Source organism: Aptenodytes patagonicus, chromosome 7 (genome assembly GCF_965638725.1).
Source record: "Aptenodytes patagonicus chromosome 7, bAptPat1.pri.cur, whole genome shotgun sequence".
Classification (NCBI taxonomy): Eukaryota; Metazoa; Chordata; class Aves; order Sphenisciformes; family Spheniscidae; genus Aptenodytes; species Aptenodytes patagonicus.
The window spans coordinates 1142594-1286130 of NC_134955.1; the positions used below are offsets into that span (position 1 = coordinate 1142594).

General features: G+C 43.1%; 3 protein-coding genes across 11 annotated transcripts; 1 reads left to right on the plus strand and 2 right to left on the minus strand.

Annotated features, from left to right (window-relative positions):
• The first annotated feature begins 8371 nt into the window (after positions 1–8371).
• On the plus strand, positions 8372–57612 carry PLCB2 (phospholipase C beta 2). 2 transcript variants are annotated; one of them, XM_076343638.1, is made up of 32 exons: positions 8374–8747; positions 12803–12880; positions 15293–15361; positions 24644–24784; positions 25545–25624; positions 26239–26292; positions 28882–28957; positions 29563–29663; positions 30368–30534; positions 30733–30879; positions 31203–31360; positions 33338–33420; positions 33819–33903; positions 35305–35476; positions 36300–36397; positions 37150–37246; positions 38191–38275; positions 38704–38828; positions 39882–40036; positions 40479–40643; positions 41725–41824; positions 42096–42200; positions 43196–43281; positions 43379–43475; positions 45180–45233; positions 46806–47016; positions 47258–47426; positions 49159–49235; positions 51469–51564; positions 52754–52811; positions 53498–53584; positions 54221–57612. In XM_076343638.1, exons 1-32 carry the CDS (start codon positions 8664–8666, stop codon positions 54491–54493), a joined length of 3633 nt encoding a protein of 1210 aa, XP_076199753.1. In that variant the 5' UTR covers positions 8374–8663; the 3' UTR covers positions 54494–57612. The 2 variants fall into 2 exon arrangements, with proteins under 2 accessions (XP_076199754.1, XP_076199753.1); XM_076343639.1 differs by lacking the exons at positions 49159–49235; positions 51469–51564; positions 52754–52811; positions 53498–53584; positions 54221–57612 and having other exon boundaries at positions 8372–8747; positions 47302–47401.
• Positions 57613–63610: 5998 nt separating this feature from the next.
• On the minus strand, positions 63611–104390 carry PAK6 (p21 (RAC1) activated kinase 6). Of its 8 annotated transcripts, XM_076343642.1 has the most exons (13): positions 104374–104390; positions 103966–104290; positions 91689–92015; positions 91175–91373; positions 90453–90530; positions 81003–81211; positions 75886–76503; positions 72219–72710; positions 71830–71963; positions 68854–68980; positions 68535–68660; positions 67735–67869; positions 63611–65758 (listed from the first exon to the last, which is right to left on the minus strand). In XM_076343642.1, the coding sequence occupies exons 6-13, from the start codon at positions 81204–81206 to the stop codon at positions 65591–65593; spliced, it is 2004 nt and encodes a 667-aa protein (XP_076199757.1). In that variant the 5' UTR covers positions 81207–81211; positions 90453–90530; positions 91175–91373; positions 91689–92015; positions 103966–104290; positions 104374–104390; the 3' UTR covers positions 63611–65590. The 8 variants fall into 8 exon arrangements, with proteins under 8 accessions (XP_076199757.1, XP_076199756.1, XP_076199755.1 ...); XM_076343641.1 differs by having other exon boundaries at positions 91175–91296; positions 103966–104383; XM_076343640.1 differs by having other exon boundaries at positions 90471–90530; positions 103966–104383.
• Positions 104391–115443: 11053 nt separating this feature from the next.
• Positions 115444–140900, minus strand: BUB1B (BUB1 mitotic checkpoint serine/threonine kinase B). The gene is made up of 23 exons (XM_076343329.1): positions 140758–140900; positions 139169–139228; positions 138777–138921; positions 137657–137853; positions 137376–137554; positions 137063–137256; positions 134946–135040; positions 132795–133021; positions 132394–132506; positions 130608–130705; positions 130247–130299; positions 129684–129794; positions 129356–129434; positions 128862–128964; positions 127493–127779; positions 126356–126546; positions 124062–124208; positions 123776–123888; positions 123332–123493; positions 122456–122598; positions 120717–120888; positions 120225–120331; positions 115444–116038 (listed from the first exon to the last, which is right to left on the minus strand). Exons 1-23 carry the CDS (start codon positions 140898–140900, stop codon positions 115849–115851), a joined length of 3309 nt encoding a protein of 1102 aa, XP_076199444.1. The 3' UTR covers positions 115444–115848.
• Positions 140901–143537: the final 2637 nt, after the last annotated feature.

Here is a 143537-nt window from a genome sequence, read left to right on the forward strand (position 1 = left end):
AATAAAAAAGGTTTCTCTTTGGGTGCGAACCTGTGTTCTCTGTGTTGGTTGTGACTCTAAACACAGTCTCTGTGCAGGAATCTAGAGACAAAAATCAGCGCTTCATTGTTCATTTTGCAAGGGGAAAATGTGCATGTACACACCCCACACACACTTAACATCTGAACACGCTTCTGAGGGCTGTATTTCGAAAATAACCACTGCTTTTCAAGCAATAGGACAGTGATGATTAATGGCCACATAATCTGACTGTGCACCTCTGCCTCTGGTTTTCATGGTCTGAAGAAGCTGAACTTGCCCACCTTTATGTCTGCAGAATGAACGTGTACGAGTTGTGCTTCTCCCTGATGCACACAGATACGCACACATATATATAGTATTTGCTCACATGTATGTGTGGGAGAGCACTGACATAGGCTGTATTTTCAGGCAAGCTATAGTGTTTGCAGAATGACAATGCTTTATTCAGAGTTGCGCCAACTTGTGATTGCCACTACAAGCACTGGAACAGGATTTTCTTAGAAAGCCTTATCCACAATCTCATGAGGCAGCCCTGAAGCTAAAGTGATCCTGGTTTAGCCTGGGTTACTGCTGTTTCAATCTGGGATAGTTTTGGTTTGTGTGGTTTTTTTTTTTCCCAGGATGGAGAAGGGTGCTTTTTTAGTAGTTCATTTATGCATGATTGCTCCAGCCCTCTTTGGGGCCAGCTCTGAATGCAGCCAAGCTCTTGGTTAGACCAAACAGCTTGCCCATTCTTCAAAGTCAGCTTGACTTAGCTTAAGTTTGGGTCCTTGCTGAGTTACACTAAGGCAACATGAAGTTTTAACTGCTTTAAAGATCCAAATAGGTTCTTTTATATGTGGGGTTAGCGTGGGTTTTCACCCTAGTTAAATAATGTAGCTTTGAATGCGATAATGCTCCCTGATCTCACAGCAGGTTTTTTGTTGCAGAAAAAATCAAAAGCAGCTGTTACTTTTTGACTTTCTCCACTTCTGTGTACTTGGCTTTGGTAGCTGAATAAGGAAAATGTGCTGGACTCATGTTGATAATCCTGTGCAAGGGAGGGTTATTTAACTGAATTAAAATAGCAGCCTGAAGCCTCTCCCAGTTCTGCTGGAGCTGATTCTTACTTGTTACATCTTACTGCTTTTACACTTCTGCCATCCTGGTTCAGGCTGCGACTGGAAATGGAGCTGTAAAGTCTTAGAGAGGCTGTTCTGATGCTTCCAGGAGCAGAAAGCATGGAAAATGTCAGCAGAAAATTCAGTCCTGCTATGTTGTACACCTGTGAAAAGGGGGAAGATTTGTTGGCTATGGGCTTAAGTGAGATTCCTTATTAATGCTGTGTTGTCTTCAGATAAATCTTGTATTACAAGCCACTGGCCGTTCTGCTCAGGAAAGTATTTCTTCCAGATCCAGTAGTTTGATAATCATCCACTCTTCTGGATGTATACATTCCCAGCAGTGGTGTCCAAATGGTTTTGGTTATATAACAGTATTATTCCTCAATTTTCTGCGGACCACGGCATGTGCATCGTTGTCAGCTGAAAAATACTATGGAGGTTGTGTGAGCCTGGGGACCAACTGCAGCTTGTTTACCGGGATCTTAAAGGCCACAGATTGTGAACTGCAGAATGGAATCAAACCTGACATCTAACCCAGTCGTGTATGCCATGAGCACTAACAAGGCGGCACGTGTCAGAGCTGGTGTTTATATCTGGTGAAGCTGCGCTGCTTTTTGTGAACATGCCTCGTTAGACAGAAGCCGCCTCTGATAAGCCTTCGTGAGCCTTCGCTGTTCCCACCAGTACACCCAGCCTTGTATTAGTCAGTGTAGCACATGAACGTGCTGCTGCCTTTGGCCATTCATGCACCCTGGATGCCACAGAATGACCTCATAAGAGGCCTTCCTTAACGCTCTGATAGTGACTTCCATTCCATTTGCCGCTTTTTCCTGTTCCCGTGTTTATCTGACTGTTCCAAAGAAAGCGTGGTTGGGGTTGCACGCAGCGTTAAAAGTTTCCTAGAGAACTCTTTTCCAAGAAATCTGTAGTCATTTTGTGTGTTTGCCTGTTGTTTGTCCCCTGTTTGATAACATGATGAAATTAAAAAATAATTTTCAAGATCTAATTTTGACCTCTAGAAAGACAGGAGGTGATTTAAAATATACTGCACTGATTGCACTCATCAGGGCTACAAAAGCTATGTAAAAAAGTACAAGTAACAATAAACAAGGTAAAAAGAAGGGCATTTCCCAGTAAGGCGGGGAGATGAGTCTCTTGGAGAGCAGCGATGGAAAGAAGCAATGGCCACGCCGTGTGTGCGTATTCACGTGCATTAATGGCGGTGGGCTGAGTCAGTACTCTGCCTGCATACACAGCAGGATCGCGGGCAGCAGTGTGTCAAGAGAGCAAACCTCTCTGCAAAGGTGAACAAAAACAGCTTTCATCATCTCTTCAGGATGTGATATAAAACCCTTGTCCCATCGCAGGTGATGATCAAAGGACAGTGCCTGGATGAGGCCTTGCCCCTTTAGCTTCAGACACCTTTAGCTTCATTTTACAGTTGCTGGGGATATCAGCTGGTGTAAATCAGCTTCATGTGATGGCTTCCATGGGCTCTGGAGCCATTGTGCCTGTTGAGATTTATTTTTTTCCCCAACAGCTTCAGTGATCTAAGTGGAGGTTAGTGAGAAACTTGTGGGGGCTGAAAGTGGTCCTTAGCCTGAAAAGCTTGTGAATCTCTGATTTTGTACTATTCACTTAAAACAGTGGAGGCTGTAGGCCTACCTGCAAACCTACCTGACTTCTCCTTTGCAGCCTCTGATGGAAAATGCATTCTTTCCTGTAGGACTAAACTTGAATGTCATTGCTTCACAAGTGCGTTCCACCTCAAAGAGGTGAAGAGTTTGGAATACAGTGTGCAAAGGCCTTTGTGGTGAGGAGGGGAATAGTGGAAGGTTGAAGCTGGATATTACTAAAGCAGATTTTTGGTCTAGCACGTGGAGAACTGAAGTTTGTGGAAGGGCCAGGGAAGACCATGGCTGAAACCTATTCAGCTCCATTAGCTGAGTAGGCAGAGTGGTTCTTGGGTAGCAGTCTGAGGCTGCTTTAACTTGGAATCAGCTGGTAGGGGAAGTGCAAAGAAGGTGTATAGCCTTTTTTTTAATTGTTCTTTCATCCCTGACTCTGTATAGCACTGCACCAGGGGGTAGTCTGGAATGGGAGCCTCTGTCTCTTGAACGGGATTCATTGGGATGCTTTGCCCTTCAAAGTCAGTGCATTGGGGCTTACACATATGGATACAGTTGTCTAAATCCATGTAGAAAACTTGGTGCATTTGTGCTGACAAAACCGTGGGCTGAAGGCCACATTACTTGCCTTAGCTTGATGCTGGAACCAAGCTGATACCCTTTGCTTCTCAGCCAAAGAGCTCTCATCTCTCTGAACTTGCATATGCAGACATGCCTGCTCTCAGAGGAGCATGGATGGATTCAGTCCTGCCCTGAAGACTGGACTAACCTGCTACCTTACCCTGGAAATCCTGTATTAAGAGGCTGCCTCAGAGCTCTCTGAAGGGGAAGAGTCAAAGCATGCTCAGTACCTGAGTCTGTGCTCAGGCTCTTGACTGGATGGGGCAAGAAGCATGCCTCTTTCCAGGGGATCTTGGTTTTTTTCCTGTACTCTGAATGCTTTGAGCAGAAGCTGTTGTGCATCAGAGAGCTCACTCTTCATTCTTTATTTCACAGTGAAGACTGATGCTTCAGGAATAATAGCTTGTCTCAACTGAGAATGAGCATGTTGACCTTAAAAATATGTAATTTCTCCCATTCCTAAAGCTGTTAGGTTTGTGTCTTGCCCCAGGTACTACCTCCCCGGTATGTCAGTTTAAGAAGTTGACCTTGATCTCCAAAGCCCCCTGAGCTGCAGGTGAAATAATGTCTTGTTCTTTGTGACCTGCCCAAGGGGACTGTGTTCTTTTGGGCTTGACTCACGTGGGCAGATGCAGTTACTGTGGCAGCTGGGTTTGCTGCTTTGGACCTTCCATAGGAGATTGCATTTGCAAAATGTGCTTTGGGATTGACCTTCTCACAAGTGGAAAAAATTATGCTGGACCAGGGGAAGTAGAATGAGTAGAGTCCAGGTTGTAAAACTAATAGACTGACTGAAATGCAGAAGCAATGAGGATGGGAGTATGACAGAAGTATTACAGCAATACTAAGGTCTCAACTAGGACTGGGAATCTGCTGTGGCAGGCAGCAAATACATCCACAGAAAGAGGCAGCTTGCAGTTGAAGTAAGTTGGGCTGGTAGAGTAGGAAGAAAAAGTTGATGAGGTCAAGAGCAAAATGGGGCTTCCTCCCCCATATCCTGATTTCCAGGTCAGTATTTTATACCGTAGGTAAGCAAAGTGGGGCAGTTAGATGGATTCACCTCCAGATTTGGTAGAACTCGCTTTCCTGTTCTTGCTGCTCCGTTACTGCAAGGTAACATGAGATGGGCACGTTCTGTCTGGTGTGCTGCTGCTCTTCATCATCCTTCCTCTTCTGTCAGTGGCCCATCTTGGAAAGTTTCATTCTTTTGCTAGCAATTAGGAATTGCATGGTTCAGTCATTCCTGTGCAGCAATTATTTTTGTACTGCAGTAATGTATAGGATGTTTAAATAGTGTGTGAGCCTGCCTGCATCACTCAGCTGTGCAGTTTGGGAATATGCCTAAATACATCAGAGTGCTGTAAGCATAACATACTCCTGCATATTCCTGCACAGTGAACAGTTAATTATGGACCTAACAATGTCTCGGTGGTTGGTCAGATTGTTTTTTGGGTTTTTTTAACACAAGACCTCACTGCTTTTATGGTATTGTGGCATCTGTGGCCACTTGTCTTTCTGTGCCATAGTCCACTGCCCTCTGACTTTTGCAGATCAAGTTGAAGAGTCATGCTGTCAGCTGTCATGAATCCTTGGCCTTTGTGGTTTGGGCTCAAAGTAGGACACAAACTATGCCCCAGCACACACACTCAGCAGTTCTCCTCTCTAGGGGTGGTGAGAAAATACTGGCCTTTGTGGTCGTAATGGTGTCATTAATCCTTTCAGGATTCCCAGGGCTCAGAGGGCAGAATAGAAAAAGGAGCAGCGGGATGAACTCAGTTTTGCTTAGCTGTGAATTTATTACTGGTGTTTGAAGGCAATGCTAAAGGCTGTGTGTGCAATATCGTAGCTGTTCACTAGAGGACAGTATTACACATTGCAAAATATAATTATAATGGAACAATGCTGGAAGAGATTTCTTACAGATTTTGTGTGTGCTAGGAATAGGTTGGGGTTGAGGTTATAAAATAATTTGCTAGAACTCGGGAGCCATCCAGTCAAGGTGGTTTAATAGACAGCATGGCTTAAATCACCATCTACAGACCCTATCTTGTAAAGTCTGTGAAGGGTAATGCTGACTACCTTGCTTCTGCATGCGCTTTGTGGGAGGTAGAGGCTGCTGAATAGATAGGACAGGGAGGTAAGGAAGAGTCTCCAGGGGAATAAAAAAAAGGGGGAGGGGGGAAGGGAAACTTTCTTATATCAAAACTCTTGTAGTGGGTGGTGGGATGCACAGTGGCGAAGGTAAGGGATGAAAGCAAAGGAGACACGGGGCCCTAAACAGAGGGGATATAGGATGAGTATACACTGGGTGATGGGCCTTGCAGGAGAAAGAAAATAAAGGGCAGTTGGAATAAATACTGCTGAAAGTGCTGCTGCTTCTGCTTGCTCTGATATCAGAGCTTTCAGCAGAGGGCAGGACTTGTTGCTTTATTCTATCGCTGTTCCATCAGCCATCTCTTCATGCAAGGGACAGAAGCTCCCACATAGAGCAAGGAGTATGAAATGAAAGATAAGGAGGCTGGGTTATGCAAAAGGAAGTGAGCTTCAGCTTTTGTGACCATCTTCATGCAAGCGGGGATCTTGGCAGTTGATGTTGTGCAGTGCCATGCAGCCTCACAGGACAGCCGCTAGCTTGGTTCCTGCTCTTCATGTTGGTTTTTTTTTTTTAATTTATTGTTTTATCCCTTAGGGAAAGCTGACCTTGAGTGACAAGCAAGTAAAGCTGTGGCAGGATTCTTGCTTACTTTAGGTTTGTTGATGAGACAGAGAAAGCTGTTGAATATCCAGGCCTGAGAGAATGCAGGACAGAGGCAGCCCTTCCGTGAGGCCCTGGTTCTGGCAGGAAGCAGACATGGTTCACAAAGCTATGATAACTCTGGTAAATACCAGCTGGGCCACTGAACCAGTAGCTGTGACTGATCTTGCCTGCAGTACCAGGCGGCCGGAGCTCATCCCACCTTTCACATCTTCACAGCTGTGACCTCCAAGGCCTTCCTTCAGTGCTTTCTGTGTTGCAGAGGACGGGAGGACTGCAGCACTTCTGAGCAAGATCGATGCTCTTTATCCTTTTCACAGCTGTTCCCTAAGTTAAAGTTAAGCAGCCCTGAAACTGCTCTGGCCTTGCAGAAGGGATCGGGTGAGGGTGGAGAAAACTCTCGCTCCTCACTGCAGCCTCCTGTGCTCCCATGGCCTTTCTCTATATGTACCTAGGCCCCAGGGTCTGTTCCTAAGCTGCTTGCAAGGAGAGCACAGAGGACAAAACCCACCCAGCAGTGCCTGGCGTTTCACTGGCATTTATGCCAAGTCCCAGGCTGTTGCTGATGTCCCTGAGCGCTTCCAGCTCAGCCTTTGAGATCTGGGCAGACACTGTCATCTGCTGCTTTGCCGCTTGGGAGTAACAGCATTCTCTGCGTCGGGGGGGTCCTGGTGATGCTGTCTTGGCTGGGCCTGGAGTACCCCAGTGCTGTCAGCTGGATGCCTGAGAAGCACGTGTAACTTTGACACACGTGCAAAGGAAGCTTAATACCACGAGCGTGGCCCGGTTATGAGACCGGAGGTGATGGATTCCCATGTCCCTAGTCTCAGCCCTGACACCAAGCAACCACAGCTATGGGTAAGCCACTTCAGTTCACTGCCCTAATAAAATAGAACTAACAGCCTTAGCTTGGATAGCCAATTCTTGGAAAGTACGGTGCCTTGCAAAACATGTTAGTAACTGCAGAAAACTCAGTGGTAGCTGGAAATGTAGAAGCTCTCTTATTCCCAGTTTGTCAGGCAGATAAACCCTTGAAAGAAATGCACAAGGGATGTTAGGTTTGTTCAGGGTTCTCTGTTTCTGCAGCAGGCATCTCTCTGATAATTGCTGCCATCTTTCGTTTTTTTACAGCTAGAGCACTTGCTACAGGTCCACTTAATGTCTCCTGCCTCATGCCACTAACATTTGAGAATGCCCTTAGGATTCCTTCAGTCAGCCTTCCCCCAACTGTCCAGTCTGCTTTGAAGTGCTGGCCTTATCAAACTGGGTAAGTCAGGGGTGGGAAAGAAGCCACAAAACCATGCAGCTGGCTCCCTTTGCACAGTGATAGTTTCTTTGTCCACCCTTCTCAGAATCTGCACTACTTTTGGCAGTATCTTGTCCCTCTTGAGCAATGGCAAGTGCTACACCTTGACTTTCATAGGAGACAACAAGGATGAAGTCCCACCGTGTGGCTGGGAATCCTATTATAGCAAGTGTAGCACAGTTATCTCCACTTCTAATTAGTTGTGGGGCTCTGCCTTTTTGACTAAAATTAACCTTGCCCACGTCAGTCCTTTTCACAAGCCACTCTCCTTCTGGTTAGCCAGTGCGCATCTGCCACCAGCAGCAACTTTCCTCCTCTGCTGTCCACACATAACTGCCTCGTTCCAAGGTCAGGAGCAGGGACTCGTTTTTGCCCTGTTTGCCATTAACCCTCTGTTCTGCTTTCTGTCACTTCCCTGCGGCTTCGTCGTTATAATCCCCACCTTACACATCTCTCCCATTCTGTGTTCCCACAGTACCTGCAGTAGACCCAAGTGAATCTGGAGAATGTTGCAGTTCCTAGGGACTCTTGTGAGTGTTTTATTTCATCTGTCTGTGGAATTTCCATCTGCTCTGCTGGTCTGTCTCACTTTTCAGGTTGACATTCAGAAAACCCATAAGAGAAAGGGAAAAAGTTAGACTGGACAGTGCAGCAAGTGGCCCCAGAAATGGATTGTGTACAAAGCAAAGAATAAGTTTACTTTATGTGATATTTGGCCTGTTGCATGAAGGGGGCAGTCTGCTTGTAGCCAAATCCTGAGCTGTTCTGTAACCACATCTGCTGAAATAGTTTGAGTGTCGGCTGGTAATGCCTGCACTTCGTCAAAGAGAAATTTAAGGAAGTTCAGTTGCGGAAGTGCTACGAACCGTGTGGTTCACAAGCACAACTCCGAGGAGTAGGTCCCTCCTGGAGAGACAGCGCGTGTGCATGACTGCCCGCGCGGGCATCTCAACCCATCGCAAGCTTTCCTCTAGGTGACCTTGGGCTGAGCTCCGCGTGCTTGCTTGGAGAGCTGTTGATTTACAATGCAGATTCATCGGTCCTCGCCTGCCTGCCCCTCCTAAATTTGGCTGGGATATAAGAGGCTGTTTGCTTTCCGATGCCAACAGTGGCAATGGCAGAGAGCCCTGCCATGTGAGAGACAGAGATAGAGGAGAGGGGGCCAAGGAGGAGCAAACTGTGCAGCTGCTATTGCTTCTGGTAGCTGAGGAGCACATCTGCGGGGCAGAATGTCAATGCTTACCCCTGTCCTGCAGCCCCCGGAGGTGAAGGAGTATCTGTCCAAGGGTGAGCGCTTCATCAAATGGGACGATGTGAGTACCGGGGTTTTTGCTTTGCTAGATTGTATGCATGGTGACAGGACAGATACCATGTTTTGGTCAGGGTTTGTGGGGAGGCTGGGAGCATGTACTCCATGGGGGGATGGGATGCTGTGTGTCATACCTGAGAGCAGTGATGTCTGGACAGGGCGAGTGAACTGAGAGGAACAGGAGAGCTGAGGGCTAAAAACAAAGGGCATATATGTTAGGGGTCGGTGATGTGGCTTCTGCACCTCTTGCTGTTGTGGAGGGTGGAAGTAAATGGAGTGTGCCACTGGGTCTGTGCGCACAGCTCCTCTGGTGTAGGACCCCAGGGTCCTGTCTCTGAACCAGCCCTCAGGAAGGCAGTCGCTGCTGGGAGCCTCCTTGGGGCGAGAGGCACATGCTGCATTCGGACACGTGCGGAGCAGCATGAGGGGTAGGATCCGCTCCAGAGCTGAGCGGACTCTCCGTGCTTTGCAGATAGAGAGGAAATCGGGCTCCAAGTTGCTTCCTCTTATGGCCCTGTTGCTGGAGTGGATCAGAGGGTGAGCCATGTCCTCCCACGCCTGCCCGGCTTGTGGGTCTGTCAGCTACCAAGTGCGCAGCGGCCGAGCAGCAAGGGGCCTGTGCTTTAACAGTGCCGGAGCCTCAGAGGGTGCTGCAAAAAGCTGCTTCTCTCTCCAACTCGGTGTTCTCTTGTATCTTCAAAACACCTCGTTTGCAGTCTCCGTTTGCTTTTCATTGTGAGGGGAAGAAAGTGTGGAACAGCAGAAGAGAAGTTAATTTGAATGTAACTCACTTTCTAAGAAGGCAAAAGAGTATTTCCCCTAATACCCGCGTACCTGAGCAAGGGGACAGCAGCTGTGCCCATCCATTTTTGTCTGGAGTATGAATTGTCTGCTATTGAGCATAAATGTTGATAAAACGGGGGCAGGCCAGGTTATGCTTATTCACCAAGATCTGGGGGAAACATTTGATGTGGTATTGCAGATGAGACACATTAAAAGCAGCCTCCAGCAGCAATGCAGGAGGGATTAGCACTTACTTTTGTGGGCGTAAAGCTGGAATAGAGTTTTAAGTCTCAAGGCAGTCTGTGCGGGGGCGGGGGGTGCAGATCACTTGTGTGCAATGTAAGCAGGGTGGTCCAGCAGCACTGGGAAATGAGGAAGCAATGTAATATACAGCTGACAAAGGATGGATGCTGAGGAATACGGGTTGGTATATCACTGGGCAGTTACTCCACTAGCTGTACGTAAACAGGAGGATGACACCAGCATACGGTAGAAAGCGCAGCCTTCTCTTTCTTTCCAGTGCGGCCACTGCCTGCAGAATGCACTCGTGGCTTTTTTGAATTTGAACAGGGATTTGGTTTCTGAGAATAACAGTAGCCAAACTTGTCTAAAATTGCTGCTGACTTTCTAAGCTCAGTCCTTGGGGACCACTTTCCCAAAAACTTGAAGCTGCTAAGTACTTCACTGGGAATTCCTAGGATAGTTAGGCTCCCTTGAAACCCAAGGTGAGTCAAGTTGGGCTTCCAAGACCCACCAAGTGTTTATTTGCTGCTGCAACCAACCGTAGGAGTCAGGGAGCTCAAGTCCTGTGTGGTTTTTTCCCGAAGGTTGACAGATTTGTAAACATCCCTAAAAGGTTGCCTCTAACTACTAAGTAGTTTACAGACTTGACCTCCAACAATAACAAAAGCCCTCTCCACAAGTGGGCTGTTCCGGTCACGTTGCTCCATCTCATCGTTCTTTCCCACTCTGCAGTTAGAGCAGGCTGCAAAGGATGATGGCAAGAGCTCCGGGCTGCAGGATCGCTAGTGGAAGGTCAGGATAAAAGCAGCTCTTCAAAGGTCGTGGGCCTGCGTTTTTTTGTTTCACTCTTTGAATTGACCTGGCCGTGCTGTTGGTAACAGTTTTGAACTCCTTCCACAATATTTGAGGGAAAGGAATGAAGGTAGATCAGACTGGCTCCTTGCATCACTGTACAGTTTGGAGCTGGACTGGAGCTTTCACTGTACCCAACAGTTTCCTGAGTAAGGCAAATCCACACTTTTTCTATAGTGCCTACACCTTGTCCAGCCTTTGTAATGTATTCTCTAGAGGAAAGTGCAGTAGGATCTCTGACAGGCAGGACTGTTCTGACCTGCCCCACTGAGTTAGTTACAACATCTTGGGGTAAGGAGCAACTCTGCTGTGTTTAGCATCCAGCAAGCGGGGTCTGCCAGCCAGACTAAGGGGGTTAAGTCCTACTACATGGATGATAGTTTATTTCAAGACCTGGCTTGGGAACCCTTGCAAAACCTCAGGTAGGGCACAATGTAGTAGCTGACCTCTTAAGCCGAGCAGACGTGTGTGGATTTGGTGCTCTGCTGACTCTTAGCCCTCTAAGTACAAGCAAAAATGTTTTCTATCCTTGAAAGATTATGTATTGCAGGATTTTACCAGACAACGTTTGCTTTCTGCCCTAGAGTTGAACTCCACAGTGTGAGCAGCAGCCAGTTTGGCTGCCAGACCATCTTCTGTGGAATTCACCATCTCCTTTGTTGCAAGGAGCCACCCCTTAGGAAAGTCTGCCTGCACCCCACGGCCGTCCACGTCCCTGATCAGGAGGCCAGCTGTCAGTGGTCCTTACTGCAGCCTCAGCTAGCTTTCAAGAAAGCTGCTTCGTAGGAGATTAATCTAGAAACATGGCACAATACTCAGTAGTAGTACTACACTGCCTGTTCTGCTCTTCATGGCTTGTGGCCATGTGTTCAGGGAGCTAACCAAGAGTTCTGGGAACATGGGCATGATGCTGTGCAGATCAGCATTGTCCCTGCTACACCCTGAGAAAGGCAGTAGTGAGTAAAAGGAGAACATATGATGCACTGTGGCATGGGCGGTTTAATGTAATGAAGAGTACTGAATCTGGAAATGGAGGTCCCTGGAAATACAGATACGCTCTGGAGTGAAGTATGAGTTCAATAACAGACTGAAGAACCCAAGGCCAAGTGACAAATACAACTTCCAAATGCCATTACTGGTTTCATCTCAGTAATGGTTTCAGCTGGGTATTTCAATGTCCTGAATTGAATTTGAAGCCTTCCTAGAAATGGCTGATAGGCCTTATGATCCTATCTTCTGTGACGCCAGAGGTCAAATGCAGTCAGGAGTCATCTAGACTGAAGACTCAGTCATCTAGACTCAGCAAATGGGCTGGGGCCCAATTAGAGGCACCAAGCATTCTTTATCTCTGTCTCCAAAGAGCTCACGCTAGTTCAACTCTTAGCACAGGCTTGCGTGTGAGATGGGAATGGATGTTGTCTTGAAAATGTTTGTGAAATTGCCCTTAACTGAAGATGCAGGGGCAGTGTAGTTGTTCAGAGGCAAAGTACACAACCTCATAGCAGCCTGTGTCTCCTTTGCAGCATATGCTTTGGTTGTGATCTGGAGGGCCCCCGTGTTATATGGGGTTCAGGATCAGCCCTGAATAATTTCATGTAACTTTGTGCCTGTAATGTGGGTGTTTAAATAGCTGCTTCTTTTTATAGTCTGTGTAGAGCTAGTCCAGGGAGTTTAAGATCACCTAAAGCAGACTCATCTGCTGTATTAGATGGACCCGTCCTTGAACTCTTCCTGACTAGGCCCCGTTCTCTATAAAGAGAGCCCAGATAACTCGCATGAGCACCTAGATGGTAGATGCCATGCATGAATGCTATCTCTCTTTGGCCTAGGCTCCTTCTGGAGCTCATAGAACAAAGTAGGTGCCTTGGAGGGAAGGCAGTTCAAATGAAACAATTGCATCTACAGGTACTTTGTTCTCTTAATTCATTGTATAGAAAGCTCCAAGAGAGTTGTTCTAGCTAAATGCATAGTGTTAGGTGAGACCCAGGCTTCAGCAGAGATCAGCTTCCATAGCCTCACACTGTTACTCTGGAGATGTACCAAAATCATCTGGTTCATTTCCATAAATCAGAGGATGATTCACCTGACTGGGTCTGTATTTGAACTGGGAACCTTATGTCCCATGATGGGTTCTTCAAGTCACGTAAGGTGCTAACATTCTTTCTTCCGTTTTTTTGTCAGGAAACAGCAAGTGCTTCTCCTGTGATTCTTCGCGTGGATCCAAAGGGCTTTTACTTATACTGGACCTATCAGAATAGGGTAAGTGCTCAGACTTCACAGCTTGGTCTCCAAATAGCCAGTTCAAGTTTGTGCGAGATTAAAACACCATAGGTGCTCAAGTCCTGCACTCAGGAGCAAACTACCACACTCATTCCACTTAGCAGGAAACCTCCAACAAAGGACCTGGGAGTCTCGTGCTTATTCAATGGCAGATTTGTCTTCAGAGTTCCAGAAGAGAGCAGGAAATTAAGCTGTGAAAATGCCAGAGAGATGAGCACGGCCTTTTTGTGCTTGTCACGCTGGCATTTTATACCTGCAGAGTTCAATAGATGTGCTTCAAAGGACTTGAGAACAGTAGTATTGATATCCCTGTTACCCGGCATGCTACAGGATTCTCCCAAGCAGTGCAATGGTGCAATTGGAAAGAAAATGGCTGGATGTATGCAATTAAATGTATGCAGCTTCACTAACGTGTACCTCACGTGCAGCCTGTGTTGTAATTAACTGACTTGTTGGTGTTTTTAGAAAATTTAATAAAAAAGTAGTGACCACAGTGATGTAGAGACAACATCAAGTCTGGAGAGTGAGTTGTGCTCTTCTCAGGCCAGGGTGGTGTGTGCACGCTGCCGGAGGTAAACCACAGGATGCTGGCTGCTGGAGGAGAGAGAGGGGCAACAAATTTAGGAAGAGAATTCAGTTCCTCGCTGATGAGTTGCAACGAGGGGTGGAGAGATCTGACTGGAGGTGGAAGGCTGGGCTTACTTCTGCTTTCCAGAGCAGAGCTGTGGTTCAGCTCTACTTCCTCCTCGTGACCTACATGCTGAAGAGGCATGGTAGATAGAGACAGTAGTCCTGCACAGCGCCCTGGCCAAGAGACCTGATGTGTGTTGGTGAGCTCTGCCTTCTCAGAAGATTGTGCCCCAGTGCCAGTGGGGGCAAGGCACTGCCACACAGCCATATCCTCCGAGAACAGTGTCACAAGGTTGGGGACTGTCACATCCCTATAGAAGATGTGCTCTCCTTTCAGCCGTCTGTCATTCGCATTCCCCTTTCAAGGTCCGTTCCTGGCAGTAGAATTTTTGCTGTAAGGGTTCCAGCCAGGCAGCAGGAAGAAGTGGTAGCACTGGTGGAGGTGCAGAAAATGAGGCAAGGGGAGCTGTTGTCACCCATCAAAAGTGAGGTATTTCACTGGATTAGTGGTATGAGAGATTTAATTACCTGGGAAAGGGGCTGGGGTAAGGAAGCATAGCTGACATGAGGAAACCCAGACTGGGGCGGGGGGAGCATCTCATATTCCTGGAAAATGCCATTGATTAGCTCCTAAAATAAACTGTAAACAAATTTGAGAGCTGCAGTGGAGCAACAGCCTGTTTTACATCCTTGGGGAAGCACTTGTCTGGCATCTTTCCTATTCTCCGAGGGAATCTGCAGACAGTGTGAGCTAGCATGAGGCGTGGTGGGCCAATGCTGGCTGTCAGAGGGAACTGGGGCAGGCTTGTGAAGGTCACGTGCAGGCTGGCATAAGCACAGCAACCAGGGATGAGATGGGCTGATACAGAGCGTGGTGTGGTATGGGCAATAGTTTGTCTGTTGAATTCTTGTGGCTTATTAATCTTTGGCTGGCTCCTCTTAAGATCTGTTGTCGTGAACAGCAAGGAAGAAAAACTGCACCGCTTTTGCACTAGGGACTCAGAAAGGAGTGGGATTAGGAGTAAAATTTCCATCCTGCTTGACAATAAAATGGGGATACAGCCAGAAGACATGGTATCCATGTTGTTCCTTATTGTGATCTTGGAAAATAATATTATCTGCTGCAACAAGTATAATTTGTTCTCCAGATCCACGGTGAGCAGACAAATTGGTAACAGAGGAAGGAAGTTCAGGTTGGATATTAAAAGAACAAACAAGATAAACATGACAACTAGCCAGTAGTGAGGACGTGGAGCGGGCTGCCTGGGGAAGGTTGTAGAATGTCCTCCATGGGAATTGCTTCAGAACAGATTAGGTGAAGGCCTGCTGGGAGTGACCTGGGAAGAGGTGGTCCTGCCTGCCTTCCAGCTCAGCTGCTCCATGTTGAATGCGTGGAGGCAAAAGACAGGCTGAGAACATTAGTGGTTGTATTAACACATGGACTGTAACTGGGGTAGAGTTTCCCCATATAAATCTATACACGTCATACAGTCCCTCTCGTGGTGATCCACACCGAGTCTCCAGCCTCACCCTGGAGAGGATGGTGCTGCAGACCACCGCCACCTCTGCACTAGCCAACCTGCCAGCTTAGCGTATCAGCAGCCGATGTTTCCCTGCCTGTGTTGTTCATGGTGGGGGGGGCTCCTTCCCAGTGAAGGGCACTGGCTGAGACCTGCTTTGCAGCTTCTGGGGTCTCTGCAATGGATTTCTTTCCTTAATCCTTTGTCTTTCTTCATCTTCCTTGTCCTTATTCTGTTGTAGGAAATGGAAATTTTGGATATAACCAGCATCCGAGATACCAGAGTAGGGCGATTTGCCAAAATTCCCAAGGTGAGTGCATAGCTTCATTTCTGCCGGTTGTTCATATGGGAAAGGCAAGGCTGCCTAGGGCTTTGGCATTAGCCGAGGCAGTTTACCCTGGCTTTCTGTTACAAGAAGGCGGAGAGGACTTTGTCTCCTTACATCACAACTGCGTAAATACAGAAAAGCCATCTTTACTCTTGTCCCCGAACGCCCCAGGGGTCTTCTGTGCACCTAAATAAAAGGCACGTCCAGGCTATGGCATATGAGCTTGTTGGAAAGAATATGCCAGAATGCTGGGAAAACAACAATTCCCATTCCAAGTGCCTGCCAAAAGGCTCATTTTCTGTTGTGCACAGCGGCTGTGTTCTCCCCCCTGCCATACATCTGGCTAGCTTTAATCTTGGCCAGGCCTTTACGTTCGCTGAGCTATACTGGGAAGTCCTGCAGGAGACTTGTCATGCTTCTGTATTGAGTCACCAGAGCTTCTCTCTTGTGCAAAGATGCACAGGCTGGGTCAAGGCAGCTACAAACCTGTAGTTACAGTGAGATTCCAACGCAGTGTGTGGTGGGGCTCTTTTTTCCCTTTAAAGGGAAGAAAATGTAGTTTCAGAAAAACTAGTAGTTTTTTCTCCCCCCCCCCCCCCCCCCCCCCCAATAATTTTAAATTGTCTGCTTGCAGGGTGGCAGACTAAGGGAAGCATATGATTATGGCTTTGTTCTTGGTTTCAGTTACAATTTAAGCTTCCTGCAGCAAAGTTGTCCTTGTTAGGACTTTTTTTCTGGGTCTGTTTTTTGTTTGTTTTTAACTTTTCCATGTATGGAAAAGGCAAGCAGAAAATTGAAGTAAAGCGAGGATGTGAAAAGGAAACAAAGGAGTAAAGATAATGGCTCCATATGGTAACATACGTGATTCTCAGTCTAATGCAGAAGGGGAAGATTTTGCAATATATACTGAGAGACTCAAGCATCCTCTTCGCGTAAGTAGTACAGCTGTTTTCTTAATACTGCTCTGAAAATGTCTATTCAGAGCTCCCCAGGACTGATCTTTCTGAAAAGACCATAATGAGGTGGGTGCTAAAAGCCCAGCAGAGCTCAAGAACAGCACCCATCTTACACAGTTCTTAAAAATCATAATTCCTTCCGAGAAACTGCATTTCTTCTTGGAAATTCATTAGAATGAAACATATTTGCGTTTTCAACAAGCCTAAAACTTTGTCTGCAACTTATTTTGTGGGAGTGTCTGGGGAAAAAAGCTCTCGAAGTTTTTGTTTTGTGTTTTTTTTTTTCATTTGAGAGAATAAAATACTTGGAGCTGGTAGAGCTAGGTGCTACACTCCAGACAGAATGCAGTAAGGAAAAGGCCAACTTAAAGAAGAGGCATGAGATACTATTTTCTAGGGTGTTAAACTTTCAGGAATAACCTGTTTACAAAATGAATTCAGCTTTGATATAGATTATAAATTGATGGTGTAAGTACTGAGGCCATGGGTGGATGTCCTTCTGGTGGCAGCAGCCAGGCTGGAGAAAAATGTCCTAGATTTTAGCAATTAGTTAAAGACGACTAATTGGAGACTACCAGGAGAAACACGCTGGCACAAGTGCAGTGTCAGAGTTGCCTCTAGACAGAAGGAATTTCTGCTCAAACAGCATCTTTCTGTAATGTGCCCCTACTCACAAACAAGGAATTGCCCTGGAAACAAGACCAACCCCAGTTTTTTTAAGAGCAGTTCACAGTACAGTTTTGGGATGACTGTGTTCCATATCCAGAGAAAAACTAAAATGGCCTTTTAAAAGGGATTTTTAATAAAAGCATAAAGAAGTTTGTGAAAAGAATGAGGAAATTCATGAGCAGTACCAGGGTAGCAAAAAGCAAAAGAGGGGGAAGCAGTGGCTATGTTCCATAGTTAGCTCTAAATCTTTCCAATGGAATTGGAAAGTGGCCTGTGTGATTCCCATCATAAGCAAAGGCTCTTAAAGAACAGAATAAGAGAGGACATCTTTGCATGGAAAAATTACTGCTGGAGAATAAGAAAAAGGTCTCTGGAGAGGAGAGAGAGAACCAGCAGCCTCCCAGAAAGATCAGTGCTTGGGCCTGTGACATACTGTGTTATTCCTGCGTGACCTACAACACAGGTGTACAGAGACAAGACAAAGTTTGCCAATGGTACCAAGTTATTTGGGGTAATAGAATGAGGGCAGACATGTAGAAAGACCTTGAATTGCTGATTGACTGGATGATCTAATGAGTGATAAAACTTAGTACAGATAAAAATCAGGCAATGCACACAAACACCCCACCCCACCCCTGATCCTACCCTTCTGTAATAACAGGCTCTGAGTTGACTATTGCCACTCAGAAAGAAGATCTTGAGAGTATGGTAAATCCACAGAAATATCAACTCAGTGTTCAGTAGTTTTTTCCTAAAAATAAGTTGTATGTTAGGAATTAAAAGGAAAGAATTAGGAAATCATGCCACTCTGTACACCCTGAATGCACCCATGTTTCTGTGCATTTCTAGTGTCCTCATCTCAAAGGAGGCGAAGAACTGGAAAAGGTAGAGAAGAGCAGCACGATCAATAAAAGAATGAAACGGCTACTGTAGGAAGAGCGTCTGAGTAGGCAGGGACTGTGGTCTGGCAGAAAAAAAAAAAAGATGAGGGGGATGTGGAGAAGTATTGCGGAGTGCTGTAAAATCAGGAGTTGAATGGAGAAGGTGAGCACGAAGCAGTTACTCAGTGTTTCTTCCAGCGTGAGAGCTACACATCAAGTGGAATTTTCCAAAGGCAGGTTCAGCCCAAGCAGAAGGAGGTGCTGCTGTTCTACACCTCGTGTCGCTGCGCTGTGGGATGCCTTCCTGCACAAGTCATGAAAACGTACATGAGTTTAAAAAGTCAGGACAAGAAGGAAATGCCCTTTCAGGGTTATTAAATGCAAGATAATGCCTCTGGCTTAGGAAGTTGCTGAATCATAAATCGCTGGAAGCTGCAGAAATGTGTCAGGGAAGTATCATTGCGTTTGCCCTGTTCTTATACTCTTCCCCATCCATCTGGATGGATCCATGGTCTGCCCTGGTGTATCTGTTGTATTCTAGACGTTGTAATAGGCCAGAGACAGTATTTTACAGTCCTGGGAATTGGCTACAGCTCTTCCCCCCCCCCCCCCCCCCCCCCAAACAAAGAAACAAAGGTCAAGCACCAAGTGATTTATTAAGTATTCTCAACAGGCAGAAGTGATGCACTTGACAACCTCTGCTGTGAAAATCCCAAGTGCTTTTTGAATTCTGCATTTCACGGGGACCCATTTAAAATAAGTCCCCTTTTTATTTCAGGGGATTTTCTGGCATTTCTATGACAATACATAGTAAAATGCACTAGGCTGGCTCCTTATCAGCCTTTCTCTTATGGGATGATGGGAGGTCTTGTGTGGGCACTGAAATAGCCATTGAACCAAAATGGTGGGAGAGATGTGCCACCCAGTCCTGGAAATTTCTTATTTACACATGTCTGTACTATCCACGATGCTTCTGCAGGGCTTGCTTAAAGCCCTCAGTTGTGTATTCAGTTGGCTTTCCTGGGAACAGAATTTGCTCAAAGGAACGCAGAAAGCAGCGAAAATTTCTTAACCACACCCTCCGCATAGGGCAGCTATGTCTGGTGCATCATTACAAAAAGGTATAAATATGAAAAACTGGTGTGACGGAGCAAAGAAAGATCTGTTAGAGAATCTTGGAATGGTTGTGGGATGTAACTGCTGAAATTAATAAATGGTTGCTTGTTTCATTGGCTAAAAGTGGAGAAGGGGCCTAATGGATGATATTTAAGACAAGGAGAACAAGATGACAGCTTTTGGAAGAGCTTTGGTACTTTGGAAGTACCAGTAACAAATGAAGCATCCCTTTCCCCTCCTCTCCCCTTCCTTGCAAGTGACGCTGTAGTAAATCCACAGCCTCTGCGAGGCAAAGCTTGTGATCCGGTTTTCCTACTGAATTGTGGCTGAAGGAATTTACAAGGAAGGAAAGTGCTTTGAGAGCATCTGCGCTATTGCTTTCCTCTGCAAGGTACTGTGCGCTTCTTGGCTGTGGTTCATGCTGCAGGAGGGTGGAACATGCCCTGAGCTTTTCAGACCGATGTAGGTGAAATGAGTCTCCCTGCTAACCGGTGGCTGTACTGTGGATGTTGGGAGTTACCTGCTTTCAGTAACACTTTCCCGCTGCTGCTGAGCAAGAGGTTTGGGGTTTTTCTTTGTAACCTCTCTGCACACAGCAAGAAGAATAACACCAAAGCGCCTACACAGAAAACCACTTCTGGAAAGACCTGCACTGTCATACACACTCCCTCGCCAGGACAGGTCACACAGCACTGTCCCTGCAAGCTGGGAGGCAGGGACTGCTGGGACCCCCTTCCTGACACTGCAAGTGTTTAGGGAGCAGATAGCCTGTAGTGCCCAGCAGAGTTAAGCGTGGCATTGAAAAAGGGGCAAGTCACTAAGGGCTGGCAGCAATAGGAGCCACCTCCAAATGAGAAGGGCCGCTGCTGTTTGCCCCAGAAGGAAACGATTCCTGGAACTGAACGTGCCTGAAGGTGAGGGACAGCCGTGCTCTCTTTGAGCAAAGACTCTCCTCTCTTCCTGCCCCCCTCCTGAGCCCTCGCCTCCTGCCGTATTAGCACATAAGCATGCACACAGCCCTCGAGTCCTCCCAGGACATCTTCTAGGCATGTGCAGGTTTCCCCTTCTCACCCCCTTTGCTTTATTTTTTCTTTGAGAGCTACTCAGCGTTCTGTAGTGTCTTTTCTCCATGGAAATTTTTTTTTGAGAGACAGGGCAGAATGAACTTTGGCACATGTTCAAGAGTAATAAAGATAAGAATTAGCAGGGACTTTGAACATAAGTGAGACAAGATAAAAAGCTATTGAATGTAGTTCAGCAGCATGCCGAAGCAGATCAAGATGTTATTTACAGTGCAATTCTGTGTTTTCCTTTGAGTAACAAGGAACAATAACGGCTGTTCCATTTTGTTTTTTTCTCATGCACCAAGACTCCAGAACGCTGACAGAGAATGTAATAATTAAGACCAAAACACATGATGTTTTAGGCCAGACTGCTGGGCTGTTGGCTTCATCTTGGGTTTTGTTTAGACGTTTCAGCAGGCATTGGCTTTGAAACAAGCATAATTTTTCCTAAAAACAGAAGTTGTATTTTCTGACTGTCATGATTATAAAACAGTTTCATCCTTCATATGCATTTTGTTGTTATTGAACCCAGAGATGCAGACTCTGAACTGGACATGTACAAGGGAGAAGATTATACCAAGGTATTTCACGTGTCATAATTTGAGATGATAAAGTAGGAGCGAGTAGTGTTTAGGAACCAGCAATGCAGGGAGCACTCACAGTGCACTCAGAGCTGAGCCATGGACTTATAAACACGTTGTGGGTGGTCAGTCGTTCTGCTGCATCGCGGGGGGGGGTGGCAGCTCTGGGTATTGAGCATCATCTCAGCGCTACGCTGTGGATTCAGCAATGTGCGTGAGCACAGGATGGAACTAAACAAAGTCTGATGTTCAGGCCTCCAAGTAAAAGAGTGATCACGAGAAGCCGTATGGAGACAAACTGGTATGTGTGCATGTAAGAGAAAAGCGGGTAGAAGCCTGTGGCTTGCAAAGGATTTATAAATAGTGGAGGGAGCAGGGACCGAGCAAGGAAATAGTCACATCTGAATAATGGCCTTTTGCTGTGCTGGGCCCTTTTTCTGCCTCTTCCATCTTTCTGCAGTGTGAGCTCTTAGACCCCAGGGACAGAAGTTACTGAGGATGCAGAGTCTGTATCTCTCCCTCACAGTCAGTTCCTGCTCGATTCCAGAATGCCGCAGGTTATTTTATGCCGTGTGAATCTGCGTGCTGCTGCATTTTCCGGTTCCTTTAGATAAGACAGCAGTGAGGGCTGAGAGTGCTTCATCTGCTGCTTTTTCTGCCTCGTCTCGCTGAGATGCTCGGCGCAGAGACAGGCTGGCCCCCGCAGTGCAGACGGTGGCAGGACAGCCCTCCCTGCTTCACAGCAATCGGTCTCCTTTCTGAATCCCATGATGGAGCAGTGCTGCTAACGAGGACGTGAGCGTTACCTGCAGAGCCAAGGGCATTTGAATAATCTTGGTGCTCCCTTTCCCTTCTGGCTACCAAACAAGATCTTTCTTCTCCAAAAGAGAAGATTTGTTGTCACATCTTGTGTTCTAATACCAGCTACATGCATCATGTAGCATGTTTTGTGAAGATAAAAATTGTCAGAGTGCAGTGAGCGCATGCAGCAGTGGCAAATCCTGGCTATCGTTCGGCCGTATCCCGTTTCAAGTAGAGAAAGGACTGTCTGTCTCTGTCTCTTGCATTAGGTCTCGCTCTGTTTATATTTGCCTGAGAATTTGCTTTTCTCTGGACTATGAATCTGGTTTGTACAGATGAGGATTTTAGGGAAATCAGGAGGGTGGGAAGTGAAATGCAAACTGAAGCTGTATTTCAGCCACTCTGCCAGTGGGTTGTTTGTTTGGGGTTTTAAGTGCATTTGCTAAGCGTGTTTCCCTTCCTCTGAGTTGCATGGCTAATAGGGCTGTCCTGCTTTTCACGTAGCAATTCCTATTTTTCCTTTACGGCCACCTGCAGCTTGACACTAAGTAATTACATAGTGAAGCTGCAGCACAAGGTGCTAAAGGAGCACAGGTTATGAAAGAGCCAAGACGTGGCATCAGGTTCAGTGCTCTTGGACACAGTCTCTGGTCCTCTCTCACCATCTTCGTGCAGTGTCACGCCAACATCACTGCATTTATCCCGCGAGGGACATAATCCCCGTGTAAAGTAGGCAGCACAAAGTAAGCGAGTGGCTCGCTTAAGGCCAGGCTGGAAGTCAGTTGCTGGGAAAATATGACCCAATTTAGATCCCTAACAAGATCATCCTTTCCTCTCCCCACTGCAGTTCACTTCTCACAAAATGAAGCCGTTAACTTCACCGAGGTGTTAGGAGGTGTCGTAAGTTAGTGCTGATATAAAAAGCTGCACGGGCTAAGGCAGGCCGTGAACTTCTTGTTCTGAGAAGGTGACCAGATACCAGGCCGTTACCAAACACGGCGTGTGTCAGGTTTGTCTGGCGGAGCACAGCTAGATAAAGGCAGACGTTCTGATGCAGCATTCAGCTTGCTGGGGACGTAGAGCGAACAGACAGGTCTGCTGGAGAGCCCAGCGACACCAGCTTGCAGAGAAGGAAGGGCTGGGAGGAGCCAGTTTGTAACAAACGCAGGAAATGAGTTCAGCATAAACCACAAGTTCTCTATTGTCTTAGCTTCATATGATTTACAACACTAGAGGTAAGGAAGCTGAACAAATGCCAGTGGGTTTGCAAGATGAAGTTAAATTTGAAGTTAAAATCCTAACGCTTTGCCACTTGTAGTGAAAAGTTAAGCTCCGTCAAGAAGTTGCTATGAGCGCGGAAAGGAGGTGTGGGTACGTGGGTGCTGCTGACTTCTGCGAAGGAAAATTGCTCAAATCAACAAAGCAAAAATGAGGCATTTTAGAAGTTCCCTAACTATTAGAAAATAGGCAAATCTTCTGGGTGGTTGACTGCTTTCCCCCTTCTTTCCATCCAAATGCTCTTGGATTATACCGGTTTCAGAGTTACCCCTGCGGGGAGAGTTGCTTTTATGAAGTGAGAGACAGCAGTTGGATGACCTTGAGTTATAGTCCAGGCCGTCCTGTTTTTCCTAAAGATGCCTGTTTGCTGCAGATGTGTCAAAATTGCAAATGCTCCAGAAATCTGGAAAAATGCAGTGGAAAAAATCTGCAGAGTTCCTTATAAAATATATATATGTAGCTCTGTGTGTGACATGGTGCAGATACATATGAATGCCTGAAGCTGAGCTGTTTGGGAGTTTCTTCTATTACAGTCCCAATGTAAAGAGAAAATTCTGTGGCAGAAATGGAATTGCTCCATTTGAATCACAATGGGGTGCAAACAGATGGTTGCGTAGAGGGGTTTATAGTTGGTTTGGGCTAAATTGAGGTCCATGGAGGTCTAAGGTCGGGGAGTTCGCTTTCTTCAACTTGCAAAGATTCAGACACCGGTTAGTAGCAGCTTAACAAGTCACTAAACATGAGCTGAACTGCAGCGGCTGACTTTGCATGTGCTCTAAGTTTATAGCAACCCCAAAGGTAAAGTCATTTAGCTAAAACCTCTTTTGCCGAAGTTAATGTGATTATCTAATGCGTTCAGGTGTTACTGATGTTTTAACTTGTTGAAACGCAGTAACTCAGCCACGTGCCTAACTGTATGTGCATACAGCGAGAGCTCAGATTCCAGCTCCAGTTAAACTTCTGAGTCTGACCTGCTCTGCTAACAAGCCCCGATCGTGAATTTTGCCCTTAGTTTCTGAAGGAGCAGGTGCTCTGACAGCCTCCCTGTTTGCTTTGATATGGATTTATCCTGCACTTTAGATAATGAATTGCTGTGCTTTATTCCAGGACATGGGAATTTTATCCTTTCATTATAAATAGCGACTGTCAGTACAACTCCAGGATACCTTGGCTTAGCGACGCCTTACATAGGAATGCAGAAAACGCTAAATAATTTAAAGGGGTTCTATAAATACTTTCATATGGTGATGAAATCCAAGTATGACTAATTGGATGAGCCTTATACTTAACAAAACAAACCTCTGGTGAGCTATCACTGTAGGATACTGCAATTGCTATGGAAAAAAACACTTCCAGCAACTGACAACTAGCAGAAAATGTGACTTGGAGGGAGAGAGCCCATGTCTCTGGTCACCAGGTCTAAAGCTGGTAGGCCTTCCAGGTCCCAAACAACATCTTTCTTGTGGTGGAGGGAGGTTACAGCAAAAGGTATCACACTAATCTAAAAGACTTTCTTTGTGTGTGTTTTGACAAATGGCTGTCTGCCATAACCTGGTTATGCACCTCTGATATGAGCAGGCCAAGTACTCCTCTGCTTGTCTGCAAGTTCAGGCTGAAGTTTCAGAAGGAATTTCTTTAAAAGCAGTCTCCAACTTTTACTTTTTCAGACCAAAACAGCATGTTTGTGCAGTGATGTTAGTCACAATGTTTTGTTCCATGGAGGATCCAGGTAATGCAGGCTCCAGAATAAAGATGAAAAATAAGGAAAGCCAAGGGAAGGAAGATCACATTAAACAATTTTGCAACCCTTGAAAAGCTTGCTGTGAATTTGGGTCAATGTTTGGATTGGGTCCTGTTTTTTTCAGGTACAGTTTGCCTCATTCTCCCTTCACCCCCATCTGTTCTGTTTCTTTTGCAGTGCCAGAAGCTCAGAGAGGTTTTTAACTTGGATTACCCTCACAGCACCTTCCTGCTTAAGACTCTGACTATTGTATCTGGCCCTGACATGGTGGACCTCACTTTCCATAACTTTGTGTCCTACAAGGAGAATGTTGGCAAGGTATCGGGTCCTGAGGGCAAGGAAGCACTGGGAAACACTAAGGATTGGGGCATTAAGTGGGGAGCAGGAAAGGAAAGGGGAAGACAGGGAACCTGAACTCCTGTCAATGTTACTGGCAAGGTTATAAACAAGCAGGTTTATGTTCCAGTAAGGTGTGCTACCTCCATAGTTCTAGAAACTTCTGCCCTGCATGGAGAAGGACCAGTAGAAGAAATTTAGTATGTCATTTTTGTCCTTCACGTGCTTTGTATGAATAAACAGACAGCTGAGAAGACTCCGTGGAAAAGTTTCAGCTGCTGGTATATATAGGTAGTAGGAAGGTGATACAGCCAAGCCCAGAGCACAGTTGTTGGGATTTGGAGCCCAGCAGTATCGGGACACGCCTTTTTACCACGGCCTGTGGTGACAGGACAAGGGGTAACGGTTTTAAACTGAAAAAGGGTAGGTTTAGAGTGGACGTAAGGAAGAAATTTTTTACTGTGGGGGTGGTGAGGCACTGGAACAGGTTGCCCAGAGAAGCTGTGGATGCCCCATCCCTGGAAGTGTTCAAGGATGGGTTGGATGGGGCTTTGAGCAACCTGATCTAGTTGAAGATGTCCCTGCCCATGGCAGGGGGGTGGGACTAGATGATCTTTAAAGGTCCCTTCCAACCCAAATCGTTCTGTGGTTCTATGCCCTTTCCATGTTTGTTGCTGTGTACTTCTTGGTGCAGTTCCATAATGCCCAACTGCCTCTGCCTTGTGTGTGTGTTTGTTCCCAGAGCTGGGCTGAGGATATTATGGCCATCGTTCGGAATCCCCTCACATACAATGCTTCTCGGTACACCTTCCTAGAGAAAGTGTAAGTGATTTCTGACAAATGTTGTTCTCTGAAACATTCCTGTACTGCCCTTTCTGTCTGTACTAGAAAGAAAAGGCTTCTTAGCATCCAGGTCCTTTGGCAGCCTCCAAAACAAGTCCTGTGTCAGCTCAGGAGCCCCAAGGCACAGGGCGGGGGTTGGTAGTTGGGCCATATGTTGCATGACAACTGACTGGCACAGAAGTGCTTGAGCCAGTCAAACACACGTGGCATTAGACAATCTGAAATTCTGAGCCTCAAATGTGTCTCCCACCGCAGTCACAGCCCTCACCCCAACAAAGTGCTGCCTCTTTTTCTTTGCTCTGTAATACTGTTTGGTTGGCAACCTGGGATCGCTGAGGAACGCTAAATAATAGGAGATATCATTATATCTATATCTTATGTTTCAGAGGAATCTTTCTGCTATCTAAGCTCTTATAATTCGCCTGTTTCTCCTTCCCAAGAAACAGGAACAGGTTCTGTCTGAGGTTAAGCTGACCTGATTTTCAGTTAGTTGTTAGATTGTTTTCCCAATTGCATATTTTTTCTTTCTCCTTACTTAATAGGACCTCTAAGATTGTACAAGTGCATTTTCATAATCTTGTTTTTTTTCACAGCCTGGTGAAGCTGAAGATGCAGCTTAATGCAGAGGGGAAGATTCCTGTCAGGAAGTGAGTATGGATATTTGTTTCATTGTGCGTTCAGTCAGACTAAAGGCAGAGCAGCTGGTAAGAGGATGGTTGTCCAATGGCTTCAGCTGCCTGCTCTTTCTGCACCTAAGAGGTGGAGATCGTTCCCTCTGGATTCAGGCCATGAAAGGACTCCTGCTGCACCTAGGGTCCTCCCAAGGAAGGGCCTGGGACATAATTTGGGTCTGGAAAGGAGACCTTTTGTGGCCTTCATCTACAGCAAGAAATTGCCTTAAACAGCCATGGATTTCACTTCCTGGCTGTTGCCAAGAAATAATCAACAAAACCAAGCAACTTCGGTAAAATTCTGATCGCAGATTGCTTTGCAAACCTGAGTTGAAAGGTGGATGAGGCGTAGGACTCATTTTACCTTTCATCTAAGCAGTTCTGTATTTGGAGAACTTTTTAGTTGACTCCCCAGCTGGCCTGAAGTAGGAGTCCGTTGCTTTGGCTTGTCTCCTTTCTTCACGTGTGACCACTACAGCTGTTCTCCACTGGTGTAATTCCACTGCCCTCCGTCTTTACTCTGGCTGTGCATGAGAGGGAAACAGCCTTTGAGGGCAGACCTCTGGGCCAGTGTTAATGCTGGTTCAAGTACAGAACAGTGGAGATTTGCACTTCGCTGTCCCCAGGGTTGGCTTTGTGCATCAGGGTAGGACTGCCATTATAATAAGCCAAGGCTGCTTTGCTGACGCAAAGACCAGCCTGTTACTTCTCCCCTGCGCTGCACAGCAGAAATCTAGAATCGATTTTGTGCCACCCAGTGTCTTCCCTAGTAAAATCACTCCATGGCTGATCCTGTGGCTCCTCCGTGTTGATTCAACTCATGAATGAGTGACAAAAGGCTGCACTGCCACGTTGAATTCCCTTTTGGGTGCATAAATTATCTTTTGTTTTAAGAATAAGGACCTGCAGGTAGTGCATTTGTGGGTATTCACTGGGAAGTTTTGAACCACACTGCTTCTAGGTTTATGCTGTGTTACAGCATCACAAGAGGCAAGTGCTAATCACCTGTCATAAATATGCTACCTACTGCGTGTTATATTGCATAACGATTCTAGATTAAGTCTATGCTGGCTATATGGGCTCCTGGGTGGTTGATCATTATTCAACAATAAACATTTTTTGTTCTTTGTTTTCTAAACCACCAACCAGCAGAATTTCATACTGTCAGAAACCAGTGTATTCATCAAAGGGCTTTTAAAAATGTATAGGTCTTTAATGAATAACTCACACTAGGGAAGAGTACTTTGAATTGATCTTTAAAATGCAAGCAAGGTAGCATTACTGCAGAGAGAAAACAGCTTATTCTTCTGAAATAAGCTAGAAAAAATACCTGGTACAGGCTGGGCCTCTCTTCAATGCCCTGGTCTGTCTTTCTTGCAGAGTGGTAAAAATGCTTTACTGTGTAAAGCATTAGACCATTAAATAGTCCAGAATAAGGGCCAGAGTTATAAAAATATTCAGTATCTCCAGGTGCAGATATATGTAAGGCTTTCAAAACTCCGTGTTGGAATTCTTCTGAAAATTCCACTGAGCATCTGCCTTTCTCTTTAGACTTTTAAATCCCTTTTGAATCATAAGAAGGACGCTGCAATTTTTGCCTTGCAAAGGGCAGCTTGGGAGCCAGTATGCACTGAGTTTGCACAAGTCTGCTGCAGCTCCCACTGAACGCTCTTCCACCTGTCAACGCATTTGGCACTTTTTGTTCCCCTTTTTGGCTGTGAGCACCTGTGATGCCAGGAGCTTAATAGAGCTGACATCTAAATTTATCCACGGAGGAGACGTCATTGCTGCTGACTGGGATATTCTGAAAGTAGGGAGAGTTCAGTCATTGTTACTATTCCATAGTGCAGTAGAGGTTGCTTTAAGCTGAAGGCTTGACCAAGTGAATTCTGCCCTGCAGACCAGTACCCAGCTTTCTAAATTGGGCGTGAGCTTTGATTTCTGCAACAGCAGGCTTTTGTGCTTCTATCAGGTAGTATACCAGCTTCTTTGCCTGTGTAATGAGTTTGCTCCTTGAATTCATGGGAAAACCTTTGGTTCCAGAAAATTTTGCCTTCTTTCAAAGCAGCAAACATGCACAATATTTGGGTTTTTTTTTTTGAATGTTGTCTTGACTACAAAGTTACTCCTTGCTAATGCCAGCTACCGCATGGGATAGTGTCTTGTGGGTGGAAGTGTCCTGGGGAATTTGTGGCACGAGGCCTGCCATCACAGGGGGCACCTCCAAGAGGGGCAGGGGAAGGACAGTGAAGAGGGATTTTGAGAGTCAGCTGATGCAGTTTAGTGACGGGGCTCTTACAGAGTCCATAGCAGAAACATAGAACTTCTGTATTAAGGCAGCAGTCAAAAAATCCACTGTAGATTTATAAGACTTGGTACATCAGTTACTCCCTTGGAGAAACACTGTCTGTCTTCTCTCGTTCATGTTTTCAGTCTTCTTGTCGGTCTCCGCTGTGCATTTTGAGTGTCTTGCACTCTGGCTGCAGCTCCCAGCCACCCAAACTTAGGCTTTCTGACCTCACTCCTGCTACACTGTGGTGATTTCTTTTTTCCCTGTCTGGTCAGTATTTTTCAGATGTTTCCTGCAGACAGGAAGAGGGTGGAAGCAGCATTAAGCGCTTGTCATCTTCCAAAGGGCAAGGTAAGGGTTTTGCTAGGTAGCCAAAGGTCTCGCTAGTTTGAGAATAATCTTTTTGCCTACCCTGACTGTGATGCCCTTGGCTATGAAAAAATCATCAGCCCAGATGCTCTTAGCTGCTGTGAAACCTTTTCCTTACCACTAGCTGCCATGCCTTAACTGCAGGCCTGCTAGGATCAATTCTTACTGTTTGTATTGCAGTAGTGCTTGTGACTCCATCACTTGCACTGTGTGGCACAAGAAGCAGCACGTTCCCTTCCGCCTGTTTCACTGTCTGCTCTTTGAAGCAACAGATCTGGCAGTTAATCTTGGCGCTTCTACCAACCCGCAGAGTACAATCCAGGCCTCTGACAGCTCCTACCACTGCATCGAGCTTTAGCTTTATACTGTCACACAAGAGGCACTGAGGGACAGTTGAAATAACTGTCCGTCCTGAAATAGGGCATTATGGTGCTTCTCCACTCCATCTGTTCTTTCCTAAACAACTTGCCAGATGTTCCAGCCACTTACTTGCATTGTCACAAACAAATGCTGGACTGTGGGTATTAATGGAGAGGTGAAAGCCATCGTGGGTTTGTGATACTGACGTGTCTTTATTGCGTTCTCAGAATGATGCCATCAACCCAGAGGACTTCCCTGAGACCGTGTATAAAACTTTCCTCATGAATCTGTGTCCACGGCCTGAGATTGATGAGATATTTACCTCACAGTAAGTTTCCCTCAAGCTACAGCAGAGAACTTGATCTCTTGTGGCAAAAGAGAGCATAAAATCCCCTCGCCCCTCCTTTTTGCCTATGTGGTTTGTCTGGTTTCAAGCCATAGAAGGGCAGGAACCCAGGTCGCAAAACAGTGCCAGCGCACTTAACACTTTCGCTCACAGCCTGAATAAAAAGGATGAGACCTCGCTGTGCTGCAGGGACGCTTAACTGTCGCCATCAGGAGGGTTGATTCCAGGTCAGCACTAGATCATGCTAATGTGATACTGCTTGTGGCTAGCCCCAGACAAGGCCATGTACAGCGTGAGAACCACAGATCCTCACCAGTAGCCGGTGACCTTTCTTTTTTCAAGTAGCTAAATCTGTGACTTCTTAAATGGACTTGATTTCATAGGACAAGCAATTCAGTGTGCTCTGAAATTCAAGTGCCTTTAGAGTTTGAGTCAGAGGCTCAAAATATGCTTTGTGCTCCCCTCAGCACAGCCTCTTCACAGTATTGAATTAGTGAGGAAGAAGAAAGGCCACAGTGGGAAGCATCGTTTGCGGGAAGTAATGCAGACAAAACAGAAATTTGTGGGCCCAGGGAGGCGGACACCCATTGCTAATGTGAGGAAGGACCAATCTCTCTTTTGTGAAAAGGTTTTCTGGGTAATACACAGGCCTTAACCTCTGCTCCTCTGTAATTCTCTCATCTTAGCCATTTAAAAGCAAAGCCCTACATGACCAAAGAACACTTGGCAAAGTTTATCAACAAGAAGCAGCGAGACTCTCGCCTCAATGACATCCTTTTCCCACCAGCCAAACCTGAGCAGGTGCAGAGCCTGATAGAGAAGTATGAGCCCAGTGGGATTAACATCCAGAGAGGTGAGTCTTGTTCAGCCCAAAAGTCTCGCTATAGAGGTAGTATGAAAATAGCAGAGGATCTCGCACCTTCTACCTCCCTGAGGTTCCCAGGGGAGCAATCAGCCTGATTCTCACAAGTCCCTGCGTTGCAATGCACTGGCAAGGAGGTGCCAGAACCATTTTGTTCCGGTACCATTAATAGCTTTGTTTTCCATGTAGGGCAGTTGTCTCCAGAGGGGATGGTCTGGTTTCTCTGTGGCCCTGAGAACAATGTGATAGCACTGGACAAATTGGTGCTGTACCAGGACATGACCCAGCCGCTCTCACACTACTTCATCAATTCATCACACAACACATATTTAACAGGTAAGGGCAGTTCCAGAGTCTGCCTCAGCTCCAACGCGTAGGTACCACCACTGGGGCGGGATAAATGATACTGACAATCAGTCGGGCAGATGTATCTGCCCTGAAGTTTGGAGGGCTGAGGGCTGTAACGCGCTCTGAGGGGCTTGGCACTTAAATGCTATGTAAGAAAAGGAAGAAATGTCACCCTGTAACCGAAAACATCTTGTCAGTCTGCCACGTACACCTGCTCAAGGATGGCAGAGAGTTCTGTTGCTCCAGTTTATGCAGAAGCTGTCCCACGTGAATAGCTAATGTCGAGCCTCCCTCCTTCTGCTCTCCTCCAGCTGGTCAGTTTTCTGGTATCTCGTCTCCTGAAATGTATCGCCAGACGCTGCTGGCTGGCTGCCGCTGCGTGGAGCTGGATTGCTGGAAGGGCCGTCCCCCAGATGAGGAGCCGATCATCACTCACGGGTTCACCATGACAACTGAGATCCTCTTCAAGGTATGGAAAGAGTTTTCTCCATACATGCTTTCCCCTGCTTGGTTTTAGACTGATGTCTGTTTGAGGAGGCTGGCTGAGGGAACTGTCAAATGGATGGGCTGATGGCAAAGATGTTTGAGAGGAAAAGACTGATAGCAAGATGACAAGTGAATGAATGTGTAGATAGAACGAAAGATGAACAAATATGCAATAGGTTGGAGTTTGTGTACGTTTTTGGAGTGGGAGGACCAGAAGAGAGGTTGTTAGCTGGATGAAGATGAATGAATGAGGGAAATGCGGGCAACTCGGGTAGAAGCGATGGGGAGATGGTTGAGTAGATGTGCCTGCATACACGGGGCTGTGTAGCAAGATGGATGTATGGACAGAAAGTTGCATGAGGATGGTGGATTTATGGATAGATGCACATCAGAGAAACAAACAAGATGACTTTTAGAAAACGGTTAAAATGAGTTTATCTTCTAACTGGTCTACAGCGGGTTTCTGTGGCTTACAGCCTCGCGTGGTGGCGCTTTGGAGGAATAGGTTTCAATTACTTCCTAATTAATGAGTGTGTGGAATGTGTTCAGTGGAGCAACTGCCCTCTACCATGCTGGGCAGATGGCTTCCCTGAGGATACAGCTCCCAGGCTTCAGAAGCACAGTGCAAAGCCTACTTCTCCCTTGGAAATATAGGGCATTTAACCACAGGAGTTACAAACAGCTTGCAGGTTAAAAATCAATGCATCGCACTTATTTTTTCCGCACTCCTTTACACAGCTGCTGCCAACAGGCAGAGGCGCTTTAGATTCTTTTTAAAGCTATTTATTCTTAATCCATATCTTCCCCCCAGTTCCCACACTTCACTATTACTAAAATATTTATGTGTGGGGAAAAAAACCCCAATCCTTAGGATCAGAGGTATTGTCATATTCAGTGTCAGTAACTTCCCAAACCCTGTAGTACCGCTGCTGCTTTTTGCACAGCAGTTCACTACAGATAGGAGAAATAATGACAGCTGTAGCTGCTGTAATTGCAGAGTTCTGCTAAAGCATGTGACTGTACCTCAAGGAAATTATAACCTGTTGACACAGCATGTGCCCAGGTTTTAGTTTAACATAATACTTAGATCTTTCCCTCGACACCTCTCTCCCTTTTCTGTGGCCTTTTAGTAGCTTTTTCTGTAGCTTCTCCTCCTCTGAACCTTGCAGGCTTCTGTGATAGAAAGTCCAAGTGGTCCATGCAGGAGCAGCTGTGGCAGCTTCCCTCAGTGCTAAGATCATGGCCGAACCAGGACTTTTGGGGGAGTAGGGGACCATAATTGCAAAGGAGCAAATGACACTGCTTTACCATGTCAATTAGCAGCACCAGAAAAGAAAATAGTGGAAAATTTGTGGCACTTTAACAGGGGCTTGGGGAAAATACAATTATTTTTTCTTACATAATTAATGCTGAGAATGTTTCCATGGTATTTGCATTTGAAATGTCAGCACTGCTGGTTACTGAACATTCCAGTTTTGTCTGCTGCTAGACAGAAGGATTTTATAAGCAGGTGAAATGATAGAAAAGGTAAGTATATGATGATAGTCGGAGGTAAGTATAAATAGGGTTTGAAGCAGTTTAATCTGGTGCTGCGTACACCTTTCTCTACCGATTCAAAGAGCATGTGGCAGTGACTTGCCTCTCTGGCAAGATGCTTTCACATTTGTTTATGTATACGCTGAACTACGTAACAAAAATAAAACCTCATATTCTTACGTCTTCAGCTTCGTTTTTTATGCAAGCTATTGAGTTTAGCTGCACGTTGTATCCTCTGGAGCTGGAAATCTGTGTGGGTATGAAAAAGATGGTACTTCTCACCTTCTTACTGGGAGAAGTTTAGTTACTTTAAAGAGAAGCTCCTGACAGTGATCAGTTTGGCGTCCATTCAGTGGGAGGTCAGCTGTGTGTCTCTGTTATTAATGAGTGCTGATCTTTTCTCTGACCATTGCCTCTCATTTAGGATGCTATTGAGGCCATTGCAGAAAGTGCTTTTAAAACATCTCTCTACCCTGTCATCCTGTCCTTTGAGAACCATGTGGACTCGTGAGTATCTAGTGATTGGGAGAATTGTGTTCTTTGTTGTCCAGAGCAGAAAGAATACAGGCAAGGGATGCTGGGTTTTAAATGAGTGCCTGAGCTGAAATAAAACATCGACTGAGATTTCTGAAGCAACTGGAGGTGGGTCAGAGGTGAAAGATAAGCCATAAGGTGCAGAGTGAGAGTGACCACAATTGTGCAGCCTTTTAGCTTGGGATGGCAGAGTATGAACAAATGGGAGTCGGCCTGGGAAGGGACTTCAAGATCTGCGTAGCTGTCTGAGTGAAGGCAAGAGATGGTTTTCTGGGTAGAGTACATGGATCTCGAGATGGTTGTTCGTGCTAAGCTCTGGATTTGGGCATCTGTTTTCCTGTTCACTCCTGCTTGATCTCTTTGTTCATTAGGCCCAAGCAGCAGGCGAAGATGGCTGAGTACTGCCGAACCATATTTGGAGATATGCTGCTGACAGAACCGCTGGAAAAATACCCGGTAAGTGGAAGTTGGGGAAGGAGGCTAGTGGAGAGGTCTTCCTGAAAAAAATGGTCACTCCTGGTGCTAGGAGGTGCCACAACAGATACAAGGACAGTGAAAGAGAAGACGACGCCCTGGACAAATAAGCCTGGTTCATAGGGGTGAGCAACGTAGTAAGTGGATGGAAGACCTCTCAACCGCAGAGGTTTTCCTAAGCACTTGCCTGACTCTGCTCTTATTTAACACTCGGTGACTTGAGTGATTTTGGAAACCGAGCTCTAGGTAACCAAGTTGTACCACTTGTACCAAGATGAGTCAGTGTATTTTTGTACACGGTACTGTTTCAAATCTGTCTGCCAGCACTTGCTTTGGAAAGAAACAGGAACAAGGGCTTAGTAGCATTTCAGGATCTTCCTACCAATGCTTCTCAATTCCTGCTTCTGACCTGGAAATATTCCCTTCCAGGCATAGATAGGCAGGTCAGTGACATGCATAGCTTTGTGCTCAGAATAGCTGAGTAAAGCTCCCGATCTGCTTGACCCTTTCTCTTACTTGTACAAGCATGTATTTTTTGTGGACACAGTGACATCTTTGGTGATCCCCATGCACATTGCTACCTCAGCTGCCTTGCGAATGGACACTGATTTACAAATAACGGGCAGTGCCTATGTTCTGCAAAGGATGAGGCAGTTCCTTGGGATACGTAGTGGAGGGGGGAGCTGAGACACCTAGCCCAAACATCTATTTTAAAGCACTGAGATCAAAAGAAGAGCTGAAAAGAAGCAGTGAGCAAATCAGCAGTTGCCCGCTGTCCAGACCCATGTCCTTGTCCAGGCAATAGGGAGAAACGGGGGGGGAGAAACAGTTCAGGGTATTAGCTAAATTATTAATAGGCCTGTTGCTATCTGTACAGGGAGTGTAGGTCTAGAAGCACAGTCTGAGTCACACATCCTTGTCTTGAGCCACCTACTCTGGGATCTTTTCTTCAAATCTGCTTCAGGCAGAGTGTTTAAATATGGCCTGAGTGCTGATCTAGGACAGAGCTGCTGGGATAATGAGAGAGGTAGATGGAATGTGAAAGCCAGAGGCGTGTAGATGCCTTCAGGCCGTGTAGATGTTTTTTTAGCTGTCGTGCAGGATAGGTGGCTGGGAACAGCATGACATGTGCAGGCAGCAGAACATGAGAGGGCCGAGAGGTGCAAAATGCTGGTCTGGAACCAAAGGTGAAGTCTTAGAAAAAATCTGCATAGATATAGTGGGATATGCCGGCAGATGGAGAAATTAAAGTATACAGTGGGTGAGAGATGTGTCTGTGCACCAGTAAATGGCCAGAGGAATGGTACTGGGAGGGACAGGAGAGACGATTGTTTGAATTCTGTCTTTGTGATAAACTTCATACTGAATTTTCATCTGTTGCAGCTGAAGCCAGGAGTTCCTCTGCCAAGTCCTAAGGACCTCTTAGGGAAAATCTTGATTAAGAACAAAAAGAACCAATCTATATCTGGGAAGAGGCAGAACTCTTTGAAGAAAGGGAGGAATGTGGAACCAGAAATCATCGAGCAGCCAACCCCTATGGATGCTGAAGATACTGGTATGTCTGAAGGGAAAATGGGACTAGTATAGCTAGATGAGCAAGTCTGGCCCACTGGAGACTTTCCACCCAATACTAGCTTGAGGCAAGCCAGTACTAGTCATTAATTCAGGTATCTCAAGAAGCAGCATAAGCTTGGAAGAGAAATTAAATCTTCAGAATGTTTTCAAACACTTCATTCCAACCAAAAGAGATGATCAACTTATGCCCTGCTCATCAGTCAACTCTTTTGCCTACTCTGAGGTGTATGGCTGCATATAGGTTGGTAATTCATTGATACACGCTGGCTATTGGTTTGATGGAAGGGTGGCTAATTTTTTACTGCTTGTAGCTCTCTGATAGCCATAAATTCACCACGGCCTAGTTCTTCACCCCGAGGTTCTTGAAGGTTTATAGAACCTTCGGCCCCACTCTCCTCCCTTCCTCCAGTCTCAAGGCTGCCACCTCTTGGGCTCAGGGAACCTGTGGTAGAACAGTGATACTTTCAGTCCCTGTCATGGTAGGAGCACGTGAAGTCATATGAAGACAAGGTGAGCACTGCTACAGAGCACCTAGAAATGGACATTTATTCCCATGAATGTGTGCGATCTTGGTGGGGAAAACAGCATCGTGATTGTCACTCTTGGGGTATGAGGGAAGCCTGCAGGAGGAATGATTTGGTCTCTTGAGTGTGCTAGTTCATATTTCGATTTGGCTAATAAAATTGTGTGATTCTTCCACTTGATTGCGAGGTTTTGCAGAGCTCTCCATTGCTAGCAATCTGCAATGTCTTGTCTCAGTGTGCTACTGATATGTGCTACTGATGTGGGCTGTGTGTGCTTAGTCTGGGCAGGTGATGTGGCTGAAGAGGAACCAGAGGAAGAGGATGAACATCTCGGAAACCTGGATGAAGAGGAAATTAAAAAGATGCAGTCAGATGAGGTAGTGTCACTGTTGTTTCTGTTCCTTTTCTCTTTTTTTTTTTCTGGCCCCCAGTTTTCTCTGGGGCCTCACCATATTGAATAGAGATGAACCAAAATTCAAAGGGTAATGAACTGTGCTGTGACCAATCGGGGGCTTTCCTTCCCCCATGCAACACGACTTTTGCAGGAGAAACTGAATAAGAGAAATGACATTGCAAGCATAGAGAATACGGCAGAAGAGTTGTTATTTCTGACTCTGCCTTTGATATTCTGCATGATTTGGAGATAACTGTCTGCCTTCAGGGTGTTGGAGAGGCTTAGCCTTAGTCTGATAAAAGTTGTTACCGAACCATGAAGTGCTGCTGCTGAAAAGGGGGAAGGAGGAGATCAGCATTCCCTTGAATAAAAACAAAACAAAACATTTTCTGTTTCTGTCTCCCTAGTATCACTCAGAGAGGAGGGAAAACAATGTCCCTGGTTTGTCCCAGACTCCGTGCTTTGAGAGGTTAACGAGGTCCGGGGCTTCTTACATACTGACTGATACCTCTCTGTACGCCTCGGTTTCAGTTTTTTCCGAGCTACCTAGAAACTCCGTGCCCCTGACTATGCTGCCCACAATGTAATTGTAGGACCAGGAAGCCAAAGAAACCGGTGCGCTCTGGTCAGGGCAGCCGCCAGAGTTCTTTGATTGTGAAGCCCCGGGTGTGTCTTGTTTCATCTCTAGGAAAGGTCTCTCCATCTGTCTTCTCTTGGATTTTGTTTTCTGTTCAGGGCACTGCTGGTTTGGAAGTGACAGCGTACGAGGAGATGTCCAGCCTAGTTAATTACATACAGCCTATCAAATTTGACTCCTTTGAAGTCTCTGCCCGTAAGTCAAACTCGGTCCTTTCAGGATCCCAAGTGTTTCCATTCGACCAGGAGAGTAATGTTTTCAGATGCTGCTGTTCTCCACCTGCCTTTGTGACTTGCTTTCACCTATTTTCTGTTGTGTTCTCTCTCTCCCGCAACATGCACATGGTCACAAACACTTCCCTTCTGCCCTCCTCCCTGTACTAAGGAACTGGTAAGGAGAAGACAGGGAGATGTCAGATACTGCTCCCAGTTATATGAGTGAGGATGAAAAGAAACAGCCTAGAGGCCAGTGACATCTCTGTGGGCTCGCTTTGCCGCTTCTGAGGGCAGGGTTGAGCCCAGCTTTTCTTAATGTATGTGACTGGCCTTCCTCTTCTGTGGTGATTGGACAGAGAAACATCTGAAACACTGAAAATGCATGCAATTTCTTTATACACAATAGGTTCCTCTAAACAGTTCCCACATTTGGGTCTAGCTTTGAGTGAGCTGGTTTGATTGATGAAAGAAAGAAAAGAAAAAGAAAAAAATAGGGGAGTGAAGAAGGGGAAACTCAACAAAATAAAGAACTTTGTGCAAGACTTTGAATATTTGGATTTACTTGGAACTAAAACTCCAGGCAGGAGCTATTCTCTAAATGTTACTGAAATCCAGGAGGAGATGGGCAAAATTATTGCCATTTAAGCTTTGTGAGCCAATCCCGTCTGTACTCCGTGAAGTTCCTGTCCTGTAGTGCACAACCACTGTCTCCCTGGTAAACATAAATCACCTTTTATATGGAGTATTATTCTTCAGTCCCTTTTCAAGGGACCAGAGAAAGGTAAATTGCCTTGATAGAAAACGGTACCTGGTAGAAAGTGGGAGTAAACAGGCCAAGTGCTTCTTGGGTCCACCAGTCCCCACACACGGAATGGGGGCTGGGCATGCCTTTCTCCTAACTGCTTTCTTATCTCCTGTTTCTAGAGAAAAACCGGAGTTACGTCATCTCTTCCTTCACGGAGTTGAAGGCTTACGATCTACTAACAAAGTTCCCTGTGCAGTTTGTAGAGTATCCTTTTGGCAACCTTCGTCCAGTGTAGTTGGTTGCATGGAGTACGAGAGCTAATCTGAAGCTTGGGTAAGGCTGAGGCATAGCCACCTGGCTTCTGGTTTCAGGACCTGGTAAACCCTTCATCAGAGATACAAAGTGTGCGGGTGGGACATGGGATCTTCCAGGGTGGCTTGGGGGCTGTTCACAGAGATTCCTGACAGGCTGCATCCTGCTGTAGCGAATGCCAAGGCTGCCAGATGCTTGTCCTTAAGTGGAAAGGGTATGAGAAAGGAGCCTGTTGTTGCCAGGGCCTCTCTTACTTCTTGTCTGGAAGGCTCTGAGAATTTGGTAGCAGAGCTTAAACAATTTTCATAATCTGAATACGTGAGCTAGCCCCAGGGTACACAAGGAGTGCTCCAGACTTGTTTCCAATAGAGCAACTGTAGATACAACAAGCGACAGATGAGCCGGATTTACCCCAAAGGCACCCGGATGGACTCCTCTAATTACATGCCCCAGATGTTCTGGAACGTCGGCTGTCAGATGGTGGCACTCAACTTCCAGACCATGGGTGAGTGTCACATTGTCCTCCAGCTTCTGAGTGGTTGAGGCTGTGTGCTCGTGTTCACTGTCTCTTCCTTCGCTGCTATTTCCTACTGCTGCTGTTTCCCTGAACGCATTTATTCTGTGTGCCTTCTCCCAAAGTGGTGTTCTTTGATTCAGTCTCCCACAGACCAAAAGCACTTTTCTAGGCCCAGCACAAACCTGGTACACAGTGACGGGGATGCCGGTCCTACACACTTGTGCATACACACGTACGTGGACTTGCTGTCATCCAGCGTCTGGGTACCGTCTGGCTGTCCTGTAACGTGATGTCAGACTAAATAATGTGCATGAATGCATCAGAAGCTCCCGCTTCCCCTAAGCTGCTTCCTCTTTTGCGAGGCAGCAGGCAGAGCTCCATCTGGCTACAGGACTGGCCTGTCTATGCTATTATTTCCAGTATTTTGACCTGAACAGGGAGGAAGGGCCTTTCCTTGCTGCACAACCAGCATGAGAAGGCGACAAAGAAAAACCTCCAGAGAAAGCTATTCTTTACCCCTCTTCATCTTATGTATAGCGAGTGTAGGAGACTAGCTGAAGGATCAGTAGGGAAAAAAAAGAAGCAACTTTAAAAGGGAGAGAGAGAGAGATTGGTTATGAAGAGGATATCATACCGAAGACAGGTGCAGAAACCACAAGACAGTGTTCTCAAGAGAAGTGGCAGAGGAGAAGATGGACTGAGAGGAGGCCCAAAATGAAAGGGGGAAGGAGTAGAGGGGTTCAGACAGCTATTTACTTCACACCCAAAAATAGCAGGTGGTACTTAAAGTAGGTTTTAATTTAGTTCTACCCATGACTTACGGTGCAATCATAAGCAAACCACTTACCTTTCTTACAACAGCTGCTGTAATATTATTCCCTGTAGGGTGCTGAGAGGCTTAATTAGTTTTTGAAATGGCTTTGTGAGCCTTTGGCTAGCGGGGGCTGTAAAAGTACAGCATCTTTCAGCTCACTCGTAGCACACAAGCCACCTGATGAGGTCCCACAGCAATTTTGCTCATTGTGTTCCTCTGTATCTCAGATGTCCCCATGCAGCAGAACATGGCTCTGTTTGAGTTCAACGGCCAGTGTGGCTATCTGCTCAAGCATGAATTCATGCGGCGTCCAGACAAGCAGTTTGACCCCTTTTCTGTGGACCGCATTGACGTGGTGGTGGCAAGTACCCTGTCTGTCACGGCAAGTACAAGCCATGGTGCTGTTCCTCCCCTGACAGCCAGTTCCTGGCGCCACGTATATAACTGGCATCTATGTCCCCTCTATTTATTACCCAGTAGGGTTCTTAGTGGCAAATGAACCCAGAGAGTCCTGTGGGAGAGTGTTACCATGGCAACTCGCAGTCTTTTCACTATTTTAAATTAATCATAATCGCATGAAAATGGAAATGTAGCATCTGCCACACAGAAGCAGCCAAGGCTGTGATGATGGGGAGGGAGGAGGTTGGAGGAAGTGCTGAAGCAACTAACATGGGTGGAGGTAAAAGAAAAGACTATTGTGGATTGGAAGCTGCAGCAGAAAAGATGTTTTGGGGTAGGAGAGTGACTTTGGGGTGAAGGTATGGGTGGGTTCTTCCATTTCATTCTTTTCAGCAGTTGCTAATTATGTTTCTGCTTGTTCGTAGATACTCTCTGGTCAGTTCCTCTCAGACCGCAGTGTGAAGACTTACGTGGAAGTAGAGCTGTTTGGGTTGCCAAGGGACACAAAACGCAAATACAGAACCAAACTGACCTCCACTGCCAATTCCATTAACCCTGTATGGAAAGAGGAGGCTTTTGTTTTTGAAAAGGTGATAGCATTTGATAGTAATTTAGACAGAGAATCCTTAAAGATCCTGTTGGCCACAAGCACTGCCTCTTGAGAGGTCAGTGATGACAGAAGGGACTCCCTTCTGGAGATCTCAGTCACGGCTTTAGACACACAGGGAGTTATGTGTTGCCCTCTCAGATAATACCCAACGACGATATCCAAAACAACTCTCCATCAGTATTTCCCTGTACAGACAACGGGTAGCTGGGAACATTTCTGGAAATAACAGGCATCAAAAGTCTCCCATTTGTGATGCACTTCAGACTGAAGTGCGCTAGGAAGCAGAAAGGAACTGAATGTCTGTGGTTAAACTGTAAATGAGAGACAGACAAACTGGAGAAGTAATGGGACCAGAGGGAGGTTTTCAGCTGTGCCAGAATGCAGAAAGCTGCCCTGTTTGTCCCCAGGAATTCAGTGGTCACTAATCCAGCTATAGGGTACAGGGAAGTTAAGTCAAAGGTGATAGTAATGTTTGGCCTTTCTGCAGTAAGTTACAAAAGCAAAATACATGTTACACAATTCATCTCCGTCAAGCACACTGTGAAATAGCAGGTATTTTCAGCCTACTTGGGATGTGGTAGATAAATATTATCCTCATTTCAGAAAACGCTTTTCAGGCTTCAGTTCTGGCAGAATAATTTTTAGTTCATTTTATGGCAGAAGAAAATGGGGGAGGAGGGAGGCAAGAGCCCTTATGGCAAAGTTACCAGCTTGCTAAATTATCCTTCCAAGTTCATTCCCTTCTCTGGTGAATTGCTTCATGGAAGCTGTGGTTTGGAGGGTTTGTTGCCCCATTTTTTCTTTAGGTAAACGCCCTCCTGTGATCCTGTGCAGTCTCTCCTCTGAGAAGCCTGTGTTCTGTGGAGTTTCTGTGAATTTAGTTATGTCTGTGATAAACTGTAGCCTTAAATTACCAGGTGCAGAAATAGGCAGTGACTTCCTTGGAGAGATGGCGTTGTTTTGGTGGAAGGAGGAGAGAGTGAGGTTCTACTTAGTGAAGCCAGTATGCTGTTAGGAGTCAGAGGTCAGGGCATTGGTGCCTTACTCTGTTTTCTCCTTAGATCATGATGCCTGAGTTGGCGTCTCTCAAAATTGTGGCTTGGGAGGAAGGAGGGAAGTTCATTGGTCATCGTGTCATTCCCGTTATTGCAGTGCACTCAGGTAATTTTGTGGAAATTCCTTCAGCTTTTGTGCCCTTGAGACCTATCCATTGGACGCTGTAAAGAAGATACGAACTTCTGCATATTTTGCTACTTAATCTCCATTCCTGTAGGCAGCGGAGCCTTCAAATTCATCCTGTTACAGCCTTGGCTTAATTCCGTAATATGTCCTCCGTCACCTTCTGTAAAGAGAGACTGTTTTACTGTTGGAGCACACAGACAAGAAGGGACAGAGATTCTGTTAGCTTACCTCTTCTGCCTTCTGTTTTCAGGCTATCACCACGTTTGTCTCCGCAGTGAAAGCAACATGCCGCTCACCATGCCTTCGCTATTTGTGTACCTGGAAATAAAGGACTACGTTCCTGATGCTTGGGCAGGTAGTACGCGTTAAAATGCACGTTGGGGGGGGTTGTTCTGGCTTTGTCCAAACTGTGATCCAGAAGCATTTTTCCAGCCCGGTGCTTTCCTGCTGCACCCTTAATTCCTTGTCAGGGTGGGACTTGAGCGCGTGCCGGCATCCTGTCACACCCTTGCTTTCACCAGAAGAGAGTGGATGCTTGCACCCTAACTGTGACTGGTTCCCAGTATGGGCCAATGCGCACATACCTGACGTGCAGCGCTCTCTGGTTTGGAATGGGTCGGTCTCTTTACTACTTTTATTCAGTGGCAGGGAGAGGTTTCCTAGAGTGCAGAGGTGATAACTATCAGGGACTGACAGCAATAGGGTTTTAGAGAGCACAGGAGTGTTGTTCTTCCCTGTTTGAAGACAGGGAGGTTCTTGCTGGTACTGGGATACAGTGATCTTCCTTTAAAAGGGGGATGGTCAAACAGTGAGAGATGAATCGGGAAAGAAGCCCCACTGGAGGTATTAACAGCAAAACTTTTAACAATCATGAACAAAGCCGTGCAGAATGTAACAGCATCAGCCACAGACATTCTTGTGAATACTTCTCATGTTTACTCTCTCTTCCCCTGTGTTCGTACAAATGAACCTTATTCATGGGGGAAATCCTGTGAAATTGGTGGTTTTCACACATATTTGTAAAAAAGACCAGGTTTATATAGCATTGGACTGGAATTGGAGCAGGGAGCTGTGCAGGTTAGGAAAGTCTTAACCTGGCTTTGGATTTTGGGAGCAGTATGCTCTTTTCAGCTTCATAGAGCTGCCCTAACAATCAGTTGGGAGCCGTCACCTTGGAAAGGGACTGAGGTGAAGACGGTCCCCTCCCTTCGTGCTGTCCGGGAGAAGCTTGTTACAAGTAGAGCATACAAAATACCCCTTCTCCACAATTTCCTGTCCTAGGCCAGAAAGGAAACCAGAGTACAGTGAGTTATTTGATAATCCGAGCAACGACCTCCTCTTTGTTTCTAGATCTGACTATTGCTCTCTCCAACCCCATTAAGTTCTTCAGTCTGCAAGACAAGAGATCAGTTAAGCTAAAAGATGGCTCGGTGGAGGTAAGTTTTTCCAAGTTCTGTCATTGTCTCCAAAACATGTTGCATGGATTCAGCCTGACAAAATAGAGCTTTGATTTACCTCTGATCTTTGTTTTAGAGGCTTGGCACACAGAAAAGCTTCCCATCTGCTGAAACTAACGGGATACCAGACTTCACTGGGAAATTCAGCACTCCTCTTTCTAATGGGCCTGCAGGTAAAGCTGTGGATGTGGGGTGAGCTAAAAGTAAAAGGGAAAGCCTGTACACTCAAAAGGCTGGAAAAAGAAAGTGCTGGAGGGTAAAGATCCTTGGTAACAGGGTCAGAACCTCTCAGGCCAAGTCACCAACTTAAATTCTGGTGCTTGTCATTAATGGCAAAAGTTGTAGGTATCCCCTGACTCTTGGGCTGGGGTGAGTGTGACGTGCATGCTGCTTTTACTCCACAACAGAAAAGTAATCTCAGGTTATCTACTGAGAATACCGGGAAACAAGCCGAAGGCCCAACAGGCATGAACATTGTCTTTCCCCTCCAAGGCAGGGCTAAGGTATTGGGGTAGTACTGCTGTTTCCTGTGCTATCGTGCACGTATGCTGAGGGCTCTGACAGAGGACCTCAGTTTTCCAGGTTCAGCACAGAGTTCCCTGGGACATAACTACATTAAGAGGGAACCACTGTCCAAGGAAGAAGTGGCCTGTGGCAGAGATGTAGCCTTTCATCTTAAGTGTGAAATTGGAGGTTGGACATTGATTTTGAGCAAAGACATGATAATTCTGGATATTTCCGAGACAAAGGTTTTAAGATCTTGCTTGGTTTTATCCCATAATACCTCACCGCTCTTTGTCTCTTTGTTGTTCTTTTCAAGGGTCTCTTTCTGTAGCTTACTGTTGATTTCTGACATTTTAAGTATGTTTAGATACCCCTGAAAACTCTTTTTCTTGTGAAACTGCACTTGCACTAGAGTCCAGTCGTATAATACTTCGGAGCTTTAAAGATTAGTAATTTTATTCATCAGCTCAGATGAACACTGAACTCTTTATAAGATCCATGACAAGTTCAGAGTGAAGAGATCCCACATCTGGCATTCTGCAAGAGTGGGAATGGAGCACAGTCCTGTGTTTTGACCGCTAGATTAAATGGGGACCCATTAAAATAACAAGGGCAAAAACTACTTAACTCTGACCAGTCAGATGAGTTGGAAAAAAAGTTATGGATTTGCTTTAATAGAAATCAAAAGACAAAGTCAGCATTTATTACTAGGTTTAAAGAAGCTCTAGCAGAGAAAGATCTTCCTAACAGTACGTTTGTTCCTTTCATACTGGCACCTTCTTGGCCTTACAAAACAAGATAGCCAACAAACGTTACAGGTGTAGTATTGGTGAAAGTGCCAGAAGGAATGTTCCTCAAATATGCTTCTAATCCAAACTAATTGATAGAGTAATTGCAGGTGAGGTAAGAACATGTCCCCTACCGTACACTTAGATTACCTCATTCTGTTCTATTCTGTTTTGTAGTAATTGACAGCTAATCAGTATTTCTTCCATATTAACTGTATCGACGTGATTAGCGTCCTTTCAAATATGTTGGTATCAAAACAATCAGTTTTCTGAAATTTCAGACCAGACCATCCTTCTCGCCTAATCAAAACAGGTTTACATGTGCCAAATCATCACTAGCAATATTCAGCTAATACAAAGCAAATGCCCTTTTTCTCTGGCAAGGCAGAGAATCCTGTTCCCTTTCTGCTGTGCTTACTAACAAAGTTCCCAAGCAGTTGAGCATCTCAGCAGCTTAATTAATTCCTTTTTATTCACACCAACATCCTTCATGTGGCCCATGTTCTTGATGAGCTCTCCACTGTCTGTTTTCAACCCGAAGATCCAAGATAGAACATGAACAGGAACCTCTTTTGTGATTTTCAGGAGCAGCGGCGTTCGCCAAGGACGAAAATGTGATAGAAGTGACGCAGATTGCAGGTAACTCCTCTCGTGCTGTTCACATGGGCTGAGGCCCTGTCAGTCATCTTACATTCCCTCTCTGCCCAATTTCTGACTGGGATATAGATGAAGCCTGTTTTGCAAATTAAAAAAGACCTGACCCAACCCTGCCTGTTGTAGGCAGCACTAAAGACAAACCACATGAGTCTTTGGGCTCGGGGACCCGGTTTCCCTGCCTGTGGCACCATTTGGCCCATTTTGATAACTGCCATGGTGTGTGGCGAGCTCTCAGGCTGGGACTGAGCTCACAGCAGGTCTCAAGGAGAAAAGAGGCTTGAAGTTGCCATGGCCTGTGCCTTACCCAAGCTGGGCCACTGTCATCTGCACAGGTAGGTCAGAAGAGCTTTGGACTGCTCCAGCTTTAGCCCTCTGAGGCCACTGGCTGCAGCAAGTCAACTTTATAGCAAGGTAGGAGGCTGGAGCTGTCACATGAGTTCTGCTCTGGCCAGATTCGATGGCTCCTTTACCCTGACTAAACCAGAGGTAACGTGGCCGCAGGGAGCCTTCAGCACGCGTGCACCCTCTGTAGTAATGTATCGTTCACCTGCTTTTCTGTCCCTTAATGCAGTGTGATACAAATCAATACAAAACACTAATAACCAGTGTGCCTAATTATGCCACAAAACTGAACTGAAGGCACAAGAGTAAACCTGTTGCACTCAGGATATGTTGCCAAATAAGTTTTGGTTTTAAAAGTTATTCCTGAAGAAAAATGTTCCCCCGGACAGAGCTATGATTACATTAAATATGTACTCTGGTAAAAGGCATCACATAATATGGAAGCCTAGTGGGCTCTGGTTTGAGAGTCTAGGCTTGTTGACTGAGAGACTTGCATTTAAGCTGTACCCTTGAGTTTCCTCAACACGAGCCTTTTAGAAAGAGCTGACCCTGCACAGCCTTGTGTTGCAGACACACCCACAAGTTCTGTTAATTTTTACACATTCCAAGCCAAAAAAAAAAGTTACTTCCCCTGAGAAGATAACTCCCTGTGGCCCTTCTGCCACAGATAACCACATCTGACTGACTTGCTACTGCCAGATAACGAGTTCTCCAACAGTTCACAGGCATCCTTCCCTTCTCATTCTCATCTGCCGCAAAAGCCCTTTCATTTATTCCTCACAACTGAAGAAATGCCAGGCATTAAGGCTGGAAGGGATGTAAGTACCTGTTATTGTAACTCAGTTTTGCAAAAAATCAGTAATGAAATAACAAAGAAGCTCCCTTATAATTAGAGCTGCCAACTAGCTTAACAATTGCGCTATCTTTGGGATACTTAGAATTGGGGAAAAGGGTGCAAGGCACAAGACAGACAGGCTGGCACATCACCACCAGTGTGTTCTTCTGGCCAAAATACCAAAAGGCAGCAATTCTGGCCGTCCCCATGCCACACATCCACCAGCTGGTGAACTGAGCTGCATGTAATGCTGAAAAGAGGAAGGAAAAGCTGAACGAAGGCAGTGCTGGAAAAACCTGTCTGACCCCAAAAGGCATCACAGCAGGTTGAGAAATGCTGGGTGAGAGAAAACAGCTTCTCTTTATTTTGTATTTTAGAGCCTCGGACAGCCAGCCTCGCAGAACTGCAGCAGATGAAGCTCTTTCTGAAGCTGCTGAAGAAGCAGGAGAAGGAACTGAGGGAGCTGGAGCAGAAAGGACGTAAACGGAGGGAGGAGCTGCTGCAGAAATATTCTGTACTCTTTTTGGAGCCTGCCTGCTATAGAGGCAAGAAAAGGATGATACGCGCTAGGAAAACCCAGAAAAAGAGGTAAATACAGCACAGGGTCTCCAGCAGGGCCTGGCCTGTGGTTCACCTCCCCAGACCAAAGCAGAGGGATCCCTAAGAGAAACATGGGCTCCCCTTCTCGGAAGGAAGCATGGAGTGGTGCGGGCCTCCACATCTCCCTGGGTTTATAGAGTGTCAGATATTCCCGCTGAGGGGTGGGTAGGAAGGTCAGGATTGTATCGGCATCTCTAGAAGCAGCACAGCTGCTGTATCTGTTCTGCAGGAGTTTGGCAACAGGTGATGTTGGTACATGTGCAAATCCTGTAGAAATGGCAGAAAGCATTGACAGCCGAGTTTTGGAACTGAGAGGCAGGCTGGAGATGGACCTCATCCAACTCGGGGAGGAACACCATGGTGGGATTCGAAGAAAGAAAGAGCAGCACGCTACAGAGGTAAGGACTGCAAGTGTCAACAGAAAATGTAGCCTAGGAGAGCCCTTGCAAGGACAGCCTGAAAACCCAAGTTCTTCACTAAATCTTGAGCTTGGAAATGTGGTCACAGGGCAGAAAACACCCCTCAGAACAATTGTCAGGTCCATGCAAGATAATTGGGAATGTAGACAGCGATGCTTATTTGTTACAAGCTATAAAAATCCAGCAGAAACATTTTTAAAGGTCTGCAATTTGAAAAAAATTGAGAAGCAGTGCCCTGGAGCACATCAGGCTCCATCTGCTTAAAGTCTTCTGATAGCTTAGTTTGGGGTTAACGTGGCATTTATTGGCTTCATACGCTGCCAGGTGCCAACTCTGTAGGAGCATGGGTACATGAGGCTGTACCACGCCTGTCATGGCTCCCTGCTTGATGCTGTACCGTCGGAGCTAGGGTGACACACAGGTATGTTGAAGCCCTGCAGGTTCACCAGTGGCAACCATCAGAGCATTACAGACATGCTATAGGGGCAACCACGCTCACCACTGTCATTCAACCAGGACAGATGATGCGTGGGAACAGAGCAGCCATTGCTGCATCTGTGCTGGTAAAATGAAAGCCTTGTGAGGGACAGTACGCCTAGGACCAGCCCTTAGTGCTGACAGCAGGGCTGAATCTCATTCCTCTTGAAATCTGGAAAGTGTTTTGCTGTTTGACTCAGTAGAAGTCAAAGTAAGTGTCCAGGTAAGGTGTTGCCAGTGAGTCCTGCAAGTGCATCAGTGTTTCCCACACCCTCAGACCCCCCCCACCTTAAGCAAATGCCAGCAAGAGACACAGTAATGCCTGGAGACAAAGTGCAGTCCACAAGATGGTGATGATAAACATGGCATACGCCATCTGTTCCAGTGAAAGGGGGATGACTCCAGGATTTGGAGGCCTTTTCCTATCTTTATTTTCCAAAGGAGTTTGCATCGTATGTCTTAAATCTTAGGTTCCCTGGTGCACTTTGGCTTGACAAGCATCTTGCAAGCTGTCTACAAGACTGGCTGGTCTAGCCTATACCAACCCTGAGGGAAAAAAAACCTGCCTCTTGAGAACTAGCTTACCTGGAAATCATGCTTATTACCAGAGAGAGAAGCCAAAGGAATAAAACATCCTTGTCTCACAACTCTGTCAAAGACTCTGAGATTTAGTGGGTAAGGCTACAAAAAGGAAATAAAAACCTTGAGTTCTCACTGCACAGCACGTAGCCCAGCAGCCAGGGTTTTTCCTTTCAGGCTGTCTCTCAGCAGGCAGCGGTACAGGCAGGTCTGACTGCACTGACACTTACTCTGCCAGGAGTTTCCATAGAACTTTGTTTCCACAAAACAGAAGGCCCATCCTCTTGCTAGCCTCTGTTGTTTAGAAGGCAAGCTCTACTGCTGTTTCCCACCTACCCACAAGTACAGTGAATCTGGTGTGGCCTCCTGCACAAAGAGATAGGAAGCTGTCCATAAAGATAACCTACAAGTGAGTGACATGGCTCACAGAGCAGCCTTTGGAGCCTTGGTGGCGTCAGTCCACTACCACGGTGCAATCTGTGCGCGCATCTGAACTCACTGTTGTGGTGCATGGGTTTGCACAAAGCCTCATGGATTAGCTGGAATTCAGTGCAGGGCGGGATAAAGCTGAATCTGGTGGTAATTAGATACGGATGGTGTGCTGTGTCTCGTCTTGGTTTGGTTGGTTTTGATCTTGTTTTCATTCCTTGAACAGCAAGTTACCAAGATAATAGAGCTAGCCAGAGAGAAGCAGACAGCTGAGCTGAAGGCACTGAAGGAGTCATCAGAAAGGTAAACTTAGTATTTGAATAACAAAGTAATAATGCATAGCTCTTATCTGGGGTAGCATTTTCTGCTAGATCTCAAAGCACTGTACTACAGACAGTGAGTGAATCCAGGGGAAGAGAAGCATTTCTTTTACTTTGGTGAGAAATTGAGGCACAGCGATGTGACACAGGGTCTCACACAGTTACACAGTGGCAGTGGTGGGAAGACAGCTCTTGTCCAGAACATCTTCCTGCCACGAGGCACCAAACCGGGTACTAGCGTTCAAGCTGCAGTAAGTAGCCTCGACTGACTAATTCAGAAAGATAGGAAATAAGACTGCTGGTCACTGGATGTCATTTCTACCTGCTGTAGTCAGTACATCACATATAATCCCTTCCAGGGGCTGATCAGCTCAGTCTTCAAAGTGAATGGAGCATCTTGGCTCCAGTACTTAAATAAACTGGCAGAATCAATTTACCGATTTCTAGCCAGGCGTTTATCCATTTGTTCTTGCAATAACTTTGTCCTGAAGCTAAAATCCTCACACATTCCTCCTTCCCATTAAATCCTCTCTCAGCCTTTAGTTGCTAAGTCAGGCAAAACTTCCCTCTTTTCATGTCCTCCATCAAGACAGATTCTCTGTTTCTGTCAGCTATTCAGCATATTCAAACAAGACTAAGAAAAACAGGTCAGGTAGCTAGGTAATGGTTTGCTAACAATACGATGTCATTTAGTACAGTCACATCTACAGCTGGCTGTGAGGAGCTCCAGAAAGATTTAAAGATCTTGAGCAACAGGCAATAAAATGGCAGTTAAATTCAGTATGAATAAATACAAAATATTGCGAACGGAAGAAAACTAACCATAGCTCAACTGTACACGGGGGTGAGCTATTGTCACTCAGGAAAGAGATCTGCAGCTGCTGTGGATACTTCTCTCAAACAGCTCATCATTCACAGCTCTGCGGTGGCCAAAGTGGCAAATAAACTTTTTGGAATTGTATGGGGAAAAAAAGAAGATTCAAAGTCAGCATTATGCCACGAGATCTATCTCCATAGTGCAGTCACCTTTTCAGTATGCCATCTTGAACAAAAAGCTTTGAAAGAAGCAAGAAGGGGGTGGCGAGGATAGTCAGCAGTGAGGAGTAATTTCTGCACAAAAAGAAATTAAATAGGACTCAGCTTGGAGAACAGATGATTGAGGGGGATGTGACAGAAGTGTGTAAAATCATGAATGGCATGGAGAAGAAGAATAGGGAAGTGATTACTCACCGTTTCTCAGAAGAAATGCGGGGCACCCAGTGAAGTTCTCAGGGAGTACTTCTGTCACACAGCGTATAAATTGAGTTCTTTTCCTCTCAGGGCAAGGAGCTATGAAGTTCAAAAGTAGAGCTAAACTCCAAGGTATGAGACATTCATGGGAGATAAATGCATAGCAGCTGGAGGATAGACTGGAAACTGGGAAGGTGGAGGAGCGAAAAATTACCTTACACTTGTTTTCTTTCTTAAACCTCTCTTAAGCATACGCTCCTGCACTGTTGGAGGCAAGACACCAGGCCGATGGGCCACTACCCAACGGCCATTCTTACGCCCCCTTAGCACCTGTCCTGTTGTAATCGTTTTGTACATGGATGGCCAAGAGGAGGTGCTGGTGGTGTGTCAGCAGCCTCTTGTGCCCTGACGCTGACACCTTCCTCCTTCTGTCTTGCCACGTTCTCTGGCCTGCAGCTAGCATTTTTGATGGCCACATATGCCTCAGTCAGGGGCACAGATCTTAGGTCTTCTGGGTTTTGTTCTTTCCATCTTTCCTACTGGTTGATCAAATGCCTTTTAAGTGTTTATGGTTTCTGCTTTGCAAGTCACATCCCATAGTTTATGTGCCTTTCTGCTTGCTTCAGGTCTCTTTAGGTCTGCTATATAGACATGTAGTTCCTTCTTTTTTTCTTTTTTCTTTTTAATTTAGCAGTGTAAGTACTTTCAGCAAGTCTCCTGCTGCTCGAGAGGAACCTAATGTAGGTATACAATACAACCTAATTATATAACGTGTTTTCTCCTGTCCCTTTGTTATGACTCTCTTTAAAAAAAAAAAGTTACAGGACTTAAAATATTCTTAAGACTTAGAGCTTTCTGCTGCACAATCACTCAAACTTTGCTTTTCTGGACAGTAGAGCACTCCAGAGAGCAAATGCAGAGGGCTGCTTTGGTCTCTGGGGTTTGTAATCAGTCCTGTCTCTCACGGCACTCTTTTCTCTCCACAGCAATATTAAAGACATTAAGAAGAAGCTGGAGGCAAAGAGAGTGGACCGAATCCAAACCATGATGAGGAATACTAGTGACAAGGCTGCTCAGGAGAGGTACTGGGGTAGATGTTACTGGGCTTTGTCTATGCAGAACACTAGCTGTCCTGCCCTGCTCCAGGAAGGGAACAGCACTACACCACAGTCTCTGTCACCGACAGGGAAACTTTTTAAAGCGGCCAAACAGGTAGTGGCAGAGCTGTAGTGGTCAGGGAAGGCGTGCTGGCCTGCCCTCACGCCTGGCTTAGCACTTTTTCTCCATTGCATTCCAGTACACAGGCATATATGCTGTGAAGCCAAACATCTGCTCCCTAGCTGTAGCAATAATGTCACGCCTGCAGTCACTGCTGACAGTGGCTTCCGGATCTTTCTCCATAGGCTTAATTTTTTTGTGTAAGGCAGTCGGCAAGATCGGCTTCACTTACTGGATTTCTGAATAGCCTGAGAGGAGTAGTGCCTTAGAAATGCCCCCTGCCCTGCCGCAGGGAGTAGGAGCTGATATGGAAATGCAGGGGGAGGTCATTACAGATGGAGAAATTGTACCTTGAAGATGAGCCTCCCATGCATCTGTCTCTTTAGCTCTCTTACGTGACAAGTAAGCTTCTTGCTGATGTGACGACGCACCTTCCAGTCACTTCAGCTGAAGCCTAAGAGCACTTCCAAATACTTCCTGCCTACCCTCACGCCTTGGTGGGTATTTATCTCCCCCTAGAATCAAAGGCAGGTCTTCCCCAGCCTCTCTAGAATCTGTTTGTAATCAGTTTCAGCAATCATTTCAGTTAGGAGGTTGTGTTTAGGCATATAATGGCTGCAGCCTTCCTTCCCATTTGTGGTTATAAAAATAATACTCTGCTATTGAGCCTGTGTATTCAAGTACTGCATGACATGAATCAGCTGTAACAGCTTCACGTGTTCAAGGGTACAGAAGAGGGTGCGCTACCTCCTTTGCTTCCAGCTCATAGCAAGGTCCTTTTGCTGTCTGTTAAGCTGAAAAAAAAATAGAATTTTGCATCCAATTATTTGGCTTATGTCTCAGTCAAATTTGAACGGTGTTTTATTTGCCTTTCCTAAAATTACAGCAACCCCTCAATGTGGGAGGACACTATGGGAATGTAACACACCTGTCTTTCTGTGTGGGCACCAGCAGTCCTGTCTTACTGTATGGTACTTTATCAGAATTGCTAAACAGGTTTTATATAAAGATAACAGATGGATTACAGATTTTTTACATTTCCTTTCTTTAAAGGTTGAAGAAAGAAATTAATAACTCTCACATTCAGGAAGTGGTGCAAACAATCAAACTGGTAAGCTCTCCTGTGACAGTCTGCCACAGCATCTCTGTTTTCTGCAAAGTGGGGGTGTCTCGTGTACATCATCAGCATGTCTCACAGACAAGAGTGCGAGTTCTCTGAGGCATTTGAATCCCATTAAATTGCTACTGCATCGAGGGCTCTGAGCGTGTAACTGAGACAGCCAAAGTGCAGCTGAAGACAGCTGCTACCTTTACTAAAATACCGCGGGTCCATAAGGGTCTCCCACCTGGCAGAGATGCAGTGCAAACAGAGCTGTCCAGGATATTTTGCATTTCTAATTCAGGGATTTTTTTTCTAAGCACAACTAATGAGCAGTGTAACCCCACATCTATTTAATAATGTGCAAAATTTTGCAGAAGGGGAAGAGACCCTAAGGATCTCATCTTTGCCCTTCAGAGACCCATCCCCTGTTGCACAGACCCCATGTTTGTGTCTGTGTGCACATGCTCGCACATGTGCACGTTTTTGCAGTGCTTCCCTAGCACTGGAGTTCAGAGTGCTGAGTACTACACAAATAACTCGGAGCCAGCAGAAATTGTTCAGAATTGGAAATGAGGGGGACATTGGGGCATGTGCTCTGTTAACTCTGTGTCTTGCTGTTATAAGCTTGGGATGGTTAAAGCATTTGTTTATAAAAACTTAAATTTGAGTGTTTTTTTAATTTGTTCTTTTTAAAGGTGACAGAAAAGACAGCCAGGTATCAGCAGAAACTGGAAGAAAAGCAGGCCGATAATCTGAGAACAATCAAGGAGAAAGAAAGCCAGGTAAAGGCAAAGATGAAGCTCAGGGTCAATGCTGTTACTCAGTGCAGTAAATCCAAAATACTAGAGGGGATCAGTCTTCCTTTGCGCATTCTTTAATTGACGCTACACTCATCCTCCACAGACACACTTCAGACACCCACTCCTCAGTACGCTGAGAAAATGAATGACTTAGAAGGTGGTTCTACAGGAGCCTACACAGATCTAAGTCAGAGGTGCTGCACTCCTACACTCTGTGCCAGCACTAGCATTCATCTAACCATACAGAAACCCCTTACACTTAAAGTGTGATGGAAATGCATCTTTAGAAGCGATGAGTCTCATCCCTGAGCTCCTCAAACTCTCAAAACACACAAAACACATTCATGCTCTTTCAAGGTTGAGGTGCAGCGAACACGCAGTCTCAATTCATCAGACTGTGGTGCAAATCAGAATAATGTAAATCAGCAATCCTCCGCGCTTTCGTCTTCAGGGAAGCCAAAGATTGCCAAATCATTCAATACAGGGTTGAGACCAAAATTGTGAAGTGCTAACATCTCATCATATCGGTCTCTCTCAGAGCAGGTTTTTATACCGTTCTCAGACTGACGTCTGCTTAACTTCAGTGTTTGGAGAATGATTTGAGGTCTCTGTTTGCAGCTCCAGCAGGAGGCAGTGGCAGAGTATGAGGAGAAATTGAAAAGTCTGAATATGGAGGTGCAGGAGTTGGTGAAGAACTATACAAAAGCAGGCTTTCCTGGACAGCCAGAGGCTCAGAAGGAAGCAGTTCAGAGCGTTCCTGAGGGAGAACAAGGCTCTACAGCACAACTGGAAGAAAAGATCCCAGTGGCAGAGGTGTCAAGACTTACAATAGCTGTGCCTGAGCCCCCAGGAGCTGAAACAGATGTTGAGATTGAAGAAAGCATATTTTGAGAGATGCTTCCCTTACTTACTGTTCCACTTCAAGAAGGTTTATGGAGGTACATAGTGAAGTTAAAGACTGGCTTGACAAACTACTCCCCCTTTCCGTTCTGGGGAACTCCTGAAATCCTTCAGGCATTTACTACTTTATTACCCTAGGTATTGGAAGTAGTCTAAAGAGATCACCCTTCAGAGAGTGAGTGCTTCACTCTCTTTGTCTTCCACAGCCTTGGCACTAAGGTATTTAAGCAGCGTGAAAGGCCCTGTGGCTGAAGACAAGCTAGTTGTTGGCATTCACAGCAGCATCTACGTTAACATTTTAGTCTGGATTCAGACTTCAGTTTTCAGAGTAAGTTCCCTCATCATTTGTCACATGCATCTCTTCATATCAGAGTGGTCTCAGAGCCAGATCCCTTTGAACGAACTGTAACTATGAGAGATGCTCTCCAGTAGCCCACCTAATACGCTCCAACCAGCTGAGAGCTAGCCCAGAATAAAGCCTCCTGAAATACATGTAGGTGTGGGTGGCACCATTCCTTCTGGCAACACTACCTGCTAATGTAGACACAGCCTCTGTTTGTAGGAGGGAAGGTCAGTTTGATAGAACCTCAGACCATTTTTTGTCAGCATACCACTTCCTTGCACAACCAGTGTTGGCTTTTTAATTGGTGTGTCATCCCCCCCAGTCAGATGAGGACAGTTTTCAGTACATTGGTATCCACACAGCATAAACCAGCATTCCCTTCTGTGGAGATGTGCGTTACCAGCATTGTAGCTTTTCTTCTTTCTTTGTTTCCACCCTCCCCTTATTCCCAGGGGCTGATTCTCCTAATTCTAACTTTGACTCTCACAGGCCTTCAGGCAAGTTCTCAGCTCTGGATCCGTATCTCCTGAAGACCCTGCCAGTCTTGAGCAGGCTCCTTGAGCAATTACGAGGCATACTATGAGGAGTCTAAGAGCCTCAGCATTTGCTCCAGCTACCGCAGAAACACTTGCAGAGTTCCCATCTACAGCAATTTGACATTTTTAGAGCGTCACTGAAAGTTTTTCTCATGAAGCTAAATTAGTTCCATATTATGGGCTTAGGATAACAACAGTTAACAAAATTTCTAAACTGTTTGAAAATAACTTTGTTGCTCAAATAAAGAGCCAGCCAGTTATATTGCCCATAAGAGTCCCTTACAGAGAAAGCTGAGTACGGCGCATAAGAAACCACATTGAATTATCCATTCAGGTAGCAGAAAGCAGTTCTCTGGTGTTTCTTTTACACGCTGCCATCTCAGTTAATGACAACAGAGGGCTCACAGCAGTGATCTGTAGAATCTGTTCCTTGCTGCTGGGAAAACCAAACTCCTCAAATATCCATGTTCTTTAGGGCCTTGGGGGGAAAACTACACACTACTCTTGCTGTTTGCTCTCCCTTTGCAGGAGTACTGCACACACCTTCCCCTCAAAGCTTTAGTCACTTCCCATTTCTTCATGAAGTATGTGCACCTGTAACTAACAGCAGTCCTCCCCTTCGGTGACATAACAGGTAAGTCTCATTCCACGGCCTAACTCTGAGTGAAAATTGCCTGGCCATATGACTTCAAAGGGCAAATGGTCCTCAGCCTCTTTCAGCCCTAGCACATACTTGCTGCTGTCTGTCTTCACTAACACAAAACCTTCCAGCAGAACACACTTGGAGGGCCAGGTTCCCAATATCTTGGTCTTCTCTTGCAACAGAAAAAGCGTAGGTTCCTCTTAGCCATCTTTACGCTTCCACTGTCTAGGACAGCAAAGCCTTATTTTGTGAATGTAGAACTTGCATCAGTGCCCCCTGCCTCCACACATACTTTCTCTCACCTGTTTTATGACCTCGTGCACCGAACAGCTTTGACACAGCAAATGCTCACTCATCCAGAAGGAAGGAACTGGAAACATATGGTCCAACTCTTTTCCTAGTACCATTTCAGACAGACTTTGCTTATGGGTCCTAAAAAAGCAGGAAATAGCAATACTTCAGTACAGAGCAGCCACATCCTGGCCTGGAATCATATCGTGTCCTGAAATAATGTTAGCCCAAGAACTGGAGTTTGGCCTGCCAAAGTATACCCGCACCAGGTCACAGGGACCCTGGGGAATTAGGCACTTGTGGTCACCAGATGTCACAATGGAGGAGGGGGGGAACTGACCTGACATCCCACCACCCCACCCCACCCCACCCCCCAAAAAAAAAGTCAACCCTCTCCAGTCATACACCTGTAAATAGCAAGACTTAATTAAAAGAGGTGGAAGAAGATAGGGATACAAAAGGAAATGGGAACTGCAAATATTTTATTGCAAATGCTTATCCCAGAGATAAGATACTGTAGGTCAAATCTTCCAAATTGTTCAAGGAAACAACAAAAAAACAAAACAACAACAACAAAAAAACCCTAAACACTGCTGAAGAGAAATGGGGGGGATGAGACCCCCCCAAACCTCAACCTGCAATTGAGCAGATCTGGGACTACTGCAAGTCTTAGCACCAGCAGCCTAGAGAACCTTGCGCTGATGAACCCCCAATGTATTTATTTGGCCATTCAAGCCCCCTTTTATTGCTACCTTACAGAGCCGCAGAGCATCTTTAAGCCCAGTCATAGAAGAGAAACAGGCGAGACCATGGTCTAAAAAGGGAGCTTCTTCCATCCTCTTTTGAGACAATACTAGAAGAGATGTGTTCCTGACTGGAGCAAGTCTCTCTCCTCTCCCCAAATTTTTAAGTGCCATGCTGCAGTGTAATCTAAGGAAGTCCCCACTCAGCCCTCAACTTGTTCTTCAGGTTTCTGTCTTTTCTGGAAAAGTGAGCTCAGGCACGGCAAACCTACAGCATGCAGTGGTTGTTACATGAGAACAGTTACACCTAGAAACTGCATTGATAAACACATTATGACTGTAATGCTATAAAAAAACCCAACCAACCAACCAACAAAACCCCAACAAACAGCTCAAGTAGGTATGAGAGACAAGATGTTCCAAGCCTGGTCTGACATCCAAGAAGAGACCATCCCTCCCCTGCAGTGTTAACATAATACTGGAATTATGTATTGTAAATTTCTGACTTATTTATTTTCTAAAAAAAAAAAATAAAATAAAACATTGCATTTCTTAAAAAAATTGGATCACTTTTTTTTTTTTCATTGCAGTTGGCAGATATGGGAGCAAGTCCCAAATGTTGCCCAATGTACGCACATGTTAATAGAGGTATCAGGTGCCCAGAGTTTTCTGCCATCTGTGCTCAGTTCTCAAATTCAACTGTAGTTATTAAATATGCAGTGAGGTGTTTTGTTTTTTTTTTTTAAACATAATATCCTTCTCACACACATTCTCCTCTGCACAGTTCATTCCACTCCTTATTGTACTTAACCAAATCTAGCAAAGGAAATTACTCACAGTCCAAATACCGCTCCTGATACCCCTTGCCCTTACAGGCAACCTCGCCTCACTAATACAGTGGCCTCCTCCTCCTCACAAGCACAGGTCAGAAAAGCACTTCAACAGGAGTCAAAACTATTCTGGTGAGCTCACGCTCCTCATGTTGGCTCAGTCCTAGTTCAGACCAGCAAAGGGACTGCCTAGAGACAGAATGGTCCTTCACAGACACGCCAGGACAGCAACACGAAGTCTTGCACTCGCAGCTGGTTCTCTCCCACCCCACAGCAACGCTCGCCCCTCACGCACAACTCTCTGGCCGCTCGCTGGCTCTGACCGCCGGCAGAAGCATCTCCCAGGACAGACCGGGCTCGGTGCAGAACCCTTTCTGCTGTGGGCAGCAACAGATCCACAAAACTCTGGCCAAGCAATGCCAGGGTACCACAGCATGAGCTCGGTCCCCTCCCTAGCTCGTCCTGACGGCTGGTTGGGCTCCGTCATTGGTACAGTGGAGCTCTGGCGTGGATATATGTTACTAATGGCCACTTCCTTCTGCTGAGAGCAGCTGCCTTTGCTGTTCCAGGACTGAAGCTTTATTTCAGGAAGTGGTAAAATACTACTCCAGTTAGATCAATTTTGTTGGTTTATAGAACAGCCTTCGTCCCTGAAGTCTCACTCACGCTGTGAAGTTTGAGGGCCTTCAGAAAAAGATGACAAACATCACAGCAAGGTAGAACTGCAGCCAGGAAGCAGTTCAATATTTTGACTTAAACCAGCTCGCAGCGTTGGCAGTTCCAGACCAGAGCCCATGTTCATTAGCCCCCTGCTTTCTATACCGGGGCTGGCAATGGAGATCAAGGATGGCGTCAGAAATGGGATTAGCACAGGGGGAGGGGTTGCTTTCCCAGTAAGAGCACAGAGCAGAGCCACCGCAATCGTAACAGTGAGGAAAAACTGCAAATGGAGAAACACACTGAAAACCCACCCAGAAAAACTGGCCCTGAGTGGGGCTCCCCAGTCACTGCTAAGCACCAGGTATCGCCAGACATTAGTAACGGTCAATCTGCGTTTCTCAGCCACGCAACGGTGCCTGCAGTTACTCCCCTAGATCCAGCCGCACGTGGATGCAACCAGGAAAACAAGGAACTGCCCTTAAGTACGTGCAAACTTCCCATCACCATAAATATAAATCCGCAATGCTCACTGTTTTACAGCCTGAGACTGCTGATAACAAAAGCTGTTCAGAGCCGTTTCTAACTGTATTTCTAGGGGCACAACAGCCACCACCTGCTCTGTATGTCATTACATGGCATATGTACAATTCAACACAGACTGAAGTGTTTGTTTATCCCACCCTTCTGCTGCACACACAACATCCAGCACTGCAGAAACACAGCCCTCGTGCTGGCTAAACGGGGGTTTGTCGCCAGCTTCAGCCACCCAGTCCATACTGGCCATCCAAAGCCCCTCCAGAGAAGTTGTCTGGAGGTTACTTTAAAGGACAATTCATCCCTTCTCTCTCTGGAGGGAACTCGGACACCTAGCTCAGGCGTAAAGGTGGACATGGGGTGCCCCCCTCTCCATGCACATTGCCAAAGCACCAGGGGTTACTTTTTTCCTTCAAATCCTTACAGTGAATGAACCCAACAGAATAAACCCAAGTTACAGAGACAGACATGTAAAGCCAGGGGGGAACAGCAGGGCCTGGGTTAGTGGAAGTTTTCACTCCTCTCTCCCCTGACACCACCACCTAAAAAAGAACGTGTTTCACAGGGACAGGGACAGCCCCAATGGCAGCTGCAGGGAAAGGGGAAGGATGCGCTCCCTTCCTCCACGCAGCACGTGACAGGACAAAGACTCTTAAGCCAGATCAGGCAGGCTCAGTCTCACTTCAGAGGCTGCTCCCCACCTACTGCACCGGCGCAAGCTGCAGCCCTCGTAACGAGAGATACCACCGCTCCAGCCTCTTTCCCTCCAGCCTGCGCCAACTTACCCAGCGCTGCCCATCAGAATTCCCCAATTGCTTCATTTTCCAGCCTAGAGACCTCTCATTACTGCATCGCGCCAACTCTTCAGCAGCGCCCTTCAGTGAGAGCTCTCATACTGCCTGTGAGCATTTCGAGGTCAATACACAGCGGGCTGAACCCAGTACTCTCCTCTTCCAACCTTTTCGGCTCTTTTTGCCATCATCTCCAAGCAGAGCATCAGTTCTCTGACAGCCTTCGAACACCATAAATTGGTTGGCCAAAGCAAGGGCTGCAACAATGCCAGAGTAAAATGCTCTTCGTGAGGCTTTTTTAAAGGTGTGGACATTTCGAAAAACAATCATAGCTCAGCTACGCCATGACACAGATGTAAGAAAACTTAACTTCAGCAGTTTGGATTCATGTTATTAATATCCTCTGACGCTTGAAGCCTGAGGAAGAAAACACACCATGATGACTTGTACCCTTACACACCACATCACAGTTTCTATTGTGCAACCCTTCTGTTTTTAAAGAAAGCACTGGCACAGCTTTATCAGGCGATTTATGCAGAATTTCATGAAAAACAGGTGGATGTTTTACGCAGATTACATCTTTCTGCTAAAAAAATACCTTCTAAATGTACTTTTCAGAGCGTATACAGAAGAATCGCTAACTGTAAGCAAAGCCACGTCTCAGATGAAGTACAGACCACATTCTGCATCAACACTTTTCCCCACTGAAGGGAAGCAGTCTTCATGCCTCAGAGGCCAGGCGTGCCGACGCTCCTCCTGACAGAATACTGTCTCCACACAAAATGTGATGAAATTTCTTGTCATGGTTTAACCTCAGTCGGCAACTGAGCACCACGCAGCCGCTTGCTCACTCCCCTCCTCTCCCCCCCCCCCCCCGGTGGGATGGGGGAGACAATTGGAATTGCATTTCTGCAAGATGAGAAACGGACAAAAGATAAAGGCACTAAAAGAAATGTTACTGTAGGGGTTTCACACAACACACGATGGATTCTGACCATCCCTCCAGCAGCACAACAGCTCACAGAGTCACACCAGCATTTGGTTACTTACGTACTCCGGACGAGAAATGCCACCTTCTGATTTTCCAGCACTATTTCTTCCCACAGAATTCAGACATCCTTGAAGATTTCTTCAAGCAGCCGTGGAGCCCTGCCTGTGCTTTTGCTTACCGTAGGATACTTGCTGACCACAGGGTGATACGGTAGTTGGATCAGATAGGTCTCTGTAATGAGGCTGTTACATACAGAAACCAAATTCAACGGTAATTAAGACAACAGTAGTGCCTGGTCAGACACTGAACAGCAGCAGATTTAGGCACAATCTTAGATTCTTTCCACATTTTCAACTTTTATGGGGCATAGTTTAAATCTCATTCTCTACCACTAAATTCTCTTGCCCAAAATACTTATTTTCAGGAGCCCAAACTTTGTACTATATTCTTAAAAAATTAAATAATGGAGATCCCTAAGCAAAGGAGGACTCCAGCCACAACAAGGGATACAAATACAAGACACTGCACCTGAAGGATCAGCACAGGGACTCTCTAAAACAAGAGCATTACTAACAAAAGACACAGCAGTCGAACTCATCTCTTGGCCAACACCTTTGCAGGCAGCTTTCCTAATGAGAATTCAGCACTGACATTTAGGAAAAAAAGAAAAAAAAAAAAAAAAACAAAAAACCCCTAAAAGACTAACATGGCACACACTTTCAGATGAGAAGCCCAACCCGGTGGAAAGCTTCCCCTTGCCGTCTCGTCACTGTCCAGTGGAACTGGTGGTAGTGGGAAAGTCAGGGTGAGCGCAGCTCTCCTCGGCAGGCTGGCTTGCTATTAGCACCTTTGTTATCATCATGCCCTTCACGTTTTCAGAGCACTTTACAGGCACGAGTAAAAGCCTGAAGGTCACTGCAAAAGCAAATCAGTTTGCTGTGGTGAATAGATGCAGATCCCTATGAATATGATGCTGTCAACCAAACATTGAGAAGCAAATAGCCAGAAAATGCACATAGCTGGTTGCTTTAGCTTTATTTCTATCATCATTCCCTAAGCAGTAAGGGACCTAATGCAGCAGTAAAGGCCTTTGATGTCTCTTTGCAGCTCCAAACAAATGCCTGGCCATCCTCTCCTCCTTTGTAAGCAAGAGTAACTCATTTCCTTCCAGTTTGCACAACTACGATGCCCCAGTTTCTAACTGAAGAATGGACAGTGTGTTCAGGCAGTTCTCTCCGCTCCCTTTCCTGCAATTACAGGAAACTTTGCCTTCAAATATTCAGTGGCCACTCTGCATACCGCAAGCTGCTCTAGATATTCCTACAAACTGTATCCAGTTGAGAGCTACAGTTCAGGCTCAATTTGTACTGAATGATCCAAAATTATCTTTTACCTCCGTAATAAAGATACGGTGCTGACATGACTATTGCTACTACAGAAGGAATTGCTGCACAGTAGCTACTGTATTTCAGAGACACTCTCCCTGCCGCACACACATCCCCACATGGTCAAGATTCACTACTTATTATTATCCCCATTTATAGACTAGGACCTAGGGCACAGCAAAATGCTTTCTCCAGGCTACAGGGGGGAAGCATAGGATTCTTCTCACCAGACTGAACAATCTTAAAAGTTGGGAGCCTCATTTGATCTAGGGTCCTTCTGTAATCACTGGTTAAAAGATAGGGGCTTCTAGAGAAAGATTTGTCCCGTTCTGAAATAAAGGGGATAATAAGCTGCTGCATTCGATAGCACAGAGCCCTGTTTGAGGAGGACAGGCACCATTATATATAAACAAGAGCAATTGGGAGATGACAGCAGTCACAGACTCCCCGTTTGATTCAGCAAATTGCGCATATAAATTCAACCTGCCATCTTCAAAGGCCTTCTATGTGGTGATTGCCAGCAGCATGGAAAAGACTCAATACCGGCAAGGCTGACAGGAAGGAAAAATAAAAGGGAACGATTCGGGTGAAACATGACACAAAACAACAGAAAACCCTGAGATGTAAGTGTAACCTTGTTGAAAGCACATACGAAAAGATATTCAGAGGTAACAACATCTCAAAGCATAATTACCCACTGAGTAGGCTATGAGCTCTTCAGAGAAGAGGCTACGTTTTGTATGCACTTAGATATCACTTAGCATACAAGAAATCTCGCTCCTGAATACTACTGCAATGCAAATTACAAACCTGCTCTGCTTATTGTAATTCTCCTGACTGGCTGCCTGGTTCTTAGGGAAGGAGCTGTTGGCCCTGGAGACAGAGCTTCAATTTTTTAACTGATCTAGGTTTATCTTAGGATTTATATTTGATTTCACACTCATCGAAGTAATGGAGCAATTAATTGGCAATATGCCATGCACGAACTGTAAAGAGAGAAACACAAGAATCAGATACTTAATTCTGTATTGGACAGGAAGATGGATACTTTCTGCATTCTTCACAAATACGGTAATGAGTTTTTAAAATTTTATAAGATACCTGAATGCAATCCTTCAAGGGCCTTCCCTCACTGTGTTTAGTCAGACTTGGGCCAAAGTATAAAACGGTGTTAGATGTTAAACCTGTCATCCCTGTCCCCAAGAAATGTTTGTTTCAGGATCCAGGCTTCTGCTATAGTCCCTTCTTGTTTTAAAAGCCACATAGCCACAGAATAGCTTAGACCAGACTTCAAGGTTCACACTTCCCTTACATCTCTGAACTACAGACACATTTTAAAGCATCTCAGCACCGCAACAGGCTTATGAATAAATCAAGATCTACTTTAATTTAAAACACAAGTGCAAAGGATTCACATCTACAGACGAGCAGGATCGTTTGTTTCAAATTATAAATCTTTTCAAAGCCCTGCTCTTTTGCATTAGAAAAAGCAGTATATCTGGAATACAGAAACATTTTACATCAAAAATTTTCCAGTGCAGCTAAGGAGGAGCTAAACGAATTCATTTCAACCAACTTCATCAGCCCCAAACTTAGACATCCAGTCTAGGCAAACCACCTACGATCCCTCTACTGGCCACAGGCAGAGTGGTATCGAGAGACAGCGATTTCATCCTTCAGCAGGTATCTGAGATAATGGAGATGAATCACCCTCCGGAGGTGTTCCTCTCGCCTTGGTCTACAGAGCCAATCTATACGCTTCACAGACTGGGTGCCCACCATTTAAATGGCTGGCATCAGTGCAGATGAATTCCATCCCAAATTACTTCAAGTAATCAACTGTGGCTTCAATTTTGAAGCAGGATCTGTAACTGGAGTAAATAGCAGAGGATAGAGATTATTAACATCTTCTGAAGAAAATGCAATTATGAGGTTAGTTTCTGAGACAGCAGGACTGTCCCAAGAATAACTTAAATTCCAATAAATTTGTATCTGGAGTTTCAAAATAGGATCCCGGTTCCACATGTAAGATTATATTCTTGAGACCTCACAACAATACACACCGTTACTGTACAATGTTACATCCTGACCTAGAGTCCAATTACCTTGACTATCTCACTGATCAGAAAGTGTATCATACAAAATATCTAAATCTATTTTAAAATAACTGAAAGAGCTGTTTAAACAACCAGTAACTTTCCGAATGTATCAGCAAAGGAATGGTGGAGAAGGGCATACCAATAACAAAACATACATCAAAAGTTTCTCTTCTCCCGATGTTCTGCAGTAGCAAGCAGAGGAGACAGAGGCTCAACAAACCGCCTCACATGAACACAAAAATCTCTCCTGGGATATGCAGGGCAGCTGAAACTTTTTCATTCAGTCTCCTAGAGCATCCCCAAAGCGCTACCCGACAATTGTCTCGGGGCAGCATTTCTCAGCCTCTCTTGGGAGAAAGGACTTGGAAAGAAAGGTGCCTGGAAACCAAACACAGGAACAAGCTTTCACAGACTCTCCATTCCACCCAGCAATGGAGGTGTTGCATATTGTGAATTTTCAACCGCAAGATCCTGGTGGCAAGAACACCTGTCTTTACAGAGTCTGTTTTGAGGCCTGTATCCGAGGGTTCCCCCCTCCAAAAGTTTAAGATCATGAAATGGATTCAAGATTGACCACTAAACCATACATATTCCTCAGCAAAAGAGAAGCATGTTGATGCAAGAGAGCCATTTAGAAACAAATATATACATATCACATCTGCTCCCTAGGAAAATATGTAGAGTTTTCTAGGTCCACATTTAACTGAAGGAAATTAAAATCATCTGTGAAAAAGTCTCAGAGGAAAACTGTCAAGTCTTTGTGCATTGTTTGAGAGTTTAAAGGGGTCTGTGCCCCAAAATGTACATTTGAGTCAGCTCAAGACTCCAGTGTACAACTAAGGAAACAAAGATCACATTTCTAATTGGGAAATATTGTTCCAGTTCAGTAGTCAGCAGCCAAGGTTTGCAGGAACTTGCAGACGTTCAGATACGCAACTTCAGACTCCGCTTTAAAATGCCATTCTTCGGAAGAAGCGATCCACAAGTCATGAAACACCTGCTTTATTCTTGAGACATACTTGGTCTTATTTGCATCTAGTATGTATTGATTGTCTTCAGCAAAAGAGAAGCCACAAAAGGCTGAGAATGCAAGGACAGTATTCACATTCATCCTCTAAAAAGATCGCTGACAAGTTCCAAGCACCATTCACAGGACGAGACTGCCTGGTCTCTTGATTTTTTTTTTTTTTTTTTTTTTTTAAATAAACATTACTTTTTCCTAGCATTTCCCCTTAGGTAAAGTCAGCAGGTAGAGGTACGCTTTCTGTATTGTTGGATAAGGGGAACCAGGCACTCTGGAAGTCCTGTCTGGAGCAAAAAGGGGTGATCCAGAAGTTCTTGTGCTGTTGCTCTTTCTAGCGGATCCCGTGTCAACATCCTTTCCAAGAAGTCTCTCAGAACTGGGGAGGTCTGTGAAAAAGCAACCAAGCAAGTCAACCTCGTAAAGGAACCAGGCAACAGTTCACGCGACAACAGGTTGCTGAGGCAGGTTTGGTTAAAAAGGATCCTGTACATTTCAACTTTGTAACCCTGCTTTTGCACAGAAATGTAACACGCGATAGCATGCTTTTTACCCTACAGTAGTAACTTTCTGTCACCAGTAGGCACAACATTTGCACAGGTTGTTTTCTTTTTAATGGGGCACAGCAAATTAAGATGTCCTTCCATCTAAGTTAATTTTGTTTCCCATTTTGTTATTTAATCTTTCTGCATTTCAGCTCAAAAATTCAACAGAATTCCTGCTACCCGAGGCACATCACTTCGGGTGTGAAGGGTTGATCAATTCATTCTTTTACTGGCCACAGATTGTGGAAAAAGTAGTTAAATAGGATTCCCAAATAGGTTTTGAGAGCCTGGAAACCTGATGCTGCTGATACAAGAAGATGAAGAAACTGCAGAACAGTGTATCAAAAACCTAAATGACCTCAGCAGGTTTGTCCTTTGAAAGATGTGTAAAAGCCTGTTGAGCAGCCAGACCCAAGAACCACTTAAAGGCACTGCACGTCTCTTGCTGGTGGTAATCCTCTGCATCATTAAAACTGAATAAAAAATGAACTTGGTATATATTTATTTATTTTACTGCCGCTAATTACATTCATTTTAGATTGGGGGCATTTTCCCAGCTCTGGTTAACTTAGAAGTAGATCATGAAATACTGTTCACACTGAGCTACTGCTTATTTCATGAGCGCTTTGAACGACTTCACTGGGATTGCTAGAGGGAGAAGGCACAACGCAGCTAAGTACGAGTGCCAGGATCCAGCCTTTATCACTCTATCAATAAATCTAGTTATGCTTTAGAAAAGCAGCAGAGATGATCCCAGGTGGCGTCCGTTTAACCTGTTGCACCCAGTACTACAGTAATTGACCCCGGTGAGCCATTGACTGTAATCAGAATGGAGGGCTGGATCCACAGCTGGTGCTGAGCTCCACTCAGACAGCAGGCAGACGGAGGAGGATGGCCACTGGCCTGGCAATCCAGAGGTCTGCTGGAAGCCAGTTTGCTTCCTAGGACAAAGTGGAGCAGAGCAAGTCTATAAATGGCTCTGGCTTTCACAGCCCGTGGTAGAGTCATCTCACCAAGCAAGGTCTGCGATCCAGACCAGAACTGGCTTTACACTGCCTAAGGAGTACAAGCACTGGGTCCAGAATGTGACCTTGAAATTTTAACTAGTGTTGCAAAGGCAATGAGGAAAGAGCAGCTGTTGATGTTTGAGTGTATGCTGTTAGTTCAGCAGTCTACTCTGTTAAATAATTCAGTTTTAGCAGCTGCAGATATTCTGATTAATTGGAAAGGCCGGATAGCTCAGAATGCTGCAGAAGCTATTTGATCTCAGAGGCTTGGACTGAAATGTAAGGAGGACTGCTCTAAGTGGCGACTAAAAGGTAATCACTGTATTTCTTATGTCACTGCCACTTTTTCACAGGAAACCATGAAGCTGAGTTCATGTTCAAAGCAGCTGCAGTGTCTCCATGAGCTACTGTCTGTACTGAGCTCTCCCACTCTGACCATAATGCAGCCTTTGCAGTCCTGAAAACCGTGAAGCCAGAAACTCTCAAGAGCAAGGATCCTCCTATTTGCTTCCCTGGATGATGAGCTACTCTGTCAACATCAGCAAGCTATTAACTGTTGGGTCCACCTGAAGCAGCTTTGATTTGCATTATCAGGTTTATGCCCAAGTGACCTTACGTTATTTGGACTATTTCCCAAACCAGCCCTTAGCTGTCAGCAGCAGCTTGCATCCACTGAGGCACCAGGGCCAAAGAAGTTCCCCAAGAAACATGTCCTAGCAAGATCACTTTCATAGCCAGCTTTACCAGGAATGGCTGATAGGATGTTTCCCCATGATAATCATCAGGTGTATGAGTGTTGGCCAGCATGCTCACCCTGTGGAAGTTTTTCAGTTTGGGAGGAGGACTGTCACGGAGTCTCTTCATTGCCTGGACTGGAGAATCACTAAAATAGGGGGGTTCTCCATCCACCATCTCTATCACCATGATCCCCAGAGACCAGATATCCACCTGCGGGAGCCAATGTCACATCAATACACGCAGTTCAGAGCAACAGGTCCTTGCTTTGTTGCTTTCACAAAGACTGCAACACCCCACCCAGGACAAATGTTACCGAGAGAGTAAAACATTAACCCACTTGATGCTATTGGACTCCTTACCGCAGTTTAACAAAGACAGCTTTCCACCCAGGACTGAGCCACACTGGTGTTGCAGCATGCAAAAGGTCTACAAGTAACTACCAACCAACCAGGTGTAGCACAAGCAAACAAAACTAATCACTCTGCTGCCACCTGCCCATAATTTCAGAGCTCCCATCTGTGCCTTCCCTCCTCTCCTCCCCTCCCTTTGTGGCATTGATTGATTTACTGATCCATATCGCATCACAGGCTGCTCCTTGCTAACATCTGTCCACACTACAGCAGATATACCTGAAGCTTGGCATAGGCTTGTAAGAATAGAGCAAGTTTACACCTTGCTCCCAGAAGCAGAACAACCTGTTTTTCTACTGTTTTAGGAAATATTGATATCATCACAATCAAATCTGTAGTCATAGTTGAATTTATATTTTAAATAGACTCTAGAGGCTCTTCCTAGAAAAGCCAATAGTTATTTTCCTGTGACACTTCAGAATATTATTTGCTACCTCTCCTGGTATTAGGGAAGTGGTCCCTTACCTCGGTAGTGTATGGTATCCTTGCAATAACTTCTGGAGCCATCCAGTAGGGAGTACCTACCAGGGACTTTCTTTTAGGTACATCTTTACTGATCTGAGCACAGAAGCCAAAATCTGAGAGTTTGACCTGTACAAAGAGAAAAGCAACCAACCTTAAAAATAATTTTTAAACAACACAGAGGGAAACACCAAAGACAAAGACGACAAAGGGAGTAAGAGGACGAGGTACAAACAAGAGATTGTGAACAGAAAGGAAATAAGGAGACAGACTAAGGCTACAGCAGCAGAAGACAGGAAACAATTTGTCTGAGGAAACATACCCTTCCATCCAGCGTCAAAAGAATGGAGTCGCTCTTAATGTCTCGGTGGATGACCCCCTGAGAGTGAAGATATGACAGAGCCTGCAGCACTGATTCACACACTGTTGCAATTTGCTCTTCATTGAGCCTGAAATTAAAGACACAGGAGTTAAACTGCATTGTCCTGGGCAGTGGATAGTACTCAGTCACAGGTCCTCTTTACAGGCACAGCGCAATTTTGGAGTTGAATTGCAGATACATATTTTGGTTCCCCATGTACTATCTCACTTTTACTGTTCTTCTATGGCTGTCTTTTACTGTTGAAAACATTTTTTTCTTGATGGTTAGCAATTTTAAGTTTTCATAAGTCTAATACAGAGAAACTGCATTATAAATCTTGTATCTAAATTCATTCTGCAAGATGCTATTTCAAGCAATTCTGATAGGCAAGACTGCTTCTTCATGCCAAGGTGCCACAGTAACTGTTGAGACAGCTTTTTTTTAAGCAAATATAGTAAAGCTATTGTTCACAAGGCATATTGTGCAACTTTATCCAGAAAGCATCTAAACACTTAATTCAATACAGAATATAGGGATCCTTTACTGGGTTCATGCAGCTAGGTGCTTTGGATACTCTTATATACCTAACTAAAGGCAGCACAGGTTACAAGCAGGGAAGACACTCCTGAGTTTTACCTCTCTGCTAGCACACTAAGTATGAGCACCGAGAACCTTATCTTTAGAAGCTCTTGCTGTTTGGAATACCAACACAAGAACCTTGATGATCAAATATAAGTGAAAATGGTAGAAATTAAAATTATCTCCTGTAACTAGGGACAGTGACAGTGTTCTCTGCACATTTATACTGAGCAATGCTAGAAATTAAGTATTTCAAAGAATAGCTGAAGTACCCAAATTGAGTACTTTTGATTCTCAGCCTGTCTCTAGCAGTTGTTTCAAACAATTCCCAGTTGAGGGCATAGAAATGACACCTCCTCAAATCCAGGTCTGCAAGTAAGACTGAGGAGAAGAGAGCACTCAGAAGGCAGAACTGTGCAGAGTGCACCAGTACCTTCTAAATACATAAGAGCAATTTCTACACATTCATGAAGGAGGTTGCACCATCAGCTGAGAAATTTATACTTCCATTGCTTGTTTGGTATTCCATATCTCACTCTACCAAACTGACCATCTGACCAGGACGCTGCACGTTGTGGCTGCACTGTGCCATGCTGATGGCAAATATATCTGAAGGATGGCAGAGGGCTACTTTTGCCATTATGATTTAACCTCTAACGGGAGAGGGACTTCTCCAATGAAGAACCTAACCTATTCAGAAACAGTGCTTTTCATTTCATAGCGCACAAGCTGTAAGAAAAGCGGATACACTTCCGAGCTCTAACAAGAGGTATACTTTCAGCTTGTCACGTATGGAATTTGGTTTCAGTCAAGTGACTGCATAGTGTAAAATAGATTACTAGAGGATTAGCTCACTCCTGGAGATGCAAATCAGTTATCACCTTCAGCAAATGTTTAATGAAAGGAATGAGGGTATTTTCCTCCCTGTGAAAAACTGATAAAGGCCTGCAGCTTATTTTTGATAAATGTTACGGTTATAACAGATCCTGTTTCCACTATGTGGAAAAACAAGCATTCGTAAAGAGGTTCAAAGGAAGGCTTTGTAAAATAACTCAAACCTAGGCTGAGGTCCCACAATGGAATTCAGTTTCACTGGTGGATATAAACTACACAGACCCTTCATAAACCTCTTCAGAATATTTTTTTCTTTTTTTATCTGTAGTTCCATTGGTTCTAATACCAGCTAAGAGCTACAAGAGTTGAGCTGGCTCTGCAATGCCATACCTCAGCACTCTTGAGGACTAAATGTTCTTTTTCCTGTCCAGGAGCAGGTACATGACTTACAACAAAACCTTGGTTCTCAGACCCCGAGATGTGCCTCTGAACTCAATGCTGGAGGGCCTGGCCATCTAAGTGTCTCCAAGACACTCCTTACAGGTGGGGTTGTAGAGGCTACAAAGGACAACATGCTTTTTTATGCCTCCCAAACACATCACAGATGCAAATCCAAAACAGAGAATCCAACAGAGCAAGATGTATGCCTTAAATCCACCACAGGATCAGTAAAGGCTAGTCAAAGCATGTAAGTGAATTAAAGGCATACTATGATTAAAAAAAGTAAATACAATTAGTGTTAGCAATACTACCTAATTGCAATCCAATTAAGATTCTGAATCTTCAAAAGAGGAAAGCTCATCCTACAGACTTTCTTGGTCAGTCTTTTCATTGGCATTCCCTGAACCAGTTTACAGCCCCCCAGGACTGCTCGGAAGCAGGACGACAGTGCTCCAGGGTCACGGGTAAGACACAATCATCACAACTGCATCTCCGGAACACCTTGTGAGTGGGACTCTAGAGGCCATTTGAGAACAACTTCTTTGCCCTACAGGAATACTTTGGTCATTAATTAATATGAAGTGGTGTGGATAAGAAAACAAATTTAGGAGAGTGTCCAGTAGTTGCTATCTTTAGGCAATGAAATTTGGGAAGGAGTCCAGATCTCAAGGCTCTGCTGCACTTCTCCAGAGGAGTTAGCCACAAATTCAACCTCACTAAGGTTGTACCACTGAAAACTATTTCTGCATGCTCTTTAATACTTATTCAATGAGCTTCCTGGCCAGAATACAACAGATATTGTTTACTACAATAATTTTGATGAGTACTGTGTTTTACAGGGAAGGTCATCAAGTAGATGAATAGTCAGTATCTAAAGGGATCAGTACTGTAAATGAGGTCCCTTCTACATCAGAAGTATTATCGCATACTTCAAATGGATGACAGTTACAAAGTGTAATAGTTTCAGGGCACTGCAGTCACAAGATCTCTGAGGGAAACTATTCTTCCCAGAAATCTCCACTCGACTGCTCTTGCCTGTCAGGTGGGAACACAAGTGTTGACGGTTTGGATTTTGCTTCGTACCTGATCTGAGACACAATGTCTGTGAGGGCTCCCCCCTGCAGGAACTCCATCAGCACCCAGAGCTCCTCTCCCACTAGATAGCTCTTGTACATCTCCACTACGTTGACATGTTGATAATCCCTCATTATCACCACCTGTAAAAACACAGTGGACAATTGACAACCACAAAAATCACTAACAACACTTAATCTTATCCAACAAAGCAAGCATGCACAACCCTATGAGTACAACGCAGTAGCCTCCATCCCCCCAGTCATTTTTCTTCTTAGTACTAGCATAATTCTGTTAAAAGGAAGATGTCTCCTGCTCTTCCCTTCTTTTTACCACACCAACTGTTACCATGGCTTTACGGTGGACAGCAGAACCCCACCTCTCGTCACTACACTCACCTCATTAAAAAGGAGCTCCCGGCGCTGCTGCTTTCTCAGATCCATCATTTTCACTGCCACCTGCCGCCCTGAGTGCTTCTCTCGAGCAATACAGACGATACCTGTGGACCCTTCACCAATCTTTACATAATTCTCCAGCAATGTCCGGGGATCCCCCTGGTCCACTACCATCCTAAGGGCAGCTTTGAACTGCTCATGAGTCACAACCACCGGGTCCTCACTGGCCAGCTGCCCTTTCACAGAAGAGTCCTGGGGAAGGTGAAGGTTGCTAGAACTAGTCTGAGTCTGTCGGTTCCTCGGAGACCCTGCCGGTGACGGCCTGCCTTGTGGCAGTGCAATTGCCTTCTCCGCTGTTGGTGATTTCTGGGGGGTCCCAGCTTCGGAGATCATCCTGGGGAAATCGGATGCAGGCTGATCTGATGGAAGAGACTGGGCTTTGGCTGCAGGGCTGCGTGGTGAACCCCACTGCTGGGGCCTGAAGAAAGCATTAGGCTTTGAGAAGAACAAATATGAAAGTGGAAGAAAGAAAAAGGGACAGTTAGATTAACGAGAAGAAAGAAGTGTCAGGAATCAGTTGCGTGTTATGCCACTATGGCCTAGTACATTTTGTAGCAGACTGGAGTCACGAGCTCTAGGTTCTTGTCTCCGGGTCTGCCCAACATAAGCTGCATGACTAGGGGAAGCCCCACGGATGCGGATTTTCAAGAATCAGTTAGAGGATGGGTGCTACACTTTAAGGACCTCCAAATTAAGGCAGTTTAAAAGGGACCTTTTAAAGCACATGCTTTTTAAAGGAAAAAAAAAGCCAAAAAACAAAACAGCTGCTAAAAAGCATTCCAACCTTGCCATCAAAACTCTGGGGCAACCTGTGCTGCAGAGAATTTTAAAATCCTTTATCCCTCTGTGCCTCTGATCTTCCTATATATAAAAGAAAAGAGGATTCATGCCAAAGCTGTAAATCACTTTGATGTCTTGGCCTAATTCCCTTTGGGTAATTACGTTCTGCCTACTGAATACTCTCTCTGCACTTTCCACTGGTACCTGCAGAGCATTCGTGTTGATCAGACACAGAATTAGCACTCTGTTTTGGGAAAAGCACTATGAACCAGGACAGCTGTGGGAGGCCAGCGTGATGCTTCAGCTACACAGAGCCACCTGCCACCTTGCCACCTTACTGGCTCAAAACTGACCTACAATGAATTTGGATTAGCAATGCTCTTTCGCGAAGCACTCGAGGCTTTCGGAGACCTCCCACTCAAGTACGAAGCAGGCCCAACCCTGTTTAGTTCATGAGATCTAGTAAGATCACAGCCTGCGGTAATGTGGCTTCAGGATACGCATTCCCATGCTAGCACTACGCATAGGTCTCCCAAGAAAGATAAACCTTGAAGTGCTAATGCTCACCCTGGAAATGTTGACTAATTAAAATCCAACAACATCGAGCAGGTTAGGTATAAAATACATTATATACTTAGTTATATGTAAATAATAGTGGATCTGACAAAGTAGCAATTTCAGGAAGAGCAAGCCAATCATTTATATTATAGGGCAAAATAAAAACTTCAAAGCGACAAGCTTTTCCTCTCTTACAATTCAGACAGATTATTAATTATGGGAACTAAAAACTGCCAAAAGAGAAATTTTTAAAAGAGAACTCATTTTCTCTGTCTCAGACAGAAAATAATTGTATAGAATTTAATTCTATGCACTTTGGTTTTTAACCAAGGATTTTTGTCAACAGTAAAATCTGCATAAGGCTAACACACATACAGCTCATTTTCACACACACACAGGCCCTGAAAGTATGATTTAGTAGCTGCTGGCGTCGGGGTGCAGGAGTGCACAAACACAAACTGCCTGTCAGAAGTTACTTCCTCCTCATTTACCAGCTCCACCCCTGCAGTCCTGCAGAGACATGCTCATGGCAGTGAAGTATTTATTTCTCAACTCCTGTTTTGTCTCAGGAGAAAGGAAAAAAAAAAAATGTTTTATATAACCTAGAGCATGCAAAAGGGCACACAACATGCATGCAAGCTCACACATGTTTGTCTAACCACACGTAAGTATGATTTCCTGCTCCTGTAATTTGGCAGCCCCTATATATACACATTTTCAGTCTCCGGACGTTTTGAGATGTCACTGGTTCTCCCACTCCTTCCCCCCCACATTAGGTTGAAAGGAAAGAGCACTCGGCCTTCCCACGGTGACTACAGGCAGCCTGTCAAGGCACCCACCTCCCCATTTTCAGCCAGTTATATCCCCTTTCCATTTCATCTGCAATTATGCATTTCTTACACGTCACAATTACGCATCATCATCTCCATTTGTGAGGGAGACTAAGGTTTTAATCATTGGAGGCTGTTAAGAACAGCTTAGATAAACAATTGCCAGTGATGGCGCAGATCCTTCACTGGAGCAGGGAGATGGACTAGATAACCTCAAGGTCTTTCCTACTCCTCTCCTTTCACAAGCAGCTCGAGTTCAAACACACCCAAGCACATCCATGCACACACGCCATTTGACTGGTAACCTCTGCTCCTCCTTGTGAAAGCGCTGAGGCACGGCAAAGACACTCTTGCTAGAGAAGAAAGAGGTGGTCAGTTCTCCTAAGTACTCAGGGACAGGCCTCCAGCCAGTATAGATCAGCCCAAAGTCAGAGACAGCAATTAGTGTACTTTGTGCTACCAAAGAACTGCATTCCTTTAAAATCCCACTCCCTCGGAAAGGGAATCTGCAGGGAGAAGGCTGCGTCTGAAAGCCTTGAGCCTGATCCTTATGCAAACTCCAACAAGCCGGGTCAGAGAGAGCCCCACCCCACAATACACTTTAGAACAGTCCGTTTTGTTGGGCCATGGCTCCTGTCAACTTCCTCCGAGTCCAGGGACTCCACGCCTGCCAGAAATTAGCCTGGCTTTGCACCAGCGCAGCGCAGCCTTTGAAACCACCGAACGGCAGGGCAAGGACAATGAGTGCTGGGTTAGCCTGGGATGAATTAGAAGCTGTGGCCCGAAGGGCTGCATTTCCCATCCAGTTACAGGAACCAGAGTTTTTCTCCTAGTTTAGTAAGAAGTGAGTCATTCATTCAGGATAGCTTTCCTGGGGGAGATTTAGCTATGAGCTGTCCCGTCCTTACAAAAACGAACAGTCAGATTTCCTGTTTGACAGTATGGGGGTGCTGATGGAAACATTCCTATTGTAGGCAGGTTGGCAGATACAGCTATAACCAACAAGCTCTCCTGAGGTAGTTCTGTTTTGCACAGGCAAAAGAATACATTACTAATGTAAATTACGGCAATTTCCCAAATAGCAAAAGCACATTTATGCTTGTATAACGGCATTTGAGTTATGCCTTTACTACTACAGAAGGGCAAAAATGAGTAAGTCCCCTACCTCCTTCCCAACCTACACTCCTGCAAGCACAGCTCCACTAACAAGCCTTTCTCATGTAGATCTGGCTGCCATTTTGAGCTATGCCTACCAGTATATTCTGTGAAGCTTAGGCAGACTACACGTTTCCCCTGTCCAGGACTATTTTGATTCCAGCATTAATCATAACAATAACAGATGGTTGCATGACGTTTGCAATTAAATTTTTTCAGCTGTGTAAGTAACCTCTGTAACTGTAAAGTCAACATTGCACTCGCTCAAAAATACTGAATAACTATACCTTTATCTGCAGGGAAGGGCCTGACTTGTTTGAGCCGCTGGATGAGGGGAACACACTGCGTAACAGCCTCCTCTTCAAGCTGTTCTCCCTTGATTTGGAGCTAGGGCTGCCCTCCCCTGAGGGCCTGGAGTTTGCTTGTCGTACGAGACAAGGCTGAGGCCAGCACTCTTCCGAGCTCTTTTTTCCTGTCTTCTCACTCTCCCCCGGTAGAGTTGGCATATGCTGCAAACCAGAGGCACGCTGGAGGCAGCTGCCGTCAGCACCCTGGAACTCCGAAGGCCCAAGGGACTGTGCTTTCATTACCATACCATTGGGATGAGACTGTCCTTCCAATCTGGGTTTATAATCTGGCCACATAGTCTGCCTCCGGGTCACCTTGGTCCCACCATTGCAATTGAGGTAGTTTCCATATTTGTCTGCCCAGTCTGCTTCAGGACTCTGCAGATACATGTCTGGGGGTCTGTCTTCCCCCAGGAGCCCAAGGGACTGAGCTCTCCTCCTGCTGGTGGGGCTCCTTCCCCTCAGAGTGTTCGAACTGATGGCAGAAAGCTTCTGGATGTCATTGAGTATCCCGGAGATATAGCCTTCCACTTCCACAGTGCTGCCTCTCACCACAGTCTGTGAAACATACGGAAGGGGTGAAAAAGTTAGAGTTGTAAAAATTGAGGCTCAGTTTATCTTGACAAAGGTTAGATTTTGTCTGTCTAGCCAAAGATTATTCAGGGAGTTTAGGAAAAAAAGAGAAATGTTTCTTTCTGCCTTCGTTTTATTGTCTTTTACTGAAGGAAAAAAAAAAAAGGAATCATCGGGTTACATCCTTCTGTCAGAGGCAGCAGTGCTTTCAGCCAGAACAGTGAATTCTGCTGCTGCACTCACATTCTTTAGAACAACGTTTAGGACAACATTAGAGCAAAACCGGGATGTTTAGCACTCCTGACTCTTGTGCTGAAATTGTGCTACACTACATGACTAACTTAGGCTCAACAAGCTCCTGAGAGTATTAGTTCTCAGAAGTTACAGCATGCCTTAAGCTCTATCTGCAAAAATCACCTTGCTATTCCAATACAAGGTTCATCCCTTCCCTGTACCGCTCTCGATAGTGTTGTAATCAGCCTCCCTTAGTCTGGTTTTTGCTAATGCATCTTAGTCCTGACCAGTGAAGACCACGTTGTTCCAACACTGCATCCCTCCTCTGTTCTGCCAAGCTATTATAATTAAAAGTGACGAACAAAGGGTCACAACAGCTCACAATTGCCTTGTAAGCAAATGATGAAGAACAAGGCTTCCATCCAAACAAGCAACAGCACTATACAAGTAGGACACTTGAAGCTGTCGGTATATTATGTAGTGCTCTACCTTGTTTATTCTGGAACTGAAAAGCTTACAGAAGCTTTTTTAGTGCTGCGAACCAAAATGTTTCATTTCTTCACAGAAATTCACAGCATAGGATCACTCCTACACTTCCATGAATCTCTGCCTGAGGAAAATCCTTCCCTGGAGTGATGGCAATCTCCTGTTTGCTAACTGAACTCCAGGGATCTTCTAAAGATGCTGAATTAATTACACCGAGCCTAATATTTAGCTGGTGCAAAACAGCAGCTCCAGTAATTTCAACAGAATGTCACCACAGTGCACAAAATGAGCACCCGGTTTGCTCAGCATCTGAGAATGAAAGGCAGAATAGAAGATTTTGTCAAACAAGGTGAAGAAAGGACAATCTGACTCACACCATTGCATACCTGCATCACCTGCAGCAGGAAATTCTGCTCTTCGGTCCTATTGTAGCAATACACCTCCCTCACCACATACATGCATCTTCCTCTGTGGCCCCAGCTGCTGTCAAGTAAACAGCATGCTGAGGACACTACCTCCTCGAACTGTTTCCATCACTTTTGCGCCAAACTCGATAGGGGAAAAAAGTACCAAAAGGAAATGGTCAGAAACCCAGTCTCTGAAATCTGTCAGTGGGGTGGGAAGAGTCTTCTGTCCATTCTAATTCATCCATTAGAAATGCCAGACATATCAGTTTACCTCAGTAACGCACTCAATTAAGAGCACTAGTTCATAAATGAGCCTGAGCAGGGACAGATGCAATACGCACATCCCCAAGACACAGAGCACTCAGCTTGATGCCTCCACACCCTTGCTCATGCTTGCACAGGCAGATGGGAGAGAAAAAGGCCCTCCTCCAACGCTCACTGATGGTTCAATGTTTCTACAAACTGGGAAAAAGAATAACTCAAAATAAAGTTGGAAGAAATCTCAAGAGGCCAGCTAGTCCAACGTAGATGGACAAAAGTCATTCCAGAAAGACTTGTGTCTAACGTTCTCAAAATAAGAAATCTCCAAGAACAGACACTATGGCCTCTCTAGAAAATTCATTCCAGTGCTCACCCCGCCTCCTAGTTAAAAACTTCCTAAAATTAGACTCAAGTCACTCCTGTTGCACTTCTAGTCCATTAAGTCAGTCCTATCACCAGTGGACAGAGAAGATGGGAGTTAGCTGTACTTTGCAGCTGTGTTTAAAGACTGCATCACATTAATGAAGAAACATCCAAATTTGAGCCAGATCTATATGAAGTACTCTTACAAAGATCATGCCTTACTGACCAAAATTTAGAAATTATAATTTTAAAAAGAAAAGCAACCCTTTACAAGCTACACACAGTACGTGTCAAAAAAAAAAAAAAAGGAAAGACTATGATAGTTGAATCCAGGACTCTGTGTATAAGGGCTTGGCCTAATAGGGCCAATTAGTACTTAAAAAAAAAGATCTTACTATTGATCAGTATCATTGAACAGGAATGTGTTCAAATGAAGTTTACCAGAAATAATCAACTATGCGATGCAGTCTAAGAGAGTATTTGCACTTGGATTTACTGGGGCAAAACCCCCCCAGTATTAGTTTAAGATTCTTCTCTAGTTTTTAAAGACTGTTGGGTATTCTATCCTTGTTCTCTTAAAGGTTTGCGCCTCCTTTCAGCTTTTACCATCGACAGGTTTAATAAGTCATAGTGAAAGTACTGACCAGCACTAGACTCAGGACAAACTCCAGTAAATCTCTTCAAGCACATTTCTATTTTGACAGTGATGCCTCATGCTATTCTTTTGAGTATACTTTTCCTAATACTTGAGAAAACTTGCTCAGTTTGCTCCGGGAATGCTATAGATACAGTGTCAAGAGCCTAACTGAAGTCAAGATATAGGAGAGAGCTATCATTTCTCCCTGATCCAAAGCCTGATACCCTGTGATTGATGGAAATTGGGTTGCTTGACATGATTTGTTCTTGATAAATCTATGCTGGCTGCTAGCTATTACCCTGCTATCTCCTAGGAAGTGGCTGCAAATAGATTACTTGCTTATTTGTTCCAGTCTCTTTCTGGGAATTTAAATTATTCTGACTGATCTGCAATTCCTTGAATTTCATTAGGCCCAGCTGACTTGAATATATGTAACTTATCTAAGAAGTCTCATTTCTGTTCATGTTCTTTTCTTATTCTAGCCTGCATTCTTATCCCTTCATGCTCATGTTGTGTTAGCCCACTGATCACAGTTAACCTTTTCAATAAAGACTGAAGAAAAATCATTAAACATTTAAGAATTCTTCAGTGTCATCTGTTACTAACTTTCTTCCACAATGAGCAGCGAACAAATTCTTTCCTTCATCCTCCTTCTCCTCCCCAGTGTACTTATGATGCCTCCTTAGTGCCCTTTATGTTCTTTGAGAATAACATCTCTTTTTGTGCCTTGGCCTTCCAGTTTTGTTCCTACATAAATTTCTTTTCTATTTGCCCTTTATAACTTGACCTAGTTTCCACCCTTCTGAGCAATCCTCCTGCAGTTTAAGCTCATTAGAGAGCTCTTGATATAACCAAGTTGGTCTCTTATTACACATTTTATCTTTTCTCTGGATTGTGCTCCCATCTCCTACTACATTTTGAACCTCAAAGCACATTCAGGACATGATAAACTAGAAGGCAATACCTCCTCCCTTTTTCTTTTACCTGTTCTTCCTGAGCAAGTTTTTCCTTTCTAAATCAGCATTCTGCTCAAAGATCCTGATGTGCCATTTAAATTGCAGGTTTGATTTTGCATTAATGCTTGCATATACTAAAATGTAGTCCCATTTAGTCCCCATGTTTTAAGCATCTGTACACAAAAAGCTAAATATAATCATCATATAGACAACTATTTTCTTTCATGTCCCTCCTAAAATCCAAATAGTAATATTTTACAACTTACCTTTCATTTTTTAGGCCCCTGTAGGGTTTTTTTAACTGGGAACAAAAACTTCCCGCAAGCTAGCCAGACTTTAAACACAATAATTCTGTCACCATCTTTCATTTCCTTTTCCAAGAGGTCATCATGAATCTGCCTCTTTTCACACAGCAGGTCCCTGCAGTCACTTATCAACACGCAGTCTCCAGATGCCATTATCAACAGCCACCCAAGCAAGACAGCCATCTAAATTCACCCATCTACAAAGATCGGTAACTTGGTTCTCCTTAGTGAAGGACCTGCTTTAAGGACATTCTCCTGTTTACTATGTCCCACTTGCTGTTAAACTGCAGCTTTATTAACTCATTTAGCCTAAACCCTCGTTTAGTCCTGCTCCCTGTTGTCACTCATTCACTTAGCCATCCATGAACAGTAAGCTAGTGCTACCCCGCTCTCTCCCACTCAGGCTTCCCTGTCAACTTAATTACCAGCCAAATTTGCTCACCCACGAGAATGACAAACTTGCTAAAACAGGTCTCTCCACGAATTCTCCTCTTCACTTTTCTGTACAACAGCCGAACACATCCTAGGCCCTGTCAGCTACCACAGGAGCTTTCACAGGTCCTTGTTACAGTGACAGGCAGCCACCTGGTTATTTGAACAGTGACACTACTGCAGTTAAGGATACTACTGTCCTTATTTCTGATGAAGTTACTATCACCTCAAAAAAAGACAGTGTTATCAAAGCCCGGACTCTGCTATCCACTGAATTCCTTACAGACCCCACCTTTAGCCCCATTTAAATATATATGGGTCAATGGAAACATTGCCTCAACTTGGGCCTCCCCAAGGAACAGGAAAGCCCAGGGGACAGGAAAGAGTAGTCTTCCTCTCTTACCTTCATAGGCTGGAGTTGCATCCTCGTGATCCTTGAAGGGTCTACCACTGGCTTGGGGCGCCTCAGCGTGTCTAGAATATTCTGCCATTGAGGTGGCAGGCCCACAAATTTGCCCTCCTTTGGGTCAAATGAAGTGTGGACACGGTGCTCAAAGTTCTGCGGAGCCGAGATCTCCGGGCGTTTCTTCTTCTTCTTGCGGAACATGATGCCTGAATCAGTGAAGGCAATGCCATCAGTGCTCTTGCATGTCTAGGTTCGATATGCCAAATCAGTAATATCACGTATCAATTATATTAGTTAATTATACTGTATTAAGAACATTCTCCAGTGACAAGCACTTTAACAACAGAGCTGACGTGATCATCTGCTTTTACAGATGAGGAAATAGAGGCAACAAGAGACCAATGACTTGCTCAAGACCACCTAGCAGGTCAGTGGCTGAGCTAGGATTTCTAGTGACCTTTTTAGTGCTCTGCCCACTGTGAAACAGTGCTCCTATTTCAGAAAAGAAACAGACACCTGTTACATCTATAGCTGAACTCCTACCACTTGGCTTCCTTTATTTCTACAAATTCATATTGCCTGATATAAACATTTTAAATATATATGAGATACATATTTATATTTTACAGGCTTGCACCTAGGTTAAATGGCTTTGGAGTCCAGCCAGTTAGACAGTGCTGATTCCACTACAAGCCTGGAATGAAGGGTGGTTATGAACAGGGCTCGGGCTGTCCTCTCACTGATTACTCCAAGTACGTAATATCCATTTGATTCCCATTTAAAGATGACAGAGTTGTTGCCAAAGGAAGAGCTGCCCAAGACTGATTTTGGATCTCACTTTTTCTAGCTTTGACAGGGGGCTTGGGAGAGAGAGAGGAGGTGGTAGGTGGAAATCAAACTCTGTCAGCAGGTAGCTGAAGAAGCTAAAATTAAAAACTAAGATTCCTTTCCCTCGGGGGCTGAGAGAGACAGTTTGTGTGAACAGCCATTACAATTGCAACAAGCCAAAACCAGCTAACACTTAAATATACCCAAACACAAGAGACATTCAAAATCTGAATTTAGACTTTATAGCCAAAAAAAAAGAGATGTAGATAGATAGAAAGCCAAAAATTTTAGACCTTTTTGAAATTGGGAAGATATGAAGAAAAAGGAAGAAGCGAGCTCCGCATGCGGTCACAGAGGTGGGAAAGCTTGAATAACTGTGATGGATGGACACAACCTCTTCACAAAAGACAGACAAGGAAGACGGGGTGAAGGGGAAGTTACCCTTCCCATGAAGAAACGGCTCAGAGGTAGGGCAATTTTCTATGGAGAGCCGGGCTTTTCACAGTGGAGAGTAGTAGGAGTCTGAGAGACGACAGGCATAAATGGAAATAAGAGAGATCCCAACTGGATAGAAGGTAAAACTTTTTTGTGACCAGGAGAGTCCAGCACTGGAGAAGGTTGCCCAGACAGGCTGGGCAGTCTCCATCCTTGGAGGTTTTCAAGAGCAAGTTTGCTCTTGAAGACAAAGCCCTGCACAACCTGGTCCGACCCTCAGAGCAGACCCTGCTTTGAGCAGGGGGTTGGACTACAGATCTCTTGAGGTCCCTTCTCCCCTGAATTGTTCTATGATTCTATTGACTGGTTTGATGGCTTTAAAGCTACAAGTATTCCAAGTTACATTTTCCTGTTGGAGAAACGTGTTTAATGGGCAAGATTACTGTTGTGTGGATGCAATGGAATTGGCATGCTCCAGAGCTCACATCTCCTCTCCAAGATGCTTTCTGTCAATGCACAGGATGAACTGCGTAATGAGATCCATAAGAGAGATAAGACAAAGCAGAGACCCAGTGCCAAAAATTTTTAGGTAGTTCAGTGCTAAAGCTCTCCAGCTTGGGAAAAAGCTGTACAGGTTTCTTTAAGGCAATTAATATCCACCAGTAGAAAAAAAAAAAATGTTTGTGTGCTCTTCCCTTTCAACTGACAACTTTAATACTAGCATTTGCCTCTCACTAATATTGCTTATAAAATGATGAACACTACCTCTTCCTTGACATCAGGTAGAGGATTTTTACCACTTGATCTTCAACTTTGTAGTGATCACTCTTCCCCTGTATAGGACCTCAGCTTCCAACTATTTGTGCTGAATAAATATTTACAAGGGTCGGAGACAAAGAACACATAGAGAGATAACATGTTCTGGTGTAGACATGAACACACTTCTAGAGGACACTGGTCTCAAAGATCAGCACACCTCATGCTTTTTTCCCCACAGTGAAATATATGGCAAACATTTTCCAGGTTGTTCCACTTAAAACTTGTTTAGGGAGCAAAGTGCAGCCAGCAGGTGAACAACAACTTTGCTTCTTAGTGCTAGACTGAGATCCTGAAAATCCGTACACACCGGCTTAAAATTTGGTTACCATGATCCTGTATCACTGGGATGGGAAGTGTTTGTTTGTCGCAGAAGGATCTTTACACTTTCTAAACCCCCAATCATGCAATCCATCCTTGGTGAAATACAGACTTCACACACTGAGAATGCCCATTGCAATACTGTGTCCAGAAGCCTACTAAAGATACCTTACAGTTGAAAAAGAAAGCAAAAGGCTAGGCAACTAAAAAAAACACTTACAAAAGAGGTTGGAAGCAACTGCTCTGCCTAGGAGAGGTTTCGCAGACAGAATAATCTTTGCTTAGAATATGTTCCAATGAAAACCCAAATACATCTAAATGGAGAGCTTATGTGAAGAGCCTCTATGCTCCAGGTCTGTATTGCAACTACTCAAACACAGTGATTCATCTCTAAGGCCCCTTAGGTGCTGCATATTAACTAATAATCAAGACTAAAGTCACAGGGCAGTTCTTTAAGGAAAAAAAAAGTGCAGACAATCCTGGAAAGGAAAGATATTCTAACAGCTCATGGTGTTAGTACTATTCAAACCAACAGCTGGTGCTACCGAGGAGCTTTCACAGCCCCCAAGGAAAGCAGGAAGTATATCTGTAGTAGTATATCAAGTGCTTCAGTTCTGAAGCATTGACTGCATGTCAGTTGTGACAGCTACTTGACCCACCAGAACGGGGGCATTTCCAGAGAGAGCAATGTTATTATTTTAACCAGTATCTTTCCTTCTCCTGTTCCTACTTTCACAGCTTCATTCCTCATCTCATCTTCATAATGAGAAGATATTCAGAGCATAGCGCACAGCCTCTTTCAAGTTTGCTCTTTAACTGCTTCAGGTGCAAGGGGTCATGTAAATTATGGTGTTTACAAATGCCACAACCATTAGCACCTGTAGTATCAATTATCTGAACATTTCCATCATTTCCCTATAAGGAGAAAGATTCTAGCTAAACTACTTCAAAATGCAAATTTTTAAAGCCCGGGTGATATTTTGGCCCCAAATAGAACAGTGGCTCTATGCCAGCGTATCAGTTTGCATAAGCATAAACACTACATTTGTGTATTTACATTAAATCACTATACCTGTCAATCAACACCTGGACTACACTTAGATCCTATATACAAAAGCATGCTTCCTAAACCCAGAAAGAAGCATCTATTAAGTTCATGGTCAATCTTAGGGTAACTAGCTGACATGGCCTGCATCTACCTTATTGGCTTATAATAGACATCTTAAAAACAGCAAAATGTAATCAACTCCAAATACAACATACCCCTGGGTATCCAATGACATTTGCTTTATATGGTCAGCATCAATCTTTGATTATAAAGACATTGCCATATCAGACAGGTGGTTTAAAGGTACACTGCATTAAGATCAAATGAAATTCATACACTAAAAATAGTTATCTGAAATCCAATGGATAGTAATAATCTGTGTAGGTTTTGCATTTCATTGAGAAGGTCTGTATTTAAGCAGTCTCCTTTCACTTTGTGGTTTTCATGCAAGAGCTATTTACTTGTATTTCCAATACCCAGCTAAAGAATGTTTAAATAAAATACATGAAACAGGCCTTTTCTAATTCAGTAAGAAATTCATAAGAACATTTTATGCATACAAGATTTTGTAAATCAAGCCAAACCTGTATTTAAACGTAGACAGCATCCCTTTAATATAATAATACAAATACTGTGACACTGATTTTATAATAAGCTACTAGACTTTAGTCTTTCATTCACTGCTGACAACTGTACTGTAAGAAATGTCACAAACACAAATAATAAAAGTCACTACCACAAGACAAAAGCAGTCGGAGATTGAAATTCTCTCAGCGATCCATTCCTGCTGCCTGGGAAACCACGTTAGATTTTTCAACTCCAGATATAGCTGTTCCTAGATGATACAGTTCCAAAAGCTGTCACATCTGCCAGTGAGCATGAGAAAAAAATCCCACAGCCAGCAGATCCAGAGCAGGGGGAGGGATCGGCTGGGAAGGAGGGGCAAGAAGAGAGAAGGGTCAGGCTCAGATGAGAGGAAGGGGTGGGAAGATGAAGGATGGAAGAGGGAAAGGGGAATGAGAGTTAGGAAGGGAAGGAGGAATGGCTGGGAGACAGGCAACCCGAGGAGCAGGGCACAGAAAAGAATCAACCCCACTGAAAAAAAGAAGTAGATAAATGTTATCATGAATTGCTCATTACAACACACGAGTTCAAACGCTCAGACAAAGAAGCTAGCATGCACCGTCATTTAATCTGACTTGCCTCCACCCTATACACATACAATTACATACTCCATTAGTATATATGCACTGTACTTAACTATGTTCATACGCTCATTCACTCACACATACACTTGATGATAGCAAGACAGCAGAGAGCTACTTCAGTCTCACTTGTATAGTTTCCAGTTAAAAATAAGCTTTCCCTCCCCCTCCTTGCTGCAGCAACCAAACTCACTCATCAGTGCTTATTGTACGGCTATCACAGATCTGGACGCAGCTAGCTGCATTCCTCCCACCCCGGACAAGAGATAACACTTGGTCCCTGGGCTGAAGAAAGCAATTCCCATGATTTCTAAGCACTCCCTCAGCTGATATGCCAAACCACTCTGGCCAGCTACAAGAGGAGGTGGGGAGGAGGAGAACTCTTCCTACAGGACCTGAGGAACTGCAATATGCAGATTGAGTTTGGAGTAGGAAGATGAAGAAGATCCCAGAGAACCCACCAATTAAAAGGAAAAACATATTTCCATAATCTGCTATACAGGTCACTGTCATGTAATACATTTCAAATGCAGCGCAAGTTAAATAGGCCATTATCAATGCATGTTGTATGCATATATGTATGCATGTGGTCGTGCATATGTATGTGTGAATATGCACACATGGTATTTCACTGTATTCCATACCTTCTAAAATCCTAATGTTTACCCTCCTGAGGTTTCTGACATGATCGTTATTTATAACAAGCCATAAACGTTCATAGCATTTTGCAGACAAAGAAAAATGACAGGTTACTTCCCTGAGGAGCTTACCAATCTAAATGTGACTTCACACAGCAAGAAATGACAACAAAGGGTGAGCGAAAGGGGGAAAAGGAAAATGGTCTGAAATCTGAAATGGGATCGAAGCACATAGAGCCTTGTCACGATGGCACCTTCCACATTTGTCTGCAATTCTAGTTTTAGAAATACTGGTTTAGGTACTTTTTTTTTTTCTCCTAAAGGAAGAGTGGATATTTGCTTGCTGTGCTATCACTTCCCCTATTTCAAGTCCTTTCCTTCCACTCCTCTCTCTCCCTCACCAGCCCCCAATAGCAAAACTGTGTGTCGGAGTGAACTAGCAGCACAGCAAACTGATGTAATGCTCTAAATCCTGCCCAAACACACACATGAGTGCACAGATTAATATTACATTAGAAATAAGCTTAGGGAGAGACATATTTGTTATATTGGTGGGTTTATTTTTGACAAGTGAGAAAAAGAACACAACTGCTTGACATTTTTTGCCCTGGCTCCACTGAACAGGGTCTAAAGGCTATGGTACTGCTTCTTTCTCCCCTGCTCCATTTCCTTGTTCATAAATTAGGACTAAAACCTGAAACACAGCGAACACCTATTTGCTAAGCTTGTTTTGGATGCTGCTCAGTGACATACTTTTAGGTGTGTTTTAGCTATACTAGACCAAATTCAGTCTGGGACATATAAAAGCACTTGCAAAGAAAAGACCTCTTGAACTTTCTGAAACCAGTACAGGCATGTCCCAACTGCTAATGGGCTTTTTCCCTTGACAAATAATAAAGTTTTCCATTATTTGCAGTCCCCTAGAAATCCCAGCTAAAGTCCCTGTCCCATTGTGCCAGTCTCTGAAGTCAGGCCCCACCCTCCAGAGGTTTCATCTAAACAGACGAAAGGTAAGGAAAAGGAATTATTATCCTCATTTGCAGACGAGACAGAAAAAAAATGACTAGCTTGGTTTCTTCCCAGCTATGTCTAGATTAGCAAACCTAAAAGAGCTTCCAGGTGTGTCTCCTGGCTGCTTTTTAACTTCATATCAAGGCCAGATCCAGGCCCAACACACCCTGGCTTCCACGGAGAGAAAACATGGGTGCACAGGACTGGCAGGAGCCAAGACATGCTCTGACCACATGTTTGATCTTGACACCAGGACGTAGGTCTAGACACCATGACAGAAACCAGCTGCACAGACAGAAATCACACCCAAACCTCAACTGCAATCCAACGCCTTCATTATAAGATTAGCCTTTTCCCATCTGTATTTGGTTTGTAAGAGGGTTACAGCTAGCAAATACCAACAGCACCAAGAGAAGGCTGCAACTCATCGCATCTTCTTCACCCAAAGCCAGCAAGATGCATGCTGCAGATTGTAAGGCTAAGACATAAGCCACTATAACAACTACAATGCTTTTTCCCCACCTTTTAAAGACTTGATGTGGCTGTGTCCCGTTCTGGATATACAAAACCATACAGCACTGCATCGCTTTGACACCTGCCTTACACACGCACACTTCACTGTTCTATGTCCAAAGAGCAACTGCATTGTTAAAATGGGTTTACTGTCATTATTTTGCCACGAAGGATGCATCAGGGTTAAAAACAAGCGGCTGTATTTTGCTGTTAATCCAGAATACCAAAGAGCTTCAAGACAGGGTAGGATATGGGGCTTCACTCTCCACTGTCTTGTGTGACAGATCGATTCAAAACGAGCATAAAAATACTACAGGGATTAGAATAAGAACATTTAAGGTTCCGTCTCCAAAAATTCACATGAATAGCAACATCTTACATATCAGATAGGAGGTTATGTGGGGACAAGTGCAAGGGCCACATCTGGCATGCCGGCTCACATGACACACGAAAGAGCCAAGGCACTCGGCTGCATCTGGGGAACACGCTACTTCAAACACAGCGCTTCAAAACACTGGGTGCCACGTCCTGCGGCTCTGTCTGAGCACTGTAACCTCACTGTGCTCCTCCATGCCACGTCACGGATCGCAGATCCAGCTGCCTCTGGCACATTGGGTTACAAGAAGGAAGCTTTAGCGCTGCACTGCAAATGCGCATGATACAGACTTTGCTGTAGGGAAGCACCAGGCAGGCGCCAAGCAAGAGTTGCACACTCGGTGAGCATGGCCGATTGCTTGCAAGCAGACCTGTCCCAGCAGAGGCACTGTCGATCACACACGTCCTGGATCACACTCCTCACTCCAGCAGCATGGCAAAGGGCTGGCAGAGACACCACAGCGATTCCCCAGACCGCCCAAGTATAGAGATGCAAGAGAAACTTCCTTCCAAACAACACTAAACAATCTTAGTCCCTATTTATGTTCTCCCAAAGTGAGATACATATATATGTAATTGCTGTCAACAGCCTGCAAGGCAGTTCACTTGTGTTATCCCCATGGGATAACTGTTGGGAAAACTGCAGCCGAGGCAGTGTGCCCCAAAACATGGGGGAGACAGACTAGCTTAAACCCCACAACCTGGCTGACTCTGAGTGCCTCCCTACTCACTACTGCCAACACTGATACAGAAATTTAAATCATAACAGAGAAGTCTTCTCCTAGGGAGTATCAGTTATTCTGCTCTGTTTGGAAAGGAAAAAAACACATGCCACGAGTATGAATGTTCACACAGCACTCCATACATTAAAACCTGAGGTGCACTCGTAACACAAGTAAAGATAAATAACTGTTATTGTCTACAGCTACACTCTGTTCATCAATTAATTACAAAATAATCTAATCACTAACACTACGAGTTAAAATGGCTCAGCCCTAGGGTGAATGTAATTTCCTGAGATTTTTTTGAGGGAAATAGATTTGAACTTTTAGTCTATCGTCACCCTACATTCACATTGCCCTCTTATGCCAGACAAATGGAAGATCAGTCTCAAAACAACAATATCGCCACTAATGACCAAATCTCAGTGCATTAGTCCTCAAGCCACATGGTAATCCTCTTGCAACTTTAGAAACCATACTGAGAAATTCCTTAAAAACAAGACCTGTATCAGCCAAGTCCTGATTCTGTACTCCATCGCATTGAGTCTATACAATTACAACTTCGAAGCCAATAAGACTGGTGCAGGAGCAGGGTTAGTACAACAGACAAGAAAAACGGTCCCCTAGTCCCAAGCCTCCCTTGGCAAGATCTGAAAGTTTGCTGTACTCTCTCCAGCTGTCAGTGCTGTGCAGCACAACATACTGGTTAGCCTTCAGCTGCTCTTGCTAACTTCAGAGCTGATGTCCTTTACATATACAGAATTGATGTGCAGCTCTGAATGTGATGAAGCTGCAGCGTGGCACCTGTATTGGTACCCTCAAGAAAACATGATGTGCAATGCAGAACTCAGAACCTGGTTGAGTTTTTACTTGCAGTTGGAGTAGGCTAGTCCAAGCTGTTTTAAGCAATTTGCACAAAATATTTAATTCTTTTCTCTGCTGATGAATTTCCCTAAGCACAATAGAGAAGTAGGTTAAAAAGTGCTCTTTTTTTCTAATTGAAGGCTGGACAGCCAAACTTTTATAGTGCTTCTCCTTGTGAATGAAAACCATTTTGTGACCACGAAAGAGTTCTGTTTCTCACTTCTGCAAGCCTTGGCAGCAGGACCCAAGATATTCTTTCCAGGTACATGCATACTCACAGCCATCTAGACAGAAACAACCCCTGTACAGGGAACAGACTGTCCCATCTGGAAGCACAGTTACTAATCCAGCAAACTGTTTGCTGATAGCTCTTTCCACTATTTGATCAGCCTTGCTACTAGATACATAAACCATTGCTCACACTTAGCACATGGGATGTACGTACCAAGGCAGTGTAGAATATTAAAATCAATATACAGCTTCATCACACCATCAAGAATGAGACTTTTCAGTGGGACAGGGCTTGAGAGAGCGCCATGCAGCAGAGTTTCTTTCCCCAACAGCTGTGCAGGGGGCCCAGCCGACCCAGGTTTTACCCAAGCACAAAACTCAGAAAAGCAGAGGAAGACTCAGCAAATACCTCTTACTCTACGTACATCCCCCAGCCTCACCTGAGAACTCGCACTCACCAGCCACAAACTTCTGTTTTTTCAGTACTCTGTCCCCAAATACATTAAGGCATTAATGTCCTGGCAAAGAAGAAAGCAAATGCATCAGCAAACATTAATGGACAGAACTGTTTTCTGTAGCTGTAAATACCTGGCTGTGTATGTTGGTTACTACCTAGCAAAAATAATTAAGTACAAATGCCCAATAAAATTGTAGATTGTAATTTAAATCGGAGGAGATTAGCCAGCTTTCAGATAGCCAAAATACACTCACGCACCCATATACACACAGGAGTACTACAATGTAGTTTCAGTAGGTGTGCTGAAAGGATCTTGGCTAGCACAGCAGCCAGAAGGTCAGGAATACAGACACAAGGGGTTTTAACTGGTGAGTCAATTAGACCTCTTCATAAGATATGGTGAGGGTCCTTGCAGATACAAGAGACTTAAGAGGAGATATTGCTATGTCTTGCATAAAGGCAATGAGCATGCATGTTCCTGACATGCTGTCTGCTTTCTCAAGCATCATCCAGAGTAATTTTTAACCCCTTCTTCACCCCAGTGTTTTAAGAGCATCACCCTGCAAGATTCAACAATGCATTTTCCTCTCCACATTCCCCATCATCTTGAGTGTCAGAAGGCTAAATCGCTAGACCCCAGGCACCACAGAACCATACGCTGGCCCACCTAAAAGACACTGGAAAGCAAAAAATGGAAGATCTTACTGGCAGTCCTGCTGCAACAATGCCGGTAGAGGACAATTCCAAGTGAGAGGAGAAAGAAGGGTCTGGAGGGAAACTCTCCCGCTGTCATGCAGCAAAGCCGATTGGAGGACGGTGTTGCTGGGCTATAGGAGTAAAGATGAAGTAAACTCCTTCCCAAAGGAATCCAGCTCCTGGTTTTTCTTCCCTTCCAGAACCATCCCTTGAGAGGAAAAAATTGTATGACCCCCCCGAACCATTCCCCTCTCATTTTGCCCTAGGCTGGCACTGCCAACACACGTGTGATCATTACACTAATTCTTGGCAGTGGCAAGGCTTAGCTCCGAAGGGAAGGGGTTAAGCCATAGCAGCACAGCCACTGGGGAGTGAAGACGCTAGTTTAAACTGACAAACCTAGTCCTCTGTAAACAGAGGAAACAAATCGCACAAAACAGCAGCCATTAGGACAGCGCTGTTACTGCTTTAAAGCAAGCAAGCAAGGCAATGTTGATCCCCAAACCTGCAGGAGGGAGCTTACCCCTGACTCCTCATTGCTCCGTAACCAGAGGTGAGGTGGGAATGCTCTGCCACTGGAATCCGCTGACACGCCGATAAACTTGAGAGAGAAAGACGGCAGGAGAAAGTGGGAGAAGAAAAAGGGGTGGAGGCAAGTCTGACATGTTTGTACAGTGCCTGGTTCACCTAAGCTGCCGAGTTTGATTTCAGGGTGTGGTAGTAGATGGGACACAGAAGAACTCAGCACAGAGAAGCCTCAGATTAGTGTTCCAAGGAAAATGACACACACCGACAGCAGAGCCTCTTGGGACCATCTTGCCTTCTCCTCACCATCTCCTCCTTTTGGTCCCTAGAGGGGATGAGAGAGAAAAAGAGCTCAGAGCCACACCTGGGCACCGAGGTTTGCGGGATCTTAGGCAGGAACCCTGGGGAGATTATCTCCCATTCCCCTCCACCCTTTTTACCCCCCCACTTCACTGCTGACCTATTAAAGCTCCGACTTGCTTGTTAGCTCTTCCCTCTCGGCTCCACAGCCTCAGGGCCTAGAGCTGCTGCAGTTTCTAACGAATCCCAACATCTCCGCCTGTGTCGCCCGGCTGCAGATTTCAGGACCTGCCACCAATTCCTTGTCGTTCCCGGCAGGAAAGCTTTAATTGCTTGCTGTATGGCTGGCTATAGAAGAATTCACCGATTTATTTGCATTGCAGATGAGCAGCACATGACCTGGCGCTTTTACTTTTCCCCTGTCACTCGGCATGAGTCAGTGCTGCGAGGTCTGAAGTCTAGTATCAGCCTATAATCCTGTTGCACTGCCTGTGCCGTGCCTCAGGGTTTACCGACTCCTGGAAATAGACATTTCCACAAGCGACTTGTGTTCAGTAGGACACCAGCTCCACCACTGCTCAGCGGTGGCGGATGAGCATAGCTGGAAGGGGGCATCATTAGAGGACACTTCAGGGATTACAGCCCAGGACAGGTCAGAGTTCATGTCAGCAAGCCCATCAGCTGCTCTTTTTGCACTGCAAATGAAGAGGATTCTTGGCCTTTCCAAACCACTAACAATGCTGGCTTAACCCTAAAGTATTTTTAGGTCCAAAGAGCAAAGATAAAAGCCTTAAAAATCCACCCCCATATTTTTTTTAAGTTTTTTTAACCTTGGTTTTTGTCGAACCGCCCTTAAAATAAATAAATGAATGACATGCTACAAATAATCATTAGGCTGTCATAATTTCTGCTGGGAGTGGCTTGTCCAGCAGATGTGGGCCAGCCCAGTGACCTTTTAGCCATGTTTCCCCATTCCCATTTTCCTTCCTACTTATTCATCTCGCCTAACTAGGCTGCATTATCTTTGTACAACAACCAGAGTCGCAGATCTAGTTGGAATGCAGAAGATCTACAGTAATGTTATGGAGAAGGAACAGAACTGGGGTTCATATAGAGAACGTAAAGGAAACCCTGGCATTGTAGCTGATGATCTGAGGTTCATAATCCTCATTTCCAGACTTGCTAGCTAAATTGTGGAAGGCTGCTTCCTGAAAGTGCAGTCACTGCTTCTACATTACACTGCAGGTCCCTGCCTGCCAAAGCCTGCCAAAGAGACTGAGGTTTCCTGCCTGTTACCTCACAGCAGCGTCCCTAGGGTATAGGAAATAAAGTTAGCCAGGTTCCTTTCTGTCTGGGGATTAGCTTGTCTCCTCCTACAGGGCAGCCCCATACACAGATGTAATCAAAAAAAGGAAAGTTCATGTTAATAGTAGTAAATAACAAAGTACAATCAAGAAGGGGGACAGCATTCTTTCTCCAAAAGACTGGAACTTGCAAGGCAGAAGCGGTGCTGTGGAGGATCAGAGATGAGGAAACAGAGCATAATCCTTCTAGGTGTGGAGGAAACGCGACAGTGAGTGCCAACTGTCATTGTCATCTGTTGCATCCATGCTTTGCTGATGTGCCAATCAGTGAGGAGTCGTGGACACAATAGCTTTGGGAGTGTCACAGAGAAATGTCATTTATATACTACAAGGAGTCACCCAGGCTTGGAACTGGCTTCAGATTTGCATAAGTATTATACTTCATGGGCTTACATGCTAAGACAGTCTTCTAGAACAAGACACAAGTTCTTTATAAATGGAAAAGCCTGATTTTACTTGTCAAGACACAAGCTTAGATGAAACCAAGGCAGCTTTGAGTTGGTCTGAACCTCTGCTACTTACCATCTTAATGAAAAATTAGGACACTTTCCAGTCTCTATTCACAAGTTGGGTCCTAGCAGTCCTACACACTTTGAAGAAAAATTTCCCAGTAGAAGTGATGCATCTCCAATTTTCCCCTTTAGCAATTGTCCCTTTATTAAACATTTCACTGCTCCTTCCCTGCCCACTGCTCCCTTCTTACCTAGAGAATTGCACAAGATAATATAAATAATTATACTCACATTTATATAAACACACGCATACACACCCCACTCCTCCTACGGTTGCTATACTCTATGTTGCTCATTCAGGCCCTGTCTGTCTTAGCTATGGCAGCCATAACTGGCAAGCAATAAGTGCTGCAGGGTACATTGACTAAATGCTTGCATTGCAGACTGCCCGATTTATCTACACAGCAAAGGCCATTCTGTACTCCATGTCCCCTCCCCAGATACAAAGCATAGCAAATTTCAGATCAAAACTGCTGATCTCGCCTCTTTTCTCACCCTGCCCATCCACGTCACTGCATCAGGAAAGCACCAGTAGCTCACGTCCTGCACTGTTGCCGCAGTAGATTCCACTTAAGCCCATTTCATCTCTACTGGAGCAGAATTTTGTGAGAGAAGAAAAACTTTTCAATGTTTTACTATGCCAACAGGCAAGACTGGGCACCTCCAATCTTAAAAAAAAAAAAAAAAGTTAGAGACACCAAGGCCAACTCTACCATATACGACGACTTTCTTCTGCCTCAACCAGGAGAAACATACTTGGCCACCTGTTTGGAGCTTGTGGGAACTGAGCAAGCTGTTCAGAAAAATTTATCCTGCTTCAACAAAGCTTCTAGGAGAAGCCTAATACCAAGGCACAGTAAATCTGATGCATTCAGGAAATCTGAGTAAGAACTAAGGCAATTCCACCGATGGAGCTAGGCTGTGGTTCAGAGCTAGACCTTCTATCAGGGCTCCTCTGAGCTCTGGGATTTGCTAGAAGGCATAAATGCATTTCCATCAAAGAAGTGTGGTCCCTCTTCTCTTTCATGGCTCTTGAAATCCAGAGTAAGCTGGCCAGGGAAGTGAAAAAGTATGCCAACAATGGGGACAAAGGGGTCACTAGGAAAAAGGGTGTGTTGCAAATTCACAAAGCATCTGCATCAACTGGTGGGAGGAAGCACAAGATAGGAATCAAGTCTGCAAGTCTCATAATCAACACATGACATTAGCCAGGACTGGAGATAAGGAGGGAGCAATCCAGAGGCAGTTTCACTTTAAATAAGTGCTTATAGTTTAGCTACCTTTCCCCAAGGCTATTGCATTCAGAGGTGGGCAGAAAATTTCAAGAGAGCACTATTTGGATTGCGTGCTCTAATGTTAGGCTGTCCTCCTGCTTACTATGCATTGCTGACATTATAAAGGTAGTGTCCTGGAAATCCCAGCAGGACAAAGCCTTATCTGCACTCCCACTGCATGTGCTCGTTCAGTGTGCTTTTAAGTGTCTCCAAGGTTTACAATCTAATCCAGTTTCCATTTTTTTGGCCCAATTCAAAAGAAAAAAACAAATGCACCAGAGCTGAAGAACTGGAAGTTGGTTTAGCAAATTCATCACCTCTGCTAGAGCACTGCAGGCTGTTAGAGATCAGGACACATCCCCATGCTCAAATCTGGCAGGGCAGTGTGGAATCCCTCTTCACCATATGCACACCGCCAAATACAATGCACGCAGGGTCACAAGAAAATTGGTGCTGCTTCAGGCTCTCATTGGCACTAGGGTAGAATCGCAGCCAGGCTTTCCTGGGCTGGGCAACTCCAATGGTGGAGAAAAGCATAGCCAGCAAGGAAGTAGCACGGGGACCTGCAAATTCTGCCAGACTGAGAACACTAGGCTGGAGCAGCAAGAGCTGAGAACATAGGCAAGAAAGGAGATTAAGCTTAAAGACAGTAAGAAAACAGCAGACACTCTTTAAAAATTTTAACTCCTACTCTGATGAGAAGTTGAAACTAAAGCTCAAGAGGATCACCTGAATACAGCACACGCTATTTTGCTACTGGTTAAATTCCTGTGGCTTGGTAGACATTCCCTGCAGATAATATCAATACAGCTTGGATCACAGCTATCTCACACTTCTTCCAGATCTTTTACTTGCAAAAATTCACAGACATATTAGGTTATAAAAGAAGTAACGTCATGCTCCACCAGACAAGTCTGTGCCACCCTCTGCAAAAGGTGTATCTGCTGCTTCCCACAAAAGTCAGGACAATCAGTCCTGCAACAGCAACATCGCAGCAGAAAGTCAGCGTAGCCTACCTTTTCCACAGATGCACCAGGTCACCTTGGGAAAGTCATTCTGCACACTGGTAAAATGACTGTGACAATGCTTAACTCCCACAGAACAGAGGCGGCTTAATCTGTTGTTTTTCAAGCATGCTGCGATCCTTAAAGATGTTATAGAAATGCAGATTGAAATCCCTGGCTGACATAAGAGGAATACAGACTACAGCTTCTGTTCAGAATAACTAGGTCAGTCAGCTATTGCAAAAGTATTAACCAGAATTCAGAGAATTCCAAGTGGCTAAAATAATGGTAGCAAAAGTCTAACACCATTTGCTGTTATTAGTCCCCCTCTACCTCTGCGTACGTTCAAACCCAACTCTCAAGAGCCTAGAATAATTTGAGGGCTGGAGCCTATGCTTGTCAAAATCCAGCCATGTGGCTCTGGGCAGCACAGGAGGCTCCCATCCCACTTGCTGTCTTGTGGAGGCAGGGAACAACTGCCCTCACAGACAACACAGCGTTAAGCAGCTGAACGCATGCAGCCCATCTCAGAGAGCTGCACTGTTAATCCTGTGCCAGGGAAAGGGTGCCACAGTCACCCTCCCGGCAGCAGCCGCCCTACAGCGAGTGCAGAAGGGTGCTTTGTACTACGGTGGTGTATGGGTAGCTTATTTTGGGGGAAGGCTGGTAGAGATGAAGAGCAGCTGTTTGAATGGAATACAAGGAGGACAAGACGGGAAGCGTTGACCATTGCAATGGGGATGAGTATCCAAAATTTATCTCAGCCCCCTCCAGTTGCTGGACTGAGCAATTGCTTTTCTTTCACTGTTGAGCACTGCTGCATGCCACTCATTCATACTTTTGTAGTGCAGCTCATTTCCCCTGGTTGTGCTGGTCCAACTGTACAGCTGCCTGCAGACCATACCATGCAGATAACCAATACAACTACTTGCATCAAAAAGCTTTTGGTTTTACCAGAAATAGGAGGTAGGTGAAGGGTTAAACCTGTTTGGTTTTTTTTTTTATTATTAATATTTAATTTATTTTTAAACTCACATTGTTCCAGCAGCCTGGCATACAGCTCAGCCATGCAAACAGTCATGCCACCACAACTCAGAAGCCAGCAACCTTCAGTGCAGGAACTGGGCCTTCTTGTTTTGCCACTGAAACCAGCATGTCATAATACTGTACCCTCAGTTTCCCTATCTCCATCAGCTGTGAATGCACTGGAGTCCACAGGATGGGTTGCAAAGGAGTGACTGCTACAACAGAGGAAAGAGAAAAAGTTGTTAATTGCCACCTCCCCTAAGAGTGATTTTTGGTCTTTCCTGCTAGTAGTTAGAGAAGCCTTTTACTTTCTTTTGACCTCAGCTCTCTCCTCCAGTCTTCATTCAGGCTGCAATTTATAATAGCCTAAATACTAGCATAAGACAAAGTAAGACACTGGTTGCTCTGGGGCACGCTGTTTCAGCAGAACACAGGCTGGTGGCCACACGATAAAGCTTCCAACCACCATTCTCTGTTTAAAAAAAAATCAAAACTACCCAAAACATTTGTGCAACTATTAATGCTGTCAGATTCCACAATAAGAAACTAAAATGTGCACGCAGCCAGGCAATGCATGTTACAAAGGACTGAAACATGCCAGCTGTTTCTGGTATTATAAGAACATTTTTATACCAAAACCCTACCACATGATTAATGGAGTCCAAATTGAACACACTCATACAGTCTAGCCGACCACGTGGACCTGCTGGCATTTGGCTGCAGTCATAACAAATGTCCTTCCTTTGGAACAAGCCTAGGTCCTGCTGGCTGCTGTAAGGAGTGAAACCACAGTGGAACAATGGAACCAGAATCCTCTTCAAGATAACACCAGAAACTAATCCACTGATAGATACAGAGATATATATATAAAAAATTAAAGGAAATACCCAGATTCTGAAGAAGAAGAAGAAGTAAAGAAAGGAGCAACATCAGAAATAGGCATTTAAGCTGTAAATAAAATGGTATGTCTCCTATTCTGCAGATTCTGAAGATGGCATCATAAAAATAAGTGAAAAAATCCTGTTAACCTTCTACTTAATCATCATTCATCAAACTACTAATTCAAAAACACATTTCTTGTTCATGTGCTCTCTGGAGTGCCAAATAAATTCTATAAATAAAGGAATTCAGATAAATGTGTTCAAATAAAAAAAAGTATTAACTTAGTTCATTTCCACATGTGACCTTTAAAAACAAATGCATGTTAAGACTCATAACGAGCGTTTTCTTCTTTTGTTCTGCAGAACTTTGATGAAAACTGAAAGCCTGGCTAACAGTTGTGCCCAAGCGCTTAAGCAAAGATTCCCTACAGAAATACTTGGGTAGTTACCTGGAAAATTCTTTCATTTCCTTCATTCAACAAATAGCAATCTCAGTCCAAGAACAGCCACAACCCATTATGAAGGTGATCACAGACCACAAATTAGAAGTAGCCAGATAATTCAGGTGACCCTGAGTTCTAAGAGACTGTTTTAAAGACATGCCTTTAAATGACACAGAAATAAATGGCAATGTTCTTTAAATAAGTTATTGGCTCAGCTTTACGTCACTCAGGCTGCTATTTTGCAGAAGCTTAGGGAGAACATATTTAGAACTTGGAAGAGAACACAAAAGCCCGAAGAGCTCTGCAAATTCCTGATTTTGGGAGCAAGCAGCAGAATTAGTATTTTCTTCTCTGTTAACACCAAACAGTGCATATTTTATAATAAAGTGTCAGAAATCAGGAAGTTTCCTCAGTAGCAATCACAAACAGGAGCATTTTGTCTACTAACATCATGTATGGTTGATGAGGTGGTACAAGATCTAAACTACTTGTGACATTACTTTATACATTTAGGTTTCTAATGAAATAAACACAGCATGCATTTTTCATTTTATGGCCCAAATATTCCATAACAGCATCTAGGTTTGCAATCTAATTTTCCACACTTCTCACTACACATTCAGGAGCTCTGATTTCTGCAAATTAATTATGTGTGTACCCAAACTGGACAGCTTGCTGTAGCATGAACAGCTCAGAGATGACTTGCCCAGAGAGACTTCTTTCCAGAGTCAGCTCTAACATCTGTTCTTCAGACCCAATCCAAAGTCCCTTGAAACCAGAGTTTTTTCACTGACTTCCACAAGTGCTAGAAAGATTCTTATTCTAAGCTGGATGTTACAGGGAATAAGTTAATTTCTAACGTTATTGTATGCATTTATGTATTTTCTTGGACAAAGCCCAAAGTACTCGTTATAAAGTGCAACACCCTGCTTAATTCTTCCAGAAGCCAATCATAAGGCTACTATGAATTTTAATGAGCACTGAATCAAGCCCCAGATGGTTTTTAAAACCAAATTATCCTCATCTTGGTTATTTTAAGCTTTGTGTAGTGCCTTCTGGCCACTACACATATTAACCCCACTGTTCTGGTCCAGATTAAGGAAAGACTTTCATACCTGTTCTCCCTATCGAAACACAGCTCTTCAGCTCCACTGTAAAAGACCCTCAGCTCCTGCTATGCCTTGAAAAGCCACAGCTTTGAAAGAAGACTCAAAGGTTGACACAGGTGAGAAAAAAACATACCCGCAACACAGCAGGGAGGGCAGTGGCCTGATCCATACTCTTTCAGTAACACAGCCAAGGCTCTGCAGCCTATTTAGTACTGTCTTCTGGACACAGTAGCATGAATACTGATCTCTTCAAAGTTTGTTTGTAAGTGAGCTCTATGAAAATTTTCATCTCAATGAAAAAGGCAACAGGGTATAAGAAAAACAAAATATAGTCGTTTACAAGGCATTGTGCATTGCAGAGGGGAAAGTCGGAAAACTGGAGGGCCATCAGTAAGATAACACTGACACTACAGACAGCCCAATTTAACCAGATTCTCAGGGGAAAAACAACTGAGCTCAGAGCCATCAAGTTGACATTATCAGTTCATAGAGACACTTGTCTCTGCTGAAACTGCTAAGTATGTTTGCTTTCTAGTTTGAAACGGTATGTTTCATTTTAAGAACTAAACCATCTTTTTTATACAATAGTGTTTCAAGTATCTCCACATCATATCGGCAGGATACCTGTCCCTGGCCAATGGATGCTGACTGCAGTGCCTCAGCTGGTCTCCACTAGAAATGGCGCTGCTTAGAGCTGTAGTTTGCCTACAGTATAATTCTTTAGAGCAGACTACGAATTACCTTCTGTATCTACCACAAACCACTATTACCTTACTCTTTCCTTTGACTAAACTTGGGGGGTTTGGGCTGTGCTTGTTTCCTGCAAAGCACTGCTGTTGCAAATGGTAACCTGAGTGTCTCGGAGATTGCCAAGGGGAAGGGGGAAGGCCTTGTGAACCTGCAGGAGAAAAAATACATCACTCAACTGTTGCCAAAGTGCTCTTTGGTTGAAGTCATCACTACTCCTTGCTAGACTTTGAACAAGTCCAGAGGAACATGAGTTCTTAATAGACTTTTTTTTTTTTTAGGAAATTTTGAGACCAATAACTGACTACAGCAATGCATGCCAGTCTTTGTAAGCAAGACAGCTTTCAGACAGCCAGAACATGAGCTGTTTCAGGGTGGTGGTTTGGTTTTGGGGTTTGGTGTTTTGTTTTGGTGTTGTTTTTTTTTTTTGGGGGGGCAGGGATGGTTGGGTTCTTTTTCCAGGTTGGGGCAGGGGGGAGGAAAGGAGGAAGAAAATAAAAAGAAGCAGCTTCTACTAACTGCTTTTCTGGTCCCCAAGTATCCAGGATCTTCTCTCACTTTCCTGCCTTGGGCAACAGCAGTTCTCATTCCAGTGTCCTAATACCTCTGTTCTTTGTTAAATCCCCTTTACGCTCACTTGTGTGGTTTTTTCTTTTTGTATTCTGGGATTTTATTATTTTTTTTTTTCCTAAACCTTGTCTGGTAAACAGATGGACATTATAGAAATGAAAAGGGCGAAATGGAAAGAGTAACAACAACTAAAGTGCAGCGTTATGCAAGCCAGCTATGGAAAAGAAATTATGTTATGTCACTGTATATTACTCAGTTGAGAATGGTTAATGAGTTTACGCTATTTAACCACCTTACCAGAATAGACATCACAGCTTGAGGAACGCAGACAGTGCTCTGAAATTATTTCACGATTAGAAATGAGGGGTGGGAGGGAAATAAGGAAGCAAAAGATGGTTTAATGTCCTTTCTTGCCTCCAGATGCATGACACATGGCTCAGTTGTCCTAAGTCTGGGCCTAAAATATTTACTTTAATTCACTGAAAACACACTGGCTGAGCTGAGCAGCAGGAGTGCAAGCGACATGCTTAACTTGCCATCATTTGCAAAACAGAGAAGGAACTCAATCTCCCACCTCTCTGCTGGGATTGCCAAGTAAAGCATCAACGGCGGGTTCAGTAACTCAGACAACTCTGCCTTCTGAAATGGCCCGAGAACCCTGAGGAGCGTGTGCTTTAACAGGTTTCAGTCCCTTTTGACTTGAACCACATTTGAACTTCTTAGCAGTGAAAAATCATTCTATCCTGTTACTATTCCTCTGAGCAATTGCACACACGCCCTTTTTATTATTACATTAGTGTAATTTTGTCTCCAATGTTCCCCCGAGAGGAATTACTCATGTCCTGCTATTATTTATTTTACTACTAAGAGCCTGATTTTTAGCAGTAGTTTTAATTAAATACCAATCCTCCTCCTCAATTAGTATCACCTTTATCTAGCTTGCTGTGCTTTGTGTTCTCCAGCAGTATCATTTGCTTCCTCCTATTTATCCCTCCCTCCACAGTTCTCTCAGGAACTACAAAAAGCCCCCTCTCCCACCAAATCCTATCAGCAAAAAGAATTACAAGATTTTACTGAAGTAAAGAACCATCCCGTGGAAGATAATATGGTGCTTAACACCGGTTATGCAGAATTCCAGTTTAAATTAATGTCAAGTGACACTGCCAAAAACAGCAGCATCTTCCATACTCCTCAAAGCCATATTGTTTGCTGCTCTATCCCGTGCACCAGCCACAAGCACGTTGCTACTACTGTCCCTCTTCGGTTTCCTTGCTCCTCCTTGCTTGCACGCCCATTGCTCCCCTACCTTCTGATGTTGTGTCTATCCTCTCCAAATATACTATTGAAAGTTGCCAAGGCAGCTTTTCTTTGGGAGCTTGAAGTTCAGTATGTCCACACACTGGGTAAACACCTCTGCAAATTCTTTGCTGTCCCTGGATAATGAATCAGATCGCAATGTATTCTAGACTTTAGTACACAGGATTCTTGGAAGCTGCCCTAGATTAATGTTTTAAGAGTCATTCATTCATGCTCCCCAAGTATCAGAGGCAGAACTGATGACTCCTGACTGTGAAGCTGGCAGGAATTTCCTCATCTCGACTATTTCTACAAAGTGGAATCAAACTGCAGCAATAGCATCCAACTGCATTAACTGCTCCAGCGCCTGGCAAAGCCAGCTGCGGAGACAGCATAAATTACGCAATGACTGCTGGCACCAAACACCCTCCTGGCCATCGTTCCCTGCCTGAATATCGGGCACAAGTACCCTTCCCCAGGCAATCTCACCTAACCACTCTGCAACCTTCACAGAGCACAGCTTCCCCTCTAGGCATCACTCTGTTCCTCACCTTCCATAGGGAAGGGAAAAGGAGGCAACAAGTCAGAGATCATTTTGATTTCACTTCTCACAGACTTGACAAGGCTTTTCCACCTTCTCAGCTCCAGGTGCAAAAGTTTACAAACTACACTTGCTTCCCTAAACATAAGATGTTTTTGCTTTTATGAACACATTCCTTTTCCAAGAGCAAAATGGAGCTGCATACAAGCGTTAGATCAATTAGCGTGCAAAGAGAAAGTGTAGACTCATGCCTACACTCTCCCCTGCACTTCCAGGCTCAGCAAGTGCATTCCTTAATGGCTCCAGCACCTTTATAAGATTTGTGCTCTGCTGTACTTCAGTCAAGGACTATAATTTACACACCGCAACCTAAGCATACAATTCTCAGTCTGGAGGGTTCTCAACTAGGAGGAGTTTCAGGTTTTGGTTCATACTGGGGAGGAGGGGCTACTGATGATACAAGATTTTTTAGATGTTACTCGCCAGTTTTTTCCAGAGCCATCTCTGTACATTCAAGGTATTTTTTTTCTACTTTAAATAAGGCTTTTCAAACAACTTGCCTGCAGCTGGGACAAGGAGCTCTCTACTACTTTCTGGCCTCTCCACAAATAGTTTTCAACAGTGATAAACTGGTTGTTCAGGTGCAATTCAAATAGATGCTTTAAAAAAAAAATCCTATCTCCTTGCTCTTGTTTCAATAGCATTTCTTCAAACCAAGCCCATTAAAAACCTTCGAGCTCAAGTTCCCAAGGCAGGAACCATCTTCATATTGCCTCCTACAGAACAACAAATACTCCACCAATGTTTAAAAGCACTAAACAAAATTAATAAACCATAAGCTCATGTCTATTTACTAAATTTTACTTTCATTCACCAACTGTTCCTACAACGCCCATCATTCAGCTATTTAAGTACATGATTTAGAAGCACAGTCAATGGCATTTATTCACCACTAGAATACAGGCAGGCAAAAGGCAGTGTTAAAAGCCTTCCCCCCCACCTCTTTTTTTATGGCTTCAGACCTCAGAAAAGTGGTTCTTATTGGCTGATTTAAATTTCCAGCCTAAAAAGGGAGTGCCAGAGACATCAGAGATTTATCTCAGTTCTACAGCTTGGAAAGGTAAAAAATTTTTAGAGGGCATCTCAATTTTAGTGTTCAGAATGCTGGACCCTGTTGCCCCATCTACCTCCCACAACAGGAGTCTTACCTTGAAAAAAAGATCTCTGAGAAATACTTCTGAAGTGAATTCAGTCCCTTCTTCCTTCTGACTGCAGGTTGCTGCTTGTTTTAAACACGGGAAACATCCCTTGCTTCAGGCAAAAATTCTCAGCAATTTCATCTTAAAGCTTCTTCAGAAAGATCCTGGTTCAGTCTCATCCACATGCAAACGCACCAAGCTCACAGCTGCTTACTCACCAGCACTACCCCAATGCCAGCTGCTGTGGAGGAGTATATCAGTGCCACACGCCCCCTCTTTCTGGCAGTCAGCAGAGGTGTTAGGAGAATTCACCGAAGGTAAAATATCCTCACAACTGGAGGACAGAGAAGACCACAATGATAAATTCCATTAAAACCTTGCAGTTCAAACTGATGAGATCTCATTGTAGACACATACCACTATCAAGATTCTGTAATGCAGTGAATCAATGTTTTCTGGGACTTTTTTTATTGTGGGCTGATGCTGTGATCTCAGCAAAGAGGATGGGACTGTGTGTTGAGTGGCATTTTGCACAAAGGCAAAAGCAAGATACTAATCAAGATTCTAGCGTATGAAGACTATACATGCATTTCCCCTCAACTAAGCCTTGAAATTACAGGATGGCTGACTTACACTTCACTCCGGGGTGGGGAGGGAGTTAACAACATAACAAAGCCTCACACTTTGAGAATCTGTGATTAAAGACTCCTGTGCCCTATAGAGGTATAAACTGCAGACCATGAGTGGCAAACACAGTGTTACTCCATCGCTCAGGCAAACCAAAGTGTTTTATCAATCTGGTAAGCAGTCCCGCATCCCTTTCTGGATATAAGAACTCTGTGGGCGTTGTGCTGATCTTGCATAACTTGCCTGCGTCCATGCCATGCAATTTCAAAAATGCAAAATATAATATCAAGTTGACACTTCTGCAGGCTAAATTTCAGCAATAGATCTCATGGCACCCTGCAGAAGAAGGAAGGTAAATTGTTCTAAGGCTTTAGACTTCATAGGGATGTAAATTAGGACAGATTTATTAAGATGATTGAAGCAGTGACAGTTTACACTGGCTGAAACTCTGCAGATATAACCATTATGTTCCTGCTACTTGAGTCCCAAATGGAACCCAGCAGAATCCAATTCTGTAATCAAGACAGCAAGTGAAATAGCTTCCCCCCACTGCAGTCAGTTTAGAAATCAAGTCAAAACCAGCAGGGCTGCCAGTGAGGCAATTAGGTGTTTTCCATAGGTAGTCTGATAAAGAAGCCAATTATTTTACAGTTTCCTGGCATGTCAGTTACTTTGGTATTTCCTGGACAACATTCAGAAAGGAGAAGCGTGTTTTTGTATTTTTTTTTTCTTTCTTTCTTTTTAAGATAAAGGTGGTGTATCCCAGAGACAATTCATTTTTCTTGCTTTTAGAGTTGGCTTTTATTTCCTCACCTGGATAACCGCAAGCACATTTTTGTGAACATTAGGTAACAAGAAAGCCTGCTGCTAATTCTTTCTCATCAGTGCCTGGGGAAAAATACAAGCTGTTGGGTGAAAGCTAAAAAACAAACAGAAAAGATGGGAGGGGGGAGAGAAGGGGAGTGAGAAAATAACTCAAGGGTGAGTCAGTCACGCTCCTCCTGCTTAGTCACCTGTAGTGCTTCTCTCCAGACACACCGGAGATGGAGACTAAGATGCATGCCTGCCTTCCACCCACCTCCTCTTCCTGACAAGGACTTAGAAAGAGAAGAGATGGGGCTGAATTTTAGGAGACAATCATTACAGATGCAAGCTTTCCAGAGAAGCAGAGCTGACAGTAGCCTGTTTGCTCATGTTTCCCACCCCCTCCTGTCACCCCCTGCACTATTTCTCAATTAAATAATCTTGAATCAACCTGTTCATTTGCCAGTTTAAGTTTCTCTGATAGTGCCCTGCAGTTTTGACATCGTAGGGAGTTGCCATGGAGAAGAGGGTGATGTCATTGACACAAAAAGCACTGAATTTACAAATACGACAGGAACAGAGCTATTTATAAAGAGCTGCTTTTCTCCCCCCACTCTTTGCTGGGGTGGGTGGAGGCAAAGGCAGCAGTTCAATTCTTGATGTTTCTGTCAACAAGTCTCAGAAATGAGTTTTCTTGTTAGAAAATATCCCAAGCCCATGAAATTGCTGAATGCTGTCAGCTTTTGGACTTCATTCATTAGAACTGGATTTAGCTTTCCAGCTCATAGCCGGTTTTGAGGTCATATAACACTCGTGTTTGTATAGTAACTTCTATCCTGAAAAATCTACGCAGCATTACTGAAATACAGCCACTTCTGAAAGGAAAGACAATAGCATGTCACGAAAAGAGAGGGGACGGATGCCCTGTTTTATGTAAAGGCTTCGTACTGCTTATAATCACTTTGAATAATAACTGTGACTGTTGGTTTTGCCTTGACTATGTGGGGTGCCATTGCACATTAACTCAACCCTCATATAATGAAATATTTAGTGAACATAAAAATTGCAAAACACAGAAAAGACAGAAAAGGAAAGATGGTAAACTTAGACATGAACAAAAAAAAATAATTTTAGAATGCATTTGGAATAAATTGGGAGGAATAAAGGGTGGTTTAGGAACATGACAGGGAAGCTATCATAGATGTCAAAAGAGTATTATTTACGTGTATGGCACCTAAACCAAACATGCAACCATCTGTCACACCGAAATCTGACAGGACAGTGACATTCCTAAAAGCTGGATGCTAAGAAGAATTATTTCACCAAGATACAGATCAAGGTCCAAAATTCAGTTTTGAATACTATCTACTCAAAAAAATAGATTAGTTTTCAAAAAAAACAGCTTGGATCTCAACGGCTGATAGAACAACTACACTCCAGTTTAAACGACAGTATCAGTCTGAGAAACAGATCCCCTACTTTACTCTCTGGATACTAATATCAAAACCAAAACCTATTTTGATGAAATGGTTGCATTGTACATTTCAACTGCCCAGAAGCACTACAGTGATAGGGAGCAACAGAAATTACTAGTCCAAATGCAAGTTAGGAAACCAGCAACTAAATGTATCAAAGGGTTACCTTGTTTTTATGAACCACTTCTCCTCCACAGAAGCAAAACATTTATAAATTGTGTATATTTCGATATGAAAATATACATAAAAGTATAACACCAGTTTTATGAACAGGAGAACCCCAGGACTTAAATGATTTGTCAGTATCCCATGCAAAGCCAGGAGCAATGCTGACAGTGGAAGGTAGGTCTTCAGTCTGGAACCCTGTTTGTCTCAGTAATAGAAGTTTCACAAAATTCCAAATGCTAGAAACATTAACAGGGCTTTGCCAAAACATCCACAGCTTCTGCAGCACAATACCCAACAGCTTGGCTTCTACTGTAAAGAAATAGCAAGAAGATTCAGGAGGAGCATAGTTTTCTTACCTCTCCTTTACAACAAGTCCAACTACTCAAACACCACTTCCAAATTTGCTGTCTCCCATTTTAGAGGACCAGTGTGAATTTACTAGGGAAGCAAGGAGAACTGCGACTCTTTTCCATGAGCCTCATCCAATGCCAAAGTGTGTTCCTAATCACATGGCAGTTGTTCTGCCTTTCCCCCTCCACCCATATTGCTACGCGTCCGTTTCTGGAAAGGATATTGATACATCAGGAAAGATCACTGTGGAAACCACAATAAAGTTTAAGAAAGTGAAGAATATGCCATATCGTGAAAGACCACAGAAACTTAAGCTTGTAATTGAGAATATTATGAAGCGATTTGTGGACAGTCTAAAAGTATATCGATATACTGCTCCCTTTGATAAAAATCAACTCAGTTTAGCTGATAGGAAGCAAAAAAACATTTTGATCTTGGTGCATGGAGCACATGTGTAGCAGAAATGAATGCTCATAAACAAGAAGTGACTAAGATGGCTCCAATGTTCAACTGTGTAGGAATTATCTGTTGAAAGAACTGAGAACAGGATCACAGTGAGTTTTCCATTGTTGTCTAGCTCACCAAGTGAAAAATATGCTTTCCCAGGAGATGAGGGGGAATAATAACTTTTTTAATTGCATAAAAATGGACTATTCCTGTTACACATTCCCCATATGTTAAGCAAATGAGAGACTATCTTTACAGCTGCCCACACCAGTTGCCAGTAATGTTTTCTGTTTCAGGCTAGGCAAGACTACTTTCAGCTGACACTTATGTTTTACATCTTGATATAAAAACTGCTGCTTTTAGTTGCACAGGATCTAAGCAATAGTTTCCAAGATATAAGAATATGGCACGCTCCACTAAAGCTATATGAAGAAAGGTCTTCCATGGTTCCCCTACAAACATAGCAGGAGCAGATGATGTGCCACTAAAATAGGTGCCTACTTACAGTTGGATTTAATCCCCGATACTTATCTTTTCAAACAGGATATCAGCAGATCTGGACTGTGAAGCCATGGGAACAGATTCACAAAAGGACAAGTCGTAGCCAGTTCAGTTCACAGTACAGGTAAAATACTAATCCAGGCTGGCTCTTTAGGAGTAAATGCAGATCTAATGGTGCGGCAGAATGGTCCAGCATGCCTTTACTGGATCTATTTTGACTGGATATTGAGGAAATGTACCAACAAGCCATATCCAGCCACCACTGAATTTTGCAATACTCCAACATTTTTTTTCCCCTACGAAATGATTCCTGAGTGAAGGATTATTTAAAGTATTACACTACATCAAAATACATTACTAGTTTAGCTTCAAGAAAGGAACTATACAATTCAAAAGATACTGAAGAACTGTGCATCAAGAGAATCCAAAGCACTGGAAAAACAAAAATAAGCTCAGGCACAGAAACCGAACAGAAGACTAACATTTGTCTTTCATCAGCATTGTCACTTAGCTGCTGATCCTGCTTTGTAAATCACACTTTCATATCAGCTGGAGCCATGGGATCAATAATTAAATAGCTTTGGGTGGTACTTATTACAAAAGGAGAGTAGGGAACAAATATTTCTAGAACCAACAAAAGGAACAGCGTTCTTCCCTGGTCTTACTGAGTGACCTCAATGTTCACGTGCTTGTTTAATAATTTAAAATATTCTATCAGATAAAGAACGAATGGAAATGAAACCCCCTTATTTCTAAGTTTCTAAACATGGCATTCTGCTAGATTAACCAAGCAGAGAGGCAATGAGTGTAAAATAGTAAGAACCAAGAGAATGAAACTGTTAAAGGAGCTTCAGTCTTCCTTCAGCAATCTTTAAGGGCAATCTTTTTAAGCACATGCACATTAATGTAACTGCAGTGCCCATAGCCCAAGGCTAAATGAGAGACTCTAACCACCAATTCTCAAGACCACAGTCAAATAACTCACTTAGAATAAGAACACTAAGCTTTTGTACACCAAAGCATCGCAGGGGAAATCACTAGTGCACAGCATGGAGTGCAACACCTCAGAAGTTACAGTTTAGCCCAAAGCCATTTTGGAATATTTATTATTTGGGAAATCAGCAGCAGCACAGAGGAAAGATTTAGACTTATTTGCTGATGCACATGCAGGAGGTGTAATTTGTCTACTTTTAAAAGTATTCATAAATTTCATGAACTAAAAAACAGTTGGATCTGATTTATAGTAGGTTTGGTAGAACCAAAGCAGAATTAGTTAATGTATGGAATCCACAATCTGGTAGGTCAGTCAGAATGACACAAAATGTGAAGTGACAGTGTTCTTCATGAAAAATAATTAGGATTTTTTTCTTCTATAATTCTTTCCATTTTAGACTAAAGATAGGACAAACGGCTCACCAAAGCCTTTTATAATTTTCTTTTAAAACGTGATCGTACTGTCTCTTCTCAACTCTGCAAAACTTCAGTGAGGTTGATGAACAGACTGTTTTCTTACGTAAGACCATATTACACTGTAGTGAGGAAAGCGACACGTCCAATAGGTAGAAAATAATGGAAGTCAATTTCCAAATTAATATAAAGATATTAGAAACGGGAATAATTCAGCTTCTTGACATAGTCCAAAACCTTCCAAACATTCAGATTCAAATCACATCAGTTGTTCACAGGATCCAGAATGCAATTTTCTGAGAAGAAGAAACCTACGCTTAGGAGAGCCATAAAAACAAAAATTCCTTGGCTGTGTCCAACCGGTGGGACTAGGGAGCATTCCCACTTCCTGGGAGCACACTTTGTCCGTGTCCTGACTGTAGGGATAAGATCTTTGTGCCTACTCTTTATGCCTTGTTCTCTATCAGATGGAAGAAGAGCTCTGAGATTTGTTAGTCTGGAAGACTAGGGGACAAATACTGCTGTACAGGCGAGATGCAGCCCTCAAGATTCAGGTTCTGTATGTGTCTAAAACTTGGCAAGTTCTTAAATATTTTGCAGAATGAAAGCCTGACGAGAACCATAAACATAACAGTTTTGGTTAGTCCTGAAATTATCTGACTATTGTCCCATGTAAATTTAAGGCTACTCATGTAATCCAACATAATTACCTTTATGTGTTGCCAAATCTTTGTTATTTTAAGAATTTCTGAATTTATATGGATCTATAACATAGATTATAATCAAAATATTATATAATTGCATGATTTCATGTCAAAAGCTGTAAATACAAGTGTGGGATTTCATGCACCAGCCACATGAAATGCATTCTCCTTATTCATCAGTTGGATTTATACAGAAACACCTAACTTAAGTATTACAGGGGACACACATTAAGGTAGAGTGCAAGCTACTGTTTCTAGTGCATTCTGGAAATTTTTTGTTAAGCAGTCTCACCTGCTAGCACAAGTACAAGCTTACGCCTCTGATAATGTACCAGCCAACAGGTGCATGCTTCTACTATGTGGTTTTCATAATCTTTCTATTTAACACAGACCCTAGGCTAGGAGAAGTCTCAGATATGAATGCATTTGGAATATATCTATCTAAGCTGATAATACTTTTGCCAATTATGTCAGTTTTAGGATTTTGAATCTCCTACATATTAAATACCTTTTTAGGACAGCAGGTGATGAGTACTACTAGCTGACACATTTTCTTAAAATGATCTCTTAAGATTTAAAGTATTAGCAAGTTAGTTTCAGAGCTTGCAACAGACTTTTTATCAATATCTGTAGACAGACTTTAAAAAGTAAGCTCTGTTTTAGAACTCTGATTCTTATTGTTGGCTTCTGTAGCGTCTTTTAATCCCTTTTCTATTCTTCACTGTCAAGATCTGCTTTTTCTTATCATTTGCACTGACATAGGCAAGTAGGAGTAATAAGGTTATGTAATGTTGTTGGTCCTTACAACACATAAATACAACGAGGTAACCCCTATCATCTGTATTTCACAGGTGTAGACCATGTTCTTGATGGGCCCTAGAAACAGTGGAAGCAACTCCTTCAAACCCAGATGCAGCTACCAGAGCTTAATGAGCAGAAAATGGCTCCGACCTCTGGGTTTTGCCCCGCTCGTAGTGTATGTACATCTCATGCACATTTGATCAGCCTAGATTTTTTTTTATCTGTAGCAGTTGTTGGGGCTCAATGACTTTCTGTCATTATTTCTAGACCCCTTTCCACTTAATATAACAGAGTGGACAACATTATTGACTTAACTCTTCTACTGTTTCTGAATCAAAGCAAACAGTTTATATGAACGTAGAGGAAAGGAGGGGTCCCTATGAATACCAATAAGTTGTTTCAAAGAACAAACATTCCAGAGCCTCATCAGCAGACAAAGTATTCCACAGTCTCGGATGAAAGTATCTGGGGTTTGGGCGGGTTACTGCATTCAGGGCTATTCTGTAAAGTGCACATTCAAGGCATCCAGAGCATCAGTCAAGTTGCTCTTAATTTCTGAAAAAGTTAAAACCTCAGCTCTTCTGTACCCTTACCCTTTTCCGTAGCCTTTGAAGAACCTTTCACTGTAGCACTATCCTAGCAAGGAATAAGAAATAGGGGCAGGCTTTGTCTCCTGTTATCTTCCCACTCTCTGGCCAGTCAGAACTCTAGGGACAGATCTAAAGCTCAGAGTGCTGCTGCTGGCACATGGATCATAAGAAAAATGGCAAAAAACAAGACTCTCAGGCTTTAGGAGGAGGATCCATATGTGCTTTCCAGTAGTGTCCAACATTACAAGTCACCTCCATTCTTCTGACCTTTCTTGTCAAACACCTGCAATACTACTGAAACATTTTAGAAGCAAGGAAATAAGCTGGGCGTAAGAAAAAAAACAACTTTTCTACTGCAGGTTACCCAGGTAGGAGAAAAAGCATCATCTAGACAATAATATTATTCCAAGTGTAGTATCATGCATAGCATTTAGAGTGTACTTGAATTGCATCTAATTAGTAATTTCAGTGAAGAAAATTTACTACTGACACAGTAGCCAAAGAGTAGGATATTGTTACTGTATCTCCAGTTAATATACATGCAAAACCAACTTTGTGTTCAAATGGAAAGCAGGCTAAGGAAGAATGGCAACATCTCAGACATCATAGATACCATCTTTCTTGTTCTTTCAGCTACATGAAATTTATTCTATTTTCCAATTTAAAAAATATATTAGAAGGTCCCCTTTTTTTTTTTAAAGAATAATTTATTTTCTAGGACATTGAAATAGTATATCTTCTTTTACAATTCTGTCTGCCATCTCCTACATTTACAATAGAGCTCTTGCAGCTCTGAAATTTAACCACAGATTTGCCAAATTCAGTAGGCACTTTGTTTGACTAACATTCATATTGACAAACATCACACAGCTTGTGTTATATCCACCAACTACATGATCGAGGAAATGCCATTCTGCTGAAAACTTTTAGAGCAGTTTACTTAGGCAAGTTAACCTTTATTTTATTTTAGTAAGAGTTTGATGTTTTCACATCAGATACAGAAGAACCAAAGACAAGTAGAAGGATGTGTAAGATTTCAAGCGTGTGGCATTTCCCCCTGGAAACCTTAGTCAACTTGGCGCCTTCCTCTCCAGGTGCCAATGGTATTACTTTCTGGTAACCAAACATGATCAAACCTATTTACCCTCTGTTATTAAGCACACATTAGCAGGCATGAAGCCATGTTAGGGGGGGTGTTGGTTGTGGTTTTTTTTTTTTCTTTGAAAGTAACTGTCTGCCTCCAACCTTAGACAAGTTTTTCCTAAGCATCACTTTTTGAATCATTGTGTAAGAGACAGACAAGAGACCTCACAGGCCAGGATTATAATAGACCAGTCATGAAATAGAAGAGACCAGCCTTGCCCACAAGATGCTTAGAGATCAAAATTGTCCTAACAGCTTCAGAGGAAGAGAGGCATCTACAGATGCCAAGATGACAAGAAGTGCCACAAGGGGTAGAGGGTAGGGTGAAATTATGTCTGATGTCCAGGCCTAGAAGTCCTAGTGAGGTTATCACTAAAAAATATGGTGATGGAATCTGAGCTATTGCAAATTTTAATATACTGTTTATTATATGAAAATATATATATATGAAAATAAGTTCAAGGAACATAATGGATCACAGTTGCACCCAGTTGCTTGGATAACAAAACTTGAACAGAGATACAACAGGGATATCTGAAAGACCTCCCTGAGCTCCTTTTACATATTGGTGCATTAACTCATAGGATAGGGTAGGCAGGGACTAACCTGTGTGGAAGAGATGCAGAGTTCCATGGCAGAAGAACTAGGAACAAGCAGCAGCAGAGAGATGTCTGCTCTTTCTTTTTATAGCTGCTCGTTCCTCTTCATTTTATGGAGAAGTCTGTAATGCCATTGCTAAAACGTTTATTTTACAATATTGGGGAGGAGGGGAGTTTCAATAATTTTCTAGTTATGATAAGGTGCTTGTGTTGTCTGGGATATACATGAAGAGTAACAAGACATGCTCTCATGCAGCTGGTTGAGGGTAGTCTTATTAGATGGAGAAGGATTAGCACACTTTTTGCTCAGAAAGAAAACATGCCAAATCAACGTAAGATTAATAATGGAGTGTTTCAGCTTTAAAGTAGACTTCATTAGAGTAAAAACAAATAGATTCACTTACAGATTTTAAAGACCTGAGGAACAAATTTCCTTTACTGAACTTCTGCCGAGAGCTCTTACCTGTGTGTTCAGACTGTTCTCAAAAACTTTGTCTCAATAAGGTTTACAAAATAGGTGAAGTGATAGTGAAGTTCTGTGTTGGCTGGAAACATGTCTTGCCTAAGTAGTCCTTGGGATGACCGATAACTTTGCTATGAGCGTTCTCTTCCTAAGCTACCTGGTTTTCGTATCAGTGTTGCAGGATATAAACTGAAAAGGCTGAAAGTGAGAGGACAGTAAGTGAGATGCCTCAGACTGTCTAAAAAGAAGTTAGAAGTCAGCAAAAGAAAACACATTTCAACTAAAGGAAAGCACTAACAAACATGTAAGTCCTTTTAGAGCTAACAGAAGTTAGTCCAATGCATAGCTCCTAGTTGCTCTACCAGTGATCTTTGCTCCAAACTCTGGCTAGAGATAGATTATTATTTCATCTGCTTGCTCAATAGATGACTAACTAACAACTTGTATTACAGGAAGCATTATTTGAGGCATTAACGGACCAAAAAAATTCTTCAGCAGCAGTTTACATTAGATATTAAAGCTTGCTTATCAACACATTTAAGTCCTATTCCTGAATTACAAGCCTACATAACTTTCATGAAGGGACTATAAAGAAGGCATTAGGTATCTGGAAGAGCAAAAAGAACACAGGTCAGAGGAAAAGGAGTAGCGATGGACATATGCAGAAAGAACAGGAAAGAAGGTGGCTTGCAGCAACTTAGAAAATACGGAATTAAGTTCCAGAACAGAATTTAGAGATAAATCAAAGGGGGAAAATCAAACAGAACCATGGCTGGAGAATTTGACCAAATGAAAAAACACTTAAAGCCAATTTGGTTTTATAGGCAGAAGAAATTACTAGTGATGCAGTCTTCTACTCTCACTTTCATATGCGGGAGAAGCTGTGAAGAAGTAAATCCCGAGTCCGAGAAGTTCCTCTATACTTAAGGTACGTAGCATCTTGGTTTTGGATCCTGTAAATTCTGTTCTCTTGAATAAAATGAAGCCTTTATATTGGTTTCAATAATACAGTGCATAAAAGGTTAACACAAATATCTACTCACAAAACCTCCCACAAAAACCTGCAAATACTTCAGCATATATAGCAAATTTAGACTTCAGTGAGATTTCTGAAAGATGCTCAATCCAGTCAGTAACTCTAGCCCTTGCAAAAGTAAATAAAACACTTGCATTGAGAAGCAAAATTTAAGTATGCATCTTTTTCACTCATGACTTCATCTACTTTTTCTTCTGACAATCATCCATAAGAGCACATTCCAAGTAGAATCATTCAAGTTGTGTTCAAGTGTCCAGGCGGTCTTGTGTGGTTATGGCCCCACCAAACGAGGGGCTTTTGTATCTAGCAGTCACAAGCAATTCCCAGTCAGGCAGAAGCACTCCAGCATGGATACTACATCAAGTCTTCTGAAACCATCTGACAGTAATGTTTAATATGACAGAATTGCTATCAAAATACAACTTTATTGATGAAACACTGATTAAAAGACCAACTAAACATAGGACAAAGACATTTCAGAGACTGCAGTGTGAACTAGCTATTAAACACATTTTTAAGGAGCTATACAAAAAGGGGAGGGGGCAGTTATGACAACCAATTTTCTCTGGCAAACTGCTCAGACACAGACTAGTTCATGTAGTAGGCTTAGGAGGTTATCTATGCACTGATGCAATATCAACATTTTTTAGCAAGTCCCGTGTGAAGTATTGCAGAAACAGCTACAATCACTGTTCATACTTACATTTGAAAAAAATAAATAAAAAATTAACACCAAATTCCTTTCTATAATACAAAATTATTTGTCCTCTATGAAATCACAGGAAGTTCTCCAAGAGGGAAGTTTCTCCCAGTGCAGCTAAGGATTCACAAAGACGATCTTGGAAACAGCTGTCAAACATGTCACTTATTTCCTCTCTTAACTCCCTCAGCAGAGGCACTGTGGACTTACCATCTGCATTCAGAATTCTCCCAAAAAGTTTACTCCAGAAATCACTGTCAACAGTCCTAAAACAAATAGAGCAGTTTTCAGTGAAACAGTATGCATACACAACATGTCTGTCAAGACTTCCATTTATATTCAGCACTAAATGCCCTGGGAAAACCAAGTCTGAAATAATAATTTCACTCACATGAGTAAATGTAAAGGAAAACTAGGAATGTATTGTTAAGTTTATATGTGTGGGCCCCTTCCTCTTTCTCCCATAGGCTTCTGGATAGTAACTAGACAGGCTGTTTCACAGGCCTATCAAAAACACTATTTCTACAGTTACCTCTTCTAGTGTACCTGACCACTATCACCATTCACATTGAGCCATGGCACTTTTAATTTAAAGGAGTTATCAAGAGCATCCTTTGAACCAACAAAGTTGGCAGATTCCTTTCATGAATAAGGGGTAGAGGTAAATCTTATTCCCCCATTTGCAAGTTAAGTTCACAGGTCAATATTAAAGGAAAGCTGCAAGAGAAATACAAAAAAAGTGAGTGGTTTACAGACAGTTTTACTGTCTTTTTTCCCTGCCTTCCAACTGCCAGAGTTCTCATATAGATAACATTTCAAAGACAATTAATAGTAATAAATCCCGTCTCACAGATATACCCACACAACATGAATAAAAAGGTTAACTCACTCATTAGTCTCAGAAAACTGATATCAGAGCTAACCCTTTGTTCTTCAGTCTTGTACTGAAATCCATAGACTGCACTGCTGCTGACTACTGAAGCACGTTTCTCCCGCAAGCTAGGAGTTACATTAGCTTTTGAACAAATTATCTGCCTCTGCTTTATGTAAGTGACTCACAAAACAGCAGCAGCCATGGTCACAGAAGGAATCTGGCCTGTACTGTTACACTAGTAACTCTTACATTTTCTAAAATAATGATGTCATACAGAACCTAACCAAAAAAAATAAACATGCAAGACTTGAGGCCATTTCCTTCATGCACTTAGACAAAGTAAGAGGCATAGCAGAGGAGGTTACGTGTTGGTAAGGATGTCTAAGGAGTTATGAGTGACAAAAATAGTCCTAAAAATTCAAACACAGCTTCTATATACTACCTCACATAAGCCTGCACAGATGAAGTTTCCTAAAATAGTATAGTGAAAATCAAAAAACTAAACACTCCTGGAAGTGAAAAATCTCCAAATCCATTCTTTAATAATGGTAACATGCTAAAACCCCCTCCCCTGAAAAACAGGTTGTCAACCTTATAGTAATGCTCAAAGATGAAAAAAACCACTTGATGAGAATTCACATTCTACCTTTCCAGAAGTCTTTACTACAACATTGACTTAAGTGCTTTGCATTCATTCTGTCAGCTTTTAAGTGGGTTCTGCTTTGAGTGCCATTGGCCTTAGAAGAACAATTTTGTGCTTTGCCTTGCAATTCCCCACTGCTTTGGTATTTTGTTGAACCCGGTAGTAAAATTAGTGGCTTTACCAGTCATTCTACTACCTTCAATTATTTTTAAGGATTAAACAAAACTTAAGTCCTTTTTCAAAAAGGCTTTCCCAAGATAAGGAGGTCACGGTCGTTGCATTTAACACCAGCCAGCCTTCTAGTAAGAAGCCTTCTTTCTATTTCTTACTGTCTAAGTTCTCAGAACATTCTTTGAGGAAAGTTATCCTGTCAATACAAACCTCAAAAAAAAAAACCAAACCCAAAAAATAACACCCAAAGAAAAAAAACCCCACACTTTCCAAGTCACTTATAGAACTTTTAGCAGAAAGGACAGAAGTAACATGATCTTTACAAATGAAAAGTAGAATTACTAAAAGTAATAGGAAAAGGAATCCTGTGTCTTCATGAGTATTGCAGGTGTCATTGCCATGCACGGCTGTATTCAAAGGATAAAGCACAAGATTAATATCGATCAGCCGACTCTTCTCACAGGGAAGTGCTTAATTGTGCAGCCCCTTCTGGTGGATGAAGATTCCCTGCAGCAGTAAACTTGCTTGTCAGAGATTACTTGAGAATTTATTGAAAGTTTCAAATTGACTAGAGGAAATGTCATCAATTAATAAGAGCCAGACACACCAAAAGATCTATGTGTGACTGAAAAAAGATTCAGTGCAGATTCCTTATTCCCACATAATGAAATGCCCTGTTTACACTGTTGATATAAGACTTCAGTACAACATGTAACTAAAGCACCTATACAAACATTCCTTGGAATTCGTGATATTGAAAAAAGTATAGAAGATGAATAGTAAGTCTATAACACTTTCAGAAGCAAAGTAAAAGACAGGATGGAAAATGGAAATTCCTTATTTGTACTCCCAACTCCAAAGAAAAGTTGCTTGGGTAACTGATGTACCCAAGCAAGCGATGAGCCATTACAGCCTGGTTCCAGCTACACAGAACTCACACCCAGGCTTTACCTTCTTCCTCCTTAGTCTCTTCTAGCCCTTCACAGGTCTCACTCCCCTTGTACCCAAGTCTCCCTCCAAGTTCTACTTCTAGTTCTACTTCTACTGAAATCCCTTTCCAATTGACCCCTCCCCTCCAAACTCCCCATAACAGCCAGCCCTATCCTTCCAAACTCAGACTTACTGTACCTGCTACTCAGCTCCTCCTGCTCCGGTTATCCAGACAGTTATTGCTATTTTTGTCATGCCCACATCCTGATCAGGCCCCCAACACCCTGTTCCTACCTTCTCAAATCAGGCCTTGTGTGGCTTCATCTGCAGTAGCTCAATTTAATCTCTTGTGGAATTAAAAAATTAAATAAATAATAAAAAATTAAATTAAAAGAGAGACAACACTTATCTGAAATCTGTCCTTCTATCCCAACAGAATGTTGTTAGAAAAAGATCATGTTCTGATAGAAATTAATATACGGAAGTCCTATTTTTCAGAGCAGGTCAGATTTACTTAGCTCAAAGATATGTAACATTAGAATATCTGTCAGTAGAAAGCAAAAGCCAGTCTCCATCAATGATTTAGTTACCTTTTTTTTTTTTTTTTAGTATTTCTGAAACAAAGGCAGTATATGTATTTACTGCCAACCTATACATCATTGATATTCATCTCTTCAGAGAACAGTCACCCTTGATGATTTTGTTCTTCACAGCCTAGTCCTGTAAGTTGATCCTCTGAAGAAAAAACAAAAGCTACAGAGTACAGTATGGCATGCGTACTGAGTACTCAGCAGAAGCCTGCTATAGCCTTGTAACTACTGGTATCAGTCTATAACAATACAGAAAAATAGATACATGTGAGTAAAGAAAAATGTGTTTTTCCCCTGCACACAGCTTAAGATGATGAGATTTTCTTCAAAGGTTGAACACAACAAACTAGGAGGTGTAAGTAATGCAGGTTGCTAGGGAACTGGACAACTCCCAGACTGGTAGCAGGTTTTCTTAAAGCAATGGTTATAGAAGTATATCCACACAGCGAGTGTAGCTAATATAACACGATCCTGAATGCAGATACCTGTCAAGCAATTTCTGTCATGAGCAGAGCGCTCTGGAAAATCCTTATGAAATGCTAAGGCATAAAATTCTGCAGGATGTGACTAACAAAGTGAACAAGTGTTTAGTCTAAGAACAAACAAAGGGTAGATGAAAGCAGAGTAGTCTTATAGCCAAAACATGTGGCTAAAAGAGAGCAGTAGAAATTAATACCTGAGGACAGACAGCAGCTTCCAAAAAGAAGCTGCTTGCAGATGCATCTTAAATTATAATTTTAAATTATTTTCCTTCTTGTGCACATATTCTGTTTCTGCAACTGTTACAGACAGAACCCTGGCATCAGTGTCTTAGTAGCCCTTCAACAGAGCCTAGAATGAAAAAGGCAGAAAAAACAAATAATCTCCATTTCTAAAGCAACATGCTTGTGTAATTTTTTTCCTCACCACCCACCCACTTATAAACTTCTCCAAGCTTGGTCTATCAAGTAAAAAGGGAGACTAAAGCAGTCTGGTCTGAAAGGATAGAAAAAGCAAAATCATCTTAACTGGACTGTTAGACTCATATTGAGCTTAAAATTGTCTCCTTCACAGCACTAAGGCTACTATACAATGAAGAAGTCTAGTAGCTTCAAAATTTAAGTCCCCACAGAATGAACGCTTTTGGCAACAACAGCACTAAGTTCTGTGTTCTAAGCTTTGAGGATGGTGCCATTGTAAAGAAAGTGAGGGAAGTTAGAAGAAGTCTGTTCTTTTCCAGCAGCCTTCTCTGCAAAAGGACTTACTTTGATACGTTTTGGCTGATTTTCCAGATGGAATTCTCTTGATAGACCTGGACATGATCCCCAAAGAGCATCAAATGGACTATATCTGCAATGCCAACCAAGTCTACCTGCAATCACAACAAACATCAGAAAGTTCAACTTCTGTCAATTTCTGCAATCCACTACAGATTCCCACTGTCAGTGCTTTTACACATTTAAGTCTGAATTGGCCTTTGCATCAGAATCTTCCAGAGACCTGCTAAGCAAGAAAACTTCAAAAAGTAAAATTCTGGTCTTATTGTAGGTTCCTAAATAAATACAGTAGTCACAGGCACTCAACAGCGCTGCTACTCCCTTCACTTAATGACAAAGATTTAATCAGATGAAAAATTCTCTTTATTCAGTATTTATTGATCAGAGCTTTCCATGGAGTTTGCAAAATATTACTTAAGAAAATAGAGATTTTGTAAACAAAACACAGAAACTAAGATGTCCTGCTAAATAGATACTCACCTGATAAGGAAGAGAACTTTTCGCCAGAAGCTGTTGTCCATGAGGGGTCTGAGATATTGGAAAGCTGTTGGGCAAACTTACTTGAGACTGTAATCTCAAATCTAGACCATGAGAGAAATCCACTATCTTCAGAGCTCTTGTCATCTCATCATTAGCAAATGGATCACAGATCCTGAGCAGAGGAAGCAAATGAAGCATAAGACAATCCAACAAACTTTTTTTTTTTTAAATTAAGTTTAACAGCGTAGTGAAGGTGAGTCTTAGTTATGTCAATGCTCCCCTCTGATGGTTAGCTTAAGAACTACTGCTGAAAGGACTACCCCTGGATGGGGAACCAGCTAGCAGCATGAAGCTTAGAGATGACACTAGTATCTCCAGAGTAAGCAGTGGGAAACACTGAAGGGTTAAGGATGACGCTGTTTTGATATTTGTCACGGTTATCTGAAACACAGTTGGTGGAATGGGAAAATAGCATAATGTTTAGCACTCCTCCCTCTCCTTCAAGATCTCAGAATACTTTATACAAGAAAGAATTAAGCTTTGTAACACTTTAAAAAAAAATCTTTCCTAGTCTACACACTAGGGAGGATAAACAGAAAGGGCAGTTAGGAATATCTGTATAGATGATAGATGTATAGATACAGATGTGTACTGCCAAGCCAACAATATAAACAAATCACACCTCTCACTACTATTCTTCTTACATACTCGTATACTATGAGCATATTTTGTAATTGATACTATGCACTTATCCTAGGATAATTTTTGCTATCTAAACAAAAAAAAAAAACAAACACACACCATTATCCTAACTTTTTGGCAGTTTAGTTGGTTTGTATTTGCCACAGAGAAATCCATAAGGAGATATCCAAGTCCATCATGCCACTGTTAGATCAGTGACTACCAAAATGGGATGTGTGCACCCTAAGGGATGTGCAAGACAATCCATTGGGGTGTGTGAAGAAAATATTAGAACTTCGGTATTACATGTATGTAATTTATAAATAAATTCTATAAATAAAATAATTACAAATAAATTATAAATAAAATATATTGGGGGTGCACATGTTAGATGACTGTAGGTTCAAAATACATTTAAAGTTAATAGCTATTTTTACCATATCAGTGAAGACTAAGAACAGGCTCAGTGAATGTCTTCTAATGGAATTATATCTGAATCATTAGACATTCCAAAGTTACTATCTTCCCACACTTAGTTCACAGATCACATTTCAAGGGATATCTGACTTTGTTAACATAATATGGGAAAGAGCTTAAAGAAGAAAGCTAGATCTGTGCATCAAGTTACAAGCTGGACTGTAGCAGAAGCTAAACAATCTGTTTAAGAGAGTGTCTGGATATTCCGGTCCCACCTGCCCTTTGTCTTCTAATTTCCTGTTTTTCAGATATGTAAAACCAGAAGGCAAGTTATTTACCAATACTGAGTTAGCTGTCCAGTATGTTGGTAAAGTAGAAACTTGAGAACACAGGCAATATACTAAACAAAATGTTTTTGCTAAGTTTTACATCATCACTGTATACTATTTCTATAGAAAGAAAGAAAAGAAAGGTTTATTCCTAAACAAAGTATTTTCACTATTTTCAGAATACACCGTAGCCTAAAAAAACTGGACTGCAATATCAGTACCCCAACTAAAGAGGAGAAATTACAAAAGCACAAGAGCTGTAGCTGAAACTGAGTATTATATATCTTCCCATATTCATAGAAAGAGACGAACCTGTCTCCCAGAAAGAACACCTCTGGACTCAGGTCTCCATGGACAATCTCTGCTTTGTGGAGCTTCTCTACCACACCCAGAAGATTATAAACAACCAGTAGGATAACTTCCTCCGTGATGGACTTACAGCCACGAATAACATCCTGGAAACAGGGAATAAACATGTATCTATATGCCATTCTACCTTAGATTAAGTGAAATATTTATAGCTCACCTTTGTTTCCTAACTCATCTGTACAGAGACAACAGTCCTACCCTAAATTCAGTATAATCACATTTTGCCCATGATCAGCCCAGCCAGAATTAAAAGAACCATGAGCTCTTAGGAGACACTATTATTCAGAAGTGGACAAAAGATCAGGAGGAGGAAATTGAACTGAAGACTGAAATCACTTTTTAATTTATATCCTATTTACATGCAACAATTCAAAATGCACTTACAGACTTTATTTAAAATGTAAATCCTTCAGCAAGACACTAAGTGCTATGACCTTGCTATAGCAGACTGGAAGACTGGAGCTTACTGAAAGATGTCAAGTTAAACAAGAGTTTCAGATGCAAACCTTGCTGTGCAATAACATATGGTTCTTGGCTCAGGTTGTTTATCACTCATGAATAAAGAAAATGTGAAAAATCGGTTCAAGTTTGTCTCCGAGAAGCACATGATCTATGAATGAGAAACCAGCTCTAACTAAGGCTATAATAAGACAGTCCTAATCTGTATATAGATAAAACAAAAACCGGCGGATCTAGATTGCAGGATTAAACATGTGAAGCTGTCTTCAGTAATGAGCATAATGACAAACAAAACTCACTAATGGTACGTATGCAAGAGTTCGTGTCTTCTACAATTGTACTTTGTTTATCTGTACTGACCCCAAGCGTGAAGCGATTTATATCCCTGTGCAAAATAGCACAGCCATCTTGATACAAGTAACAGCTGCAATTCTCACTGAAGCTTTGGTCAAAGTCAGTATTCAAACGCTCCTTTAACTGAAGTGTGATATAAAAATCCCAAGGCACAGGCTGAGAATACACCTACAAGAAGGTACAGAAGAACATTTATTTTTGGAATAAAGCGAAAATTGCTCATCTTCATATTCTTCTCATCATCTTTTTTTCCTCCCCACTTTACCAAGGAAGACATTTTCCACAGTCAGAAACTTTTAATCTATATCAACAATTAGAAAGGACTTGAAGCAGCAAACTTCATGCACGGAATTCAGAAATTAAGACCAAACTTACTACATTTTACTTTATATTGGCTGAGGAGATTTTAACATTTCACACTTCTTGTATAATAACCATAATACGTGTTACCTTTATTGCAAGCCCCTTGGCATCCAACTGGGGAAAGTTAGCTGGAATGGCAAAAAACATCTTGTATTCTTCATTGGTCCAATATTCCCGTTTGATACAGTAAGTCTCATTTCCTGTAATGAAAGTTTACATTCATGAGCTGTCACAGCAAATACACCTACCCAGGCTGTTCAAGTTATTCCCCGTCTACACCACAGAAAACTAGTGAGGGTGAATATGAAGCATATTTCAAACCAACCAGAACATAAGTAGATCCCTTGCACTGTAGAGTGTCTGGCATACCTACCTAGCTCAACATCTTTCTCAAACTCCATGACAGGCAGAGCGCCAGTCTCCAAATGAAAATCTGGAGAAGCAGTCAGTGACTCTGGCATAGGATCTAAAAGCTTTTTACGCTGTTCAGCGCTCCACAAGAACTGGGTTACATCATCACCTAGGAAGACAAGTAATAGAAACAGATGAACTGAAATTAGGTGTTGAGTCTCTGACTTGATTATATCTGTCAAGAAAAAGTAACCTCGATATTGGAAGCTTTCCATCTGCATACTGATTTACTGCATCACCTTTCAGCAAGTCAATTAATCTCTTTCCAATAGTTTCTTGTTCTGTGAAGTGAACATAACACTCATCTTTGAAACTACCTTACAGACTATCTCATCATGAGGTCTCAATGATTCTATTGGAGCATCATGTAAAATGTATCTTTCACAAGAGACAAAGCTCTGAATTAGATTAGGTACGTCTGCTCAGCCACAGCAGAATTCAAACTCATTTTGCAAATTAACACTTCCTTTTTAAATTTATGTCCAGAGTAAGTGATCAGTTTGTCATTTTTAAATGAAGAGGTTTATTGAAATTCACTCCTTTGAATACAGCAGGGGTTTTATGTAAGAAAAGGAAAACAAAGTTGGACTCCAACTCTGCTGCTCACTACAATATTAAGAATGTAATGGCTTTTACCTCCTGGAAGACACATAAGATAATTACACGTAGTTCTGGGTTTATTTTCCTGCATAATAGGACAGAGAGAAAACCATTCAATAGATGAGTTCTTCTGTACAAAACCAAGGTAGCCTGAAAAGCGTTGATCTCAAATGATCAGGCTAAGTAAAACACAGCAGAACTAGATGGCTTCTACTGACTTCCTCTCCCAAAGACTATGACTAGTAATGGGTGACAACATTTTAAGCTTTCACAGTACAAAGGTAAGAATCAGAGTATTATTGCCTACTGTTATACTCATATTTATTTGAAAAGCATTGCAGTTAAGATATAGCTCAGGAAGTAATTCCATGAAAGTAGATCCAGAAGACGTTGTAGGTTGAAGGCTAAATAGGAGTTACAATACTTCACCATCACAAACCTATGAAATTTACTGGAATTCCTGTTTATTTTACAGGAATAAACTGAAAGACATCTGAAGTAATTTTTATGCTCTATGCACTGTTAAGGAGTCCTCAGTAGAATTACTACATCCAGGTTGAGAACTGCTGTCCAGGGGAGATGTGCAGAAAGAAAGAAAAAAAAGCAAGGGGAATCATCAAAAGTTTAAGAAAGGACCATTAGAACATCTGAACAAATGCCTTCTTTTTCTGAAAAGAATCTGTAAAAATTCTTCATCTTGCTCTAAAGATTAGTGCATATAATAAAAAATGAGTGTAAGATCTATCCAAAATATTTCAGCTATTTCAGTGACAGCACTCTTCTCCTAGTTGTATTTTCATTCCAGGTCCCGAGCACGCTTCATCATAAAATAGTCTGCAGACACACGGTAACGTATTCTTCTCTAGAGTAGATACACCGAGAATTTTCAGATACACAATTCTAATTAAAAATAATCATAAACTGAAATCAAAGGAGTTAAAGCAGGTTAAACACCTTGAAAATCGTCATTCAACACGAACCTAATTCTACAGGCCAGATTTTGAAGGGTTTTTGTGACCATTCCTGTTCTAACCGTAATATAAAGATTTATAACAGAGGGAAACAAAGGTCTTTGACTAGAAGGAAAAAAAAATGAAATTAACTATTTAAGTACTAGTATTGTTTTCCTTCAATAGGAAAAAAAAACCATACTGCGAAGCAGCACAATAATTTACAGCAAAGTTAAGAGTGCAAATTTAAAACCAAAATTACGCAACTTTCACTAGATTTCCAATTCATATTCACCTTTTTCAACATGGCACTTATCAGCACATCAGGAGAACAAACAGTATGATTACAGAGAGGAAAAAAATACAAGACAAAAGAAAACAAAGCTGTCTTAGAAGTTCTCACTACCATCCAGTCCAAATTTTTCATTTCAGAATTTGACCTCATTACTCCTACACACTTCCTGCTTTAATACCTTAAATAACTTCTCCATCAGCTTAATATTTACATCGTTTGCATGCTGACAAGCATGCTGTACTGTATGCCTCACTACTACTTCTGACAAGGGAGACACAAGTTTAGTCACAAGTCAAAGTAATGGGAAATCCACAGAAAGCAGAGTAGAATATAGAAAGTACAGAAAAAGCACTGTAGTTTAGTGACAGCCGCAAGTTATTTGTTGCGAGTGAAGCTCAGTTTAGTACTAACCAGTAATGTTTTCACTGATACCTCCAGAATCAGTAACCGTTTCAGCAGGCAAGCTCTGAGCAAGTTCCAGTTTCTCAGGGATATGCAGGTATTTAATAGTAGATACTTGTGTAACAGAGGAAAGAGAAGATCCTGAGGAGACAGAAGAACCTGACGAGCGAGTATCTTCCAGGCTTGCTTCCATGATCGGGCTGTAAATAAATTCATCAACTATTCAGACTTTCAGAAGATACGGTATCTAGATAATGCCAGCCTAGTGACTGTGAAAGGATACTGTGCACTCCCAGACTTCTTTATGTTAAAGAAGTCCTTTCCCATCCTTAATGGAAAGCCAATAGTTATGTCAGAGCCTCATTTTAGCTTCAATGATTGTTTATACTCAGAATCTTAGTCTACAGATTAATGTTATCTTCTCTTCCATTAAATATGACTGCTACAACAGAAGACATACTCAATGTTTATTACTCCCTTAGCTACCCAAATTCAGACCTACAGTGCTTTTAAAGCAGTGGAGGGTTGGGTGGGAAATAACTCTTGCTCTTCCTTCCTAATTATAATCAGCATGGTTTCCCAGGGAACTTGCCAAGTAAACAAACACCTTCAGCATGGTATACGTGTTTACATACTAACAACTAGCAAATCAAACTCAGTTCTAAATTAAGAAAACCCCATACAAGGGATGCTTATCATTGTAAAGAAAAAATAAACGGGAGGTTGTTTGCCAGTTTTTCTTCTCTCCAGCTTTTCTCCTCTGTAGAAGAAATCTAAGCCATAATCACCAGATGCATTTTATATACTAAAATAAGTACAGAAGCATAAGAGTATAAAAGGAACCAATGACTCTACTTTTAATCTCTGGTTACAAAGACAGAATGTGTTTATTAATTTCTTTGCAAGTTATTTGGTAGAAAAAGCATAGAGTTAAGTCCCGCAGCAGTAATGCTGAAAAGCCAAGTGGGCTTGCTATTGCCTCTTAAATCTGCTCAAGGCAAAATGGACCCAGAGCTAGAGAAATGGCTGTCTTCAGTATATTCTGATCTCTTCAGAAAATTGTTTCTTCAGCAACAGAATAGTAAAACCACAACCAAAGACAAGACACACAGGAAAAGGGGCTTAAGATGCTTTGCTGTTCATTACCTCAGTTTATTTACACAAAGAGCTTCATTGTACGCTCCCTCACAAACCAGCGTTTCCTGATTCAGAGGTGCACTCTTAGATTCTGGACAGTCTTCCTTCAGGACACCCTGTGAAAAAGCAGGAGCTGGGACTCTCTGAGCTACCACCCCATGAAAGGGCGTTGAGGCCAGATGGGCAGCCCTAGCAAAGTCACACGTGTCTTCTGGGTTGGCACAAAGGGTTTTGTTCTTGTAGGAGCCTGTCACAATTGCATCTTCAGTCAAAGGTTCAATTCCATTCAGCTCATCCTGAAAAAAGTGGGAAGAGACAGTGAAAAGCCTGTAGATTTTATGTCAAGTTTTCTTTTATTTAAAAGCTGAACATTTCTCTCTCCCCTTTCTTCCACCCCACCACCTTCCAACATGAATCTGACACTCAGTCTTCACGTACTCTACTTATATTGCTCATTCAAATTGAGTAATTGAACCCTAACTGTAATATAGTTGCATATTTTTTTTCCAACTGGAAAGGGTAGCTTTGTACCTCTAGAGTGCTGCAGGGCTGCCATGAACTGTTAAAGGCTACTTAGTATCTGCCACCACAGAAGTGCATTTCAGTTCAGTTATAAGCATATTATTGAAGTGTTTACTAAAATGCTGGGTGTTGAAGACACACAGAACATGTAAAGCAGAACTATGCAGTTATCCAGACTGACTCTAGAACCAAGATCAGCATGATGCTTACCATGCTTAACCCTGATAAGTATTTCATATTGTAGCTGTACATAAAATCCTTCTCAGCTCAGAATAAAATCCTCTCACTCAACCAGTCTAAAGGTCTATTGCAGCATGCAGTCAGTAACCAAGTCCTTTGGTGAGACAGCAACTATCACCTCTATTGAAAGCTTTACAAACACCTGCAAAACTGCCCCATAAAGACACATAGCTTAGGAAACAAGATACAAAGGTTTAAGGGAGTCAAGCGTATGGTACTTCAGGTGAGGAACACAGGAGCTGAGATGCTTGCTTGGACGCATGGCAAGAAAGTGGATGGAACAGGAGGCAGTGTTTAAGAGTGCAACTCTTCATCACACAAACTTTTTAAAGTTTCAGCGTGAGTAATCCTGGCCACTAATCAGTTGCTTAAAATTTGGAAGACACCTTACCATCATCTCCGTATTGGCTACCTTAAAGCCTAATAAAAACATGACATTTCCAGTGTAATCTTAACATCACCCACTTCAAGTATTGCCATGCCAGACAGGAGTTTAGAATCCTTGCTTATCGCACATCATGTCAGTCCAGCCAATCTCACTCAGTTCAACAGTCGGACGTTCTATGTTGGTTTCTCCTTGACAGGAAGTCTGCTACGGGGTAAACTGTTTCCTTACACAGGCTTCTGGTGGTACGTTTTCCTTCGCAGTTAGAGAATCTGAAGGTTTACGAACAGCAAGAGGGCGCCGGGCACTTTTCTGTGTATGATCCGCAGAACAGCTAAGATAAAGTTACAGTCCATTAAATATTTATTAGAGTAGCTTCCGACCTTCAACAGAGATTCCTCTCAAGAGTTTAAGTCTACCGACAATTTCAATCTACCACTTTCTACTACAGAACTACCAGTAAACTGCAATATATACAGCTCTCCAGAATGAAGAAAGTTTACATAGCAGCTTAAATAGTTCTAGACTGAGGATGACCAACAGGACAGTATTTCCTCATCATGGACTTCCCAAGTAGAGTAATGAAATAAAACAAAAAATACAAACAAAACAAAAAGCCACCCCACATCCATACAAGAAGCAGTACTGTATTTCAGCTGCTACAGAAAATGGTTTGATACTTCAGTTTTCCCTCCCTCCGAAATCTAGGTCTTTAATAATTCTACCTTATATTTTGATTTGCCGAAGTAGAGGATTCATCAAATATGGAGAAGAACGTAGCAGGATCCGGTGTGGGTAGGAGACCTACATTTGTAAAGAAAAACCAAGAGGCTGTATTATATCAACAGTTTTTCCACAACAGCGTATCCAATGCTACTTAAAACATTTAATACACAGTCTTAAAAGTACCAGTCCTAGCAGGAAGTTACAGAAATGACATTTAAAGAAACCTCTTAAGAAAGGCTTGGTTTTGTCATGTTAATGAACCAAACTTTTACCACCATATTATGTTAGCTAGTTTGCTGTTTTTAGAATATGCTTCAGAATTTGTACCTTTTTTCCCAAGGCTGGCCTCATCTCTCTGTTCCTCCTGTTCATCCTCAGAGTCTAAAAACACACTTCCCCTTTGTGTATCTGGGCATACATCAAGAGACTGGATAACCTCTGTCAACAGTAACAGTAGTCAATTCGGGTCAATTCCTTCAGCAGGCACCCTTCCCAACAACAAAATTTGAATATAATTTCCAATTGTATTCCTCTACCAAATCCTCTGAGGAAAAAGGACTTAAGATAGTATCAATCTTAATGTTAGTGTTAAACTCTTTTACAGATTTTAGTAAGACTGCATATATGAAACTGAAGAAAGCTCTTCAGCTATTAAAAAGAAGAAAGCTCTTCTGCTTGAAAGTCCTTTCAAATAGTGACAGTTCTCAGACCTCAGATGCTGGGTCTTTTGCTGAATATGGTTAAAGGCACTACTAGCATGCTCTCATTTTCATTCTTCTAATCCACCTAGACTTTTGTTTTTAGTTTGTTGCAGTCTTGCTATTCATATAAAAAGAACACTTCCCTTTAACACAGCCTTCTCCTTAATGGTAAAAAATTTAAATACTTACCCTCAGAACAAGATGGTTTATGTAGTTGAGTATCTTCAGAGACCTGGAATTCACTGTGAAAAGAGTTACAAACTTGTTTCTTGTATTCTTCACGCCTTCACAAAACATAAGTAAACTTTGTAAAAAAAAAAAAAAAAAAGGCAAGCCAAGCTGACATATCCTACTTGTAAGAAGTTAAGATCCCTCAGAGAAATAATTGAAAACATACAAAGACAGATTACAGATCCTGGTTACAGGCTGATGCCTAGGGGTATGTTCCATTCTGCCTGCAGAAACAGGCCATCTGTTAGTGTTCCATGTTACTCATAACTAATTATCCCCACAAATTTTCTCATTGCTGGCAAAGAAAATCCTGTATTACCTTTGCAGCTGAGGCTGTTTCTTCCCAACTTCTGCTGCACTGGAAAAAGTAAATCCTTGCAGTCCCAACGGTGGTGACGCTTCTGTTATCTCTGTTGGCTGTAGAAACAAAACCATATTTTGGTTCTACAGTGATGGAATCACAAGCCATGCAACAAGGTTCCAAGAACATTATGATAATCCTGTGTAGGTTGTTAAAGCCCTGATGGATTAATAGTTGTCTTTAGCCATTTTTATTTGTACTTAATTTACTTGCATGAAAAAAGTCCATTCTTATTGTTTAGTGTAGTTAAAATACATAATTTTACTCTTTGCAACCATATAGAACTTTCATAGGAGATTTTAGTTATACTGCAACTATTAAAAGACATATGTAAGCAGTTACATAGCTTACATCAAAATCACAACACTTTGTATTTCATTGTTTAAAATATTTACTACTATGGCATTGTTTTGGAAATGGGGAAGGGAGGGTGGGGAGAGAGAGGGAGAGAGAACGTACTTTATTAGCCCAACTGATGAAGCTGGGAAAAGGAAAAGCTTTAAAATAATTAACTTTTACTTGTTATTTGCAACCTATTAGAATACTGGGCTTTAAACACCACCTAGCAATGACACCAAAGTATACTTGCTTGAAGGATACTCTGCTTGAGACTGGTCTGCAAAGGAAAAAAGTCTAATATATAATAGAGCATACTACTATCTATAAAACTTGGAGATGAATCAGATATGGGTTTTGTCTACTGGTCTTGGCTGGGATAGAGTTAAATTTCTTCATAGCAGTTGGTATGGTGCTATGTTTTGGATTTTTGACCACAACAGTGTTGCTAACACACTGGTGGCTTAGCTACTGCTGAACAGTGCTTACACAGCATCAAGGTCTTGTTCTTCATGCTGTAGGGGGGGAGACACAACAAGTCGGGAGGGGACACAGCTCGGACAGCTGACACAAACTGACCAAAAGGATACTCCATACAATATTACATCATGCTCAGCAATAAAAGCTGGGGGACGGGGGGGCGTTCAGAATTATGGTATTTGTCTTCTCAGGTAACCGTTATGCATGATGAAGCCCTGCTTTCCTGGAAATGGCTAAACATCTGGCTGCCAATGGGAAGTAGTGAATGAATTTCTTATTTTGCTTTGCTTGCGTGCACAACTTTAGGTTTACTTATTGAACTGTCCTTATCTCAACCCATGAGTTTTCTCACTTTTACCCTTCCAATTCTCTCCCCCATCCCCCTGAGGGGGCGTGAGTGAGCAGCTGTGTGGTGCTTAGTTGCCTACCAGGGTTAGCCCACACCATTTTGCAACCCTTCACTTCTTTCCCTAGTTCCAGCTTCTTCTCCTGTCTTCTTTTGCACTACAAATTCTCTATATAAAAGGAAACCACACATGAATAGAGCTTAAGAAAGAGCAATTCGCCCTTAAGCATTTGGCATACCTTTACTTAAAAAAATTTAGAAGTTTATACCTTAGCATAAGGTGTCTTGTCTGATTGTTAAATAACTTAACAATACTTGTAAAGTAACACTACAAAACTTGAAGTCTTTCAGTTATATTCCTACAGTGAAAGGATACAGCTTGGGGACAAGTGGGGGAGAAGAAAAGAAATATTTCTCTGAGCATTCATTTACTGGGTGATTATGCATACAATAGACAAGCATCCTTTCAAAAAGTTTAAAAATTGTTAGTCAAAGAGAAACATATTAGATATTCTTCCTCCTTTGGTACTTTTACTTAAAATAGTAGCTATTTGTAAAAGAACAGTTAAATGAGGACAATACCTGTTCACGTGGTTGTTGCTGCTTGTCGTCATCTTTCTTCTTTAATTTTCTCTCCAGCTCCTCAATTTTCCTTTTTATTTCTTCCTTCTTCTGTGCTATGGCCTGCATCTCCTCTAAGGAGGAAAAGCTTATAAGGCACAACGCATACTTCACATGCAATCTGTGGCTAAAGCCTAAACTATTTTTAAAGGGGCTAAAACCTCTGGTCTTCTTTCCCCATTTCATGGCTTACATGTAAGGCTGTCAGATATGTTACTTTCTCTGTACCTCAGAGCAGTTAAATAACTATTCCAGTAGAAAAAGAAAAGCAGCTGCAATAACAGACAGCTGTATGCTGATAAGAAGTATAATTTTATGATTCCATCTCAGAAAGTCTTATGTCTTCCCCTTTTGAAGCATACCTTCGGTTTTCTTTTTTGCTTTCTTTCTGTAGATTTCAGCTCGGATTTCTTCCAAAGAAAATTCTTCGACTCCAGCATAAACTTTATCTTTACAGTACATCACCACCTCTTTCTTCTCTTGAGTATCCTGCTGATGATTTTGAACTCGCTGTAGTGGATCCTCCTCGTTCCCAGGTTTGCGAGCACTTAAAACACGGTTTATGCTGGGTTCAATTTTGCAGGGAGTCCTGAAAAAACATGCAGTTATTACTTTACTTATATGTACTTCACTGTAACACAGAAAAGCAAGCATAGGAGAGAAAATAGCTAATTTCAGAAACTAGCTGTAGAATAGCCTGAAAACATTCTGTTTTGTCGATAGGAAAAATGAACAAGAAAAATGGAATGATAGCAGATAAAAGGCAAGCATACCAACTCAGAATTGTGTAATCAAAAAACCCCCCAAAACAAAGTGTTAATAAGGCCCAGTCAAGAGCAAATAAAATTCTTATGATACTCTGAATTGCTGTGCATTCTGGAGCAGGATCTATGTTTACTTTAGCTCCATCGATCTGTGTGACCACACAGGTGACAAGTCCCTAATCATCCTACAAAACAGTTTATCTGGGAGGAGAAAAAAAAAAACAGAATCAGCAGGACTTAAAAATGGAAGATCTTGGACTAGATTAAGCCTGGCATTTTAGATTAAGAAAAACAGGGAAGACTTAAGATACAATAAGAGGGTAGTTTGCTCAAGGAGAATGTTTTGCATGCTGAGTGACAGAAATGAAGTGCCCCATTACAAAACAAACAAACAGTAGCAGTCAATTTCTTAGCTTGGAAGTGCTCTCTGAAAGTGCTACATGCTAATTTCAGGAGAGAGAAACCAGAATTTGTACAGTTTTACAGATACCAGTAATCCAGATGAGTCCAGCAATACCTCAGTTGTACCTCAATAAAAGATGATCTGAACAACTGACCTTGAAAAATTTACCCTGTGGTCTGGGTAAATAGTTAGTTCAAAAGAGAAAACAGTGCACAGTTCCAAATTTTGTTTTGCACGCGAATGGACTCACAACCCTAAGACCATTTGGGAGATTATGAGGCAAACAGGTGCTCCAAATGGTTGGGCTTTTTAAAGCTTTTTTTGTGGGGGGTGGGGACTTATTACCAAGATCACTACAGGGTCCTTCTACCCAAATCTCCGGATGACAACTCATGCCATGATTTGCACCATGTTTACACAGTTTCAACACAACACTTTCAGACTTGATTTGGTTGACGACCAACCATGAGGAAATGGACTCAAAGGCAGAAAAAAAAAAAAAATCATCTGCTTTTAAACTTCCAACTACATAGTATAAAACTACATACAAACTCTCTGCTGAAGCTGCTTACAGCTAATTTAGCATGATGTTCTGTTCCCACACGTTCCTTCCTTTTCCCTGGTACAAAGAGATGCTGCCTTCTGTAAATAATGTCTTCATCTGGGAGACCAGCATGTCAAGAGATTTAATTCTATGGCATCACTGACTTTCAGGAGCAAGAAACAGTCTTATAGCTTAGACAGAAACTTAATTTTTTACACATTCTTAACCTAAATTATGATATGTCCTTGGTCAGAGCTATTCTGCTATATTCTATATCTCCTGGGCTTTATCAGCATTTTAGTGAGCACAGTACAAGCAGAAAGGTAATTTCAGGCCAAACAGCATACTCCTCGATAACCTAAGCAACACTGTTGTCATGGAAACATTGATAGCTTGTTTCAGAATAAAACTCCAGATAGAATGAGCACAGAGTTCCCAAAATAGAGGAAAACAGCAATAAGCCTGTCTCAATTCATGGCTGCTTTCATAGCAAACAGCATCCTAAGAGAGGTAACTGTGTTTTTGTTGAAACACATCAAGTTAAGCTATTAAACTAATTAGCATATATAAATGTGATATAGGCTGCCACATAATGAGCAGCAATAGTCAATACTTCCCATGTCCTTATGCATCCTCCACTGAAGCCTCTGCTGTCAAGCTAAAGTACTAAGAGCTTCCAAGTTGACAGATTTTTAAATTCTTGTAGATCTGGAGGTTTGGCTACTTCACAAAACAAGTCAGAACCTTACGAAGCAGCTTTTATCATTTCAAATGCAATCCCCACTGCAAACTGAAGACTCACATGACTTGTTGCTGAGCTGACTCTTCCACATACGGGGTGAAACTGGGCAGTGGGCAGGGCACTTCTATACCAGAATTCGCACTGCTGCGAGGACGCTGAGGAAGGAAAAGTCAATGTTAACAGCTTAAAGGTTCATGTTTAGACTCTACATTCCTCTATACTCTGAATCTCCCTTTTCCAAGTGTTTGGCTCATTTGTAGTTTTTGTTATTTAAAAAAATTAAGCCTGATAGACTTTTCCAAGATTAATTTAAAAGATTAATTCTGTTCTGATACATAAACAGTTACAGACCATCAGCTGAGCACTAGCACCTAAAAAAGCAAGACACACTCCTCTTGCATGTCCCCATCAGTACCTAGTTTCTGTTATTGAGGAAATGCTGGTCAAGCTGGGCTTGTTGCAGTTGCTCCTCTTGTTTGTTTTCCAGAAATGCTACAGTCCTCATTTTTCAGCCAAGACTGTCCCAATTCTATGATAGTATTCCTTCTGCTGTCCACCAAGAACCTCCAGACTTCTCAATTTTCCTCTCAAGAGGCCATCCCAACACCACAAAAATCCCTTAACTGCTTCTGGGGTCCATTATTTAAGAGAAGACAGATGGAATTTAGTCTGACAACATGCTACTCTCATCTGCCTATTTCAAATTGCCCTAGACTCTTAAGCAGAAAAAGTTACATGGTAGGGATATTTCACAAACTGATTTCTCTTTTCCACCATTTTTCAAACTGTTTACTTAGCCACCTTCACACTGGCAATAAAAAAGAGGCCTCTCTCCTCTGTGCAGCTTTTAATATCTCAAAGTGTTCACAAAAGGTTATTCTTTCACTGTCATACAAGCCAGAATGAGCACCACACTTCAGCGAAGGGGAATTAAACATCTTCAACTCTTCTGTTAGTTGCAGATTTTTTGGGGGTTTGTTTTTTTGTTGGGGGGGGTGGGGGGTGTGTGTGTTTGTGTGGTGGTTTGTTTTTTTTTTAATTAAATCTAACAAATTTCATTAAAGGGGGAACAGAGAGAACTCTAAGGATGGACATTGAAAGAATACAGAAGCATTTGGGGACCAGAATGAATGTGTTAAGCAGCCCAAAGCAAGGCAACTGATAAAAGAAGTTTTACATTAATAATTCTTCCTCCCCATTCTTCTCAGCTAAGTTAAACCTGTGATTTACTGAACTTTTCCATTCACTTAATTAAATTGCTTTGTATCTGGTAGTAATTATTCCTGAAGTTTCTATGAATTTCAGCGTATTTGCTTCCCTGCCCTCATCCTAGTTTTTGTTTCTAAGCTTCACTTATAACGACTTCTATATTGAGAAGTCTAAAATATTTTTATCATGATTACTTTCTATTCTTCCCCTCTAATGTACAAAGAACAGGGGAACACTGGGGATTATCTAAGGATGTATGAAACAAACTTGATTTCATAGGATTAATTTCCTTCAGATAATGTCTTGGATCATTTCTCTAGAACAGCTTAAACACCTGTAGCACAGCTGTTTCTTTTCATGTCTCCAGCATTAGTTTAAACCATTGGAACCTACTTTCTGTCATCCTATTGTCAGGGTAAATATTCCGTTGATACAGTAGTTCTTCAGTTCTTTTGATCTCCACTCTTCTGTTTTCTTCACAAGCACTTCAAAACAGACTTGCAGAATGCTGTACATGCCTTATTTTCATAAGAAGATAGGCAACAAGTTCTTCCTTCAGGTTGTATTGTATGATATCAGTTTAACTCTTACTATTCTTTCTTACAGAATTAACTGATGCCTGGTTTCTCTCCCTTTCTTTGGCTAGTGTTTTCCCTCTTATATTCCTTTTCTGCCCTCCAGTTTGGCAGGCCATCTCTACCAATTTTTCTGGTTAGCAAGAATTATAATTTCTTAAGAACTCTAGAGAGTTTTTAAAACTTATTCTAGCAAGATCAGCTTCCTAAACTTGAATAGGTTACACATAGCCAGAGACTCTTTAGGAAGAAGCTAGGAAGATCTGTAGTTACAAATAGGTACAAACCCCAGGCAAGGGAGAAAGAGTATGACCTTTGTCTTGGGGATCAGAAGAAGTCATCAGCTTACACACACCTTCCTCTTTTTTGCCAGTCCATTTTGAGACTCCTTACCCTGCCAGAGTTCCAAGGCCCTGCACTTAGTTCATTCTCCTTGGCCCTCGGAGCTGGAGGTGCCGTCCATGACTGTGGTGTAAGTACGGGAATCTCAGGTCCAGAAGCTGAATTTTCATCAAACACAGCAAAACCTGGATTACTTGAAAGCTGCTGAGAAGTTAGAGTCTGGAAGCTTCTGTGTTGGTTCGTGGCTATAAGCAAAAAGATTTATGCAAATTAACCTTTAAACTGTCACACTCAAGTACAAATTCCACAACAAAAAGATGTAACTCTTCCAATAATAATATGTGGTTTCAGCAACTGAATGTACCTTTAAGTGCATCTCCGACACGACTAATTGGGGCTCTCACTTTTTTCTTCCCCCTGCCTTTTAGATCTGCCAATGAGCTCCTCTGAGGTTCTGCAGCTCCCAGAACACCCACATCTTTTTCATCAGAAGTTTCCTCAAGCTCCAGTAGTGTCTGCCGAGAAACACGGGTCTGAAACTGCCTGAGAAAAATATTGGAGAAGTCAGCATAAATTTCACTGTACCAGGTATCCACTGAAGCACATAAGACTACTCTAAGTTGTTCCCTTTAGCTGGAAGCTTACCTGTGATGGGACTGGAGTTTGTCCAAAGGCTCAGCCTTGCGCTGAAGGCCTTCCTGGAATATCAGATCTGCTTTCTTAAAACTTCCTCTAGCCTCAAGTACTTCTGCCCATGTGATGTAGAGTAGTGCCAGTGTTGTGCCAATTTCCTGGCTATGCAGGTAACTGTACAGATCCAAGGGCTCGTTACAACAGTTTCCCTGAAACAACCAAAGTATTTCAGTAATCACATTGGACTCCAAAGGATTCCAAGTTGATGTCTGTGTTTTGATGCCTCCTGCAAGAGGCATCCCATTGATTTCAATACAAGTCTTATAGGAGCAGCTGTAAGGCCAGGACATAAAATTGTATCATGTCATAGTACACAGGATAAAGTAAAGGAATTTAATAGGAGAAGAAGAATAACGAGAAAAAACTCTGACTGCATGTATGTATTTGTCAGTATTATTAGCAACCCCTTAATTCTAGCCTACATATTTTAAGTCAGTCATTTCTTAGATTTTTTTTTTTATCTGAGATAACTCAGTGATTGAACTATGTCACGTTAGTGTTCCTGAGAATAGTTATTTTAGCTTAAGATAAAATACAACACATTTCTTATCAGTTTCAGAACTGGTAAATCAGCTCAGGAAGCTAAACCTGGAGAAAAGCTGCTTTAAGAAGATGAGAACAACAAAAACTATAGCAATGGAGAGACAGGGCAAGACCAGAACACACTCAGCTTAGTTTTGCTTAAACAGAGGATGTGGATACAAGACAGTTAGAAGTTAAAATAACTGGTAGGACAGACATAACTCTTAAAATGTATCTTTAAATTACTTTCTTTTCTCCTTAAATAAATAATAAAGCTCTACTCATTCAAACTAGCTTTTCCAAAACAAAACTTATGGAGTTTGTAGCTGTCCAAACTGAATGATTCTAAAAAAGGTCTGAAGATCCTGTTGAAAATGAGAAATGGAATTCAAGCGTAGGTAACATATTTGCAGAGATACACTTCTAATATTGCACTAGTTGTACAACATATTCTTTGACTCTGTTATTACAAAAATCAGCTTAACAGTGTGCAAATGACATGACGAGTACCAAGAAAAAGCAGCACCCAAGACATTCACAAAACACTCACAAACTTGAGCCAGAGATTAAGATAGCGGGGATCTTTGTAATATCGCTGCTGTTCATTGAGTGCTTTCACTGCCCTTTCCAATATTGCTGCGAGATTACTCTCCTTTCCACCTTGGGGGAAGGTTTGCTCTGTCCACTTGATGTACCTAGAGATGGAATATATTCATAGGAAGTCAGTTCTGAATAAGATACAAGGCTTCTGTTTCTGTACAACATAAGGAGACTTAGAAAAAAAATTAGGCAGATTATTGAAACACAACAGATTATTCAAAAAAACTGTTATAGAATTTATCTTTTAATGAGTTTCTTATTAAATTAGAATATTTTTTCCCCAAGCTTTTACAAGGGTATCTAAGCTTTCTATTCTTTCTTCTGAAATAAAAGGCAACTTACCGGTCCCAGACATCCAGTGGATCATCTCCAGAGTAAAATCGGATTTCTGATTCAAACTCCCTAAAAAAAAAAAATATCCACCCAATAAATACATGTGTATAACTGTAAAGATGTTTTCTACACTGTAAACTAAGACCTTTGCTCTCACTCATACCATTTTTTAGGTCTATTAAAAAAAAGGCTAGGTTAGCATATATTTAGACTTGAGCTTTTACTCAGACCAGAAGAATCAAAAAATAAGCTTTTGCACTCTTCTTCAAAATGAAAGCACTAGGAAATATTATTTAACACAAACAGATACGCATCTTTCCAAAGGATATTTCCAAGAATTTCTACTACCCCAAAGCTTACATGGTCTCCCTTGACAGAATGCTTGTTCTGTTATGAAGAGTTATTAGCAGACAGATATATTGTGGAGTTTAACTTTTGCATGAAACGTCCCTTATTTAAGTATAGGAGGAGGATGGATGATGGAAAAGCCTGATGATCAGACAACTACAGAACTGCACCAGAAAGCACAGTGAAGACACATCTAAGTGGCCACAATGACATTCATCATCTTGTCTCATTCTTCAACTCCCGTGCATCATTTCATCCCTACAACATGACTTCCCCCTCAGGCAACACATCAAGAAAGAAAACCACCTTGCAGCTTGAGTTGGACAAGAACATTAGCTTCTGTTTAGCAGTGGCTCTAACTTGATCCTGTAGAGCTCCCCAGGCAGTCCCTTGTTCTTGGAAGGCTCTGCTCAACCGTAACACCTCACAAACATAGTAAGTTGGACAAACCCTCTTGCAGACCCCAGTACAATAACAATTCCATGGCTTTCCATGGAAAAATCCAGATCCAGCTGATAAGCACTGGTTCAATAAGTACTGGGCAGGTGTTCATAGACCCTGCTGACTTCACATGAAATCACCCAGATGGTTCAGCATGACAAGCACCAGTGCTTCCAATTCGGACAACACAGTACAGACACAATATGCAGTCTTCACAAAGTCAGCCTGGCCTTCACAGGGCATACAAATTTGAGGATCAGACAACAGAAATATAATAGGTTTGGGACACAAGATGCCCCTTGAAGTCATACAGTCATATCTGTAGAATACTGTATGCAAGACAGACCAAACCCAAGCTGACTTTGCCCACTCAGGTGTCTTTGCAATCCAGAGAAGACACACAGAGATACCTGTATATTGCCTACATTATGATAGTAGGAAGTATTTATATCCTAAGAAATACGCTGCTTCGATAGATTATTGTAGGAGAGACAAAAAAGCTTTCCTCCTTGTAACATTTATGTATTTTTCTTCATGAGTATATTTAAAAGCACAACCGAATCTCCCTCGTGTTTGCTGTTTAAATGCTCCATGGCAAACCTAAAAATAGTAGCCTATACTGTACAGCACCCACAGGAAGTAGTCCTAAATACCTGGAGTGTGATAGTAGCACAGAGATCAGTTACTAAACTTCTGTTATTTTATGCTCTTTTTAATGCCTACGAGATTAGCACAGTCAAATAAGACATAGAAAAATTGATGAGGCGGCAGGAAGATAAGGGGAAAGAAGGTGTCAAAACATTGCTCACTGTTTTTTGAGCTGAACAGCAGTGTGGATGGAGGTCTCCTGCTGAGCCAGTGCTTCCTGCAAGGTGGACATGACACGCCCCTGCCGGAGGGGCTGCACATTCTCTTTGCTCAGCTCCCACTCATCGTTGCAGTCCTGCGACATGACAGCCTCTCCTTTAAATTCTGTTTTAATAACAAAAACAATAAGGAATTGATTTATTAGGTAACCTGAAACCTGACAGATCTGACTGTCATTAGCCGATCCACCACACACTTTCTGTGTAGCCATAAGCACACCGTTTATGTCACCACCTTTTAGAGGGGATTACGTATTTAATTCCCCTCCATGGGTATTATATGAAAAAAGAGCTAAGCACTTCTTTACAATCAAGAATCTCAGGCACGTGATGTTAGCAGGAAAGGCTACTAAAATTAAGGTGTTTCCCTCCCCACCTGCGTGCTCCTTTCCTCCCCCCGGGATTGTCACCCTCTCTGAGGCTGGCGAGCGGCGACCTCCCGCCGAGGGGAGACTCAGCAGCGCCGTAAACCGGGTCAGGCCCCGTGGCTCTTCACCCACGCGTAGTTGTAGCGGGCTGGCAGTACAGGCGAGTCTCGACCCCTGCCTCCCTGCGGTGAGGCGACGTCCGGAGGGGACGAGCAGCGCGGCGGAGACTCTCCCCCACAGCGTGCAAGCGAGCAGGCTCGCCGCTAGCACAGAGCGAGAGGAGAAGCCGTTTGCTACGCAGCTCCAGAATGGCGGTTCGTCCCCGGGACGGTCCCCCCCCCTCCCGCCCCTCTACCCTCACGCCGGGATAAGGGGCCCCGCGCTCTCCTGGCAGCGGCCGGCGGGAAGAGGAAGGCGTCCCTCAGCCCTCGCCGCCCGCCAAAGCCCACAGCCACACGCACCCAAGCGCAGCCGTCCCAGGTCCGTGGAGAGGGCACCGTAACGGCAGCCCTGCCTCAGCCCCCTTCAAAATTCAAACGCCAACCGCCGCCAGCCTCCTCCCCATTGGCCGCCCCCTTCACCACGCCCTACCTGATTGGTTCCGCCCCGAGCCGGCCCTGCCGCTCCGGTGCATCATGGGAATTATAGTTTCCCTCAGGGGGCTCGCGCCGCCGCGCTGCCGGCAGGGAGAAATACATAATTAATTTTAAAATTAATGACCTTATAATTAATCTCATCTAAAAGGCAGCTGTCACCACAAGGAACGTTCGTGGGTCCTCCTTTTCCTGCTGGCATGTGTTCCCATCGTTTCCCTTGCTTAGCTCTGGTGCTCGTCTGACCTGACAGTGGCTCTGCTAACGACCGAAATCTGCTGATTTCTCCAGGTTATTTCTCTGCCAGAAAAACACAAGATAATTCTGTTATTTTCTCTGAGAGGAGCACTTCTTTCGGCATGCAACTAGGCATTAGCTCGGCTTTGTTGTCACAGAAAACTTCACTTTTCAGGTATCCCTGTCGAATACAATGCAGCGTTTGAGCTACCCAAGCTGGCTCCAAGTAGCCTCTTTGGTCCGAACAGAAGAATATATACAGAGGTACTAGCTCAGCCCCCAGAGGCAATATTGCTGTGTTAATGTGATGCTCAGCCCGGTTAATTGCCTTCTCTCCTACAGCATTGCAAGAGAGAACTAATTAGCTCAACAGGCTGCAGTAATATTGCTATACTGCTTCCAGTGCCAGAGCACGATCGTACAGTGAGAGACCAGATTCTTCTGGTCTGCCCTTATTTACATGGCATAGGCATGTCCTCAGAGTTAGCAACCTAATAAGACGGCTGAAGTGCTTTACAGCTCCCCACACTAGTTTCAAGTTGTTCTTCAGCACTGACTTGTGTTCCTGCAGGCTAACTGAAATGAGTTAGGACTAGTTGTTTCTCTCTCTTTAAGTGAAAGTTGAGATCTAAATAAAATCCAGTATCTTCAGGGTCTTAAATGCACAGATATCTTGCTCCCTTCTGCATTCTATATCTGCAAAAACTGAAATATGAGGCAGCTGGAAAAAAAAATTGCCTTAGGCTTGGACAGAAATTTCCTGTGAGTAATATAGATTAGCTGCCTGCTATTATTAGAAAGGTGATCAATAAAAGAAAAATATTTCTCATGAAGTAAATTGAATATTTAATGAGTAAAACCTGATTTTTTTCTTCACAACTGACCTTAATAACTCATAGACTCTGAAGGCATTTGTGATGCCTGTGAGTTATGAAACTTTCCATTCACAGAAGAAATGTAATAATCACCCTTCACTGTTTAGATATTCTATAGCATTCATATGATATCAATAAAAGGCATGAGTCCTCTTGTGAGTGCAAGTACGCAAAGTAAACACATAGGATAATCACAGCCTGATATTTGTGAGGTTTAGTGCTTTGTTTTTTGCTGGGGTTTTTTTTTGAGAAAAGGTGCCTATATTAAAGGCAAACTGTGATCATGTTGTTGATGGGTGATTGCTTCTTCACTACATGGGCAAGAAATTCATGACATACCTAAAAGGGATATATGACCTTATATCCCCCTAATAAATCTGTTACTTCTATACCTGAACAGTTAACATACTTATCCTATGATAAAACACATAAAGGTATATAAATCCAAGCATAACATCAAGTATAATATGGTCTCTTAAATTTTTCAGCTATTCCATTAAGACTTATCATACAAGTGTTTATCTCAATTTACACAAAATCAAGGTGAAAAACAGAACTGCCGTCTCTGTCATTCATCACAGCCACCTCTCTGTGCCTTATTTAACATAAATTAGATGTTGTGTGCTATTGTAGGAATGAATGGCCTGCAC

Coding starts and splice junctions, on each gene's coding strand:
- PLCB2 (XM_076343638.1), top strand. CDS start 8,664: ATGTCAATGCTTACCCCTGTCCTGCAGCCCCCGGAGGTGAAGGAGTAT. Junction 25,625..26,238: donor TACACCTTCCTAGAGAAAGT/GTAAGTGATTTC, acceptor TTTTTTTCACAG/CCTGGTGAAGCTGAAGATGC. Junction 30,535..30,732: donor TGGGATTAACATCCAGAGAG/GTGAGTCTTGTT, acceptor TTTTCCATGTAG/GGCAGTTGTCTCCAGAGGGG.
- PAK6 (XM_076343642.1), bottom strand. CDS start 81,206: ATGTTCCGCAAGAAGAAGAAGAAACGCCCGGAGATCTCGGCTCCGCAG. Junction 72,711..75,885: donor GCCCTTCCCTGCAGATAAAG/GTATAGTTATTC, acceptor TTCTTCTCAAAG/CCTAATGCTTTCTTCAGGCC. Junction 65,759..67,734: donor AACTGAAAAACTTCCACAGG/GTGAGCATGCTG, acceptor GCTTTTTCACAG/ACCTCCCCAGTTCTGAGAGA.
- BUB1B (XM_076343329.1), bottom strand. CDS start 140,900: ATGTCGCAGGACTGCAACGATGAGTGGGAGCTGAGCAAAGAGAATGTG. Junction 130,300..130,607: donor AAACAGCCTCAGCTGCAAAG/GTAATACAGGAT, acceptor CTCTTTTCACAG/TGAATTCCAGGTCTCTGAAG. Junction 120,332..120,716: donor AAAGTTCTCTTCCTTATCAG/GTGAGTATCTAT, acceptor TTGTGATTGCAG/GTAGACTTGGTTGGCATTGC.